General features: G+C 43.6%; 2 protein-coding genes and 2 non-coding genes across 4 annotated transcripts; 3 read left to right on the top strand and 1 right to left on the bottom strand.

The window, feature by feature from the left end:
• The first annotated feature begins 26,173 nt into the window (after window positions 1–26,173).
• On the top strand, window positions 26,174–56,534 carry DSG3 (desmoglein 3). The gene is made up of 16 exons (XM_075532868.1): window positions 26,174–26,221; window positions 35,583–35,618; window positions 36,138–36,269; window positions 37,133–37,288; window positions 38,098–38,242; window positions 38,904–39,070; window positions 40,174–40,302; window positions 41,270–41,455; window positions 44,673–44,944; window positions 45,861–46,000; window positions 46,706–46,933; window positions 48,790–49,050; window positions 51,360–51,499; window positions 51,812–51,875; window positions 53,556–53,815; window positions 55,911–56,534. The coding sequence occupies exons 1-16, from the start codon at window positions 26,174–26,176 to the stop codon at window positions 56,532–56,534; spliced, it is 2,988 nt and encodes a 995-aa protein (XP_075388983.1).
• Window positions 41,646–41,778, top strand: LOC142428426 (small nucleolar RNA SNORA42/SNORA80 family). Its single transcript, XR_012780329.1, has one exon. It is a non-coding gene; the product is annotated as a small nucleolar RNA SNORA42/SNORA80 family (small nucleolar RNA).
• Window positions 56,535–71,979: 15,445 nt separating the features above from the next.
• On the bottom strand, window positions 71,980–72,143 carry LOC142428477 (U1 spliceosomal RNA). The gene has a single exon (XR_012780374.1). It is a non-coding gene; the product is annotated as a U1 spliceosomal RNA (small nuclear RNA).
• A 2,590-nt stretch (window positions 72,144–74,733) lies between these two features.
• DSG2 (desmoglein 2) lies at window positions 74,734–129,705 on the top strand. The gene is made up of 15 exons (XM_075532722.1): window positions 74,734–74,858; window positions 95,139–95,174; window positions 97,573–97,707; window positions 99,518–99,679; window positions 99,815–99,959; window positions 101,174–101,340; window positions 104,874–105,011; window positions 105,143–105,328; window positions 111,094–111,359; window positions 114,745–114,887; window positions 115,167–115,394; window positions 120,092–120,319; window positions 122,982–123,103; window positions 124,517–124,855; window positions 126,474–129,705. Exons 1-15 carry the CDS (start codon window positions 74,799–74,801, stop codon window positions 127,428–127,430), a joined length of 3,312 nt encoding a protein of 1,103 aa, XP_075388837.1. The 5' UTR covers window positions 74,734–74,798; the 3' UTR covers window positions 127,431–129,705.
• Window positions 129,706–132,017: the final 2,312 nt, after the last annotated feature.

Below are 132,017 nucleotides of genomic sequence, written 5' to 3'. Positions count from 1 at the left end.
GTGTAGTGGTCACCCATTGGGCTGCTAACCTCAAGGGCAGCAGTTTGAAACCAACCAGCAGCTCTTCGGGAGAAAGACAGGACTTTCTATTCCCATAAAGAGCTACAGTCTTAGAAGCCCACAGGGGCAGTTCTACCCTGTCCTATGACTCAAGCTCCACATGGCAGTTAGTTTGGTTTGGTTTGGTTTGGTTTGGTTTGGTTTGGTTTGGTTTGGTTTGGTTTGGTTTGGTTTGAATCGGTCAGAATCCACTCACTGCCAGTGGATCCCTCCAGTAGATGTCAGTCCTTGCTGTATCAATGGAAATAAGATCAGAGCCAGTTCATTATTTCTCAACATGATCAACGAAGGAGAAATTGTCCATCCTGCCAAGGTGGACCTCACTGCCCTGTGACATCACAAGCCTCGGAAACCAGCATATTTATTACCTTATTTCCAACAATAAAGGAAGCATAAAGCAAGGTTTCCCCTTGGCTGCTTTGACTAGGAAGCAAAGGTGACCTACAGTTCATGTTAGTCTTGGTCATGTGTCTCACCCCATAGAATTACTGGAGGGAGGTTATCATTAACTGAATGAAAGAATTCTCCTGGGAAAGTCTTATCAGGTGAAGAGGAAGGAAACACAAATGTGTCCCAAATGGTTTTCTTTTTTAATTCCCTCCTTTGAACTCGATGCTTTTCATTGTGAAGTATTACTTAATGAAATAATATTGTTTGAATTTCTTCAATAAAATATATGATATATGATGAGGAACTGATGCCAGAGGCTTAAGTGGAGAGCAAATGTTTTGAGAATGATGAGGGCAATGAATGTACAAATGTGCTTCACACAATTGATGTACGTATGGATGGTGATAAGAGTTTATGAGCCCCCAGCAAAAAGAGTTTTAAAATATTTTTAATCAACTATAATATATATACGATATATGATAGGGAAAAAGTTTCCCTTTTTCTTTGATACATGCACAAACACAGACACATATACATAACATCTTTTCCCATAGGATTTCTTAAACACAGAACTGTATTACTGTGGAATTGTCATCTTTCATTATATGCAGGTAGACAATCGTACTCCAGTGACCCGTGTTTATTTACAAACTGAAACTCAGAATACTTTATTTGTTTATATTGGTAGAATTTCTCTATTAAAAAAACAGACCCCTTGCCATCAAGTGAGTTTCAATGCACAGTGACCTGACAGAACATAGCAGCTTCTGAGGTTATAAACCGTTTCTCCCCAGAGTACGTGGTAAGTTCAAACAGCCTGCTTTCCAGTCAGTAGTCCAATGCTTAATCCCCTGACTCACTAGAGCTCATAATGCACAAGTAGATGAATAAATAAGCATATTTTATGAGGTAAGAATTAATCGAATCATCGCTTTATTAGTAAATACTCATTATAAAGTAAAATCCATTTAATAAACTCTAGGTCAGCGGTTCTCAGCCTGTGGGTCCTGGCCCCTTTGGGGGTCAAACTACCCTTTCACATGGGTCCCCCCGTTCATAACAGCAACAAAATTAAATTTATGAAGTAGCAACGAAAATAATTTTATGACTGGGGGCGGGGGGGTAACCACAACATGAGGAACTGTATGAAAGGGTCGCGGCATTAGGAAGGTTGAGAACCACTGCTGTAGGTATTGTTCCAGTAGTATCTAGAAAATGGCATTGTAAGAACCCTGGTGGTGTAATGGTTTCTCCTCAGGCTAGCTGTAAGGTTAACAGTTCAAAACCACCAGCTGCTCTGCAGGAGAAAGATGGAGCTTTCTACTCCCAGAGAGAGTTCGTCTCAGAAGCTCAGAGGAACAGTTTCACTTTGAGTTCATACTTCTGGGCCTGGTTCTTAATCTGGCATTGTGTCCATTCTCCTCATTTACTTTGATTATTTTTTTCTACTCATCCCTCAAAAGTCATCTAACCAAGCCTGCGTCTTTGAAATATTTGGTAATATCTCTTCTATGCCCTCCCCCTCTATTTGCTGAGCCCCTTGACTCCCTTTAGTCATCAACACATTCAATCCCCCCCCCCCCTAGTCAGCCTGCGAGCCTCCTGAGAGCAGAATGCTTTTCTCCACGTGCGGCGCTCTTAGGGAATCTTGCACTCAGCCAGCACGCATCCATTTTCGGAGGTAACACAGTCGGATTTTCTTAGCACCCAAAAGCAAGTGTCTGCAGTTCAACAAAGTTGCCTCTAGGGAGCAGTCTTCCTAAAAAATCATGGACACATTTGCATAAATACTGCATAAATCCTGAGCAAGAAAATGCAAGTGCTGCATGGAACTCGAGAAGGCTACTACATTTTAGGAGAAAACTACATTTTGCAGGAAGAATAGTAAAATAAAGCTGTAGAAAACAATTGTACGTGCTTTTTGAAATACAGGGTAGAGATGAAAAAACATGAATTCTAAACTGGTACAAGGCAGGATCTGGGTATGAGTTTCCCTGGTCTATTTTAGAAGGAGGTGACAGTGATAACAACGTTGACAGCTGGCATTCCAACAGAGAGCTCTCTGAACAACCGGCTGGTAGAGCAGTTGGATCTGACTTGGTAACCTAGGGCTTAGAGTGGATCGAAACGAAGGTATTGAGACAAGATTTTATCACACTTTCATTGACAGTTTTCTATGACCTTCTTCCGTAATTTGGTTTACTCGTTTCTACTTTATTATGAACCACTTTTCATGTCAGCAAATCTCCTATATGCCTTATTCTTTCAAAAAGCTTTCTAACATTTCTAAATTTAAAAAATCAACCTCAGTACCATGAAGTCCATGTCTATCTCACAGCGCCCCTGAAGGACAGGGTAGAACTGCCCCTGCAGGTCTCCAAGCTTTGCGGGGGTAGAAAGCCCCATCTTTCACCTGAACATTCATAAATGGGGAACATATATACCTAACCATTTGTATTGCTGCAGAATTAATTCGCTTGGCTGCAGTTTCCTGTGACTAACATCAAGTGTTTAATGATGTCTGGTTATGGTGGTGCCGGTTGTGGGTCATCTTAACAAGAGCAGACCACCAGGTCTCTTCTGCCCACAAGGGGCTGGTAGTAACCTTTCTGTTTGCTAGCCAAATGCTTAACTGTTGCCCCACCCAGGCTCTTAATTGCATGTATGTGAACATATGCACTTGCTGCCATTGAGCGGACTGTGCTTTGGAGTGGTCCCAGGGGACAGGGCAGCACTGGCCACCAGGTTTCCAGGGATGTATCATTACAGACGGAAGCCTACTGCCACATCTTTCCTGGGGGTGGGGGGTGAGGTGAAGGGGGACTGAATAGTTTGTACCAGCAACCTTGAGGTTAGCAGATTTTCGAGGAAATAATTCATCTTGCTGGTGCCCTATCTGAAGAGGACTCATGATTGACAATAGCCACCCCATAGAAATACCCACTGGTTCCGTTTCCACAATTCTGACTGAAAAATTAAAATGCCCCCTGGATGGGTGCCAATACTGTTGCACCCACATCAGCAACACACAAGAGCAGAGCCTTCTATGGAAATTTTAAATAAGTGGGATCAAGAACCTAAAGCATTTCTTGGAAGAATTGTAGCAAGAGATGGCACATAGCTGTACTGTTTGATCCTGAAGATAAAGCACAATCTAAGCAATGGCTACCAAGAGGTGGAAGTGACACTTCCAGTCAAAGCAACGGATTTGGGGATGCTCAAAGAATTTTGCTTTTTTACTTTCTAGAGGGTCCAAAAACAATAACACCTATTTATTATGAGTGTTTTAAGAAAGCAGCCAAAGCTTTAGCAAAAACAATGTCCAGGAAATTTTCACAGGAGAGTCGTTCTCCACCACAACAGAACCCCTGCTCCTTTTGCTCATCAAACAAGGGCAAGTTTGTGAGAGTTCCGGTGGAAGAGCATTAGGCACTCACCTTACAGCCTGATTTTGCTCCTTCTGACTTCTTTGGTTTCCAAATCTTTAAAAAAAAATGTTTAAGAGGCACTTAGTTTCTGTCAATTAAAGAAAGATTCATTGACATAGCTAAATTCCAACAAACCTCTGTTGTTTAGGGATAATAATCACTGCTTATAAAAGTGCCTTGACCTTGACTTAACTTATGTTGAGAAATGACATTCATATGTTTTTAATTTTTATCTCTTAAGTCCATTTTTCACGAACTTTTTGAAACTTTTTAAAAATCCCTTGTATTGAATAGGCCATGGAATGCCAGAAGAATAAGCGAATCTGTCTTGAAGTTCGCTTCTTGGAAGAAAGCTGCTCAGACTTCATCCCACATATTTCAAACGTGTCATCAGAAGAGACCAGTCACTGGAGAAAGATGTCATACTTGGTAAAGCAGCATTTTGGTGAAAAAGAATAAGACCTTCCATTACAAAGATGGGCATGGTGGTTGCAACAATGGACTCAAACATGGCAAATATTGCAAGGCTGGAATAAGACATGGCAATGATTATAAGGATGGTGTTTGATTCTCTGGTACATAAGGTCACTTTGAGTCAGAACTGACTCTGGTGCCTAGCAACAATAACAACAACAACAACAACAAAGAGTTGAATGAAAGTGGAACAAATGAAAAATCAGGACTCCCTGTACCTGATTTTTAACTCACAGGATCCTAGCAAAGAAAAGTCTTTTCTTTTAAAAAGGGCTATAATTTGGTTAGTAATCTATAGAAACTGAACTTCTCTGTGATTACTAGGATAACTGAGTTAAAGGCAGGAGAGATGCTTAACTGTTGACTCAATGGGAAGGGAATGACAATATGAAGTGAATGATGATGAGTTGTTAGTACAAAAATCACAATGTACATGTCATCGGCAAAAATATTGGTTGACCAGGAATCTTAATTGTGTACCTAACAGGGAAACTCTGACTGGGTGAGAACTGAGCATCAATGAAGCATGAGCCACCAGGTGTGGGCGCATGAAACCACCTAGGGGTTGTAAAGAAAATGACTGATGCAGAAGTGTTCTCTATTATGTGTCAAGCACTATACTAGTTGATATGCAACTATTTTCTCAGTTGATTCACTTTAAAATTTTCTTTTTATAAACAAAACAAACTGAGAAGAGGAAAGATGAGATGAGAGACACAGTGACCTAGTTTGAATGTTCATTCATTCATCCAATAAACTTTTCTTGAGCATTTTACTATCTGCCTGTGAACACACAGAGGGATAAGAGTTAAAATTCAGTGTGATATCCAAGCACATATATTGGGTAGAGCAAGGACCTTTGATCTGAACTAGAAAGACTCAGGAAATATCCAAATAAAGCAATAGGAAGATCAGAGAAAGAGGAAAACGAAGACAGAACGAGGCTGGCTTCGTGTAAACACTGAAAGTAGTTCAGTAAGTCTGGAGAAAGAAGGAAGATAGATTAAGATGATACAACTCCAAGAGACAGGATCTTAAAATGTATGACACGCTAAAGATTTTCACCAAGGTATTTAAAGGAGAACGAAGCAAAGACCAAGTGGGTGCTATGAGTTTGGCATCAGGCTGCGAACCACCAGGTTGGCGGTTCATATGAGCCGCTCTTCAGGGGAAAGCCACAGTGATCTGCACCTGTTATAAATTTTTTTTTAATTAAAAATTTTTTTTATTTTAACAATTTATTGGGGCTGATACAATTCTTTTCACAGTTCATACATATACATACATCAATTGTATAAAGCACATCTGTACAGTCTTTGCCCTAATCATTTTTTTCTCTTTTCTTCTTTTACATTTTATTAGGGACTCAAACAACTCTTACCACAATCCATACATATACATACATCAATAGTATTAAGCACATCCATACATTCCCTGCCCCAATCATTCTCAAGGCATTTGCTCTCCACTTAAGCCCCTTGCATCAGGTCCTCTTTTTTTTTTTCCCCTCCCTCCCCTTTCCCCCCTCCCTGCACCTGTTATAAATTTACGGAGCGATTTGCTCTAAACTGGGTCACCACGGGTCAGAATCAACTCGATAGCAGTGGGTTTGGCTTGTTGGTTCTTAGGGAATTTCAAATCATTGAAAAATTTGCTCTACCATGGATCAGAGGGGCATGGGTGTTGGTAAGGGAGGAACTATTTTTAATGAATCAAAGCAATGAAGAAATAATTTCAGTCTCAGCCACATGTCATAATCTTTGGGATAACGAGCTAAGTACTGGGCCATTTTACAAGGTCACATAATTGTCGTTCATTTTACATCAGAAAATGGAAGCAAGTAGTTATATCAGCTATGTCCCAAAGATGGCACTGTAACCTAAAAGCAACGGGACCCATACTATTAACACTGTCCAACTCTCCATAGGTCTGTGTGTTGAAGGTCGGGAATATGGAGCTCATTCCTCCATCTCAGTAATAACAAACATACTTTCTAGGTATGGAATGGAATTTTTTATTAAGGTAGTATTAAGATTTTTAAAGCAATTTTGTTTATTAGTGAGGCAGTGATTACTTTCTATGCTTGTAGAAATTTTTAAAATAAATATATAAAAAGAAAATTAAAATCATACCCCCTTACCCAGAGGCAAATACTGCTAACACTGTACTATGTTTAGTCTCAATGAACAATAATAAGCTCAACTCCTCAGCTGACAGTCGATACCGAAGAAATCCAGATGTGTGATTATTATGTGGTCCTCCTCTACAATGGTACTCTTTGAATACACCTATATACATTTGACTTGGATTATTATACATAAAAGTTTGTGCCTGCTTTTTATATGTAATAATACTCTTGGTAAAATTATTTTCAAAAATAATATTTCCACTGGAATTGGAATTTCATAGTCAAAGACCATGAACATATTTAAGAATATATGGATTCCAACACATTAACAAAAGATTCTGTGATCTTATGAAGAACACTTTACACAATAACATGCAATAACTGTAGCCATAATATTCTCTTTTTAAGCCTCCAGAGTCATATTTTCCTTACCAGTTTAAAAAATTCTTTGGCTAAATAAATACAACAGATATATCATACCATTATGATGTTAATATTGATAAGGATGCCAACATTATAGACACATATGCTGAGCTTTCCAAAAATTCATGGAAAATGGAATAAAAGGATAATGGATTTTTTCCACAAACCTTTTGAAGTCTCCTTGTATTTAGATAGATGCCCCCTACTATCTATCAAATTTGTCTTGGGTTATTTGGGATGTTCATTAATTTTTTTAAATTAAAAGACAGTGCTGGAACCACTGTGTCAATCCACCTCATTGAAAGCCTTTCTTTTTTTTCCCCAAATCATTTCATTGGGGGCTCATACAACTCTTATCACAATCCATACATCCATCCATTGTGTAAAGCACATTTGCACATTCGTTGCCCTCATCATTCTCAAAACATTTGCTCTCCACTTAAGCCCTTGGCATCAGCTCATTTCCCCCCTCCCTCCCTGCTCCTCCTTCCCTCATGACCCCTGATAATTTATAAATTATTATTTTGTCATATCTTACCCTGTCTGATGTCTCCCTTCACCCATTTTTCTGTTGTCTGTCCCCCAGGGAGGAGGTTATATGTAGATCCTTGTCATCGGTTCTCCCTTCCAATCCCACCCTCCCTCCACACCTTTTTTTTTTTTTTTGCTTCAGATAGGGGGTGGGGGTGGAGGAGATATATATATATATTCCCCATAAAGAAAGGGCAAAATCTGGCATGAAAGTGGTACATCTCATGCAGAGATGGCTTATCTTTGGTTTTCACTGGGCCCTAGTGGCAGAGTGGTTAACTGTTGGGCTGCTAACCTGGAGCTTAGCAGCTGGAAGTCACTCTATGGAAGAAATACTCCCAAAAGGAAGTTACAGTTTCAGGAAACCTGCAGGAGCAGGTTTATCCTGTCTGATGGGGTCACTATGAGTCTGGACTGACTCGACAGTGAGGTTGATTTTAGTTTTGTCATCAAAATACTAGGGCAAATCAAAAAGTATTGCTACCAGGGATCCTAGTTCATACATATGCTGGTTTATCCCCAACAAAATGCTGCTTTAAATGTCTCTGTAGTCAGTGGATGATTGCAGACAGGCCGTCCCAGGAACACACTTGTCTTATTTTCCATGTGGTATCTTCCCCCCCTAAATAGACACATTTCATGCCAGGGGGGAAAATATATTCTGAGGTCGGGGCTAATGCCAAATGCTTGATAAAATTTAAGCGGACATTCTTCTCAGTGGGATTTGCCGCAAGTGTGTAGAAATACTGCCTTTCATAAAGCAACGATTTTTAGATGAACCAAGTGTTCTAAGGAATGTGAAAAGACCTCAACGATGAGCCAAGAGAGGGCAGACTGTCACCTTCAACAAATGAAGAACACTAAAGCATCCGTCCAGAAACTAGGGAAAGAGCACTATAGAACTGCCGTGAAGTGATGCACTATTTACTACAGATAGGAGCTCCCTGCGTCAGCATTTCCCAGTTTAAATGAACGTCTTGGCCTCAGCAAGTGCTCAGTTTAATGAGTGCCCAAAGCATCGCAGAGTGGGTCCAAGAGCTCATCTTTCCATCGGTCTGTGGCGATTTTATGGCATGAATTGTACCTGGGGATGAGTGAGGGATTACTGGTGGAATGCAGAGAGTAGGTTCCAAAGAAAACCGTCGTTCTGAGCGGAGCTCCTGGACCAACTAAAAGGCAGAGAGATCAGCTGAAACGTTACTGGGATCCCAAGGGCGTTCTCGTGACAGATTTTTCTCAAAGCACACAGGACAGATACAGGGGCTTCTTAGGAAGTTTCCAGGAAATTAAAAACTTCACTGGTAAGAAAAAGACAAAAATAGTTACCCAATATATTATTTTTTCCATTATGATGATGCACCTGCTCTTTCTTCAAAGGTCACAACGGCTGTCCTCTGAGAATTCCCCCTGGGAAATCTAACGCAGCCACCTTGTCCCCCTGGTCATGGCCCCTCAGACTTCCTTCTACTCCCTCGAACTCAATGAATACTGAAAAGGACGCTGATTTGTATCTTGGAGGATGTCAAAAATGCCATGATGTGGTATAAATTGGAAAGCCCAGAATTCCACAAAGAAGAATAAGAGAAATGGAAACCATCTTCACAAGTGTACAGGCCGAGAGGATGAAAAAGGAGGCCAGAAACAAGCGCTTCACCTTTTTGAAACATGATGCTCTCTATGACTGTGTAGCTATATATGTGTGTGTGTGGATCTATAGATTTTGTGCACGGGATGTCTATGAGTGAGAACTGGCTCATCAGTACCTAACAAGAAGCAGACTGTCACATGTTCCTCCTACAGAATGGCTGGTGGGTTCAAATCCCCACCCCTGTTCTTTAATCAGGATAACTGTAAGGTGGCTTCGGATTGTAAAATGGAGATACATGTCAATATTCGGAAAAGTCATTTTTTAGCATTACAGCCAGTAATCAAAGTAGGGTATAAAGGGAGAAGCAATCGCAATTAGAATCAAGAGCTTGAGGTTTTAAGACTAGCAGGTGTGAGAGAAGAAACCCGTGGAAAATGGCATACAGATTAGGGGCACGGCTTCATAAACCGGCACAGACAATCGGCCAGGTTACCCAACTCCTGTCCAGGAAATGGCTGTGATTCCTGGGAGCAGGAACTTTCTGGGCCTCACTGGAGGCAGGCTTCCTGGTGCAGCCAGGCTTTCTGGGTGTGGTGGCTTCTGCAGGGCAGGCTCCCTGCAGGCTTACAATCCTGCAACCTAAGGTGTGTCTCCCTCCTGTCTCTGCAGGCGGCCTCCGTTCTCCCTGCTTCCTGCTTCCTTCCCTCCCCTAATTTCAGGTTTTTTGATGTGCTGCTTTTACTTTTCTCTCCATCTCTCTGTCTATCCAAGCTTTCTTCAACTTCTAAGTCTTTGTCTTTTTAATAAAAAACATTTGCTGTGGATTTGAATCTTCTGACTCACTGGCCCTGGGGCATGTCTGCGTAGAGTGGTGCGTTCTCAGTTTCAGTTACTGAGAAGTGGACTGCCAGGCCTTTCTACCCAGGCACCTCTGAATGAGCTCAAACTGCAGTGTTCAGTTCACAGCTGAGCATTTAGCCATTTCGGTCACCCAGGGATTCCTTTTAGTACTTTCTCCTCTTCTCCCTTCTTTCCTCCTCACTGCTTCCGGCAGAATGTAGTACTCAAATTCCAAAGTAAGCTTTATGTTTTTGCTCAGGCAACAGGGGGGGGGGGCAGATCGCCCATCTTGGGTAAATTAATTCATGAGATAGAGGTGGAAGGGAAAGCTAGAGTGTTTGTTGAACACTAGTATGCAAGGAAACACAGTGCATCTTGTTCAACAACATCTGTCTCCTAGAGCCTCCGGTCACTGGGTGTTTTATAGGCAATGCTTGGGCGGGTGGGTGGGCGGAGAGGAGGATCTTGTTTCTCCCATGGCTTGCTTTCTTTGGAAGGAAATGTCGACGTTCCAGCTGCAGGCATTCTCTGGGAGTCTATCCTTCAAATGGGTGGGGGTTACGCTTTTTTTTAATCTAAAGGGAAACAGCAAAGGTTTGTCGACTTACCACGGATTGTAACAGAATTGTAAGGCTGCCCAAAGCAGTGCAGGAAGGCCCAGTGAGATGCTGGAGCCCAGTGTGGCATTGGTTTCACTTGAAAAAGGAAATGTCTGTAACTTCACCCCCCACCCCCCTCCCCCCCCCCACCCCAGCTCTTTGTAGATCAATTAAATAAATTGCTTAGCATTTGCTTAGATCTCTATGAAATCCAATGTGCTCAAGTTGGTGGTGTAGTGGGTCACGCTTTGGGTTGCTAACAAATGAGGCCAACAGTTTGAATCCACCAGGCACCAGCCACTCCAAGGGAAAAAGATGAGGCTTTCTACTCCCATACAGAATTGCTGTCTTGGAAATTCAAAGGAGGCCGTTCTACCTTGCCCTGTCCAGTTGCTACGAGAAGGTATCGACTTGATGGCAGAGGGAGTTCTGTTTTTGTTTTTTGTTGTGGGAAGAAGCAAACTACTTTGTGAGGGGGGCAGATTGTGAGAGGCAGATGCACGTACTGCTCATCCCCCATCCCCCACCCCAATAAAAGAGATGGCCCTGGAATTCCAGCCCTCTCTCCATCCTTCAACAGGAGCCTGGTATGGAGCTATTCTGGGGCAAAGTCCTTTGCTCCTCCAGCCAACAGGACAGAATCACCGTCTTCCACAGTCCAAGGCCTTGGGAAGCGCTGATGGCTCAACCACGGGAGCTGGTGCTGCAGCATCTGGTCTGACTCTGCCTGAGATAGGATGGACAATGAGCCTCCTGTTCCCGGGCAAAATTGATGAAGCACAGCCGTCTGCAAAATATCAGTTACTCCCCATTCCTGACTTTATCCTCCCCTCCTGTCTGTGAACAGCTTGGCTAATATATTCATGTTTCTTTGTATGCCCTCAAATAACTGTCAATTGTCCCTTTGAGTAGAAGCTTGTCACGAGATGCAGCTATGTGACAGGGCGTGTATATAAACCTTTCTCAAATAAAGTTCTGGACCCTGGAGTGACTGTGCTTCAGGGTCCCCTGGCCCTCCAACTTTTGCTATCCTGTTACCTCTTACCAATAAATACTCCCTTTGCAGATCATGCCCTCTGATTTGTAAGAGATCTGGATTCATTAATCTCACAGGTTCTAATCTGCAAGGGCAGCAGGTCGAAACCACCAGCTGCTCTATGGGACAAAGAAGAAACATTCTAGCCTGTTAAGAGTTATACTCTCAGAAACTCACAGGAGAATTCTACCCAGCCTATAGGGCCCCTATGAATTGGCATTGACTCGATGATATTACATCTGGTTGTTAGAGTTTTGGGTTTTTTTTCCCCCTCCATCTCTCATCAGGACAGGCGGGCTCACAGAGAAAGCTGAACGCAAGGAGTTGTGAGGTTCTCTCAGAGGAAAAGTTAACTGTCAGGAAGCAATGGTTGATTTCTCTCTAGGAAAGAAGAGAGCTAATCCATAACCTCCTCAATTGATCATAAAATGACTTGGGGTGATGATCTTATACAGCGTGGGGTTTCATCACAGAGATGATCGTTCGTGATGAAAATGTCGAGTGCCTCAGGTCATTATCGTTTGGAGAAATAATTGGGTATTCCTCTTTAAATAGGAGAAGGTGAAGAATGGACAATTCTATACCTAGAAATAGAGCCCAAGCAACTTCTTCATATTCCATTTACTTATTTATTTTGGAAGATGATGACTTTTAAGCCTAGAGAGGCAAGGGTCTCATCTGTCCTCACATGGCTCCTCATTCCCATAGTTTTCAGGCCAGACTAACAGGTTGCCACTGACCTGCAATTATGGGTACCTATTTCATACTCCAAAAATGGATGATTCAAGCAAAAAAAAAAAAGGCAAGTATATATCTGCAAGGTTTAACTCAAATGAATGAGGTAATATGATACCCCTACAACCCATTACCCTATCTCCATGTGCTTAAACGGCCCCTCCTCAGGATATATGGTGGCATAGTTGGTTACTAACCCCAAGGTCATCAGTTTGAAACTACCCGGCACTCCATGGGAGAAGGATAGGGCTTTCTACTCCCACAAAGAATTACAGTCTTGGAAACCCATAGGGGCAGATCTACCCTGTCCTATGGGATTGCTATAGATCAGAATTAAATCCATGGGAGTGAGAAATGAAGATCACTCATTTTTATGAAATCTTCCATAGTACTCCAAGAATGTGATGACTTCCTTTATTTATCTTCCCCATTTTCATGCTGCATGCAGGATTATGCCACGGCTTCTCTTCTTATGCTGTCAATACTAAGGGCACCGGGGTAGATCTCCCGTGCCTTTGGAGGAGGACAAGTACACTCCTGCATTAGCTTCCCCAACAATTCCCAACAACGAAACCTTCCTCTCTCCCAGGAACCCTGGTGGCGCGGTGGTAAGTGTTGAGCTGTGAACCAACAGATTGGTGATTGACACCCATCAGCTGCTCTGTGAGAGAAAGATAAGACGGTCTCCTTTCTATAGGGTCCCTCTGAGTTGGGGTTGACTCCCTGGCAGTAGGTTTGGTGTTTTGGGAGATCTCTCAATTTATTCAGAGAACGCAAGCATTGAGAGCTTAAGTCTTCTTGTTGTTTTTATAAGGTGCTGTCACATTGATTCCAACTTATTTAGGTACACCAGAAGGAAACGCCATGCACCACCTCACAATTGCTATTTCATTAAAGCCCCTTGTTATAGCATTGGATCAACCTCACCGAGAGTCTTCTGTTTCATGGCCCTTCTACTTTATAAGCATGATGTCCTTTTCCAGGGACTGCTCTCTCTTGGTATTTAAAGTATGTGAGATAACGTCTCACCATCCTCACTTCTAAGAAGCACTCTGGCTGTAGTCTTCCAAGCCAGATCCCTTTGTTCTTTCAGCAGTCCCTTGTATTTCCAGTACCCGGCACCAGCACCATGATTCAAATGCATCAATTCTTCATTTTTCTTCTCTTCAATGTCCACCTTTCATGTGCATGGTAAGCTACTGAACATACCATGGCTTAGGTCAGACACACCTTAGTATCTTCAATCCTTACTCTTCCACACTGGAAAGGGATCTCCTGTCGCTTGGGTTTCTTGGCCACTCCTTGTCTGCGCACTGAGTGTGGCTCCATGCATGATGAAATCAGTGACAACTTCCAGCTTTTCTCTGTCTATCATAATGCAGTCCACTGATCAATCCCGGTGGGAGAATTTTGCTTTCCATTACATTGAACTGCAATACATACCAAAGGCCCTCGATAAACCTTGATCTTTATCAGCAAGCCCCCCCAATGCTCCCTGCTTTCAGCAATCAAGGTTGCGTCATCTGCATATGAATAGCAACAGAACTCTAGTCTTTAGCTTTCAAACTTTTGTTAACTACAACTCAACAACCTAATTTATGTTACCAAACACTACACAATCCCAGTAACAGAATTTGGAATGGAAGTTCATGTGACACTGCTTACTCTTTCGACATGGGGTGTCTTTCTTTATGGTGTATGATCCCATTTATTTATTTATTAACAGTTTAACTGCCAGTTATAGAATGCATGTACCATACAATTCAGTGGTTCAAATATATTAAAAAGAGTTGTACAATCATCACCACAATCAATGTTAGAACTGTGACTTCAGGGATGTTTTTCCATTGTGATTAGCTTGCCATTTCCTGTCAACCTATCATAATCCCAAGAAATTATTAATCTAGTTAGTATCCCTATGGATTTACCTATCCTGGGTTTCACATAAAGAAAATAATATCACAGAAACAACAACAACAAAATAAATACATAAAATCCTTCATATTCTATTCAATTCCATTGGAAGTGTTGATCTAAATAGACATAGAATTGACCTCAAGCTTCATTAAGGTCATATGAACCATGGTTTGAAAACAATAATTTACTCAAATTCCCTAATTTTATATATATGCAAAATAAAGTTAGCAGGTTGTAATGACTTACACAAACCTAAGAGAGCCCTGGTGGCCTTGTGGGTTAGGTGTTGGCTGGTAACCACAAGGTCAGCAGTTCAAACCCAACAACTGATCAAAGCTTTCTGAGCAGGTAAAGATTTACTGATTCACAAGTTGATGCTGACTCATAGCCACCCTACAGGACAAGTCAAAACTCCCCTGTGCATTTCCAAAGACTAACTCTTGACAGCCCTGCCGGTCTGTCTCACAGCAGCTGGTAGCATTGAACTGCTGACCTTACAGTTAGCAGCTCAGTGTCCTGCATGGACAGTTACACTTGTACCACTGAGCCTCCACTGTGTCCCCTATGAATCGCCCATTGCTGAAACTTCAAAACTCATCATAAAAGGTTCCCTTATATCAACCAGAGTTGCTATTTGACACAGTGCTTAACATTGTTTCTTTTAATGCCTCACTGCTCCGCGGTGTGCTGCCAGGGGACTTAGTGGTTTTAAACTTGTATTTCATGTCTCAACCTTCTTCCTGCTAAGCAACTTGCTTTTCTGTCTCAGCTGAGGGTGCTTGACAAGTAATTTGCCAAAACATGCATTAATTGGACCCACCCTATCTTCTGCGAAAGGTCACCCTGTTCTAGTACACAAGAACCATAATTCTTTCAACTGACTCCTTTGCGGTCATTCCTTCTCTCCTTCCATTTGGGGAGGGAAGAGAGTGAAAGTAGACATTGGCGAGGGGTCTTGTACTCTCTGGATTTGTTGGACTTTTCTTTGAAATCAGTCTGAGCCACTGGGTGTGTCTGTGGTGGGGTGGTAGTGGTGGTGGGGGGGTGATGGTGGTGGAGGTGGTGGTGGTGGTAGTGGGGTGGTGGTGTGGTAGTGTGGTGGTGGTGGGGAGGTGGTGGTAATGGTGTGGTAGTGGTGATGGTGGTGGGGTGGTGGTGGGGGGGGGTGGTGATGGTGTGGTAGTGGTGATGGTGGTGGAGGTGGTGGTGGTGGTAGTGGGGTGGTGGTGTGGTGGTATGGTGGTGGTGGTGGGGTGGTGGTGATGGTGTGGTAGTGGTGATGGTGGTGGTGGGGTGGTGGTGGTGGGTGGTGGTAGTGGGGTGGTGGTGTGGTGGTGTGGTGGTGGTGGTGATGGTGTGGTAGTGGTGATGGTGGTGGTGTGGTGGTGGTGGTGGGGTGGTGGTAGTGGGGTGGTGGTGTGGTGGTGTGGTGGTGGTGGTGGGGTGGTGGTGGTGATGGTGTGGTAGTGGTGATGGTGGTAGTGGGGTAGTGGGGTGGTGGTAGTGGTGGTTGTGGTTGTGGTGGTGGTGGTGGTGGTGGTGGTGGTGGTGGTGGTAGTGGGTGGTGGGGTGATGTCATGGTGGTGGTGGTGGTGATAAGAACTTGGAGAGGAATGGGAAATGGCCAGAATTCTTGGAGACAATCTGATGCCCTCTTGTTCTGCTAGAGAAATTCTCCCTCTTTCACAGTCTTCTTCTTGCTTCTTTTCAATAGAATGTTTCCTGTCATATAACCTGAAGATTGAAGGAGTCAGAAATATAAATTTGTTTAGGTTACCAGAATATGATCAAGATGTTTTCTATTCATTTCTTTAGATGATGATTTGTTTTTCACTGATACTTTCCTCCTCCCCCCGCTCCCCAAATTGGGCCTAGTTTCAAAAAAATAAAAAAAGAATTGTAATGTACCAGATAGCTTTTTATATCACTTGCCATGTGACTTGGTCCTGCAGCACAATGTATTTCAGTAGTCCATGGGAGTAAAGAAGGTCTCTAACTATGTTATGAAGATTATACTGCCTGTGAATGGTGAACAGCCATTGGAGAAAGCTAATGACGCTCATGAGCTGGTGACATTTATTTTGGGGAATTGACAACCCAGTTTGCAATGGTGATGAAAGTAATTGGCTATAAACCAAATGTTCCTTGCAGTGTCCAGTTTTCTTTCACTCTGTTCAAGAGGTAAAACAAAATATTTTCATCATCATTTGTCATAGTGCTTTCTTTCCTGTCTGCATCTCAAGGTAGGAGAGATAGGGAATATGCATACATAAGCTATGCTGAGCTACTAGTCACAGGGTTGGCAGTTCAAAACCACTAGTCCACTCCTCAGGAGAAAGATGAAGCTTTCTACTCCCAGAAAGAGTTACAATCTTAGAAACCCAGAAACTGGGGCAGTTCTACCCAATTCGATAGGGTTGCTTTGAGTCAGCATTGACTCAATAGCAGTGAGGATTTTGTTTTGCTTTGTTTAAGCTATACAGGAAGGTAAGGGGTGGAGACATTGGTTTGTAGCTATGGAAATGGAAAAAATAACAGAACAGGTTACAGCATGAAATGTGCCAACTAGTGAAAGATTGGCCATGGTTCCATGCATCCTGGGACAGTGTAAAAATCTTCTAAATGATAAAAATTTACCCCCAAATGAAAAAAAATGTCAGTAAATCAATTGAACATTGAGAAATTTCAATCTAGCAAAACCCTGGTAACTGGAGAGCAAATTTACTGTTTTCCATATTTCTTCAAACAAAGACTAACCATCTTAAATATAAATAAATGGTATCACTTGGAAGTTTTTTGAAAAAGTGTTTTGAAAAGCTGCCAATCCTGGCTTCACACTGGAGATTTGAAGAATTCGCACTAAGCCACCAAGTGGCACAAGTTGATCAGCAGGCACAAGCAACCATAAAAGGAGCCTTGAGTCCTTACAGAACAAAAGGAAACATCCAGTTACCCGTGGATGTGCCCTGCTCGGATGAGAGGATGGAGGTGGAGCCTTCTCTACCTTTAATCTCTTTTACTGCACCTTGCCAGTACAGAGCCTAAGAAACAGCACCATTCTCGGGATAAAGAACGTGAACGTACATGACAGAGACTGCATGCATGATGAGGAAGACATGCAGAGTTCAGCCTAAATTTGCTGGTAGGTTCCTTGAGAAAAGTCAATTATACTTTTAAAAGCTAATGTGAAACAACATAGGAAGAAAATTCTATAGGATAAACAACATTTTTATGTTAAGACAGGAGAAAAGATTTTTAGCCTCTTCTTAATGTATTGAGCAGAAAAGGGGTACATAGCCAATTAAATATGCCGCAAACTACAGAAGAAACATGTTCAGGTTCTTGGACTGAGAGCTCAGTGCTTTCCTAAGCATTACATGATCTCAGAACAGATGCCCATGAAAGGAAAGTTCTCTTCTTTCCCTTCAATAGCAGCAGCAACAGGTCCACTGGACACTCTTCTCTCAAATCTCCTCAGGAGGGTTATAACTCCCAGTTAGGACACTAATACTAAACAAGCAGAGCATATTAACTTGTGCAAGTTTTACAGGTTTGCCAAACTCACTGGTCTCTTACTAATCAGAAAGGTATCGGTGTATGATGTCTCATTACAGAAAATGGCAGCAGTAACTCATGAGTCTTTGGCAGAGAAACCGATGACTAGTAAGACTGAAAAATGACAGGCTGCTCACATCAGAATCCCCTCTGTCCCTCGCCACACCAGGACGAGTTGTTCTAGCCTCAGACTTTCCTGAAATCCTTGGAAATGGACTTTTTCCTTAATGTTCTATGCTGCTTTCAGACGCACATGCTACTAATTAGAGTTGGTGGTAGAGGCCAGCACATGGGTGCACCCGTTCCCAGGGCAGCCGTGCCTCGAAGCATGTGGTCTGAGACGCCAGTGAAGCGTTCCATGTGTTATTTCTTCCCATGGGTGGAGCCGTGGGTGGATATTTAAGCTAAAACAATTCTCAAATGAAATATGTTCCTTCTCAGGAAACCAACAATAATACTAGTATCATTTGATGACTACAAAAACAGAAATGATGCCTCCCAGGATAGTTAATACTTGGGAAGTGTGTCCTTTCTCATCCAAAGAATGATTAGAGGCGGATAAAGAAAAAAAGTCTGAACTGCAGAGAGTAGAGCACATCGATATTGACTTTTACATTGGGTTTTCAGAAGTTTTCTTATCATCCTGTTTCTGAGCTGGTGGAAAGCCCACGGTGATATGAGATCAAGGAGGAATGCCAGAATCATTGATCTAACACGGTGCCCTGGTGGTACAGTGCTTCTGCACTGGGCTGCTAACTTCAAGGCCAGTAGTTCAAAAGCACCAGTCACTCCTTGAGGAAAGACGAGGCTTTTTACTGCCATAAAGAGTTACAATTTTGGAAACCAATAGGGGCAGTCTGCTCTGCTCTACAGGATCACGAAGCATCAAATGCAACTCGACACCAATGCGTTTTGAGATCTAACCAAGACACACAAGACGCATGAGACTTGCTTAGTCCTGCACGGTTTCTGAAACTGATATACTTTGATTCTTGACTTCATTTTTTTTTAAGTTTTATTGACCATGATTCACTTACCATGCCATTCAATAGTTCAACAATATTAAGGAGAGTTGTAAAAGTCATCACTACAACCATTTTAGAATATTTTCTTTCTTGTACTCATCGTTATTAGCTTCCCATTACCCCACACTTTCCCTGACATACTCCAAAAACCATTCATCCAGGGACTGTCTCTAGATTGACCTATCCTGGATTTCATTTACAAAAAAGCAGCCCCCCACCTAAAAAAAAAATACTACCCATAACATGGTAAAACAGAGAAAACCCTCATTTTAATTTATTATAACTTCTGAGTTCTCTTAGCATTTACATTTTTAAAGTCATTTTATTGGGGGCTCGTACAACTCTATCACAATCCACACATACATCCATTGTGTCAAGCACATTTGTACATTTGTTTCATCATCATTCTCAAAACACATGCTTTCTGCTTGAGCCCTTGGTATCAGCTCCTCATTTTTTTCCTTTCCCTCCCTGCTCCCCCTCCCTCATGAGCCCTTGATAATTTACAAATTATTATTATTTAGCATTTAAATTTTAAAAACCATGACTTAGCCATGGATTCAAACCACTTCATTGTTGGTGAGGAGCTAAGAGCTTTAACCACTGTGCCACTAGAGGTCTTCTTACTCCCACTCCCGGCCATCGAATCAGACAGACTCAGGGCAACCTTGTAGGACAAGGTAGAACTGCCTTTGTGTGTATCTGAGACTGTAATTCATGATAAATTTCCAAGCTCCGTCTTTCTCCCAAAGAGTAGCTGGTACTTGCAAACTTCTGATCTTGCAATTAGCAGCCCAAGTTGTAACCACGATGCCACTGGCTCTTAACTAGCTTCCTTGGGCTCGTGTTCTTTTCTTCCTTGTTTTTAAACAGGAGTCCATTTTTCTTGTAATAAAAAGGAAACAAGAAAGATCTATAGCAAACCTCATGCTTTAGAGTCAAGTACTCTCTCATACATGATCACTGGACATATATCCTTTATGGAAGACCACTTAGGAATTATTTGAAATCATTAAAATACTTGTGTTTTGTAGCCCAGCCAATATACTTACACAAGTTTTTCAGATACATTCTTCATGTCACTCTGTAACCAAACCCCAAACCAAAGGCGCCACTGCTGAGTCAATTCCAATTTATAGTGACCTGTTCTAGGGTTTCGGAACCAAACCAATCCAAAACTCTCAGCCCTCAAGTCAAGTCGGCCTCGCAGCCATCCTGTTGTTGTTTGTTGTTGGGTGTTACCAAGTGGGCTCCCACCCAGAGTGATGCCATGCACCACGGAACAAAACACTGCCCTGTCCTACACCAGCCTCAAACTCAACCGCACATGCCATCCTTCTCCAGGGATTGATTGCTCTCAAAAACAAAGGAAAAGCAAAGCCTCGCCATCCTTGCCTCTAAGGAGCCCTCTGTCCATACTTCTTGCAAGAGAGATCAATTTGTCCTTTAAGCAGTGCAGGGTACTTTCAATGTCCTTCTCCAGCACCACAAATCAAGGGCAACCATTCTTCATTGGTCTTCTTTATTCAATATTCAACTTTCTCATGCATATGAGGCAATTGAAAATCACATGGCTCGGAGCAGGTGCACCTCAGCCCTGAAGATAATATCCTTACACTTCAATTCGCTAAAGAGGTCTTACACAGCAGGTTTATTTAATTATTACAATTCATATACAGGATCTGCATCAGCACAATGAAGTGTTCTGGAATTTCCATTCTTCATAAGGTTAGCCATAGTTTGTTATGATCCACACAGTCAAATACCTTGGCACAGTCCATGAAATACAAGTAAACATATTTCTAGCATCCTCTGCTTTAAGCCAAAATCCATCCGGCATCAGCAACAGCATCCCTAGTACCGCATCCTCTTCTGAATCTGGCCAGAATCTCTGGTAGCTCCCTGTCAAAGTCATCCTATAGGCAAAGTAGATGTGCCCCTGTGGGTTTCTTAGACTGTTAACTCTTTACAGAAGTAGAGAGCCTCATCTTTCTCTCAAGGAGTGGCTGGTAGTTTTGAACTGCCAGTCAGGTGGATAGCAACCCAATGCGTAACTCACTATGCCACCAGGGCACCTAGTACAACACCAAGGCTTCCTATAGTATTTCAGAGATTGTAAATCTACATGAGACCAGACAGCCTCATTGTTCTTAAATATAAAACAGATATTTTTCCATCCAGAAAAGCTCAGTCAACGGGCCTAAGAGAAGCAATATAAGCAATTCCACAAGGGACAAATCACCCCTGAGTTTAAGTGCTATAAAGAAAATCAATGGAAATGATGGGGATAAAGGTGAAAGTGTGCAAATGCTGGGGCAAAGTAAGACGGGAAGGCCTCTAGGGAAAGATCACATAAAGCTACTGTTTGGTGAATGAGCCAGGAAGGAGAGAAAATGAGTCAAGATCTGAAACAGAAGAGACAGGGGTTGTTGAAGAACAAAAGCAGGTGGGGTGTGTGATACAGGTTGAGACAAAAAAGAGGATGTGTCAAGGAGTTCCCTGGAAGCCATGATGGGTCATTCTGATTCTGTTCCAAGCACTCGCAACCACTGCCCCTACCGACCATGCTCAAGGCGGCTATGGGATGAATGAATGGGTTGTGAATGGCAAGAAAGGGCCAAGAGCTTAGGGACAAGCCTACTGCCTGAGCTCTGTGAGAAAGGTTAGAAAACTAGCATGGAGAAGGAAGACACAGGCTGCTTGGTTGACCTTATCTCCAACAAACCACAAGAAACAAGGCAAAGAAGAACTTGAACTTGGTTGAAGTGAGCCTGAGGCTTATTTGAAAAGCTCTTCGTCTTGTACTTGGTTGAAGTGAGCCTGAGGCTTATTTGAAAAGCTCCTCGTGCGCTCTTCTGCAGGAGAGTAAGTCAGAAGAGATGACTACAAACCCATGGACAAAAAGATCACTGCATGAATTGACAGCTTCCCAACATAGTCTCCATCGAGGTCCAGACAAGCTGGAAGGGTGGGCTTGTTATCTCTCTACTCTATTCCCAAAGAATTCTGGGATCTTTCATTCATAACACATCAAAATAGCCATTTGGGCATCCTCAAGGGACTCAATTTGTGTTCCCTTTAAATACCCTTTGAGTGCGGACACAAAAAATTAATCTGATGGGCCTAGAGCATGGCTAGGGTCGACTGGATGGGACCAGGTTTCCCAATGAAATCCTCATAGAACAACCCTTACTAACCTCAAAGCATGGACACACGCATTGCTGCGCTGGGAAGGGAAAGAAAGGCAACTCTTTGGCCTTTTTCCTACCCCTGCATCTCCCCAGGGCATCAGTTCTCTTCAAATAGCCTCCTAATAAAGTCTCCCTGGTCACCCAGTGGCCTTGAAGAAAATCTCTCAAGATTCCCCCCTGGAAGTCACAAACGCTATCAACATATGTTCTGAACTGACCTGCCTCTGCCTTGAATTTAACTTGCCCAAATCCCATGTCTGCCCAACAACATGACTATTTTAATTGGATGATGATGATGGTGGTGGTGGTGTCTAAAGAGAAATGCATGAAAGAGAATTTTTCAAGAGCCATCCACTAATTGCAGAGACAAGTTTAAACGTGTTTTGTTTGGAATAAACCTGTACATGTATGCACTAAACCACTCGTGGCAGTATATTGTGTCTACTCCTCCTACGGCCTTACCAGAATGTCCCCCATGACTAAGCAATTACATACCCAGACGAAATCGGCGCAAAAGGAGGTTAGCACTGGGCCAGGGCATCAATAAAATTTATAAATGTGCACATTCACTTATATTTACCCATCTAAAGTTTTGCTCAAATCAATATGTTACACCTATCTTTTCCATGAAATAATTCTAGGGCTCCCAGAAGCATGATCAGTCATGTTAGAGACCATAGAAAGAAAACCATTCAATGAGCTCACCATTTTCACTAATTACTAAAGTTTCACTAATTGCTATTCTTGGAAGCTGTACAATTACAGCCTCTGACATTTCTTGATGCCTCAAGCGGTGATCCTAAAGAAAGAGGTGCATGATTCCCATGACCTTGAATTTTAAAAAACGGACGGATCACTGCTTTTGCAATCATGTGCACCCTGCAGGATATATGCATGGTTTTGTGAACACATGATTCATAGAACTGATATCTGAATTCTGGAATCTGTGGACATCCAAGATCAATTAAGTATCAGATCGTGAGAAAGCCTGACATAGATGATAGTTTCCAGTCCAACAAACAAAAGTGAATGACGATGAAGTCTTGAAAACATTCTTCATGTGAAGGATAATAGAACTACTGAGGACAATGAGCATTAGACCCATCATGGAAACTGTCCAGTTGAGTGAATCTTTCTCCTTGTTGCTTTACTTCTTAAACCATTGTAAGATACAGTTTCATTTCCAGCAAGAGATACGGTTTCTCTAGCTTTTAAATCCGTAGTATGTTTTGCCTACCTTCTAAGCTCTTTATTTTCAAAACGGTGCATGAAACGAAGCATAATATACTCATGTGATGAAGCTTAGGATCATTGTTGCTATGGTTTTTTTTTTTTTTTATTTCAGCTTCCTGGGTAAAATCCAGTCTCAAATTAGGCTTCCGTTTCTACGTCTTCATTCAGAGAATAATAGTATAGTTGCTCACCAGAAACCACTGGGAAACACTCCCCCCCCCTTTTTTTAAGAAAAGCAAACAAATTAAAAGAACAAGTGGAAGCCCTTCTTAGTCTAGAAACTTTCTAGTAATGTGCCTCCAATGGCAGTGACCTCCAAATTGTTTGCCTGCCCCTTGGAAATGAGGGTACAAACCAGGAAGCTTGATTCCCTTACTCAGTAGAGGTTTAAAGCATTGTCAAGATCACATGGAAAAAATATGAGTCTTGTCTGCCTCTGCAGTGTTGAATGGGATTGGTCACCCCTCTCGATGTGTTGAACATGGCATCAGGAATGGAGGACCACTCATTAACAGCCTGTGAAATGTCGATGACACAACCTTGCTTGCTGAAAGCACGTAGTGTTGAATATCAAACACTGTAGTCCTCAGGATGGATTGTATGTCAACAGAGAAACCATAAATGCTTACAACTGGACCAGTAAGCAATATTATGATAAACAGAGAAAAGATTAAAGTTGCCCAGGCTTTTCATTTTACTTGGATCCACAAGCAATGCTCATGGGGGCAACAGTCAAGAAATCATGACTTAATTGCTTTGGGCAAATCTGCTGGGAGGGAAAAAAAATCTTTTAAGTGTCAAAGGCTTTGAGGTTTAAAGTGCGCCTGACTCTAGCCATGGTATTTTCAAGTACTTCATAAGCATGCAAATACTGAGCATTATAAAAGAAAGATCAAAGAATAATGCTGTTTGAAAAAGAAATATTGAATATATCACGGACTGTCAAAAGAATGCACAAATCTATCTTGGGGTGGAAATACAGCCAGAATGCTCCTTAGAATTGAGGTTGGTGTGACTTCATCTCTCCTTTACTTTAGGCCAGCGAGACCAGTTCCCGAGACAGCTGTCGTGTTTGGCAATGTAGAAGGTCAGTTAAAGAGAGCAAGCCCCTCAACAAGACAGTTGACACGGTGAAGGCCACAGTGGGCTCAACACAATGACAGTTGGGTACACTAGTGGGCAATGTTTTGCTGAGTTACACACAGGATCCTTATGAGCCAGAACGGACTTGATCAGTAACAATACATACCAACCTAAAATGCTCCATGTTAATCAAGTTAAACCCGTAACAGAAAACCAACCAACATTTTGGTCTCTGGATCTTACTTTAAACAGGTTACTAACAACTGTGATATGCTCATCACAGCTCCCATCCACGTGTCCTCGTTTACCGCTATCATCAGAGAGCACCTATTTCCTAATTCAGAAACGGCTTTGCCCGAGGTCTCAGTCTCAGGGTTGGAAAGAGTTCAGAAACAGGTTCTGATTCTAAATTTTGTTTCAAGGCTTAAAATATACATAACTAGAATTCCGCATGACCTCTTCAAAGAACATCAAAAATTATGTCTAGAAATTTTCTACCCAAGTAGAAGTAGATTCTTAAAATTCACTATTTCTTGTTGAGAGCCAATGCTCATCACACTGGTAACGAACAGGATTGGGGGCAAATGTTGAACTACGTCTGGGTCCACAACCATGTTGTGTAAAGAGCCAGAGTTGCAGGCGTGCATTTGGGGGCTTTGCAGGCCCCATAGGATCACGGTCTCCTTCCTCACAAGTGACCATGGCTGTTTTTGGATAAAACTGGATTCCTAAAATCTTTCTTGCAAAAACGCATTTTACCTACAATTCTGTTTCTTTTCAAACCCTGAACTACACCGTCCTTTTTGTTTAAGGTATTTTGTGATTCAATGGTTCCCTGAAACTGAAAAACTGCCAAAGTTTGCTGCGCAGATCCTTCCAGACCTAAAACTGTTGGTCTACCAAACCTTTTTTCTAAACATTCTGTAACTTCTTAAAAATGCTTTTAACTCTAGCTTTAAATGCACACTAAAAGGGACTTCCCCCAATTCAGATGAAAACTCCAGAAACCAAGCACACTGCCATTGAGGAGAGTCTTACTCATAGAAACACTGTAGGACAGGGTGGAACTGTCGGTGTGGGTCTCTGAGACTGTCACTCTTAACAGGAGTAGAAAGTCTCGTCTTTCTCCACATGGAGTGCCTGCTGGTTTTGAACCGATCTATGACACATGGTGCCACCCGTAGGACGTAAAACAGACTGCTCTAGGGGAAATGGCTTGAGCCATAAGTAGAGGCCAAAACCCACCTACCTCACTAGTCAGCCTATTCTTTAAAAAGACAAAGCAAAGGTGAACAAAGAAAGATAGTATCTGAGCATTATCAGAGATCTGATTCTAAGATATAAACATTCAAGCAACTTTTTGATTCCAATTGTATTCCTAAGTATTTGCCTTCAAAACCCACATTAGTGATGGCTTGATAGGATGTCTGTTTTCTTCGCATTTGTAGTCATCTCATTGACTACACTGATGACACAAACTCATGCTGAAAAGAAATGCTCTACCATCAGCTCCATTTTGACGGCACTTAGTAGGTCCTGTTCATTTTCAACTGCAATCAGGAGAAGACAACCCGATTCCTTTCCAGTGTGATCAGGGCAAGCTTCCCATCATGATTAATTTGTTATTCATCTGGTACTGTCCTATTAAACACTGTCTTTTGCCTGTGAGCTCCTCTTTGAGCTTCCAACAAAAGCTTTCTTACATTGGGAAGCGAGGTGTGGCTAAGTTTTTACCTGGGAGCAGAAATGATGCAAGCTTTTCTGATGAGAGCTACCTTTAGGTTAGGGCGTGGAGGAACCACATAACAGACCATCTGTGGATTGGGCAGGGGTGAGCAGACGCACTGCTGAAGGACTTCTGTGGACATCACATTCTCAGGACTGAAGGCAGGGAAGAGCAGCGTGCTGGGATCTGTCCTCCTGGGGCAGCAGGGACAATGAACTGGCTCTCCAGCAGAACGACAGGGGCTCTAGCCCTTCTAATGGTAAGTCCTGTTTTTCTCTCTCACTTTCTGTGTTTTCAAACTTTCTGTGTTTCCCCTCCTTTAAAAGACTGCTGAATTTCCTGCATCCTGATCAAAAATTCCCAAAGGATACCATGGAAGAGAATAGTTTTCAATGACTTAGCGGGGTTACCAATTTCCTCTTTTGGTTAATGTGTTTGTTGTTATTTTCTCGGTTTTTAAAATTATATTTCACATTGAAGGATAACACGAAATGAGATTCATATGGATGCCACCATCTAGTGTTTCTTCAGTTTCGGAAGTAAGCCATCCTACATTCTGATTATATTTTCTGAAACACCATATTCATTGCCTTCAAAGAAATGCTTTTATCCACCTTTCTTACACACACAAAAAGGCGTAAAAAAGAACCTCTTTTATTTCCCCCGGCTCTCTAGCTACTAAGCATACGGCTAACAGTTCTACATGCCTGATCTTGATCCTTAAGAAGTTCTCTTTGTTTGAACAGTCAGAGATTGTTGAATTAAAACCAAAGAAAGGCTGGACTTCAGAGCCATTGGAGCATTATCTGCAAAAGAGTATTGATGTTGACTTATTATGTGTTAAATATTGCCAGTCTTGGAAAATGTTTTTTTAAGATACACATTTCATAAGTCATTTTTTCAAAAGAGTAAGCATATTTCTGTTGATGGAGATGTTTTGATGATGTTACTGAAAAGCGAAGTGCTCCAGGGAGCAGAGCACGAGCTTGGATGTTACAGACCAGTGAGTCTGTTCCTGAAAGGTGTTGTTGCTGTGGTGGTGGCTTGGGTGGGGAGTGGAGGGGAATTACAATACTGTCTGTTACATCTAGATTTCAAAATAGTGAAATATGACATAAATAATGTCAATTTTTTTCTAACACTAATATCCACTATGTGAAGCTATCAATTTACCTAGGCATCAATTAACCTCCTTTGTCTTGGTATCAGTGTCTATCATTTCCATACCTAAAAAGGAGCGATGATGGTGCAATGTTCACGGGCCGGACTGACAATCCAAACGTGGGCTCTTTGAACCCAACACCCACTTGCACAGGAGAAAGATGTGGCAATCTTTTTCCCGAATGATGCCACCCTGGGAAAATCTATAAAGCAATTTTACCCTAGCCCATGAGGCTGCTGTGAGTTGAGAGCAATGAATTTCCTCACTGGGCTTCAAGAAATGACAGAGGATGCGAACAAGGGGGAGGGCAAGCGGAGACCCAATGCCCATCTGTAGAAAATTGGACATCCCCTTCCAGAAGGATCACAAGAAAGAGACAGGATCAATAGTGAGAGTAGAGCGACAGGAGAGTTGGGGGAGAAAGGGGGAACCGATCACAATGATGGACGGGATAACCCCTTCCCCCCCAGGAGCACAAACAACAGGACACTGGATGAAGGGAGACAGTGGTCAATGTAAGACATGAAGGAAAACAATAAGAATTTATAAATTATCAAGGGTTTATGAGGGAGAGATGGTGGTGGAGGGAGGGGAAAAATAAGGAGGTGATACCATGGGCTCAAATCAAAAGAAAATGTTTTGGAAAGGATGATGGCAACATATAGACAATGTGCTTGAAAAGGATGATGGCAACATATGGACAATTGTGCTTGAAAAGGATGATGGCAAGGTATGGACAATTGTGCTTGACACATCGGATGGATGGATTGTGACAAGAGCTGTAAGAGCCCAATACAATGGTTAATTTAAAAAGAAAGGAAGAAATGTCGGAGAATAAATATCAAGAAAGACTTTCCACCCTGTAAATGTAAGATAGATAGGCTGCCCTGTGAACGCGTGAGCCTCACAACTTTCTCTCTTAAAGCAAGTGAACAAGACAAAAAATAAGTAGCAGCATACCCTGGACTCCGTTTCTAGTATGATAATGTCATGATATATGCCTTAGAAAACTATGCCTGCTCTAATAAGATATTTTGTTATCCAACAACGTCATTTTACCCAAGAATGATATAGAGAGATATGAGGCAGTTCTCTGCCTTCCCACCTCCCCAAAGAAACTTTTCTGGGGTAAACTGCAGATCAGTGACCAAGCTAAAGAAGTTGAGGGTCCGTGGAACATAATTGGTAAAGAACCTAGAACTTACAGAGCTCTCTCAACTGCCTCTCGAGTTGGAGGGTGATGACGTGCTTCTTATACTGAGGTTTGGTCTATCCCTCTGCATACTTCCAATATCTAGGGGAATAAGATGTTTTATAGAGGCACTCAATTGTTTGAAGAATGAATAAGTGAATCATTGGATGAGACCTCACTAAACTATAACACCCCTACCGATACAGTGGCTCCTTATGGAGAAAACTATGAAAGAGAACACACTGTTCCTCCTCTCGGGAGAATTTCTCTCACACACACAAATAACCTAATTTCATACAGAATTACTAAACTGGGTAGTTTCGGATCTGTTTCCCCCAATAGGGCAGCCACAAACCACAGATGATCTCCGAGTGCTTACAATGTGGTTGAGCAGAAGGGAGGGATGTTGCTTAAGGAGCCCTGGTAGAATTGGGGGTTGGGCTGCCAGCTGCAAGGTCAGCAGTTCAAACCCCACCATCAGTGTGTGGGAGCACTTACAGACTGCCTGAGCCAGAATCAACCTGATGGCCGCGGGTTTGTTTGTCTGTTTTAGGGAGCATTGTTTTGGAGGTTTGGTTGTTGGTTTTTGGTAAACATAAACTTTCCCCCAAAATCAGTCCTGTTAAGCCCTATGAAATTCAGTCATACTCACACATGTGGGGGGTGTAGAACTTCGTGAGTCAGAATCAGCGAAGTGACAATTATTTGGTTGCTTGGAAAACATAAAATCAGATTTTGGAAGCTTGAATATTAAAAAGTCCAATATCATATTAGATGCATGTTGAAAGGATAGTACATAAAATGAAATAGACATTGGATTAAATATACAGTCAAATTTTATTTTATTTTTCCCCTGACCTTTCTTAGCGTGGATGCTGCTGTTAGTTTTCACATAGCAACCCCATGTGACAGGATAGAACCTCCCCACAAGGCTTTCATCTGTCATCTTTATGGAAGCAGATGGCAGGGCCCTTCTCCCACCAAGCAGCTGGGAGGGTTCAAAGCACCAACCTTCCTATTAGCAGCCGAGCACTTAACCATTGCACCACCAGGACTCCCACCTAATGTGCACGCTAGAGTCTCTGCAGTCAACACGCATGGCTCTCATCTGTAACTCTCGTGATCTATCTACTGGACCATGTTGGTCTGCTATTGATGCTTTAAGTAGACACAGCCTTGTCAGACAGGAGGAAAGTAGGCAGAGAGGCTTGTGCACCAGGGGAAAGGGGAGCTGTCTTTTGGTAAGAGCAAGTGCCAAAAGGTGACTTCAATTGTCAGGGGACAGGAGTGAAAGGCTATGGTATGTGCCTAGAAGCACTGAGCATACCGGTCTGGCAGGAAAGATAGCTCAGGTTGGAGAATCTGGGCATGAGTTTAGAAAGGCAGATGACAGAGTGAAAAGTACATTCTGTGGAGGTTAATGGAATCTTTTACAAAGCGGGAACCACCCAGCTTTAAAAGGCTTTGGTGTCAGCTGGGGGGGGGGGGTTGGGGGTGTTAAAAACACTATTGAGTGAGAATGCACATCTTTTGTTGTTGAAGGGTGGGGAACTTCAAAGTTGGAAGGACTGACAGAATAACAAAGTCAAGGGCTTCCTTCTGTGGCTGTGCTGCTGACTCACCCCAGGCCTTGTTTCCTCCACTGTGGAGTGAGAACCAACAAGCCCCTCCTGGTCTGATTAAAATGGCCACCATGAGAAAAATGTGACCGGGTGCAAAGGAAGTGTTTTGAAAAGTATAAAATGCTTTGTTAGACTCTTTGTATTTGTAATATTTTAATAACAATCATAATTCTTGATAACCTAATATTTTGCCTTACCATTTTATAATACCACCAATACCAATTTTCATAAGTGAAGAAAATAAACTCCATCTCCCCCTTTGGACTAAACTGTATATCAAAAACAGTTTTTTGAAAAAAGTTATTTTTTATTTGATAGTAAAATGAAAAAGCTAAAAGTCAAATGAATGGAATGGTAGGTATGTGGGGCTTTACTCAAAATTTCAATTGTTGTCTTCTGGTTGATTATTTTGGCTGTACAGGCTTGGAAAATACCTACTTGTTATAGAGAAGACAAAAATGTAATATTTATCAGTCTCCTCTGCTTGTTTAATCCCATACATGATACAAAATTAACATTTTGGGAGAAAGAATTGGTGCTTGAAAAATGTTTCCTCTCCATAGGTTAAATCTTTTGGGGGAGAAGTTTGCCTTCAAAATCATTGTGTAGTGGGTTATAGTCAGCACAATATGAATTACTTTGATCATATAACATTCCTAAAATGATCTGGAAAATAAAGTATTGAATTGTGTGTTACTACTTGACTTCAGAATGCACTCATTCCCAGAGTCAGCTACCGAAGGGTGGAGCCCAGGGATGGCAGTGTCCTTTTTCAGAAGAAGTTGAGGGTGGTCGTGAGAAATTGGAGACCACCATGGGGATGTTTGAAATATGGCAGAACCGCCTTCCACAACCTTGTCCTGTACATGACTCAAAAGTTAAATTTTTAGAAAAAGAATGCTAGGTCAAACTGGCCCAGTTGTTTTAATGGAAGGAAGCTGTTGGAGGCATCTTTTTGCTTGATGGAAGAAATAATCCAGTTTCTAATGTATATGAAAATTAATTTCCTCCTGAACCTCCCCCAAAAGTTGCTCCTTAAATCAAAGGAACCTTGCGGAGGGACGCTGCCTAGCCTTGTCTGAATTGCACCAAAGTTCAGGCAAGTTGTAATTGTTCCTACCAATTAGCACTCCCAGTTGCTTAATCCCTGAAACCGGTTTTCATCTGGCTAAAACACTCAGGCCCCAGAGGTTTGTCATAAGCACCTTAGCCCTTGGCTCTTCCTTTCCAGGTAAAAGGGTCAATCTGGTAGCCTAAGGTGAGCATTTGCTTTGGGAAGATCCTCACAAAGAAATGATATAGGCCATTGCTTCCTCTCCTTAATTGTACTATAAATAGTTGAATCTGTGTAATATGCCAATTTTTCTTCCAGCGTAGCTGCCCAGCTGCCCCCGCAGCAGATGGCACACCTGGAGGGGCACAGCTAAAACGTGAACAGTACCCCCTGGGGGGTTGGCAGGGAGCAGTCTACACGCTTGTGGGGTTGAGCTGTTTTTCTCTTTCTGATGCTCAACAAATAGAACGTTCCTATTTGTTTTGATAGCGAATAATAAGAAAACGGGCACCTCAAATCCAACTGATTGCCTTTATCATTTTTCAAGCTTGGTGATGGAAGTGATGAACATTTATCTAAGCACTTTCTTGGGGCTAAGACTCATCTATGTCTGCTAATCTAATGATGCATTTGATCTCCACACACCTGTAAGGTAAACTGCATCCCAAATTCACAGATGGGAACACTGAAAGATTAACTAACGGGAAGGGCTTGGAGTCACATAGAAAGTGCACAATGTGACGGGATTGAGGGACTCTCAACAGCTAGCCGTTTGAACCCATGAGCCCCTCAGCCCCTCCATGGAAGAAAGATGTAGCCGTGTGCTTCCAGGAAGATTACAGCCTTAGGAAACCTACTGGACAGTTCTGCTCTGTTGAAATCAGCTCAAAATCATGATTACTGCTTACCTACTATATTTAATAAGAACCTTAATGATACTATTGGACCCATTTTATGCCATGATCTGATCAAATGATTTCATATGACAGAGGATGTTCTACCCTTGCTTATGAATAATTTACATTTGTAGGATTGGGGGGGTGGTGGCGGAGAGGATGAGTGATGTATCCTTCATGATATCTCCTAGTTTACTATATATGTTTGATTTCTAAGTAGTGAATATGAATATCAAATTAGTTTATCTCATCTGCAACAATTAATTTAAGCAGAAATGTTTTCATGAAATATTTCTAATTCCCAGCTGTACCTATCAATTATTTTTAAAAAGGATATAACCAAAAATTGTAAAGCTAACCAGGAAACATGAGGAAGAAAGAAAAGTACAGGTATTCCCAAGATAAGAAATGCTGCTCTATAGTTAGTATCTGCAATCTAGGGCATCAAAATGGATAATTTTGTCAGAAAGTATGTAGATAGTTCTTAAGTATTATAAATAACTACAGTAGGTAATTAAGTAGCCATTATTACAGTATTAAAAGTAAAAGTGCCTAAAATAATTACATTTTGAAAATACTGTTCTAAATGTAAATATATGATTATTTTTCTAAATATCTGAAAAGGATTTTCATACTCAGAAGTGTTTCTCCTCAAGGTCAGCAGTTTAAACCCCCCAGCAGCTCTGAGAGAGAAAGTTGAGGCTGTCAACTTCTTCCAAAGCTTTAAATTCTCAGAAATGCACACGGGCAGTTCTACCCAGTCCCATAGGATCACTATGTGTTCAAATCGACTGGAAGATACTGGGTTTGAGCGCAGGTTCTGGAAGCACGCACATACACAAAATCAAATGTTCACCTGTTCCTTAAAACTCGGGAACACTCTTGGTAGTAAGAGCTCTTATTCTTTCCCCCGTTTTAATTGAATAAGCCCCAAGCCAACTGCCTACCATGTTCATTCAAGGCAGTTTAGGATTCTGCCCTTTGCTTCCCAGGAAAATCGAAACTATGACCGAATGTCTATTAGAAAAAAACTCATACTCTCTGCGGCTAGGACAAACATGACTCATATTTTCTGGATGACTCCCGTTTTGCTGTAAAGGGGACGGGTGTGTGGTCTGTTCTTCCCCTCCCTCCCGTGCCGGTGAGCTGGTCTTAGCGAGGTGCAGCACATTGCTCGCCTGCCATCCTGGATGCTGTTTCCCGAAGAAGAGCGGCAACGCCCTCAACACAGGTCCAGGTTCCCGGCACGGCTCAGGGGCTCTTTTTCATGGCCAATCAAACACGTATCCTCTGAACTAAGCCTTTCCGCTGAAAGGCTGGATCAGGTGGATCCAGCCATCCGGAATCTGGCAGAGTTAGCCCTTTGGCACATGCTGGAACTGTATTGACTATAACTTTTTAAAAGAAACAATGTAATAATTCCACTTAATTTCTTTTCCTCAGAAGCAACCCCAATCGTTGGTTAGGTGTAAATCTCATTTCGTCATCACACTGCTTTCTTTCCACCACTAATTTACTTCTATTTATTCATGCCAGCCTTGAATCAAGGTGCGTGTCATCCTGCTGCAGGATGCCCTCCAGAGGCAAAACGTAGGTCGCCCAGGACTTAGCAAACTACACTCAAACTAGTGCTGTTGGGTAGATTCCCAACTGCGGAGAACACCGTGGGTCTCAGAGGAGGTCTGCCTCCACGGGGTTTCCCCGGCTGTGCTCTTTCGGAAGCATTTTGCCAGGACTTTCTTCCATGATGCTCTGGGCAAATTCAAACCAGGACCCAGAGACTCTTCCTAGGGCTGACAACAGGGACAAGGTACTCATTCCATGTCTCTCTTCTTCCATAAAATAGGAATCATAATAATAAACCCTCCTTCAGATGGCTGCGTTGAGTGAGATATTAAATATAATGTGCTAGGAACCGTATTTGTCACAGAGAAAACACACAACAGACAGTAGCTACTGTTATTATTCTTCTGGATTATATTTCCTCCTATTATCTTTTCCACTAAGATGGAATTCTAAAATCTTCGTATCCACTCCATAGTGCATCAATCAATAGCTGTTAACACCTGCTGAAGAATAGATACTGTGAATGAAGGTTGTAAGAAGTTAAATATAGTGGGGGAAAATGGGAAGATGCCATTATATTTTAATTCATTTTTTCTACACTTAAAAAAATCCCCTCATTATAGTTAACCTTAAATAATACATTGTTTAATGGTATTTTTAAAACATTATATGTCACCTATGTAAAAAAGGAAAAAAGAAAGAAGATGTTTTGAAACCAACTGTGGTAGCAATTGTACAATACTGTTTTATGTGATTGATGGAATGTTATGATACATGTAAGAGCTCCCAATAAAAAAAAAATAAAAAAAGAAATCAAGTTCCAAAGAAAATCCCCCCAAAAGAAATTAAATATATAGAAACATTGATCTAGGATGTTCACAATTCTCTGAGAGTAGCAAAGTAATGCACACAATACAATCAGAAATAATAAATCATTATAAGCCTCTATGGTCTAAATTGCACACTACAGAATATGTACTGTACAAACTCAGAAAGGTAGTTTTTAGTCAAAGTAACTTCACGGAGGCTGTTGGACCTTTTATTCTTAACCAAACTCACTGCCATCGAGTGGATTCCAACTCACAGCAACCTGATAGGACAAAGTAGAGCTGCCCCTGTGGACTTCTGAGAGTGTAACTCTTACAGGAGTACAGTACCTCATCTTTCTCCCTTGAAGTGGCTGGTGGTTTGGAATTGCTACCTTAAGATTGGTAGCCCACCACGTGCAACCCATTACACTATCAGGGCACCTAAAATTAATCTTAAAGGACGAGTCACAGTAGGATTGAAGGAGGGAAAACAGGACTGAGTGCCAGAGGGACAGCCAGAGGACACAGGGGTAGGTCCGGCACATTCTGAATACAGGGAAGACTTCATTGTGCCCTCGTTTAACTTGTTCATGGCAGTATTTTTAAAAAGCTCGATATTTAAATTGAGGTCATAATGTAGAGATGAACAGATACACGAACCACCACAAACAGCTGTTGTCCTCACAAAAGCACGTCCTCATCCATCTTGATGTTTTATTCCCCAAACTAGACTAGCCCCTTTCTATTCCCTCCACGTGGTGCAGCTGAAGAAAACACCTCGCCCCATAATCGCAGTGAGCCAGCACAGGAGTGACAAGGTCACCTTTAGATGCGGTCATTGCCAGGCATACTTCCTGGCCTGTATGCAAAGCAGGGGGGTGGTGATGACTTTCAGTAATTCCCTTTGGCACGTTCTGAAGCTGCCAGCAGGTTTGCTTGCTCAGTGTTGTTTTCTAAAGCAGTGACTTGCATAGCTCTGGCCACCTGTTGCTAGGACTGCAAGATAAGAACTACCTGGTCGCTGCAAGAGGCTGGTAGGCTGAGTCTGGCAGAGTTCAATAGGTTCTTCTTTATATCACTAAAATGTTGTCATCTGATTAAAAATTTGAAATTTATATTGGAAAAATTTTGTCTCCAAATAAGGGCATTGCCTTTTAATTACTGACTCTGCAAACTTACTGCATTTGCAATAGAAATAATAGAATGTATGCAAGAATGTTTGAACTATGAACTGAATGTAATAAATGGGGTTATAGGCTTTATGTAATTACTTATTTGAAGAATTTACATTTAATTTGACTTCATTTAAATATCTGCAGGTGGTCGTGCTGGTTCATGGAGAGTTGCGAATACAGGTAAAAGATGAACACGATCTTTATAATTTAAAGTAGCTTCAGTAAAAATATAAAGTTGTGCTTAGAAAAAATACATATTTACATAATGTTTAAGATTTCTTGATAAGTTAAGAGTGAACATGTGTAAAATAAAAATTCTAACCACTTAATAAGAATAATTTCAAAACCAATAATATAGAGATGTTATTATTTTTATCTTAAACATTCTTGCTTCTTATCTTAAACCAATCAATATGCTGTCATTAAAGTGATCCTATTTGCTCAGGACAATTCTATACTGTGGCATGTACAAAGAAAATAGAATCCAATGATAGTATTTTGAGTCCTATAACTTTGCAAATATTGAAAAGTGTTTTATGTTTCCTCACTTCAGAAGATGTTGCCTAGAGCAAATTACACCTAGTCAATTTGTATCTAGTCTTAAAACACAGAGGGCTCCTCCGCATATGTGTCTATAGTCAGTGTCCAAGCACAGATGCCAGCAATGTGCATAATCAAATGAATTATTTCCTCTACAAGACCAGAGGAGACTATGAAGAAGACGAGAGCACAGTACAACCAGCCAAAAGAAGATATAAACGTGAATGGGTGAAATTTGCCAGACCCTGCAGAGAAAGAGAAGACAATTCAAAAAGAAACCCAATTGCTGAAGTAAGTCCTATTAGCAGGACCTGTGTGAGATTTTAGAATAAGTATATTAGATGTAATTGACAAAACATCACCATTCTAATTCGTAAAGTACCGGCGGGGACTCTTCAGAACAAATGACTTGGTACTTTTAACACACACACGCACACAAAAGTATAATACTAATATAAAGGATAGGAAATGATGGAGAGTTACGAAGTAGAACCAAGAGATGTAGCAACTGATTTCAACATATAAGCCTTATTTGGATCCATATTCCAGGAATCTATTTAAAATAATGAGAATTAGTTGGAGAGAAAGAAAACAATAGGATCGCCTAGGACTTGATCAGTATTGAAACTGTGTGATGGAATACTTTGGCTTCATGATCCTACTCTTGGTGCTTTTGCATAATAATGTGTAAAAACCTATAATTATGACAAAAGACAGTTCATTTCGATGTACATCTTGAATATCTCCTTTTCAATTCCTCTCCCTCTTTTCTTCTTTCCCTATTTCCCTCTACTTTAACTAAATAAACAGCGTATGTTGAAAACCATGGTGCCCACTAAGCAAAGAAGCACTCAGCATCCAACGGTTGGTGTGATTGCCTTTCTCATAGCCCTGCAATGTCACTGCCGTGGCCACAGTCTGAGCAAATCCTCTAGACTCTACATACACACTGGCTCATGCTGGGCAGTAAAAGCAATGTTTTGACTTTATTTCAAATTCCTAGTACTCTGAAGCAAAACAGTGTCAGACAAGTCAGTGAAAAGGAACAGATGACGTAAGACTCGGGGCCTGGAGGAAAAGGAGGGGAAGGAGATAGCTTACATGACATCCATCACAGTGGGGTTGTTTGTTTTGTTTGCTTGATTTTGCTGCAGATTACTTCCGATTTCCAGAAAACCCAGAAAGTTACCTATCAAATTTCTGGGGTAGGAATTGATCAGCCCCCGTTGGGAATTTTTGTTGTTGACAAATACACTGGAAAAATTAACATAACTGCCATAGTTGATCGAGAGGAAACGCCAAGCTTCCTGGTAAGTTTCTGTCTTCAATGCTGGACTATCTTCTTTTGGGACTCTGTGGCTTTCGAAGGTGACACTCCTCTCCCAGTTAATATCGAAGAGACATCAATATTCAAGTGCCCCCCTGTGTCCCCATGAGCCAATGAGTCAATCTAACGTCAAATAACAATAAGAGGCCCTCTGCCAAGAGCCTCCACTGCTGCTGGGCACCTAAGAAGCCCGCTGGGCAGGGTCTGAGTGAGCAGTGAGGCCAACATGCAGTTTACCAGGAGCTTCATGCTGATATGAGGCAGCATCGGCATTGGGGGGAAGACAACATGCCTGGTTGTTCTATCCAAAACAAGCATTCTTTCCCACTTGTCTGCTTTGGGGAACCATTTTTATTCTTTGATCACAGGTTCTGACAATATCTATGTCAGGAGAGCCACTAATTTGCAAGCTTTCAAACTAAAGATCCCTGGCATGGTGGCTGTGAATTGGGCTGTGATCACCATGGTCATGGTTGGCAGTTTGACTCCCCCAGCAGCTCGGCAGGAGAAAGACGGGCTTTCTCTTCCCATCAATAGTACCAGGCTCAGAAGCCCACAGGGTGCTCACGATGAGTCAGCATGGACTCGATGGCAGTGAGTTTGGTTTGGGGGGTTTGAAAGTGAGGTCAAGTAGAAGTATAGGTTAATAAGAGCGGTCTTTAAATTTTTTGCATATTCCCACCATTTTAGTGAGAGCTCTACAGATCTTATAACAACCCATAGTCCAATTAGATCAAACGTGATTGTACAGCTGTTGCCACCACACTGATAGCATCTTCCTTCACCTTCTAGATCACCTGTCGAGCCCTCGACTACTTGGGTCGAGACATCGAGAAACCCCTTATATTAACAGTCAAAATTTTAGATGTCAATGATAATGCTCCTGTCTTTTCACAAAGCGTTTTCATGGGCGAAATTGAAGAAAATAGTGCTTCAAGTAAGTTTTCTATGGTATCATTTCCAAGTTATTTTTAAATCCGGGTAGCCATCTAATACATCATTTTTTATAAATTAATTTCATCAATGGTTTTAAAGAGGGGGGAAATCTTTCAATCAATCTGGGAATTTACTTTCTAAAATCTACAGTTGAGCTAGGCAGCTATGCCACTCTATTGCACATCGTGGTGCTCCTATCTGGTCCATAGCATTTTATTTTGTGTGTGCAGTTCACAGGAGCAAGTGTAAGTAGCCCTCCAGGTATAAACTGAGCTGTTTACATTATAAGGGACAGGTCCATCCTCATAGTACCTTGGATAATTTGACAGAAGAGAATAATGATAACAGAAGGAGCTAGTTTCAAACTCAACACAATCAAACCTTAGCTATAACTGGAAGATTTTTAAAGAAAGCAGCAAAGTTCTACATAGTTGAGAAGTGACAGTAAAGGATATGGCAAGCAAGATGTATGAAGTGTTGTATTTGTGGAGGAGGAGACATTGGTTTGACGTAGTTTGGGATTTTTTATTTTGTATTGTTTTTCATTATATAGGTATCTTTAAGTCTTGGAAAACAACTATCAATTTGAAATTGTGTTGAATGTTTAATGTGAACCTAGTTTCCATCTTGACATATTCTCAAATGAACTTCTGTATTCCTAGACTCACTGGTGATGATATTAAATGCCACAGATGCAGATGAACCAAACCATTTGAACTCTAAAATTGCCTTCAAAATCATCTCTCAGGAACCTGCAGGCCAACCCATGTTCCTCATCAGCAGAAACACTGGGGAAGTCCGTACCTTGACCAACTCTCTTGATCGAGAGGTAAAGTCAGGCCCTGGGGAGCATCCAATAATAGTCTGCCGGTAACAAGAGGAGTTCTGATAACAGTGGGTTATGCATTGAGCTACTCACCACCCGGTCAGCAGCTGGCACCCACCAGCTGCTCCACCAGAGAAAGAGGAGGCCGTCTACCCTAGTAAAGACTTCGGGTCTCAGAAACCCAAAAGGGCAGTTCTGTCTGCCCAACAGTGTCACTATGTGTTTCGATTGGACTTTTTAACGGAATGTAAAAAGAACAAAGTAAAATGATCCAATTTGCCAGAGCATGAAAGGAGAATGGACAAAGAGGTTCCCAGAAAGCGACTAGTTCAATCAAGGGAATCGGTTTGCACTTAAGTATGATTCTAGTGAGCCGGTGGGTCTATGTGCACCGTCCATTGTACATTACACAACAAAAGGTCCAGCAGGGTGATTGATGGTGCTGGCAGACGTTAAAATGGGGCAGGAAAGACAGCATTAGCATACACGGATACAACATTAGCACACAAGGATATAACTTCGACGAATTGCTCATCTGATAAAGAAATAGAAATTTTCTGAGATGGAGGGAGAAATTTCTATCTGGAATCAATCTCTGTCTACTCCGATATGACACTTTTCCTCTTTGACTTCTCCTTTTGCTTTTACTCTGACTTACGGGAGATTATTGTATCCTTTTCCTCCCTCATCCTCATTACCCTCCTACTGCAACCACCACCACCAATTCAGACTCTACATGACTTTTGTAGGAAAGATTTTCAGAAGAGATTAATAGGAATGCTTTATATGTGAATGCCCATCAGATCACATTCCTCATTTATTTTTTCTCTGACTATATTGTCTTCTCATAAGAAAGCTTACCAAAAAAGGAAACTTGTTAAGGCCCATCTTATATTTCTACCTAATCACCCCAGAGTCCCACAAGACTCCTCCCTCCTCTGTGCTTCTGCTTTTGGGCAACAAATTGTGCACATAACCCTTCCAGACAACAAACCATGAGACTGAATAGCTTCACCTCATTGCTAGGAGAAAGCATGCAACTACCACTTGTATTCTTGGGACTAGAAACTAATTCTTTTTCTTTCTCCCTTGCCCCCCTCACTTAGCAAACGAGCGGATACTATTTGTTGGTGAGTGGTGCCGATCGAGATGGAGAAGGATTATCCGCTCAGTGTGAATGCAGGATCAAAGTGAAAGATGTCAATGATAACTTCCCAGTGTTTAAAGAATCTCAGGTACACCTCTGACACTTCACAGAATACTTGTTTTAAATACATCGATTGTTTTGCAGGAGAGCTAGTGGCATATGAGTTATTCCTTGGGCTGCTAACTAACCACAAGGTCAGCAGTTCTAATACACTAGCCCCTCCACAGGAGACAGGGGATGCTTTATACCCTGGTAACGGTTTACAGCCTCATAAACCCACTGGGGTCGCTCTGAGTCAGAACTGACTTGATAGATGTGAGTTATATTGTTTTGAATCCCTTAGTGATGCAAAGGGTTAAGATTGGAACTACTGCCCCCAAAGTGAACAATTCACTCCCAGCTAGCGCTGCATCTCAGAATTAAGGCCGAGGGAGTGAATTGTTTCCAAAAGGTCACGGTCTTGAAAAGCCCTCCGGACAGAGATCAAGTCTGCACCCCAAGGTTGACCACTGGTCGGCAGCAACTTGACAGAACTAACCACCGCAATAAAATAGAGTATTTGATTCTTTACTTCTTTATTTTCCCAATTCGGTTTTTGCCTAGATCACCGGGTGTTATTTAGGTTCTCTGTATCTTTCTTTACAAAATAAAAACTTCTGTGAAAACAAGAAGGCAGGAACCAGAGAGAGAACAAAATATATCTTTATATATATGGTTGTGTTGTTTTGGGTGAGAGTTTTGGTTCCCATTCATCAATTTCTTCCCCATGTATCAACCTTTTCAATATTTCCATTCGGGTTGTCTCATTTCCACTATTCTAGTTTCCCTGCCTTCTTGTAGTCTCATCTTGTTTATCGTCACTGTTGACCCCTTGGTCTCATCACAGAAATACTTTTTTGAAAGGAACACAGTATTCCCAGATGATATTCTTTAGCTTCTGGACAAGCTGTATTTCGAGACATGATGACTACCAGGGTGAATACCATCTATAATAAAAGAATCCCTTGAGTGAAACTCTAACATGCATTTCTGGATTCTGTTTCTCTCCTCTTTAGTATTCAACACATATTGAGGAAAATGCATTAAGTTCGGAATTACTTCGACTACAAGTGACGGACTGGGACGAAGAGTTCACAGATAATTGGCTTGCAGAATATTTCTTTACTTCTGGAAACGAAGGGAATTGGTTTGAAATACAAACTGATCCACGAACTAATGACGGCATCCTGAAGTTGGTGAAGGTAGGGCACTACTCTCACTTTCGTGGTTAAAAATAAATCCTACACTAACCAAATCTATCATTTTTCAAAATAAACTGTTTAGTAACAATAACACCAATTTACTATAAGCAACTTGGAAAAGACACACAAGAGAATTTTACTGAAAAGTACCCTTAAAGAAATCTCTCAAACATTTTTTTAATGAAAAAGTGCATGGGTTTGGATTTATGGCAGCTCTGATGCCATGGGCCTCTCCTAGTGTCCCATATGCCAAAGCAAACTAACCCCAAACCATTGCCTCACTTTACCCTGTGGGTTTCAGGGACTGAGCAGGTTACACAGTGGGGAAAAAAATATCTCTTAAAAATCTGATTTACCTGCTTCCAAGTGTTCATACTTCTACAGTAAACACCTGGATACAGATCTTGTAGATATTTACTAATATTTGTATGTTTATACATGTGCATGCCTCCAGCACAGGAAAGTAAGACTCTTGTTTAATTTAATAATTTATGAAGAGACAATGCCGAGAACGAGGGCATGCGGAGTTAACAACTCCATTTAAGATTAATTAGCTATAACCATCAGAAAGCAAAACACATTATTTTGTTGCAGGAGGTGGTAAAAGTATGAGCTAAATCTGTAGGATGAGAAATAATTGAGAAAAGCTTCCATTTAACACACTTGGCTAGAGATGCCCTGTTATCACTTAAGGATATCTATCCCTGGGTGTGGTACAGACCAGAAGTAATAACCATTATTCAGACAACCCATACTGTAGGACACTGGACTACACAGGGCATTCTTTCTTTAATTCCTCAAGCTGAGCACAGCGAGAACGGACTGCCTTCCTTTAGCAAGGGAAGGTTGGGTTCCTGGCTGCTGAGAGGCTTGTAGGCTGTTCTTGCCTAGCCCACTTTTCAAAGATAAGGGTACATACACCCTCACTGGTAAAGGCCGGGGTAGAAAGCCCCAGCAGGACCCATTGCTTTCCATCCTGTGGCTTTATTCCTGATCTCATGGACGGACTGGTGTTATTCAATCGCCCAAACAAGAAACTTGGGCTTTATCCTTGAATCGTGGTATTTCATCACAAGCTAGTCATCAAATGCAGCCCCAGATTTGGCCCTGGACATCGGATGGTCCTCCACCGCCTCGCGTCCTCGCACCTGGACATGCTCGTCCTCCTCTACTCGTTTGTTCTATCACAGATCCACCAGCAGGCTTTGGTTTGTTTTTTTTCTGAAGAGCAATTTTGATCAGTCAACCTTGCCTTTATGAATATGTCTGCTCCTTCATTGGCTACAGAATTACTGATCAAACTTGACTGCCCATTCGAATCACCTGGGACTTTTCCTAGTAAATGGCACTGGAGGGATTATGGATTCTGTTCCTCGGGGAGGGAGGGGGGCACGCCCAAACGTAAGGAGAAGGGATCAGGAGACTCTCACATGCATCTAGGGTTAATAATCACCTGCCAGCTGCTAAGATAAAGCTCACTGTCCTCAGAATCATATGCAAAATCATTCACACAATGAATCCTCTCCCTAACACAGGAAATGGCCCGGTGTCACTATGGACCATTGCAAAAGCCAAGGTCCTCTTTCTCTGAAGGTGTCAAGGGATGCCCAGGAATTTCACTGTGACTCCTTACCCCACCTATCTTATCATTCCTCCTTCAGACTTGATTCTGTTCCCCAAACTCAAAAGAACATTGAAAGGGAACATGATCACAAATTGATTCAAACTAGATAATGTTCAGCTGCTGCTGCTGACTACTCTAAAAGAGATCACATTAGAAGGTTCTGGATAGAAGGGGAGAAAAATGTAGATCAAAACTGAAAATCACTTGAAAAGGCCAGGCACAGATTCTGATGGAACCCTGGAGACTCTGGACCTGAGTTCCACAAAGCCTGGGATTGAACTCACTTTCATGGCTCATTGTTCAGAAAAAGACAGGCTATAAGATGAACCAAAACTTCAGGAAGGTGTGCACTCATTAAAACAACAACCCATCAACAGGACGTTTGCCCAGGGATACAGCTCAAAAGGCAGGAAGGGCCAGGAAATTAATAAATAAAATAAATACAACTTTAGTACTTCAAGAATGCCAAAAATGCTGTAAACTGAAGCATATAGGATTCTTCGGGTTAGAGAGATGGAAATATGGTTCCAAAAGTATATAGACAGATGGAAGAAATCTCAAGAAATAGCTTTCCATTTGAATTTCTGGTGTAATAAATCCTTCTTTGATTTGGTAACTTAAAGTTCAAATTCAAATCCAGATCTCTTGTCTGATTTATTTTTTAGTGATATACAAATGTAACCAAAATGAGCTCTCCTTTATTCAAAGCCCTTGAAAATTTTACAAGTGAATGAGGAAAAATCTGTGCTGGCATTCCTTGGACCTGGGTTTGGGTCAGCTCCCTTTGAGAAACAAAAATGGTTATCATACAAGACCATTTGTGAGTGGTTCCACAAAGAATTGGTCACCATCCCTTTGTACGTGTAAATCTGCCGATCAAGGTTATGAAGAGATTGTGTTTCTGCCCCCTAAAAAAGGTTTTAAATCAAGAATGTACATGTAGCCAAAGTTCATAGCTGCCATTTACAGGACTCTATTATGGCTTGATAATTTGAACCTAGACAGTAATGCCCCAGCAGAAAGATCTGGTGGCCTACTTCTGTCAAGACCACTAGCTAGAAAGCTACATTAGTCATTCTCCTCAGTGACACATTGGGTTGCTATGAGATGGATTCAACTCTTAGTTGTTTCAGTCCTCACCACAACCTGATGAAATATATCTGTGGTGTGTGTGTGTGTGTGTGTGTGTGTCTTCCAAAACTAGGAACCTGCATGTCAGAGAAACTGAATGCCTTGAATCACACTGTTATAAATAATAGATCAAGATTCAAATTTAAGGACGCGATTTTTTGCCCTGCTGTATCACATAAAGAGGTTAAAATGATATTTTATTTGTCTGAGAAAAGGTACCTTGTTTTGTATCAATTACCAAATTGAGGTCTCATGATTTAAGAATATTAAATCTCTGTCTCAACATTACAGTGATATATAAAGCCGTCTGACTCCAGCTTTAATAAGGCAGCTTTGTATATCATTGTAATATTGTAAAAGGATCCATTTTAGCCTCTAGCATGTAGTTGTCTTGCTTGTGCTGGACTTGATGGCTCATATTTTTGTGACACCCCTGTCCTTCTCATTTTATTTTTACTCTAGGCACTAGATTATGAACAAATACAAAAGATGCAAATTGGTATCGCTGTCAAAAACAAAGCTGAATTTCACCAATCAATAATCTCTCAATATCGAGTCCAGGCAATCCTAGTCAGAATTCAGGTAGTAAACGTGAGAGAAGGACTTATATTCCAACCTTCTTCCAAGACCTTCACTGTGCAGAAAGGCATAAGTATTAACAAACTGATCAATTATGTTCTGGGAACGTATCAAGCCATTGATGAAGACACTGGGAAAGCGGCTACATCTGTCAAGTAAGATAATTATTGCATTTTATTATCCTTTAATGTGCTTTTGATCTATAAGCTACATAGATCAAACAACACACAAACTACAATAAACCAGGAATGCAAAGAGAAAAAGAGGTTCTCAATCTCTAAATATCTCAAGAATAGTAGTTAAACCATATACCTACTCCTCACTTAACGACTCTTCACAGCTGAGGTTTTGTAGTAACCACAATAGTAAATAATCTCATACCACCAAACCACTCCTCACATTAACAGCATATGTCTGGCCTCTAGGTGGGCCATGAGTCTCAATAGTTTGGCAGTTACAAATGATGAAATTGGACTGTTATGTAATAATGTGGTCCTCCTATAGTTTTTGATCTGATATGGTCATCCTCCATTTGTGTATAATGTTAATTTTAGCAGAACAACCTGGTCTTTGGAACCCAATCATGTCAATAAGTGAGGAATGGGTATATTGTGCTAGAAACCAGAAAAACAAAAGTTAAAGTGTAAACTAAGACAAAAATGCTTTAGTCTGTCTAAAGAGAACAAGAAACATTTTCACAGAAACTTCCAATTGAGTGTTAAGTACAAGTGAGCATTTACCAAAAGGACAGGACTCAAGTAAATGGAGAAACACATAAAAAAATGTAAGCTCTAATACCGGTGCGTAGTGTGCAAAGAAGTTGCTGTATTGTAAAGAGCAAGTCATTACTGTATTTTGTTGACCGAGAGAAAATTAGAAACTCAAGCTAAGACACACTTAAGGACTATGAAATACTGCTCATCTATGCTAATATACATTTTCTACTGTTTTAATAGAAACATATCTCAATGTCATATATTAAATCTAAACATAAAATATAAATGAATCATTTTTGGTATGTAACATTCCATATTTGAGAGAAAAGTACTAATTTTTTCTCTTACAAAACAGATATCTTATGGGACGTAACAACGGTGGTTGGCTAACGATTGATTCAAAAACTGCTGAAATAAAATTTATCAAAAACATAGATCGAGATTCTACTTTCATTGTTAACAAGACAATCACAGCGGAGGTCCTGGCCGTAGATGGTAAGAAACATATTTCAATCCTTTTCAGAGAAGTATTACTTCTCTAGCATCTTTTTATGAATAATTATGAATAGATACTACCTGAGGAAACAGCATGAAGCAGGACGGGGAAACAAGCGAAATGACTCATTTCACTACTGATAGCTTTTAGCCTATTGTTTCTTTTTAATACACATAAACACACAGAAAACCTCACAGCTGTGCTGATTCATAGTGACCTTCCCTCCCACCCCCCCACCCCCGACAATTTTGAACTGCTGACCATGCAGATGCCAAACCAACGCCTGACCACTACACTCCCAGGGCTCTGCATTGTATTTTTTAATTTTTGCCTAATAAACTTGTAGCTTGGGCAATAAGAATCAATTATGGTTATTCCAAATACTTTGGCTCAAGTTTAGAAGTGAAGTTCATTCAGGGCAACACACGGTATTCCAGGAAGCCATTAAGTGTGTGCTAGTTTCATTTAGACTTGACTTTAACCATGTTATTCCACCAATGTGACTAAGTGAAGGTAATAGCCAATTTGATACATTTAAATTTGCTTTTTATCACATGTTGCAATAGGATAGTGTGTTCTCACTTCTGAAAGTAGCAAATATATTATCTCCTGGAAAGGACACTAAGTAGAGTACATAAAGCAGAATAAAAAAAAAATTTTTCTGGTTCTGTGTATTTCTTTAACTCTCAGTGTTATCCTTACAGAAAACACGGGTAAGACCTCGACAGGCACCATCTTTGTGAAAGTACCAGATTTAAATGAAAATTGCCCCACAGTTGTCTCAGAAAAGAGAGTCATTTGTACTTCGTCACCTTACATCACGGTCTCAGCTAAGCCACCGAGCAGGGACAAATATACTGGTCCCTATACTTTCATGCTGCAAGAACAACCTTTAAAATTGCCAGCTGAATGGAGTATCACATCACTAAATGGTGAGTAATGAACTATACAGTTGCTTTTTATAAAATGTCTTTTAAAAATCGTCAAGTTGCTTCTTTATATTTCCAGAGGGATAAGAGAGCTCCTTTGGAAGCAGAGTCTTTTCCAGGGTGATTCAAACACATTCCTTGCAGTCTGTGATCCTTACCTTACGAATTTCTTCTCAGTATGAAAGAGAAAAGAAATATTTCATTTTTTTAAGAGATCAAATTTGTAAACTATTATTACATCTTTAAGATGCTAATTTCTACCTAAACAGCATGTCACAATATAGAGGATTCAGGCATCTCCTTTATTACAGAGTGGCTTGGATTTCTATTCTACTCGTAAAGACACACATTTTCCCAGGCTGCGAGCCCTAGGCTGTGCTGGACAAACTGGCCCGTTGAAGGCACAGAAGAGGAGGCACTTAGTCTCCTGCCACTCAAGAATCTCGAACGCCTGATGGACTCAAATTCACAGACTTGTCTATGAATGGGGAAGAGTTCATTTATCATTCCTTTTTGTCCCCTCATTCTGATCACTGATAATTTTAGATTCCCTATGTTTTCCAAAAATCTCATAGCGGCACACATCAGGTTCAATAAGCATGCTCTGGATTTCATAGGAACCCTCTGGCCCTGTCTCCAAATCCTTTGCAAATGAACCACCCTTTTCAAGAACGTGTTTCTAAATCAATCTTGCTGCTTCTCCAGAACATGCTGTGTGGTGTCCTTTCATCATCAGCTGTCCGAGTCACCAAAGAGGTCCTATTCTCAGTGGCCTTCTTCCCTGAGGCCCTTTGATCCCGGGATAAGAATCCGTCTCCCATTTAATTCAGGTAGCAAATGCTACCTACCTGGGTGTATCTGACTGCAACAGGGTTTATCAGATGCATGGCCAACGACGTGGTTGCTACAGAAACGTTGGCAAGAATCATGACCTAGACATACTTTGTTAGGTGGTGAGACTGGACCAGGCAATACTAGAGGGACTAGGGGGGCAATGCTCAGAATTCAAAGAGCCTGGGGAGGTACACAATGATTCAAACAACACAAGTCTGGGCTTACAAGAGCTCACACCACTTGGAAACATCCATCTAGCAATGCAGAATGAGGAGCTCTTGATGCTCAGGGATTAGAGGTCTAGAGACCATAGTCTAAAGCAGTCCAGCATGCTGGGCCCTGGACTTGTAGGATGACAATGGAAAGGAAGAGCTGAGGTTGCAGTGATCACAGGGGAAGGTTGGTCTTAGTAAGTCAGACACATAAACATGGAGGAAGGAGGAAAGCACCCACTCAGAGAGCCGCCCAAGAATCCCAGGTGGGGCAGGCAGACAGGAGCGGGATTCGGCCCCCAAGAGAGGAAAGCAGATGTACAAATGATGCCTGTCTCCCATCATCTTTGCTCAGAAAATCGGGGTAGAATCGGGCCTTCATCCAAGACCATAATAGACCCACCTGGATGGAGAGGGGGACAAGGAGACAGGGACAAACACATTTGCCAAACGGAACCCTTTTTTCTTTAATGTAGAGGCAAAGATTATTCAGAATAACAACATATTATTGAAACTATTATTAAAAATAAATCTATATTTAAACATGATTAAAACTGGCCATCTGTATCATTTCGATATTAAAAGCCACAGTTAGGAAGCCCAGAGATTTTGCAAGGAATGTTCCTAATAATCAAGAAAAGGGCTACCGTAGTATTGACCTAGAAGGTATCCTTTATAACCATCATAACTTATCTTACCATCAGCCCTATTGGTGACAGTAATCTCGAGGCAGCTCTGCCAACAAAAGTAAGTCATGTGAAGAGTAAAATCTGCCTTGTCCGACAAGTGATTTGCAGGATTGTGTATCTACAGAGACCTCAGCGATGTTGACAGCCCAGCAACAGATATCTCCTGGAGTGTACAGAGTCTTCCTCGCCGTGAAGGATGGTCAGAACAGGCTGTGTGAGATCTCAGAGCCCGTGACTGTAGAAGCCTGTCAGTGTGACCACAGGGACGTCTGTGGAACATATGACCCAAGCAAAGACCCTGGGATCACCAGCAGAGAGTGGTCACCGGTGACGCTGGGTCCTGCCGCCATTGGCTTGATATTCTTCGGTCTTCTGCTGTTGCTATGTGAGTGCACCGGCAGTTCATTACGTGTATATCAAGGTGTGCGATTGTGCACGAAGGAATTATGAGGGGATAATGGAAAGGAATAGTAAGAAGCAGTAAGGAATGCAGCGACTGCCAAGGTTTCCATGCTTAGCAATTGGTGGTACCTAAAGTCATTCACTAGAATGGAAAGCATCGGCCAGAGCATAGAGCTGAGGGAGGGCAGGAACACTGGGCTTTGAAATGTTGAATCCTGAGGTGTGCAGTGTATCCTGCAGGTGCATTTGAGGCTGTGACTCAGGATGGCAGTCAGAAGGTATATACTGCCCTGGAGGTAATTCTGAGGAGCTCTGGTGTCATAATGGATTGCAAATTGGGCTGCTAACTACAAAGTCAGCAGTTCCAACCCACCAAGGGAAAAAGATGAGACTTTTTACTCCCCTAATGAGTTACAGACTCAGAAATCCAAGAGGGCAGTTCTACTCTGCCCTATAGGATCACTGAGTCAGAATTGACTTGATGCCCGTGAGTTTGGATTTCAGGTTCATGGGCAGTTCTACACTGCCTTATAGGGTCACTGAACATGAAAGTCAACTTAGTGGCCATCAGTTTTGCTTGGGATTCTGACGTAATTGGTTTCCAGAATTTAGTGTAAAACCCCAAACTACTGCCACTGAGTCAATTCTGATTCATAACAAGCATATAAGACAGAGTAGAACTGGGCCCCCGAGTTTCTGAGTCTGTAACTCTTTTCACAGGAGCAGAAAGCTTCATTGTTCTCCTGCCAAGTAGCTAGTAGGTTTGAACTGCTACGCTAACAGTTTAACCCACCACACACCTGGACTTCTACATGGAAGACTGCCCTAATTTGCAGAGCAAATACCAGCCAATCCTCAATCGCACTCACTAGGGTACTTTACCTGGATGCACCCATTAAATCCTAACAACAAACACCCTGTGAGGAAGCAACAATTATCGACCTATTTCATAGAAGAATTAACGGAGGCAAAGGAAGAAGATATCGTCTGGCCAGGATCACCTTGCTAGGGAGGGGCAGAGCCCTAGAAGTCTGGCTTCACAGTAGGTGCTTTAAAGACCATGCTGGGCAGCCTCCAAGGAGGCCGAGTTCAGCCACTGGGGTTCAGCCAATCTAAGACGGGATTATGGGAAGCGCACGGACAAGTGTGGAAAGTACCTGCTTTCAAGAACGAGTATTTCTCCCAGGGCCTATGAGCACAAGAAATGGCATTTGTCTTCATTGCTCAAGTGGGACTGATAAACACAAAGGGCCGGTGATTCCACAGCCGGGAAGTCCCTCCCAGGTAAAAGTGGTTCACTGTCGTTGAGGAATTGCCGCTATGGGCTTTCAGCTCTGCTCGTAGCTCTAGTTGCTCAGGGAATTTTACAAAGGCGGGTCTTCCGGTCAGTTCAGGAGTCAGAAAATATCTCATAGCATTTACGTCTGCATTCCTTCTTCGAACTCATCATAACGTTAAAAAATAAGTTTCCAGACCAAAATCTGCTGTTCTTGATGATTAATTGGTGCTCCCTGAGAGATTATTAGGGACCAGATAACTGAAGCATTATCATGACCACAGAAGAATCTATCTTGGCCATCACGGGATTCACTTGTGTGATGACCTGGTGTCATCTCCATACCTCACTGTCTACAAATGCAATAATCACCGAAATGTATTAGGATAAAGATCGAGAAACCAAACAACTACATGTATTGTTCATTAAACTGAGCCCTCGTGGCACTAGCTGGTAAACAGTTGACTAATCACCACAGGTGGATAGTCCAAACCCACCGGCCACGCAGAGGAAGAAAGGTGAGGCTGTTGCCTCAGTCTCCCAACCCTATATAGGAACACCGTGACTGGAAGTGTAGCCTAAATGCTTCTGGGAGGCAAGAATGGCGAGACTTTCTCTCACGTGCTTCAGATATTTTGTGGGCGAGGGACCAGTTCCTGGAAAAGGACATCAGGCTTGGTGACAAAGCGAAGAGGAGGAAGCCCTCTGATGAGATGGGTTGACACCATTGCTGCATCGATGGGCTCATGGATGGGAACGATTGTAAGGATGCCCACTGCACGGGACAGGGCAGCATGACATCCTATTGTACATCCATAGCGTTGCTCTGAGTCAGAATTGACAAGAACCACCATACGACTCAAAATCCATCCCCTAACAGTGGTCCTCTGGCCTTACAGTAAGAATTGGCTGTAACTATTAAGATATGCTGTTGTTCTAATGGTTCTGAAAATTGTCGAGTCAACCTGTCTCCAAGAAATTCATATGTGTGCTATTTCATCTCATTTTGTTACCAGTGGTTCCCCTTCTGCTCCTGACCTGCAATGGTGGGATGGGCCCAATAGGAGGCGTGACAGGTGGATTTGTCCCAGTTCCTGATGGCTCAGAAGGAACAATTCAACAGTGGAAAATTGAAGGCGCTTACCCTGAAGACAAAGTGAGTGTCCATAAAGTAGTTGTTTCGGTCATATAGAAAGTAATTAAGTTGTGACAGGAAGAGGGACCATGGGGAATGAAAGTGACAGACTTCTTGATTCTCAGATTAAGAGTCAATGCTGAAATAAATGGATGGAACCTATTAACATGTTCACTGTTCAATTTTTATGTCAATACATAGAAACGGTCACTCCTGCAAGACTTCGAGCTTCTTATAATCTCACTATTTGAAAAGGACCACCATTCACCTATGTGTTGCTCAGAAATCTGATCCACTTTTTAAATATATTTATTTTCTTAACATGGTTTGCAGGAAATCACAAATATCCGTGTGCCACCTATAGCAGTCAATGGATTAGAATTCATGGAAAACTCTGGTAAGCGAATATCGAATGTATTTTTGTAAGAAACCCTGCATTAAAGAAGTTTGCATTCAAAAATAATGAGTTGAAATGCTTAAAGGATAATTTGCATGCATTGCATATGGGAGAAGATGTCACCACTGAAGCAGATTTAAGAATCAATTATTGGGGGCTTAAAAAAAAAAGAATCAATTATTATTCAGTTTCACATATCTATCTTCAAAATGCTAATTTGTCCACTATGTCACCATTTAAAATATCTGGAGTTATAGTTTTCTAAGTTTAACGAACTAATATATAGCTCTTGGGCAATCAATGACTACTTTTTAATTATGAAAGATTTCACACACACATGACTGTTGAGTTGGATCTGACTCTTGACAACCTTACACACAGCAGAGGGAAGCGTGTGCCGATTCAACAGCATGTGCAGCCCTGAATCGGCCAGGACTCTGTTCCATCTGTAATGCTTTCAGTGCCTAACTTTCATAATAGATCTCTCCAGCTCTGTCTTCTCAGCTTGTCTTTGTCTGGAGATTCCACTAAAGCCTGTTCATTCTGGGTGACTGGGTAGGTATTGAAATACTGATAGTAGATCTTCCAGCATCATAATAATGCAAAAGCCACCACAGTAAATAACATGAGAGATGGCGGTCACACATGTAGGAAAATAGAACAAACATCTATTCCCCAGCGTTGCCTCTTCTTGGCATCTGGTCATGTTCCAGTTTCAGTCTCCTATATGAACATCCTCATTCCTTATTTTCCTGCTTCCTTCCCCATAAGTCACCTTTACCCTACTTGGTATTAAATTATCAATACTTGTGTCTGACCACAGCGAGACAAAATCCACATGTTACTATAAAGATGCAATTGTTTACTTCTTCGGTGTTTACCATAATTTATTTATATAAACCACAAAGCCACGGCTAAGGTATAAGCCAATATGACCTGATGCCTAATCATAAAATGTTTATTAATTCTATATTCACCAATTGATTTTTAGTGTTTTTAGTCTGCAAAAATCTATATAAATTACTACCAAATGTCTAACTGCTTCTTTTTGTCTGCCACCTCGATTCTCAGCTGCTTCTTGCATTATAACAGCACGCAATCACAGCAAGGAATATATTCAGAATTCTTTAGAACACATCTTCACTATGAACGTGTCATAGAAAGGTAACAGGAAGAACAGTCAGAGTTTACCAACATATTTTTAGGCATCAAGACACCAAATTAGCATCTGCGATTTTGCATGATTAGATTCGGTGTGTTTCTTCTTTGGTTTCCACATTCAGTCAGGGACTCCCATGCTCACTGACCATTTCTGTTTTTCATGAGAACACAGAAGCTATCTTTAACAATGATTAGCTTCCCATGGTTGTTTGCTGAATAGCCTCTTTCTACATTTTTTTGTTTGTTTTCTTTGTACATTTCTATTTCAGGTTGTTATCACTGAAAATTTGTTTCTTTTGCACATTTTATCAATTAATATCTGCTCTGACAGTGTTTATCAACTAACATCTCCCCCATGATGCTCACACAACAGTGGAGTGTCTACATCACCTCAAGTCACATAATTATATTTTCTGTATTCTATATTTTGTCCCACTCATTTGCTTTAGTTGATATTAATAGGAGATAGATATTAAATCGCAGCATGAGTAGTAATGAAATTTTCTTCCCTGATTTTAGAAGTTTGTACAAATACATACGCAGGAGGGACAGGGGCAGAAGGAGCTTCAGGGATGGAACTGACCACAAACATTGGAGCAGCTACAGGATCTGGAGCCGCTGGGGGATTTGGCACAGGAGCAGTGTGTGGAGCTGCTGTGGGCACCTGCTCAGCAGGACACTCTGGAACCATCAGGACAAGGCATTCCACGGGAGGAACCATCAGGGAGCACGCAGAAGGAGCAATAAGCATGAATTTCTTAGAGTCCTACTTTTCTCAGGTAATAGAGTGGGACCTTTATCACACCATTGTCATATTTGCATAAAGACCTTTTTTAACTGTGTTTCAATATTTTAATTCATTTTCCTATTATTAAATTATTATTAAATTGTAAGAAAAATTAAGTTTCATTCCGACAACGGAATACCCATAACATTATTTTTTTATTGTCCAGCCTCAAGTGGCTGTCAAAATTGTGTCCTTGACCAAGAGGACAAACAGATAAGTAGACACAAAGTAGGAATACATGATGCGAGACACCTCATTCCACTAACTGGAAAAAAAATGGCTGAGAGGAAAAGCTTGTTATTTGGGGTCAGTCGTGTCTTCTTTAAAAATGCAAAACAGAGCAAGGTTTATTTTGTTTTTCCTATGATGTTTGCATATCTATGCAAATAATTTTTCTGAGAGGGAGTTATAAACATTCTTCATATTCCAAAGGTATCCATGTCAACAAAATGTTGAGGAACCGCTGAATTAATGACCCCAAATTTAAGGGACAGGAATTGAGGGTCAGAGATAGGAGGAGGGAAGTGTCAGGAAGCTGTAAGAGACAAAGGCAAGAGATGACTGTAGGACCAGCTTGGTTTCCTTTTGTTTGCGGATCAAAGCGTAACAGGAGAGGTGAACTTACTTGAAATGGTTCCCACTTACACTTGAAACGATTACAACTCACTTTCAACTCTAGGGAAACTCCCTAGAGTATCCAAGCTGGTGTCAGGGTCTGACATGGTGTCAGAGCTGATGAAGGCTGCCATGGTGCTGATGGAGAAGCGTGCTTGGCAGGAGCACTCTCTAGTTATTCCTAGGTATGGTGCGATATAGGAGAGGCCCTATTCTGTTTCAGAGCTATCTCAGATGGTGCACAAGACAGTAATTTATACCCACCCAAAAGACAAGCACACACTGGACACTGCCACTTTGTCTAGTGAGTAATTTCAGGCATCAAACACAGGTTTCTATGTCGATCATAGAAAATATGCTCTATGTCTCAAAACTCAAAAATGAAAACATAAGCGTAGGCTAGAATCAACCGTCTATGAGGATGCTTCAAAAAGTTCATGGGGGGGAAAAAACCATTATCTTTTTATTCCATTTTGCCCTGAAAATTTTGAGGCACATGTATGTATATGTATCCGTTGTCTGTGTGTATATCTAAATAGACACATATAAATGCATACTACGTTGTTGTAAGTGCCATCGAGTCAGGTCTGCCTCAAAGTGACGCTATGTACAATAGAAGGAAACATGACCATCCTAAGGATGGTCTTTATGTCTGAGCCTATTGTTGTCAATCCGTGTTGTTGAGGATCTTCCTCTCTTTCAGTACCCCTCAACTTTATCAAGCATGGTGTAAAGGGACAGCTAACACACATACACATCTACGCAGAGAGATAGCTATGAAATTCATTGCCACCAAGTCAAGCTGACTCACGGAGAGCGTAAGGGGCAGACTAGAACTGCTCCCTAGAGTTTCCATGCAGCCAGTGTTTACAGGAGCAAAAATTTCATCTCCTCCCCATCTGCTCTCTGTGAGTTCAAACTGCTGACCTTGAACTTGTCAGCCCGATGTCTAACCCACTATGCCACCCAAAACAAAACAAAAACAAAACTCAGACTCGCTCTCATCAAGTCCAGTCGGAGTCACAGCAAGTCCAGGACAGGCAGAACTGCCCCTGTGGGGTGCCCGAGGCTGTAGGTTGTTAGGGGAGTAGAAAGTCTCATCCTGCAGAGGAGCTGGTGGTTTCAAACTACTGACCTTCCCGTGAGTACCCCTATCCATATGGATACCTTTTGAAAGACACATCTTTTTGCTATCGAGTTGAATCCATCTCCTAGGGAGCTTATAGGGCAGAGGAGAATGCCCCACGGCAGCCTCGCCAGCCGGGGACTGCCAGCCTTTCTCTGTCTGGACCCACCATGCTCTCACCCATGCCCCAGATCGTCTCTGAAATAAGAACGCCTAGAATAGAGACGTTTACTGCTTTGGGGTACCTGCTTTGAGAGCTGTGGGAATATCTTGAGTTCTATGAGCCGTAGTGTGCACTTCAGTGCAATCTTTTAAACGACTTTCTCTGTGTTTTCTGCGTCCTTAGAAAGCATTTGCCTGTGCAGAAGTGGACGATGACCAGGAAGCGAATGACTGCTTGCTGATCTACGACAGCGAGGGCATGGAGACTCCCGGCTCTCCCGTGGACTCGGTGGGGTGCTGCAGTTTCATTGTCGACGACCTGGATGACAGCTTCCTCGACTCACTGGGCCCCAAGTTTAAAAAGCTTGCAGAGATAAGTCTAGGTATTGATGAGGAAACCACACAATCGCAGCTGTCCATCAAAGAAAGTGGTTTGGAGATTGACGCCTGTGCCCATTCTGTAGAAGGCCAGTGGTCCGGACATGTCCATGTCGGGGACCCGACTGTGAAACGTGGTCAAGGAGCGTCTGCTTTGTCTGCTTCTGGGTCTGTTTTCCAACCAGCCATTTCCATCCCGGACCCTTTGCAACATGGGAACTATATGATAACGGAGACTTACTCCACTGCGGGTCCCTTCCTGCAGCCTTCCACTGTGGTCTCTGATTCAGTTCTCACACAAAATGTCATCGTGACGGAGAGAGTGATCTGCCCCGTGGCCAGTGTGCCCGGCAACCTTCAGGTTCCGACAGAGTTACGAGGGTCGAGGAACATGATCTGTATCGAAGATCCTTGCTCTCGTTTGATATGACCAAAATGAACTGGAATAACATGCCGAAAATGTCTGGATCTTTGGAGCAAATGATGCACGGTAGCAAACCGAGGTTCACTGTGCCCTTCTAATTCGGCACTGATTGGCTATTTCCATAAACCCGATCGTATTTATAACTTGAAATTTCTAGATCATACTCCAAAACTGGATATGCGATCAGTTAATTCTGAGAGTAGTAACCTTAAGGGGGTTTTATTGTTTTGTTTTTGTTTTAATAGTAGGATCATCTTTAGGTGGGAAATTTTCCTAAAATGTATCCAACTTCTGTTTGTGTTGTGCTGAAGGACAGGTGGATCACTTTAAAATAGCATCCTGCGGGCGAGTGGGTGAAACTCCTGGAATCCAGCACCTGCTTCTGACCTGCCATCTTTGCTGACATCATTCAGATGATGTCAGCACCATAAAGCGTTTGCTAAAGGACTGGGAGCTGCTGGCGAGAAGGGAAGTCCCTGCAGTTGGGCTCTTTCCATCGCCTCGGTGCTGGGAGACCATACGGTCGTTTGTCCAAATTAAGTGCTATGGGCGTATGCATTAAACCTGCTATCTCCGTATCCCGCAAAGCTTTACAGGAAGACAATTTAATCAAACTGTTGTAGAACATTAGGGAAATTTGAACATAGTATGAATATTATTTTATGGGGTTTTTTGTAATCACCTTAAATGGATCTATCCCAAAGAAAATATTGAATTCTTTTTTACATATTTCTCTGAAACAAGTCACATAAATGTTAATAGCCTTTAAAAATAGCTCCTTTTAAAAAGAAAACTGTCGGTGAGAAGAGATAAATGACCTATGACGCCCGAAGATGCTGTATGCCAGTGTCTACAGACTTTGTGGAAATGCCAAGCCTGACTCCCGCCAGCCCCCCGGACCTAAGCAAAAGGGGGCTCTGGTTAGAACAACACATGATAGGAGTTGTGAATATGCATTGTAAGAAGCATCCCCCAGGAAAATATTTGCTGAAATGATTTTCTGGTCAAAAATGGATATGGAAAGGAGCTTATCACTAACCTCTGGTTGTTGACCTCTTCGTCACCTCTTCCAACATGAGCAATTACCGAGATGAGATTTCACTCCTGAGCATGGCAGCCGGAGCTGGCGAAAATTCACACACGCTGCCGGGGCAGCGATGCGGGGCTGCAGGTTCTTCCTGGTGGTTGCTCCAGCTAGTCATTCACCTTCGACTCCGGCGAGCAGCACCTGTCTGCTCACAGTGTTGTCTTAGCTGAGGTCATGGCCCAGTGCCACGATCTCTCACTGAGTCCAAAACATGGAATTTCCATTTTTTCCCTTTTCACTTTTTCCCGTACTTTAAAACTACATTTGTGTTTTTTCTGGATGAGAAAAAAAACGTTAAAAAAATCAACTCAGAAGGGCTCCGTCCTAGTGGCCACAAGACTCCCCTAAAGGGATCCAAGTGCAAGAAGAGCCCAGTTCTTCCACAGACCAGGAAGGTTGTTGCAGGAAGACAGCCCAACTCGCGGTGAAAGGAACCAGATTTTAATGGATGAGCCAACTGAGCTCACACTACGAGCACAGCTGGCGCCCCTTGCTTCCCAGTAGAAGCTTGGTCTGGGGTCGAGAGCAGAGGCCCTTGATTTGTTGCATCTGTTTCTGCACGGGGTTAAGTTCACCATAACAACAACGGCAACCCTTATTCAAATTGGACAGGAAATCCAGAACCTTCCAAGTATTTTCACATTGCCGCTCAAGATCCAGCTTATGAGAAAGAGATGTTGCTGCCTTGCCAGTGTGCCTGCCGAGTGAGGAAAGGTGGTACACCTGGAAGGGAAAAATTGAAAGCAAATATGTTTTAATAAAAAACACCAATCTCGTCCAGAAGAACCTAAAATTGATTTGCCATGCAAAATGAAATCCAAAGCAAAAATGTGTCCTTTTTTCTTCACTAGGATTAAAAAAATGTTCATCAGAAAAATCGTGTTCAACTTTTTTACTTGCTGTGTGACAAGTTTTTATTTGACATCATATAAGTTTGGGCAATATATTGATATTTTTAAATGTAACATGGTCATAATAAAAGTGTTTGGTGACAAACGTATGTGTGCTTCTTTAACCATAGAGCAGAAGCTAAACTACTTTAAAATTCGTAGTTCCCGAGAAACAGATTAGACAGTGACTGCCATATACTCTCTATCAGTAATTTGGTATTTTTTGCCCCATAGGGGGTACAGTTTCTGGATCCTCACCAATGGGAAGGAAGTTCTGGGATTTTGTCTGGGATTCAGGATCTCTTCAGGTGGACACATGGCCAGTAGTGCTGCTAAACTGCTGTTAACTGGATACAGGCAGATCCCAGGTTACACATAGGATCTCTTCCCAACTGTGTCTTTAGAGATGTGTAGGAAAGGCTGACCGGGTGCCTAGAGTTCCTATTTAGCCTTACTTTAGTACAAGGGAAAAACCCCTCACATCTTTTCATTGATTTTAAAACTGCACATGCAGCAGATGAGGGTGTTTCTATTGGTGGGAACACACACACACATACACACAATAACAACAACAGCAGCAGCAGCACCTACAACAAAGTCATCTCAATTTAAACTTCCATTCCTATGAAGTACAAGGACCATGGTACTTTCAGTTTTATATCTCAGAACATGGCCGATATTTTCTATGTAATTATTTCATCGTTGTTAACAAAAAGTGAATTTTATGTGAGAACGCAGATAATCAAATGATGCTAACACAAGAAGGCAAACATACCTAATGCAAGAATATGTATGTTAGTTCCTCAGAAAGCAGTGGAATTATTTCTCTTCTTCTGTAACAAAATGAACTACAAAGAACTAAATTATAGTGCAGTAAAGAGCCGGGTAGTCTGGTAGCTATTAAATGGCATAATGATATGGTTGTCCACTCTTACAAGGATTATTCCTAATCCAAGAATGAGTATGTAAACACAAAACATGAGATCAACTTCAGTTACTTTTTTTCGCTTACATCCAACTGATTTATATATGAAGAGGCTTCACAAATTTCATGGAAAAATGAAATTAGAAGATAATGGCGTTTCCTCACAAATTTAGCGACTCCCCCTTGGGTTCTGGGAGCCCTGGTGGCACAAAGGACTTTGCTTCTCACCAGAAGGTCTGGAGTTAAAATCCAGGAGTCACTCTCTGGGAGAAAGATGTGACAGGGTAACTATGAGTTGGAATCTGATATCAAAGATAAGTTCCAAAATTGCTACTCTCTCTTTACACGTTCTTAAGACTTTTACTTTGTCCTGATCCATGCTATTCCGTGAATATCCTTTCAAAAAGCCACAAAAAGAGCAATCCAACAGCAAAGTACATTCTGCCAAGGTGAAGCCCTCCAAGTGTGTGGAACAAAGGCTCTGCCAGGTCCTATAGAACAAAGGCTCTCTCTCTCTCTCTCTTTCTCTTTCTCTCTCTCTCTCTCTCTCTCTCTCTCTCTCTCTCTCTCTCTCTCTCTCTCTCTCTCTCTCTCTCTCTCTCTCTCTCAGCGGGCCTGTGGAACAAGCCTGCGCATGCTAGTGCTACCTGAGCCAACTCTGGCTAGAAAAGGAGGTCTCGTCAGTAAAAAGGCAAGTCAAGAGATGTTTTTGAATCATGGGGTAGATGAGTCTTGCAACCCTGAGCAATGAAATCCTACCAACGCTGCAGAACACCAAAAGTACTCTTTGAGGATCTAATGAAAGCTCATTTACTGATTAATTAAGTTTCAAAAAAAACCCTGCACTTTTCCACGATCAAAATTAACCTTGAAAAGTTGGCTGTTTGATTTGTTTTCCCAGGTGTGTATTTTAAATTCATTGCTAAGAGTTCACACTTTAGAAGCAAGCTGTATGAGTTCAGATGCCAATTTCACCACTTACTAGCTGTCTTGGGGAAAATGACCTAATCTGTAGGTACCTCTCTGGATTATTATTGAGATAATAATAACTTCTACATCCCTTGGTTCTGTAAAATATACATACATATAGATAGTATATGTTCATAAAGATTGCTTTTGAAATTATTTTTATTATATTTTAAACCTTCAAATGAAATCAACTAAAAAATAATTAAATACTGACACTGAAGACTCTAAAATAGTTGTTTGAACTGATCCAGAGTCTTCTTTCTATAAGTGGTCAAACTAAGGCTAAGAATTAACATGTTGATCAGTGACAGCTAGGAATTCACTTGGTGGTCTTGCTGTGGCTCCAAACTGCTGCCCTAAAACATCATTCCCCTTATCGTTTGCCTTGGCCACAAGCCTGTCTTAGCAAGTCTACTCTATATTGCAAATTCCCATGAACACTCAGGGAAATATAGATAAAACAACTTATATCAACTGCGTTTTGTAAACCTACATTGATCAAAATTACCAGGTGGCTCTTTTTCAGGAGCTTTTCCATGGAACAGTAATCTAGGCTCCCCAATGGAAGATTTGTATCACTCTGCGCATCACTTCAGTGTGCCAGGATACTGTGAATAGGATCCAGCACATTTGTACTCTGCTGGTCAGAGTGGGAGGTTTTATTCCCTAAAACTTCTTATTATGTCTACCAAGTAGATTAGGATAGCCAGACACTGGGGGGGAGGGGGAATGACTTGACCATTAACATAAAATTAATGAAGCTACCAATCAACCGGTCTCAAAGCCAACCTGATTCTGGCTCACAGTCACCCTATAAGACAGAGTAGAACGGCCCCATAGAGCTTACAAAGCTGCAGACCTACACAAAATAGACTGCCCCACCTCCCCCGTCAAGCCCCACCCCTGCCCCACCTCGGCGGGGATTCTAACCACCAGCCTTACAGCTAGCAGCCAAGGGGTTTACCCTCTGTGCCACCAGCGATGCTGATCCACCACCACCACCCTGGGTTAATATGATGCAGTGTTAGGGTATGAAATGCCGGTAGAATAGTGATTCAGTGCAGGAAGACTGGCCAGGCTTTTAGACTGAGTCCCTATGTGACGTATGAGGTCCCGTTACCCATCAAGTGGAAAAGGGTCTTATTTGCAAAACGGCCTCAGTAGAAAGTGAAAGTTGACTTTGCCTTGTTTTTCTTTCGTTCTCGCAGACAATATGGCCAGTGTTTTCATATCCATAGCCTCCTCCTTTCTCAGAAAATCTGAGCCATAACTAGTTGATAAGTATCTAATTGTTGATTAATGATCTAACAGAAAGGTATAAACGACAGAAAGCACTTTGTGGCACCTCCTATGAGCCTGTGCCTCTAATGCTTATTAACAAAAGTGAAATCTCACGTATCATTTCACCTTAAATCAGGAAGTGGAATATGTATAGGACACTTTCCAATACCCCTCCAGTCCCATATTTGGTACATGTCCCCATAGAATCTCCCATGAGATGAATAGAGCATGTGCCTTGGGTCTCTCATTCTGAACAATGGATGTAGTGCATCTAGTCTCTAAAAAGTACAAGTAAATTTTAAAAATCCATAAAAGCCTCATCATCTCTTTATTCCTGAAAATTTAGTTGTCAGAATCTTCCTCTGAACCTGTTGTCTGTTTGGAGATTGTTTATTCATCTTTTCAAGTAAAATTCTGAATATGAAGAACAATGAACCATAAGCGGTGGATTTGAGATCCCAATGATTTAAAATTCAGAGATAAAGCAGGATTGTCCTGCAGAGTCAGATGAAACTCACCACACCACTTTAATGAACTCGAGTCACTTGTCCCATGAGCTTCCTGTGGATTTTACTTTATTCTATTCTAAGCCTTCCCTGTAATTCTGCTCTGCTGAAGGTGTTGATTTGTCATCAAATGTGCTGGTGACTTCAGACGAATGCTCTAATCCTAACGTTAAGAAAGACATACAATGATATGCTTTCTTCCTCTTTCCTACCCACAGGAGAATTAGTCACAAGCAGTCTTTGTTGACTGACTTACCTTTAGCCTAGCTGATTCTGCATGAAATGGGTGTAACGCTTGTCAAAGGTATGATATCATTCAAATATTGTTTCAATAAAAGTTAACAAAGGTCAACCTGAGAAAAAAAAGGTAAGGGGGAGGTTGTGATGAGCAGCAGATAAGTGACTAGCAAATTAAGTCAAGAAGCCAGATTCCAGGGCATATTGTGATGATCATGAACTTTTTTAATATTCATGGTTTTTTTAAAATCATGGATGTTCTCCGATTGTTGGGAATCCTGGCCGAATTCTTTGTATCAAAGTCTTAAATTGTTTGATTAATGTTTGAAGATATTTCTAAGAGAAACCTCGACTTTGAGAAACAGAAGAGGTGATGAAACTAACAACATTATGTCCCCCAAAGAGAGGGGTGGAGTCTGACCAATTTAAGCAAAGCAGCTTAATAACCATTTTCCTTGAAGCTCAGCTACTAGATACATGTTAGTGTTCTATATTATCTGAAAATTGCTTGAACCCTCCAAATCCCTAGGATGCATAGAGGTGACTGATTTGACTACATTATTATTTAGCATATTATGGTGTTGCCAATTACTTTTGTGAGAGATGCAAAGTTACTACACAGAAGTAATTTCCCGCCCTATAGGATTTCCTAAATTGAAATCTCTTTGCTGGAGGTCTTATCTCGTGCAAACCCACTGGTGGTACCAAGGAACAGCCTTCTAGTTGACAGCCTAATACTTAACCTTTGTACCACCAGGGCACGTCCCAATCCACAAGACTGTGCGTCTCCTCAGGCTCGTGAGTCCCATTTGGTAAATTACTAATTTTCCATTAATAATACCTCATTTGGGAATTCAAGACTAATGGTATTATCAGGGCTCCTACAAGTCTCCTCTAAAGCAGTGGTCCCCAATATTTCTTCTAGAGGGCACTGCAGCCCCATCCACAAGCTCCCACCCGCCCAGGGAAAAGCTCAGAGATTCTGTAAGCCTTCACTGCAGGAAATACAAAAAAAAAAAAAAAAAGAGTTTCACTGAATCTTTTTAAAAATGGTTTTATTGACATATAACTCACCTATCCTACATTTCAATAATGCAATAATATTGAAGAGTTGTGTAATCATCGCCACAATCAATTTTAGGACAATTCCTTTTCCTTGTGCTCACTGTTGTCACCTCCCTGTGACCCACCAAATCTGTCCATGGAGTCTGTTTTTCTAATTATTTATCTAATACATGAGTACCGTTTAGTTCCTGATTTACTCTCCCCTCCCCTCCCTCCCCTCCCCTCTCAGTCCTGGTAAATTGCCAAAGAATAATGCTTTCTGTGTGTAACCCTTTCCTTGACCTTTGGCAGGAATGGTCTTAAACAAACTCAGAGTCCATTTGACGCTGAGGCCAGAGTAGAACTGGCCCTCACCTTCCCAAGGCGGTCAGCTTTCTCCTGCAGAGAAGCCGCTGGCTTCCAACCAACAGCCCTGTGGTTACCAGCACAGTCCTTCCGGGCGGTGATAGCAGAATGCAGCTGGGGCTGGAATGCTGTTCCGTTTCCGGGCAGAGAGAGAGAAGCCAACAGGGGAGCAATATTGTCTCATAACCTTGGGTGGCCTCTAATCATTGGACAAAGAAATCATTCTCAACTGTCAAGAGTTTTATTACCACAAAAAAACTTATTAGGTGGCGTGGCATAGTACTGAAACAAACACAGCCAACCAAAGACTAACGTGGAAAAGTGCATTAAAGGAGGTGATTGCGTCGCCGTGCCTCCTTGATGGTTTTGTTGTTGTTGTTGTGGAGATTCTGCATCTCTCTACTAAAGTACACATAGCCAGCATTCTAAATCATTTTGAAAGCATCTTTAAACCCTAGATTTTACTTCCAGGTTTACTCTCAATAGCATTGCTTTTATTTTATGTTTCAATATGAGTAACAATATCACTTATCTATGTTCAATGAATGAAACAACTGCTGAGAAACCAGTGATATTTTCTATCTGAGAGCATTTTTTGATCGTTTTTTTCCTCTGTATCTCTCTGGGCTCATTAGTCACATTTGGTCAGCACTGCAGTTTCTCCTGACACTCTCAGTAAACACTCCTGAGCCTGCCTGTTCAGCCCTGCAAGCCCTGTCATGCTGATGACGGATTCCAGTCCTGGCTGCTACTAGCAGCCCAATGCTCCCCTCCTGTCTTTCTTGCTCATTGCTATTTCCCTTATCTTTCCATGGAGTCCCATAAACAAATCCTACGATGAGATCCAAGCCATACATTTGTTCTAGGTGGTGGGGGCGGGGAATGGCAGAAAATGTAGTTGGGTAAATAAACCAAATCCCCAAGGGTCATACTTCAGCGACTAAGGCTTTCCCTTCCATTACAGGGGATACAGGGGAGAGAGAAAAAGGGGATGGTCTATATGGCTAGCTTTCTTGCTTGGTTCCTCCTGCAAGACAAGAAGCCTTAGAAGAAAAGAATGCAGAGAAGTTCCCTGTTTGCCCCTAAACCCCTTCAACCCCTCCCTGTTCAAGGAGGCGTAGTACGGCGGCACATCCTTGATAAAATGGCGAGGTTAATTTGGTTCAGAGGCAGCGTGGTCTCTGCACTTCACCTTTAACCTCAGCTTGGTAGTTTTTCCTCCAAAGCTTCCAGAAATCAAATGTCCTCTTAGTCTTAAAGTTTTCACAATAGAGATATAAAACTACTCTCCAAAATTATTTGGAATGTACTTATCCATTCATGTATCCATCCAACTAACAGGTGTGGAATGCTAACAGAGAATCGGGCAGTTTTAGGTACTGCACAGTCAGCAGGAAAAAAAAATCCCAGCTCCCATCAAGTTTGCAGTCTAGTGAACGAACGACACTAGATAATAAATGAGTAAGCACAGAGTCATTTAGATTCTAAGAAAAAAATGTCAAGAAGTAATGCAGGGAATAGTAACAGGAAGTGGGTGAGGTAATTACAGTTTTTAAATGAGTGGGTAGGGAAAATTGATAAGGAAGCATTTGGGGAAAAATTTCAAGAGTGAGAAAGTAAGTCTTGTCAACTGGAAATCAGTCTTCCAGGTAAAAGGAATAGAAAGTGCAAAGGAGTATAACTCTGTTTCGAAGTAGGAAACAATGAGCATATTATATCAACAAAGTGTTTTTGCAAAATTGGAAAACACAGAGTCAAGGAGATTTGGGAAACATGTTCCAAGAAGCCACAGAATTTCAGAGGTTATTGAGGTTGAAACCTCAAGTACACTGGGTACATTGGGAGTGTTTTGGATTGGTTGATATTTACAAAGCTGCAGATAGTATGATCATGGTCATGGTTGGCCACCTCTGCAAGGGTTGATCTTCTTTGCTGGATGGCTAGATGACAAGATTTGGGCTATTAAGGGAATGGTTGTGGTTTAGGCATTGGGCTGTTAACCTCAAGGTTAGCAGGTCAAACCAGCTACTCCATGAGAGAAAGATGAGACTGTTTCCATAAAGATTTACAGTCTCAAATATTCTACTTTGTCCTATGTGGTCAGCAAAATAGCAGGGTGCAACATACAAAATCAGTCAAATTCCTTCACAGCAACAGAGAGAATTCTTAAAAGAGAATAAGGAAAAGAATATCATTTACAATAACCAACCAAAAAATTGAAATAAATCTAGCTAGATATGCAAAAATCTACACAAAGAATTCTACAAAACACACTACTACAAAACACTACTACAAAAAGCCAAAAAAAGACCTACATCAATGACAACCATCTCATGCTCAAGGATAGGAAGATCTTACATTGTGAAGATATCCAAGAGCTCTACTTATACAATGCAATCCCAATACAGATTCCATTATCATTCTTTAAAGAGGCTCTAAAAGAAAAATAACAATAATAATCACCAACTTTATATGGAAAGAAAAGAGACCCTGGATATGTAAAACATACTAAAACATTCTATTAGTGAAGAAAATCAGTGGGAAGCCTCACACTTCCCAATCTCAAAACCTACTACAAACATAGCTACAAAGTCAAAACACCCTGACGCTGGCACAATGACAGATACAGGTACCAAAGAAATATAATTCAGACCCAGAAGTAAATCCTCCCACCTATAGATAACTGATCCTTGGCAAAGAGTGCAAACCCACTAAAAGGAAAAGAGATCGTGTCTTTAATAAGTGGTGCTGGAAAAACTGAATATCCATTTTCCATAAAAAGAGCGGGATTCATACCTCACACCACGTACAAAAATGAGCTCAAGATGGATTAGGTACCAAAATGTAAATCCTAAAACTAAAAGATCATCAGTGAAAAAATAAGAGTAAACTTAGGGGACATAATAAATAGCCTAAATATAACTAAAATATATCGAAAGAAAATAAACTCGATGACTGGCACCTTCTAAATTTTAGGTACTCCTGTAGATGATAAAGCAAAAAACAAAAAATTTACAAAAAGAAAAAGCAAGACACAGCCTGGAAAAAATGTTTCTGGCAATGACACCTCAGACAAGGGACTAATCTCTAAAATGTGTAGAAAATGCCAACACCTAATAACATACAGACAAAGAACTCAATTTAAAAATGAGCAGAGGACATAACAGACAGTTCGCCAAAGAAGTTACAAAAGCTACAAAATCCAGGTAGCCAGCAAACATCTGAAGAAACGTCCTTCATTATTAGACACATTGGAGAGATGAACATCAAAGCAACAATGAGATATCATCTCACTCCAGCATTAATAGCAAAGTTCAACAAAACAGAAAACAGCAATTGCTGGTAAGGTTGTGAAGAGGCTAGAACCTGAATCCGTTGCTGATATAAAATAGTACAACCACTCTTTAAAATAAATTTTTTAAGTCGGAAACAGAAATACCACAGGATCCAGCAATCCCACTATCTGACATAAATAGGCATGGCATAAATAGATATATGCCATGACAAGCTCATTTCATCAGAATTCCCAAAAGCTCAAAGACAGAAATAACCCGTGTCTATGAACAGATGAATAGATAAACATATTCTGGTACGTAAACTGAAGGGACTATTATACAACCTTAACAAATAACAAGGAATTTAAGAAATACCTCATAACATGGATGAGCTTGATGGACATGATGCTGAGTGAAATTAGTCAATCATAAAAGGTCAAATATTATAAGAGGCAGTTTGGTTTTGTGCATCGTGACTGGGCCAGGATTCTCAGTGGTTTTCTGGTTCAGATTTAGTAATGCCGTGGTGTGATTTAACACAGTGCAATCGCTTCCACAATGGGATCTGTTTTGAGCAGCCGATCGGTTGTAGAAAATTAATGTGGGACGTAGCATCTTTACTCAAATCAAAGCCCGAATGCAATCCTTGAAAGGATGTGTGTGCAGAGAATTGATCTGCTTCCAATATAAGTAGTTATTATGAAAAAGCTTGCTTTTTGCTGGGTCTGGATCCTGCATCAACTTCCAGTTGTCTGAACTTAAGTGGATGGTCCACCAAAGTGATCATGGGAGTCAACATCAGCCAGCCTTGACAGGCTGATCTTGAATTTGGTCACCTCTGTAGACACCAGTGTGTGGTCTTCCTGCCAATATTAGGTTCATCAGAAGCCTCCACCCTAACAGCGGACACATAGACTTGTACCCGGCTCAGACTTGGGCTTGCCCTCTTCTGTCACTGTGTGAGCCATTGTTTCATATAAATGTCTCCATACACATACATATACAAACACCACCAGCTTTGCTTCTATAGAGAACCTAGCCTAAGACAAGACCACTATCATAAAAAGTCAACCAATGTTTTACACACAGAAAGAGTTATTTGTTGATGGTTACCTGGGATGGAAGGGGAAGGGAGAGTAAATGACTCACTTGTCAGTAGACAGGTATTAATGGGAATGGAAAGGGCATTATATCCTAGGGGGGAAGTCAGCACAGCATGACCAATGACAAAGGAAGGTAATAGGATGAGCACAAAAGTTAAAGACAACAAAGGTCAACACTATTACATACACAACCCTACAATAACAGCAGTAATAATTTGTAAGTATGTATGTAGCAAGATAGATGCTGAACAGGTATGGAAAGGGAAGGGAAAGGGAACTATATCCATAAATACCTGTGCTTGACAGAGGATATTTCTACATATATATGTGCTGCAAATACCAGCATTGCGGATCATACATGCAAGAGTTCATTCCAAATAAAATGTGTTTAAATAGCTGTGAGATCAGTGGATGGCTGCAGCCCAATGATCTCAAGTATATACTTGTCTTAGTCTGTTATAGTGCCTTCCAAAATAATCCAAGCAAAAGAGTGGCCGCTGAGGGACTCTGCTGGGCCCAGGAAATTCAAAGCAAAGAATTCAACTCAGAAGCTCTGGTGACTATGTGGTGGGGTTACGAAGGAGCAGTCTTGATCATTTATTTGTGAAGGACAAGGGACAATCACATGGGTTTATTAGGCAGGCATCTTAAAAAAATTGAAACTTTCATTGAGAGAAAGAGAGAGGGAACAGGAAAACTACTGATGATTTTTTCCCTCCTCAATCAGGGTGATGCACCTGCTCATTCTTCAAATGTAGCCAGACTGTCCTATGAGAATTTCGTTGGAAAACCTTACTCTATCCACCCTACAGCCTGAATCTTGCCCCTGCCTTACTTCTTTTCTTCCCAAAGCTCAAAGAACATTTGAAACACACACTTTGTGTGTCCCTTGATGCAAAAGCTGCTGTTCTGGTGCAGGGTAGATTGGAATTCTTCAGGGCAGGGGTCGAAGAAAGAAGACACCCCCTCAGATGCATATGAACCTATATGGAAGTCATGTGAAGAATGACTTCTTCACATTTCGATATTTTTATTTCATACATGCTTCTATGATTTATAGCAATCCTGTATTGCAGAAAAAGGGTTTTGCTTGGATCTAACTCTCAAGTTGGCATCCATACTCGTGAATATAGTAGTATATACACTAAGGGGGAAATCATGAACAGTTTTTAGCTGTCATCCAGCAAGCTGAAAGAATGAGTTGTTGAGCCTGGGGGTCCGGCCTCCTCATAGATTGACTCACAATGAGGACTCAGTAGGTAACAGCTCAGTTAGACACTGATTCACTCTCTCGCCCTACAGGGTGTTGCGCCTGTGGTTGGCACTCTTGGAGCCGACAGTTCTTTCAGGATGGGCTGTGTACTCTGTGCTGCTAGGCTTTATGACTCTGTAGATTTGATCGCCTAAAGGCAATGAAGCTTGTCCTCGCTGTTATTAGAGGGAGCCACTGCCCTCCCCCAAACCTGCCAAGGCTCCTCCCTCATCACCTAAGACTGAGGCAGCTATTGGTGCACCTAACTGGCCTAACCAGGAGAATCTCAAGACTCAATCCTAATGCCTATGATAACACTCCTGACTTGACTTCCATGGAATAGAACCACACACAGCTCCTTCTTTAGGGTCAAGGAGAAGGACAACCCTCTCCCTGCTCCCCACACCCAATATAATGAGCTCTCTGTTCTCGCGCAGCCTCCTAACATCACCAACGGGGCCCTGCTGATCTCCCTCTTGCCACACCCAGCCCCATGCACAGCATGTATATGCGAGGGCTTTCTATAAGACTGACTCCCACACACCATCTGTTGTCTTTGTCCTTCTCCTGGCTCCAGTAATGCTGGTCAAAATACAAGTACATGCTCCAGCACACATGCACACAACCACACACACGCATGCATCACAAACATTTTCTGGCCAGGCCTATTAGTCAGGCATCCATAGTAGACATTCCAAATATCATCCCCTAATGTGGACATTATACTCATGTTTCACTTCTTAGCTCCTTTCAGGAGGTTTCAGTAGGTTCCATAAATATTTACTGATCATCTAATATGTGCTAGACACCAACGGCTGGGCCTATCATGAAGATGATGTGGCTTCTGCTCTCAAAGAACTAACAATCCTGACAAAACACAATGGGCAGAGTAACAGGCACTGCTGAAATAGCTGTGAGCCACAGTGCGATTGCTGTTTCGTAGTTAGGAGAGTATTTAGAATGGGGCTTGGAAGAATAGAGGGAGGGGCAACTAACTGGATCTACTCACTGCCATGGAGTCAGTACTGACTCATCGGGACCCTCTAGAACAGGGTAGAACTGCCCCTGGTAGTGTCTGAGACGGTAACTGTTTGCAGGAGTAAAAAAGCCCCGTCTTGCCCCCAGACAGACCGCAGCTCATAACCACCATGCAACTCCGGGAAGTGAACTATACAAGAGAGCGAGCGAATGGAGAGGACTCTCAGTGTCCAGGCTTCCTCACTGCCATCAAATTGGGTCCTATTCATGGGGCCTCCGAGGACAGAGTGCACCTGCCCCCTTGGGTTTATGTGGATGTAAATCTTCACAGGAGCCGCAAGCTTATCTTTCTCACACACAGCACCTGGTGTCTGGGAACTATTGACACTTCACTTAACCCTTAGTATTCAACAGTGATTCAAGAAAGAGTCGATTAATTATCCTTATTATGAATGAGGTATTGTTCAGTAGCTTAAATGTGATGAACTCATTGAAGAACTGGAAAAAAGCAAAGGTCAGAAAGAAATAGTTTTAATTAAAACACAGTAGAGATGAAAGCCCTCCCTAAAATAAAGTTCAGGCTGCCCTCGGTATATGCGCATGCAACCAATGCCCACCTGCCCTCTAATGTGATGTAAAGCTGCCCTGCCTTAGAAGCAATTGACTCAGCTCTATGCTGGCAATCATTGTTTAACCGCATTTACCTTCACTTGGTGTGCGTGTAGCTTCTCAATTAGTAAACGGGCTTGGAGCCCACCCTTACACTAAAACAAAAACAAATCCCCACAGCCACTGAGTTATTTCTGATGCACCGTGACCCCCACATAGTTGCCGCCGAGGCTAAAGCGTTATAAGAGCAGACAGCCTCCCCTTTCTCCTGCAGAGTGGCAGCTGGTTGTTCAACTGCTGAATTTGAAGTTAGCAACCCAACACTCATTTGATTTTTGATCATTCATTTCCTTTAACAACACCCTTTTCATCTTTTCGGCAGTTTTATTGGGATGTCATCCACATGTCGCGCATTCACTAGTTGAATCGCCCCAAGAAGAGTTGTACAATCATCACCACAATCAATTTCAGAACATTTTCTTTCTTGTCCTCATTGTTATTAGCTCCCCACTTCCTCCCAACCTCCCCACCACACCCCCAAGAAGCCATTAATCCAGTTCATCTCTATATCACCTTTTGATTTCATATTAACTTTGTTACCTCTCCCTCTCTTCCCCATCCTCCTTCCCCCACCAAAAAGCATCAAAATTGAGATACGAGCCATGTTGGGAGATCAACAGAATTTGACGTTGATTGCTGAGGCTGTTAAGTGCACCAACTCTCTTTACTGGTTAAAGAATACGTGGCCAATTCTTTTGCAGAAGATGTGTTGTACAATAAAAACCCTAGTTATCCACAGCCACTAAAAAGTTGGTGGCACCCCAGAGTATCAGGGTTCAGTGTCTGCACTTTGCTTAATTCAGCCCTGCCCAGGAGGTTTCCAAGGCTGTAATGTTTGTTATTGTTGTTGTTTTAATTAATATTTTTAAAAGGGGAGAGCGCAAACGCAGTCTCCCGCTACCATAAATTATGCAGCTGAGTTTCCCACATTTGGGGAAATCGCAGGGGTCAGCACATCCGGAGTGCAAGGGGTGAGCCTCGCCCTGGGAAAACCACCTTCGTGATCATGGTGTCCCCCCTGCCAGGTAAGTATGGCTGTAATGGTTTATACGGAACAAAACGAGCATATTTATCTTCAGCAGACTGGCTGGTGGATTCAAACCACCAGATTTCTGTTTGGCAGCCAAGCACTTCAACCACCATGTCACCAAAGCTCCTCCAGGTGTGGGAATGAGGCAGACTACTTGTCTATGGGACTCATTTGCAAGAGCACTCGTTTTAGGAAAGACCAGGTGCCCCGGTGGTAGAGTAGTTATGCACGGGCTGCTAACTGCAATGTCAGGAACTTGAAGTCATCTGCCTATCAGAGGAAGAAAGATGAGGCTTTCTACTCCCATAAAGTTACAGAAACTCACAGAGGTAGTTCTGCCCTGTATGGGGCCACGATGAATCAGAACCAACTTAGTTGCTTAAATTTTTCTTTTTAATTGATAGTTTCTTGGGGGGATTTGATAAGTAAAGCATTTAATAAAACATGCCTTGTTACAAGAGTTTTTCTCAGCATGATAAGGAATGAGACAAGGGAAAACTAGAAGATATCATTTCGTTTCTGCACCAATGTTTGTTGAGGTCCCTCAAGGTACAAACTGTTCTAAGCACTGTACACAGAGCGAGCAGCTTAACAGACTCTCTTCCCCAGACACTCGGCTCTCAACTAACCTAACAACAACCATTTTACTTATACAGCAGTTTAGGAAAACTCCCTGGGTCTATGGGTGGTCAATTGGGTGATGCCATTCCCTCAACTGAAAGGAGTGGTCCTTGGGGACTGGACAAGAAAATGACAGACAGGTTCATTGAACTGGGCTTTGAAAATCCGCAAGATAAAGTTGAAGAGAGGATAGAAGACCTTGGGGAAGGAGGAGGAAAACACGTTTAACCATACAAGGAACTTTGCTTATTTTGACTAAATCAGGGGACACTTGCCCATTCTGCCCTCAACGTGGGCCCCTGCAGTGGTTCTCAACATTCCTCATGCCGCGACCCTTTCATACAGTTCCTTATATGGTGGTGACCCCCAACCATAAAGTTATTTTCATTGCTACTCCATCACTATCATTTTGCTACTGTTATGAATGGGGAGACCCTTGAGAAAGGTTGGGTCGACTCCCAAAGGGATAACGACCCACAGGTTGAGAACCGATGTATCTAAAGGCTCTCCCACAACTTCGGTATCCTCTTATCTGGAACTTTGCTAAGCTGATTCAAGGGTTTGGATGTCAGTTTCTGGTTTTCACGTGTTCAACTGATCGTTGTTACCTTGTTAAGCGTCCTTCTTTACCGGGAACAGAAAGCCTCAGCTTTACCGGGAACAGAAAGTGGCAGCACCTGGTGTGTTCAACTTAACGCCAAAAAGGGGTGGGGGGCAGGGCACAGGGCTGGCACTCAGGTAGGTAACTGTTGGAGTTATGCTTCTGACCTCTGGTTTGGGGCTTTGTGTAAAAGAATTGGTAGGTGTTGGGCAGGGTCAGCAGTTCGAAACCACCAGGTGCCCTGTAGGAGAAACAAGGGACTTTCTACTCCTGGGAACAGTTACAATCAGGGAATCCCACAGGGACAGTGCCACCCTGTCCTATCCGGTCGCCATGAACCAGAATCAATCTGATGGCAGGCAGCGAGTTTGATTTTGGTTTGCTATCAACGAGTATTTCCCTTTAAAGCATTTATTGTTTGTCTCTTCCAGTCCCTCTCTAGCCAGCAAGGGTCCAAAGAACTTGCAGGGGTCCTCAAACTGCGGCCCGTGGGCCACATGCCGCTCATCGGGTACATTTATCTGGCCTGCCGGGTGTTTTTGCCCCGTTTTGTTTTATTTCCAAATAACATGTGTGCAGTGTGCATAGGAATTTGTTCATAGTTTTTTTTCGTGACTATAGTCCGGCCCTCCAACGGGTCTGAGGGACAGTGAACTGGCCCTCTGTTTAAAAAGTTTGAGGACCCCTGGTAGGTCATCGGTGACCCTTGGCCTTGTGATAATACCTGCTGCTTCTTGGACAGGTGAGCCCCAACCCTGGGGGGAGCAACGAAGGGGCCTCGGAAGCCTGGGCAGGGCCAGCCACCCCAGGGCCTGCCCCAGAGCCTCTGCTTCCCTAGAGCTGGCCCTGCTCCGCACAGCGGGGGTCTTCGGGGCCCACGGATCTTGTCGTCCCCAGACTTTCCCCGAGCACCGGGCCCAAGGCGCACTCACAGCGTCAGACCTTCAGGCGGCCGGGCAGTGGCCGGGCCCTGCGAGGTCGCGGCTCCTGAGAGTAGGGTTTGCCCTTGAGCCGGCGGGGTCTACGCCGCGCAGACAGAACCGGGTCCCCGGCTCCCGGCCACGGCCCTGGGCCGCGGGGCGCGCGCGAAGGCCAGGCGGGCGGGGCGGGGCCTGGCGGCCAAAGTCCCTAAGCCGGACGTCACTGTCCCAGGTGCGCATGCAGCGGGGGGCGGCGTGCATTCCGCACCGACGTGCGAGCCGCGGGGGGCGGGCCCGGGCGCCGTGTTCTCGCGGTGGCCGCCGCACCTGGGGCCGCGCCGAGTGGCCTGGGGGGCGGGGACGTGGTGGGGAGAGGGCGGTCCCGCGGGGGAGGCGGTCCTCGGGGCGGGGGCGGGGGGGGGGGCGGTGAAAGGGCGCGCGGCCCCCGGGCTCAGGCACCAGAGCAAGGGCGGGCGTGCTCGTGGGGACGGCGGACCGGTCGGAGGCGACGCTGCGATGGCGCGCTGCCCCTGGGGGGCCCGGCGCCCGGGCGCCCTGCTGCTGCTGCTGCTCCTGGTAAGTGCGCGCCGCCCGGGCCCCGCGGCGGGGAAGGGCACCCACGGTGCCAGGCTCGCGCCGCGCCCTGCCCGCTCCCGCCGAGCCAGCTAATTCCCCGGCGCCGATCCGTGCCCCGAGGTGGCAGGGCGGGCCCGGCTGCGGCCAGATTGACCCCCCGGGGGGCCGGAGAAGCTGCCCGGCCGGGCCTGGGAAGGGTGAGTTGGAACTTGTCTGGAGTCCCGTTCTGGCTGCCGCACCCAGGCCCTGCGCCCCGGGAGCCCGGGAGCGCCCGTCCTGGAGCGCTGGGACTCTGGCTGGGCTCTCCCCAGACGACAAAGATGGAAGCAGGTTGGTAGCCACATCGTAGTTCCGCAGAAGCTCTTTGAGGGAGCTCCTGACCGAGCCCCCCAGGTTCTTGGATCACCAGGACGTGGCCAGGCACTGGAGACCAACTCCTGCTTCTGCAAGCCAAAAGTGGTGTAAAAATCTAAGTGCTAAAATGGTCTTCTCCGAAGCTGATCTTGTTAAGAAATGCATTGGTTTGACATCCGTAGAAATACCGACACCTTCAACCCATGACGTTCACAAAACTAGTGTGTAGTGCGGAGAGATGGTGACTATATGGAATCGTTTAACACATGGTCATTTAAAAAGTTACAGAAAATGAGGTGGAGAGCCACCGTCGAAGGGATGTTCAAAGGTGACTCTTAAAGCGGGAAGTCTTCCGCGAAGAGGAAATGTGGTCTCCCTGCCATGGAGGGAGTTCACCTCGTGGTAGTAGAAATGCCCCGGTGGGTTTCTGACACTGTAACTCGTCGTGGGGCTGGAGGATTGCGAATTTGTGTTAGCAGCCCAGTGTGTCCTCACTAGGCGCTGCTGGAGGAGGAAATGGACTAGAGCTTCAACTCTGAGCACTTCATTTTCAGCAGGCTGCAGTTTACAGTGGGAGCCCCAAATCCATTTGGAGCGTCAAACATCAGTTCAGACCAGCAGTGCCAATGCCACCTGGAAGTGTAGCCTTTACGGAAGTGGCCTTTAGTTTAAAAAGCCGGGTGGGCTCTTGCTACCCTGGCCAGCCTTGGGGGTGGGGAGTGAGAGAGTCAGGTTCACCTCCAGAGGTTGCATGGAGGTAACTTTGCTGGAAATTGGGTTTCCCGGGTTGTATAGTTAGGAGCCAGAGCAGACCTCAGAGAGCCTCAGAACAATCAATCCTATAAACGTTTATAATCTGCAGGAGTCTGTGTATCTCAATCATGGCCCATTTGTGGATTCCGTAGGCCTTTCTGCGACTGTGATGAATGGTTCCGTTGCCAATCACGATTTTGTGACAATTCCCTTTCTCATGCCCTATATAAATACCAAAGGTACCCTAGTGGCATGATGAGGTTACAAGTTGAGCAACCAACCACAAGGTTAGCATTCAAAACCACCAGCCTCTCCACAGGAGAGAGGGTTCCCCCACTGGGGCAGGTCCACTCTGTCCCATAGGATGTCTGTGAGTTGTGTTTGTTAGCTATCCCACAGTTGGATTTCAAACTGCATTTGCTTTTTCCCTAAAGGGATTTCACATGATTAAGTGTTTTAACCTCTCTATCCATCAGTTGTCGGGGATTGAGGAGGAGGAGGAAATCGTGTATGCCCTGAGTAACATACATGATTGAGTACTTATCTCCTAAATGGCTGTTCAAAGCCACTCGGAGGCCCCTCCAAATAAAGGCCTGTCTCTGTACTTTCAAAGGATCTGAACTCACTGCTATTGAGTTGATTCTGGTTTATGGCAACCCTGGACGTGGTGTCCCAGATTATACATGTTTCAGAGAGCGCATGGCCTCCTCTTTCTCCCAGGGAGTGACTTGTGGATTTGACCATGGTTAGCAGCCCAGCACTTTCCCAACAGGGCCACCAGGGTTCCTTTCAAAATCACCACCATTAAAAATCAGGAGTTTGTCTAGCGTTTGGGGCAATTCTACTATGAAACATATGTAGGCACCTTGAGTTAAAATCAAATTGATAGCGACTTTTAAAATATACTTCTATAACATCAAAAAGAGGAGAAATGATTCAAGCCAAGCTAGTGGTGTCAATGAACTCTCACTAGCATGATAATTCAGACCTCGAGAACTTTTTGACATTTATTTTCATGTTCTATTGTGATATTTTCTATCCGAGTTTATTTTGTCAAGAGAATTTTTCCACCGCATAATTTCGAGTTTGGGCCTTCACACTAACAGGAACAAAATCCCAAATCTTGATACTTCCTGGCTAAGGAGAGTACCAAGCTAACATACCTGTTGGTCACGTTGGGTTAAATAATAACCTATTTTCATATAAAAACGGAATCACCCTTAATCCTTAAATGTACATCTAGCAAATCAGCTCATGAGCATTCACCAAGATTTAGGTAAATAATGCAGATGTAGTTTTCACTTTAGCATATCAGTGTTCTTTTCATTTATTGGACAAACATAAGCTCCTTTAAATACAGAATTACAGCCAACTGAACAGGAGCAGCATTTGTGTATGCTCTATGCATATGCATTTTCTATCACTGTTGTGAAATAATTTACTTTAGGTCCGAGACTAGTTTTGGTCGCTTTGACATTTTTGCCCCACAACATATGGTGAACCTGGAAATGTAGAAGGGAATGAAAAGCAATAATCTGAGAGAAGTACGGTAGTTGCTATGGAGACAAGTCATTCAAAACAGGGAATAAAAATACCAGTCTATATGTGTCAGAGTTCCGTTGCAGATAAGAGCTAGTTAAAGCAGGAAGAGATTCATTTCAGGCATGAAGGTGATTTCGTATGTCTGGGAGGGTTGAAGAAATATCCAGTAAGGACTTTAAAGTCACACACCAGAACCTAGTCACCTAGGGAGCTGCTGCCTCTCCAGAAACCACACTGCCCTTCTGCAACCTGGAAATTGCCACGGTCAGAAGTCACTTCGGCCACCAGCCCCGCAACTGTGACACACCCATTAGGATACTTGCCAGCAGAATGGATGTCTGGGTCTTCCTCTTGGTGCCTACACTGGAATCTAGTGTCTACACTCGAAAGCAGGGGTCCTCACACTTTTTAAAAGGGGGCCAGTTCACTGTCCCTCAGACCCGTTGGAGGGCCGGACTATAGTTTAAAAAAAAAACTTTAAACAAATTCCTATGCACACTGCACATATCCTATTTTGAAGTAAAAAAACAAACGGGGCAAAAACACCCGGGAGGTCGGATAAATGTCCTCAGCGGGCTGCATATGGCCCGCGGGCCATAGTTTGAGGACTGCTCTAGAGCAGTGGTTCTCAGCCTTCCTAATGCTGCGACCCTTTAATGCAGTTCCTCATGTTGTGGTGACCCCCAACCATAAGATTATTTTCGTTGCTACTTCATAACTAATTTTGCTACTGTTATGAATTGGGTGACCCCTGTGAAAGGGTCATTCGACCACCAAAGGGTCACGACTCACGGGTTGAGAACTGCCGCTCTGGAGTCATAGTAAGACTGGGACGGTATAACCAGCTGTGTCTGCATCTATCCTTGTCAGCAAAATCAACAGGCCCACAATCTCTGTTCCACATCCTTCTTTCAAATCTTACCTAAATATTGACAGGCTTGCATTCAAAACCATAGCCGCAAGGGAGTCTGATGTGTGGGATTTAGCTTTCTTCCGCGGTACAGAAGGCAGGATGAATGTTGAGTGTCAGATCGCATGGTTATTATGCAGTCATTAAGTACGAATCTATCAAGATGGAAAAAATGACAATTATCTAAAACATCCTAGAATATATGCTTTAAGAATTCTTAACCTAGAACCGACGGATTTTCGAAGGTTCTGTAGCTAGACTTCAAAAGACCCTTAAGGAGTAGATGGGAATAAATTAATACGTTTTCATCAACTTTTAATCCAAAAGTTAGCATTACTTTATCACAGTGGGAAAGACACCAATAAAACTCGCCAGCATTTTCACATATTACCGTTGTTAGAGCTCCCAAAATATCATTTTTCATCACTAATAGAATTTCCACTAGATCTCGTTTATTGTCACGAGAAAGAAGTAATATTACTAAATCATAATTTGTGGGATTTTAAAAAATGATAACGCTATTGAGTAAAGCTCACTTCATTTGTAAAACGATATATTTTAATTTGAAAGTATAAAAATATTATTTTGAAAAAGACCTCATGAGATTTTCCAAGCTGGTATAGGGCATTTCGGGGAGGGATGTTCTGATAGCAGCCTCCATTTATTTGGGGAAGTCTTTCTGTCCCACTGGGCTGCTGGAAGGCAGAATGGATTCGATCACAGTGAGTTTGATTTCTTGAACCTCCCTGTTGCCTTTGACTGATTACACATTTGATAACTAAAACTAGTTAAAATAATTTGACTTCTAAAAGCAAAATCATTTTAAAGCATTCAACAACCGTAATATTGTACTGTACGCAGGTGTTTCCTTCTCAGTAGATCAACTCTAAATGAACAATAGCCTTGAAGTTGCAGCTCGTGTTCTAATAGGGAACTGGATATGGTAGGTGTATGACTACATTTAAGATAAAAGTTAGATGTTAAATATTGAAGCTCATAAAATAATCACTTTCCATATCCAGGGTTTAGAAGTGTCTGATTATGTATTTTCCTTCCTAAAAATGAACATTACGACTCTGAAAAGAAATTTCCTTTGCTTATAAACTAAACTCCCTCATTGCCACCGAGGTGAGGCTGACTCATAGTGGCCCTAGAAAACAGAGAGACTTTAAATCTTTCCAGGAGCAAATACACAGCCTTCTACTTCTTATATTTCTCCTTTGGAGCGACTGGGAGGTGTGTAGCTCAGTAAGTAGTCTGCTGAGCCACCAGGGTACACATTATCAGCCAGGTGTGAAAGGGACTGGTCTAAATTAAATTCTTTAATTTTTTGTGAATAAGGTTGTTTAGAAGCAGCTCTTCCTTTTGCATTTAGCAATTCATATGTGTTCCGATTCAACTCCTCCATAGCCATCTCCCCAGTGTGCCATCCATCACTTAGCCAGCTTCCGCTGTGGGATTCCTATTTCCATTCCTTCACTCCAAAGATTCTCAACTTTGACCTTGGGTGAAAAACGCTGCCCTTTGGATTGATTATTCTAATACAGGGGTGACTGCAGTTCCAGACCTGAAGGGAGGCTATAGGCTTGGTGGTCCCACCAGTCTCTGTGCAGCAGGTCTGACTTTTGAAAAGTCATTGCCTCCTGGACGAAGCATACAAAAATCTGTGTGAAGAGAAAGTGCTCGTTTCAGAGGACTTGGTATTTTTGAAAACTGACAAATTGTCATGAAAACCTACATTGACATCCTAAATGAGCTATAGATTTATTTGAGAATTCCTTGATTTTTTTTAAATTTTCTTTTTTTTAATCTGAGAATTCCTTAATTATAGCTTTCAAGTTTTCCCCTTTATGTGTTGCAAATTTCAACAACTTTAATAATACTGTGCAAAGAAATAATCCATATAGGATGAAAGATTATCCTGTTTAGTTCATCTTAAAATACCAGAAGTATGAAATATCATTTAGTATTACAGATTGTCTTATTTCAAATTATTAACAATATATATATATATTGCATTTTAAACATCTACAAAACTAGGGTGAAAGAAGCCCGAACCTAGGATTTATACCAGAGTTGGATGGTAAGATGAGCAATACCCACAAGAAGAGACACTAACCCAACCTCAGCACTGTTTAGTGAATCTCTGCTTGACAATAGGCAACATTCTTACCAATCAACCTCATTGCCATCGAATAGATTCCAAATTCCAACTCATAGCAACCCTATAAGACAGGGTAGAGCTGTCCCTCTGGGCTTCTGAGACTAACTCTTTCCGAGAATAGAAAGACTTCTCTTTCTCCCACGGCGTGGTTTTGAACAGCTGCCCTTGCCACCACTCTCCCACCACATGTAACTCCCTGTGCCACCAGGACTCCTGGTGTTAAACATAAGGGACCAAGAAGAAGCCAGCCATACCCTGCTGTGAGCGAGACTTGAAATTAAATAAGATGCTGCTGTTACTCGATGTCATCAAGTCAGTTCTAACACAGTGATGTGCACAACAGGAGGAAACGCTGCCTGGTCCTGGGCCGTTCTCAGAGAGGTTCTTATGTGTCCCAGGGTTGCAGCCACTGGGCCAGTCCCTCTGGAAGGAGGGCCTTCCTCCTTCGCGGCTCTTCTATTTTACCAAGCCTTGGTCTCTGCTAGGATGACTCATTTCCAAATGGGTGATGGTGCAAAAAGAGCTACCAGCACCATGGTAAAGGTTGGTGACTCGGGGCCCACGGGAGGAGCCTCTAGGTGAGCATGGAAGCAGAGAAAGGCGGCCGCTCTACTCCAGGAAAGAGTCACAGTCTCGGATCCCCCAGAGGCAGTTCCTCCCTGTCCTATGAGGCCGCCATGAGTCGGCCTCAACTGATGCTTTGCGGTAGGCTGAGTGAGGGGATGTGAGGAGGAAAGGGAAGAATATTTTAGGTAGAGAGGAGAACATATGGGCCCATGGTTCCTTGGGGGAACTAGCCAAGTTCACTGTGGCTACAGCCTAAGATGTGAGGCAGAACAATGTAGCGGAAGACGAATCATCAGCCATCTTGCTACCCAGGGAAGCCATCAGCAGCTATCTGCCAAGTGGTTGTTTTCAAAGATTTCAGATTATTAAAGTAAAAATGATAATTTGAGGTCTTCAGGAAAAGGTCAAGAGAGAAAAAGATAAGCTAACAGATTGGGCACAATGTCGCCTGATGAAGAATAAGAAAGATAGAGGTGGGGCAATTCCAGGTCTTGGGATGCTGTGGTCAAAGACAGGCCAAAAAGCGTGTGAGGTCCAGCGGTGGTCGGATGCAACCTGTCGGGAGCAGAGTGTTGATTTGGGAGCAAAGAAATGGGATAGGGGTGTTTGGGTGTCGTAACCTGGGAATGCTAGTAGTATTTAGTACCCAAGCCCAGATATGCTAAACCTCCAGCCGTCAACACTCTCCTCAAGAACAGACAACTCATGGACAGTTGTCCTGTAACTCCCCCATCGAGAAACCCAGAACCCACTGACATGGAATCAGGTTCAGCGAACGGCAGCCTCGCGTATGTCAGATTAGAATTGCTGATAGGATGTTCTTGGCTGTAATCTTTACAGAAGCAAGTAACCAAGCCTTTGTTTCACAGCACCCCGGATGGGTTAGTAGTGGAGCACAATCCATTCATACCACCCAGGGGCCTGTCATTAAGAAACGGTGAAGCACCTTTCGTGGTTGGAGATTTTAACTAGGGATTGATCTTAAATGACTACCCAGATCCTCTTTTCAAAAAATGTGGACATCTCTGGGGATATGATTAAGCATGAAACAGTCACATATTCAACAAATATGACTGGACACTAGTTTAGTACTCAGCACTGTTCTCGGTCTTATAATAAAATCACTACCTACTGTGAATTCACTCAGTCGTCGCTGCCTAAGTGATTGAGGGACAAGAAGCAGAGTTGGCCTGCGTAGGAGGGAGCGTTGAGAGTGCCGGTGTGGGTAGAATAGAAGACGCTGGACCTCAAGAGGCTGACACTGCATCTAAGTATCTGGAGCATGAGGGGAGTCAGAAAGGAAGATGGATTCCAAAGAGAAAACGATGTCAACCAATGAAGTTCCTCTTTTCGTTTTACCCAGGCTTCAGCTAATGCCTAAATTCATAATTTGCATATTCGAGCCTGGCATGGTAAAGAACAGCTCAATATTTAAGAAGCTAGCTTTCTCAATAGACCTTCTGAAAAATCTCTAGCATCGTATGCTTCTTGTGTTTTTATGTCAGTGTGGTCATACCATACTTGCTCTTTTGTGATTGACTTAGTTCCCTGGGCAAAGTCTTCATGCTTCATCCATACGGGAGCATGGAGCACGACTTTATTCTCCTGCTGGCTGAAAAGAATTCCATTCTGTGCTAAACCACGTTTTAAAAATCCATGCAGCTGTCCGTTTAGGTTCTTTCCACTGGGGGGCTGTTGTGAACGTGGCTGCAGAGCACCCTGGTGTACGGTCTCCTGCGTGAGTCTCTGCTGCCACGTGCTTTTAGAATATACTCAGCAGTGGAATTGCTGCGGCGTATGTTACTTCTCGTTTGTTTGTCGGTTTGAAGAACCACCACACTCTTCCACAACAATTGCATCACTTTGCCTTCCCACCAGCAACGGATGGGGGTTCCAGTGTCCCTACATGCTCACCCGTGTTGGTCCTGTCCTTCCTGGTTTCCTCACAGCCGTCCTTTTGAGCGGCCCGGTATCTCAGGGTGGTGTGATTTGCACCGCTCCTGGTTAAAGGTATCGAACATCTTTCATTACATGTGGTGGCCATCGGAAGGAGTGTCCTGTTGGTGTCTTCGATACTTCTTGAAGGTGTTTTTTATCTGTCCTATAGCGTCGCTATGACTCGGAATGATAGCAGTATGCATTTCGCATAAGTTCCTGGATCCATTTCTAAGGTTATCCATGAGTATGTAGCATGCTGAAAGCCATACTAAACCCGCAGTGGTGCACTGCAGTTTCTGGCGCCTGCTGGAGCCTCTGCTTGGCCATGGGTGAGTGGACGTGGCTCTTTCATCTCTTGTGATGGGGCTGCTGGGCCTTAGGAGAAAAGTTGGCTAGATGTTTTTGCTAGACAAATTCAAATGGGTATTCTGTTTCCTTCGGTGATTCTTCTGCCCATCTCTAACTCCATATAACAGTCTGCACACACCTTCATTCACGTGCACTGCTCTCTGTGTAGATGGCCTGTTTTTCGTATTTTATTGCAAAGCCGGGGCTGGCGCCCCATAAGTGATCCCTGCCTTCCTCATGCACCTAGTGTATTTTCCATGGCTTCATTCTCTCCTAATTTCTCTACATCTAGATTAAGCAACTTTGGGTTTGTTTGTTTGTTTAATCAGCAGCAGTACCTCGCTTACTCTTTGGCACATGCTGTTAGGTTTCCAATAGGAACATCGCCGTTGGCTCCAGCTCACGGTGCCTGTGTGTCTCCTAGAAGGAAGCGGTGCCCTGTCCTGGGCAAGCCTGAGAAGTGTTGCCACGTTCTGTGCCGCCCAATCTCGTTGAAGGCTTTCCTCGTTTTCTCTGATTCTGCTTTATCCAGCGTGGTGTCCTTCACACACTGGCCCTTCCTGATCACATGACTGAGTCCAGAAAACCAAGTCTCACCGTCCTGCATTCTAAAAGGAGCATTCTGGTGTTCTGCCAAGCCAGATTTGTGCGTTCCTCTGGCTCAGCGTGGTCTGTTCAGTATTCTCTGCCAGATACATCCGTTCATATGTAGTCTTCTTTATTCATTGTTCTGTATTCACATACAAATCAAAATACCATGACTTGGGTCAGCTGCACCTTCGTCCTCAAAGTGATGCCTTTGTGGATTAACACGTCTAAAAAGCCTTTCACAGCAGATGTGCGCAGTGACATCTGCCATTTGATTCTGGATTTGTCTGCATGGGTGTTGATGGTGGATCCAAGTCAAATGAAACTATTAACTTCAATGTTTCCTCCGTTTACCATGATGTTGCTTATCGGCCCCGCTGTGACGACGTGTTTTCTTCACGTTGACGTGTAAGCCATATGGAAAACTGCGGCCTTTAATCTTCACCAGGAAGTGTTTCAAGTGCTCCTCACTTTCAGGAAGCAGGCTTGTGCCGTCTGCCTGTCTCACATTGTTAATGAGCCTTCCTCCGATCCCGGCTGCTAGCTGCTTCCTAGAGCCCACCGTCTCGCATGCTTGCTCAGCCTACAGATTAAGGAAATGTGGTGAAAGGATCAAGCGGACACACACCTTTCCCGATGTTAAATGCTGTGTAGCCCCTTCCTCCCTCCCATTGGCTGCCTCTTACTCTGGCACATAGGGAAGTCTTAAAAGCTTGCATGGACATTAATAACAACCATAGCGAGTGAGTGCATCCTCTTCTCATCCAGGGGCTCTTGCTCCTCCCCTCTGAATCCAGACTCTCCTTCGTCCCTGGGTGCCATGCTCCTTCTCTCGCAGTCTTTGTTGTAATCACATTGACCTTTACCCTCCGCACACTAAGGAGTTCCCCTAGTCAAAATTACTTCCATCTAACTGTGCTTCCGGGTTTCCAAACCAGAACAACTAAGCTGCCATGCCGCTTGCCTTTACCTTCATGGCTGCCTCTCTTCTCACGCCCCACGCTCCCTTTGCTCCCGCAGGACTCTTCGGGGGCTTCTTTCACCCCTCGTTCAGTGGTTCGCACCACATTTTTCTAAGCAGGGTGGAGGGATTTGTGCTGACAATCATCATTCACATGCAGCCGTGGGTTGGCGGCAGGGGACCAGGAGAGTGGTCGATATTGATGCTGTCGGGTTGGCGCTGCCCTTCGGAAGGGGAGCATGCAAATGTGGAAAAGCTCACGAGGGATGCTGTGCAACTTGCTACTTAATGTCTGGCTGCGCTCCTCACTCCTTACAGGATTTCCCCCGGACCTAAGCGCTCTGAGACCTGTGTTAAACCATCAAGCCTGATCTGGCTCTTCTGTTTCAAACTCTGAAAGAGAAGTCTCACCAGACTTCTCTGGGACCATTTCTGCACCTTCTATTGGTGGATTCACTTCCCCTGAATCCTCAGTGTGGGGGCTTCCCATCGCTCGTAGAATCTTGTAACTTCCACTGGCCCCTCTGCCCTTCTGCCCTTGCTCTCTGGATCCAACCACCTGGACCCCTAACAGCTACAGACGCTCTGCCCTATTCTCCGCACGTCCTGGGCCCCAGCCCCTTTACCTCCCAACTTCGCATCGCTCAGAACGCACCATCCTCTCATTAGATGGATGGACGGCTTCACGCCCGTGCCTTACACTCCGAGAGCCCTCACTTATCATAAGTGTCAGTGAAGAATTCGCAAACACTTTGCTACTGGGTCGCACGCTCCATCGGAGCGGTAATCGTGTATATCAAACTCACCGCCGTAGAGTGGATTCCGACTCAGAGCATCGCCACGGGACAGGGTAGAGCAGCCCCTGTGAGTTCCCAAGACCTAAATCTTTACCAGAGTAGAAAGCCTCAACTTCCTCCTGTGGAGCAGCTGGTGGTTTCGGACCGCTGACCTTGTGGCTGGAAGCCCCGTATGTAACCCACCGTGCCTCGAGGGCTTCTTTCATGTGTATATGTCACAAACCAACGCACGCACGATCTTCCCATTTTCTCACTTTCCCTCTGTGTCAGTGACACCCTGCCTTCGGTCCACTCAGGCTAAAAGCTTGACACCTTCTGACGCCTCCTTTTCCCAGAAGCAGGTCATGGCCAAGGGTTAGTGTCATTGCCATAAGACAGTCGCCTCCTCTCACTTAGCAATGTTGCCCTAATTCTAATGCCGGTCCTCGTTAGATCTCCTCGGCCGTAGGACCTCCCTCTGCGCATGCTCGCCTGCCTCTAGCCTTCCACCTCTGCCTTTCATTGGGCTCGGTTCTTCCAGAGCAGCCCCCTGAAGCAGAGTATCATAGTATCCCTAATATGAACCTGCCAGTGACTTCCCGTGCCTATAGGACCCAGTGAAGCTCCTTAACCCAACTTCCTGGACTTGTTTTCTACATACCTCTTTCAGGTGGTCTAGGCATCACACTGGACCCTCTCATGTCCCACCAGCTGTCTCCTGCACACATCCCTTCCTCGGGGTGCATTAAATCTCCTGATTTCCCCAGGCGATGAGGCCTTTTCTCACGACTGATTCCACTCGGACACCTGGCACCCTTGTGGGCATCAGAGAAGAACTGTGCTCTGTAAGGTTTCAGTGTCTGACTGTTCATCATTGGGGTGTTAAACTCTCCTTCTGGGGTGTCTGTGGGCGAACATCAGCCTTCACCCGTTCAGTTAGCCGCCTCGCACGTTCCTGAAGGACCTTTCGCACAGAATTTAGATTTTCTACCTCGTATTGTGATTGCTTGTGTACACTTTCTCTTACTCACCTGTAACCTGCTTCAGAGCACAATCTGCTAGCGAACTCCAGAAAGTTCATGGAAATATGCCATTATCTTTAACTTCCAGTTTTCCACACACTTTTTCATCCCCTGCAGACATATTGCTTAGCTCACACACTGAGTGCGAGAGACACAGACATGTTTGTTTTAAAATATATATGTGTTAAAATATGGGTTTTTTAAATATTTGGAACAGGTGGGATAATGATTATCAAAAGTGGGTTTGGTAGAAGAGATAAGTGAGGCACAAACAGGCTGGGTGGTGTACATTTTTTGTTGCTGTCCATAGCTTCAGACATCAGGGTACCACGGTTGTGTACACAGCAGCCTCCCGGGTGCTGGTGCACTCTGACCCACGCTCATGGAACAAGCGGGAGGGGAGGAGAGGCAGGGAAGCAAATGTGACATTGTTTTGAGCATCCACTGTCAACCATTGACTATAATGACACGTTAGTATTGGGCAAAGCCTGCTAGGAACCAAGCCCACTCAACACTAACTGTTGACCCAAGTCATTACCATAACCTCCTCCTAGCGGCATTCTGCAGTTAGACATCCATAAGGCATGACCTTCTAAAAATAAGAAAAGTCGTTTAGTTCCATTTCATTAGGATCTGCATAGGGGGAAAATGAAAGAAATGTAAGCTAAATGTTGCCTAATTCCAAGGACAGAGTCCAGCAAAATCAGTCAAGAAATTTTCTAAAGCCCTTGCTTTTGATTGCTTGCAAGTTCACCCTTGTACTTATTTGAGGCCACTTGGAAATGCCTGTTTGTCACTTTGGATGTTGGAACCAAGTGTTCATCAATTTCAGATGATGCCTCAGCTTGCCTTCCCAACAAAGCAGTGCCATCTAGTGGTAAAGATGGACAGTGGCCGCTCTGGTTGCTTTTCTTAAAAACTGGGGAACAATGTCTCCTGAGTCTTCTAGTTCAGAAATGTTTACAATACATGCATTAAAACCGGCACAGCTCGTATTTTTTATCTAACAATTTATGTCTAATATATTGTATAGATGAACATTTTTTCCGATGCCAAAGGCATTTGGGACAGTTAAAAAAAACACGTATAATAAAATTGTCAATTACACTACCACCACCCAGAAACATCCCTCAAATCAGTAAAACTTAAACTATAAAAAGAAGATAAACAAGGGAAAACACTGCAAGTGTGCTCCAAATGGAACTCCACGGGCTGACATCCTGGCGTTGGACATCTGGGTATCCCAGTGCCCAGGTGTATCCAAAAATACCAGACTCACTCCCATTGAGTTGATTCCACCTCACAGCGACCCATAGGGCAGGATAGAAGTGTCCGAGTGAGCTTCTGAGACCGTAACTGTTAACGGGAGTAGAAAGTCCCATCTTTCTCCCTGGGCGTGCCTCCTGGTTTCGAACTGCTAACTTTGCAGCCCAACCCATCGCTGTTATGCCACCACAACGCCTATGTGTATGCAGGGGCCAGCGCTGCCCAAAGAACATTAAAGGACACACACACCTGTAGCTATTGATCTCTCTGCTGTTGAGGGGTTCATGATGCAGTTCTCCCCTCGTCTAGGCTGCTCTGATTTAGCACAGTGGCACTGGAAAGTATGGTTCCCAGTGCTTCGTTAGAATCCCACGTTCCCCGGCTGCCGACACTGCAGGGTGGAGCCCAGCCATCTGGTTTCACAAGTCCTCCAGGTGGTTCTCCTGGTTATCACACTCCACTCTGAGGACCTTTGTTAGCCTGCTGACCAGATCGTGGGAAGAACATGAAATAGAACCGCGAACCGCTTGTCAACGGTATGCTAGCAAGTCTGTGTTTCAGTATTTTGATTTCATCTTTAAATGGGTTAAGGGATCAAAGAAATTGAAACTGGAGAATAGTGCCTTGTGGGGGGCTTTCTCTTTGTTTGTGGATACTGAGAGTTGGGGGAGGGGGCAATGAGAACTGCCTCCAAGAACCTCAATGTCACCGCCATCGAGGCACTGCTGACGCATAGCGGCCCACCTGTGAGATTCCGAGCCTGGCACTGTTTACGGGAGGAGGAAGCCCCATCTTCTGTGGATCTGCTGGTGGTTTCGAACTGCCCACCATGCGGATCACAGCCCAGTGTGGAACCACTACACTGCCAGGGCAGCCTGAGTGCTTGCTAATCACCTTCTTGAGGGTCTCACTTTTCCCTCTCACCCTTTGCCAGACAAAACACAGTCTCATGCAGAGAAAACACACAGGTGACACTCACTCCTTTATTCTGTCTCGTTCTGTGTCCTGGAGGCAAAGGCTGGCAAGACTCAAAGAGAGCAGTTTGCGGGACTCTGGCCCCTATTTGGGAAGAGGGGAAAGACTATTTTAAAAGTCGGCTTTCTCCGAAGGGTGGCCGGATGAGGAACTAGACTGTGATTATCCAAGGGTAGCTTGAATTTAAAACCTCGGGAAGATATTGGATCATTTCTATATGAATACCGACAATGGCCTATTTACCACACCACTCGCCTTCTCTATAAAGCTAACTCCGGTTGGATGGAAATATAAGTTCTTGGGCTGCCTCCGTTATAACCAGAGTGTCTACTCATTTGAGAAATGAAAGCTTAAGGGACTGCCTCTGCACGGAATCCAGGAGCACAGAAGAAAGATTTCCCAGTGCTTCACCGAAGAAGCAAGACTTCCGATAACTGCCAGTGACTCAAATCCTCAGATTGCATTCATCCGGGTGACTGTGGGGCTGGAAGTCTTTGCTGGCCGCAGAACAAAAGCTCAGTGATACAGTGTGTTTTGACAATGAGACTTGACCTTTCGTTTTGCCTTGTCAAAAAAAAAAATCTTGCCCATTATAGGTAAGGCCAGTGTTTACAAGATGTATTGGTAGAAAGAAAAACATTTAATATGTTGAAAGCACTTTGGAAAGATTGTCCTGGTTCATCTGAAAATGTTACTACTTTGGATATTTTTCTCCTTTGGACTTCCAGGCATGTCACACGTGGCATGCTTCTGTCAAGTCCTTCTGAGGACAAACGGCATCATGAATGCCATGATTGGGGTGAGCCGGAACCGTCCTCTCATCCAAGCACGCTCATGTTTCAAAACCTCTACAAACTCCCCCAAGAGGCCGCTTCAACCTAGAGCTGGCACTAGGCAAGGGGACCTTGGCGAAAGGAGGGGGGAGGCCAATACCATTTATACCCCCTGCATGCTGTCAACCTGGACACGCACAGTCACCAGCACCCTGTGGAATTTGTACAACCAGGTGACCCTACTGTCGTCGGGGTGCTCTGTTGGGTTGCTAGCCCCAAGACCAGCCAGTGAGGGAGAAAGCAGGGACTTTCAAGTCCCAGAAAGCTTGCGTGTCTTGGCAACCCACAGGAATCGACCCGATGGCAGTGAGTTTGGTTGGTTGGTTTCTGACCCTTATGATGATAGCTTCCAACTTCCCGTCAGAGACACTTGAGTCTGAACCTCGGAGTTGGTCATTTGAGACCAGCTCATCTTCGGCAGTGGTGTTGGGGTTGGGATGCGGCCCAGGGAATGGCACGATGTTGACCAGTATAGGTACTAGTGGCAATGAGCCCTGCTGTCCCCAGTCATGACAACCAAAAGTGTGTATGAACCTTACCCAAGATTCCCCAGGATTGGAGTGTAGGGAGAGTTGAGAAGCTGCGGTCTAAGTAAAGCATGTGTTCTGTGGATAGACTCCAAAGGCAAGATAGCCAAATGACCGTACATACTTTAGTGAAGAGTAGTTAAGGCCTGAACCCTTTCCTCAAACCACGCTTGGCAGAGTGTTGGTGCAGTGCTGTTGGGGTGGGGGGAGGGGTAGAGGAGGAGGAAAAGGGAGAGATGAAGGTGTCCGAGTGTGGAGCCTGTACTTCAGATGACCGCACTATTTTTAAAGCATTTGTAATAAATGCTGTGAACATACAAATGGCCAAACCACGTGGCCTTTATTATCAGGTCGCTGAAGCTTTAAGAAGTACCTCATTTTTTTTTACCCTGTAGTACCCAGAGAAGTGCACATATCACAAGTGTACATTCACTGAATGCCCAACACGATCCGCTGCGCCACCTGGGCTCTTTCCAGGCACCTGGCAATTCCCCTCCACTCCCCATTCCAACTCCTCAGTGGCCATTTGCCCGACTCCTTAAAGCCCCGGAATCTTCATGTTAACAAGATCCCCAGTAAATAAAATGCAGCGTGAAGTTTTAAGAAGTGTCAGTGTTACAACCATGTGATTCCCAACGTTTTATAAAATTATAAATAAATAATTTTATTGGGGGATCTTACAGCTCTTCTAATAATCCATACATCAATTGTATCAAGCACATGTGTACATATGTTGCCTTCATCATTTTCAAAATTCTTTCGTTCTGTTTGAGCCCTTGATATCAGGTCCTCTTTTTTTCCCTCTCTCCCCAACCCTCCAACCTTCATTGCCCCCTGATAAATGATAAATTATTATTTTGATACCTTACCCTGCCCACTGCCTTCCTTTATCCACATTATTCTTGTTCATCCCCCTGGGGAGGCAGGGAATTATACATCATGGTAGTCGGTTCCCCTTTTCTCTCCCTTCTTCCACCGTATCCCCACCCTCATGGGATTCATACTATTCTCAATGCTATGCCTAAGGGTTTATCTGTCCTGCATTCTGTGTGTCGAGAGCTCTTACCTGTACCAGTGTATGTGCTCTGGTCTAACCGGACTAGTAAGGCAGAACTGGGGTCATGATAGTGGGAGGAGGAAGCATTAAAGAACTAGAGGAATATGTGTGTTCCATCGGTGCTATCTTCACCCTGGCCGTGACCCTTCTGTGAGGGAATGTCCAATTATCTCCAGATGACCTTGGGTGTCCACTCTGACCTACATCATCTACATCAATGTATTAGTTTGTTTGGGGTCTTCTGATGCCTAACACCTGATCCCATCAACATCTCGTGATCACATAGGCTGGTGTACTTCTTCCATGTGGGCTTTGTTGCTTCCCTGCTAGGTGGCCGTTTATTTATCTTCAAGCCTTTAAGACCCTACATGCTACGAATCCTGACATTTCTTAATAAATAACATCTAAAACATAAATTGCAGTAAGAACAGATGAAGATTCTCCTTCAAAGCGTTCACTTTCTCTTTGAGGGCTACAGAATGGCCCTCATTGACACCCTAGTGAGATGCATGCTACTTGATCAGAATAATAATGTCCACTTAAAATAACATGTGATCATTACTTCCTTTCATGGGACCCAGGGAACCCTGGGGGTATGGTGGGTTATGCATTGGGCTGCTATCCTCAAGGTCGGCATTTAAAAACCCTTGGCTGCTGCATAAAAGAAGATGAGGTGTTCTATTCCTGTCAAGAGTTCTAGTCTCTTTCATACTGCTAACGGAACCCTGGCCTTGTGCTGGGTGGGTCACTCTGAAGTGCCTGTCGGTGGGCTCATGAAAGCTTGGAACAGTCGTCTCCTCGTGACAATTCACGAGGAAGGTTGAAGCTGATGGGCCTGGAAAGTTCTAGGTTGGTGGGCTCAACACAGACAAACGAGATTGCCCTCAAAGAATCATTTTGCAAATGTGGGTGAATTATGGAAGTACCCCTGATGAAAGACCAAGAAACAAACAAATCAGAGGACATGCTTGTATTGCCTCTCAAAGCCCAACAGAAGCTCCAGATACAGACCAAGATATCAATGGAAAGTCCTATGGTGGAAAAGCAGTCAAGCTCAAAGAGCCACGAAACCAACATTTGGATGTGAAAGAGGAGGCAGTGGAGGAACTAGGGACCCCCTTCACATGAGGGTGGTCATATGGATGGCGATGGCTATTAATAAGATTTTAATAGGAAGTATTCCAGGGGACAACTTCCAGTAAAAAGAGGACCTCCACCACGAAGTGGCAGCCCACCTGCTAAAAGACCAGTGCGCAGCAGCAGTGGACTTGGAGGAAGAGCCCCTGTATCATGTAGAAGAGATGGTTGTGGAGGCACCAAGGGAACCCCTGCCCTCCCACAGAGATGTTTATTTGACCCAAGAGAGAATGGATAGTCTCCGTAGACGTAGACAGCTTTCGAGCAAGACACAGGAGACACTACCACCAAGAGACTACACCTATCGTGATTGCAGTCATTGCAGTTCACGGGATGACTGCCCCCCGCCCCCCCTCCCCGAGGCTGTAGCAACAGAGATAGCTATGATCTTGAACATGACAATTCAGACCAAGTGGAGACGGTGACAGACGTTCCCATGAGAGTTATGGAAACTCTCCTCCCTGCGGGCCGTGATCTGAGGAGGACAGCAGCTCCTGGGACCGATGCAATGGACATCACGACAGTTACTCGAGCAGCTGAAGTGATCTCTAGGCGGTGGGCAGGATGGGGTTGGCAGACAGGAAAGTGGGAGAGGGTAGGGAGCTGCCTCCACGTGATTCCCATAGCAGTTCAAGCCGTGGAGCACCAAATGTAGCCCTAGAGCAGTGGTTCTCAACCTTCCTAATGCCACGACCCTTTCATACAGTTCCTCATGTTGTGATGACCCCCCCGACCATAAAATTATTTTTGTTGCTACTTCATCACTGTCATTTTGCTGCTGTTAGGAATCGGGCAACACCTGTGAAAGAGTTGGTTGTCCCCTAAAGGGGTCACGACACACAGGTTGAGAACCACTGCCTTAGAGGAAGCTGATCTCGGGGAGGCAAGTGCACATACTAAAATCAAAACTCTGGACCAAGATCGCTGTCCACGGACACACAAAAAAAGATGGAAACTTTTAGCTACCCAAGGACTGTTAAGGGAAAATTATATTAAACAAAAAAGCAAAAAACCCTGACATTTCCTTAGGAATCTCTGCAAGAGCCTCACCTCCCTCTGCCCCCCCCCCCCCGTCCCACATTAAGACCCTTTAAAGTGTGTGCTAAACAAAACCAGTTATAGCCACAGAAACACCTCCCACCCCCACCCCCCTACCCCCGCCATTCTACTCTGTGCTCCAGGGTGGCTTGCGTCAGGATCAGTCAATGGCAGTGAGTCTGGTGTGTTGTTGTTCAGCCCAGGAAGATGAAAGTGGTGAATATTGACCCCCGGACAGCCTGCACCAGAGCACAGAGACTGCTGGCTAGAGACCTGGGAAAGGGATAGAGGAGGAGACTTTAATACATTTGTGGGAAACGGGGTTAGAAGACAATGAGAACACACACATTTCTTAAATTACATAAAGAAGATAAAAGACCATACGATCTTTCCACACAATTGATGAAGCCCACTTATATTGACTCTCAGAATGTTCTCTGATGACTAGACACTGAAAAACGGTGGAGTCAGTTATCGGTCTGTCTTCAGAATGTCATGGACGTGCTCCGCCCCGGCAGTACTGTCCTTCATTCTTTCCTTTCCGCCCTTGAAAATGCGCACGTTTGGGAGCACAGTTTTGTCGGAGACATCTGTGGATAGTGCTGACGAGGCAAACGTACACAGGATGAGAAAGAAATAATAAATATACCAGGCAGTAAGACAGAAGCTGAGTGAGGGTTGTCCATCTGTCTGAAGAAGTTCAAGCTGGAGGCTAAACATCCATTCTCTTTGAGTTGCTCTTTGGGGGGGATGGAGATAGAGGAGGAGGAAGAAAGGGGGAAAGGTGAAGGCTCCCCAGGTAAAATGGACCCTTCCCAGTGTTAGCGAATGCCTCATACAGACCCTCTCTAAGAGGGGGTGGCAAGAGGATGTACCATGGGTGGTAGGATGCTGAGGGGTAGCCTTGATCTCTACTCAGTACATGCCAGCAGCAATCACCCGACAATCCCCAGTGTGCCAGCCAAACATGTCTCCCGACATTACCAAAGAGGCCCACAGGTGGGGGCAAAGGTCTAAAATAAGAATGTGTTTTGTGAGAGAGACTCCCAAAGAAACATAGAAGATGTATATCCCCAGGCTAGAACACCCAGATTTCATGGCTCAGTGTCGCCTGAAATTAAGATGCAAACACAGCACACAAAACTGAACATTCTAACTGAAACAGATCATAAGTAATTCTTATACAATAGATGAAAACCAAAAAAGGATGATTAGGCAGTGACTGAGGCAAAAGCATTTGTTTTCTGCTTTTGTGTGTTACTTTGGAAAGATACTTGTTTTCTGAAATTTCCAGAAGACAGCATGGGTTATAGAGAACGTAGACTCGTTCCTCTGGTGCTGGTATTGGAAGAAGGCAAACAGGAAAATTGAAACATGTCTATTTTGGAAGAGGTGATAATGATGGTTGCTAAATTTGTTCTGGTTGTTGCTAGTATGTAAGCAGTCGATTGTTCATTAATAATACATTTAAACTGAATTTGGTGATAAACTATTACGTTCTAAATAAATCATTTTATTTTACAGATCTGCTTTAACTTCGGAAATGGACTTCACTTAGAGGTAAGGAACCACGGGGAAGATTGCTGTTTTTTGGACTCAGATTGAAAGATAAGTTGGCTGTGCTTTTCTGGATTAGAGTTCACATGACTTGAGGACAGTGACAGGACAAGAGTCAGGCATGCCCAGGGTAGCCTCTTTAACAGTCTAAATGATCTTCCTTGGGGGGAGGTAAAGTAATTTCTGGCACATGGAAAAATGACCATGATAAAGTATTGAATGAAGACTTTATTGCCATAAAATGACCATAAAAGAGAGTCTTCAAACTGTTAGCCAGACTCTTAAATATAAGTGAGAAGGTAGGAGACTTTATATTTTTGCATTGTAAACTTTAATATTATCATTTTAAATAGTAGCTTTTTTGTTATAAATTTTTTAAAATAAAAAGACATCAAAAATCTAGTTACAACCATGTAAATATTTTGAAATATGAGACATGTAACATAGAATAAGAAAGTGAGTAAAATGATAAAATGAACCTAATCTCGTCATCATTTCAGTTCTTACAATACTAGGTATATTGTATTACAATTTTCCTTAGATGACACACAAAATGCCACACACACAGATACACACAGAAGGGGACTTCAAAAACTTCATGGAAAAATGAAACTAGAAGAAAGGGGAAGTAGGAAACACTGAGGTTAAGCAATCGTCCATTGAAGGGATTGAACCAGATAACTGGAAGCAAAATGTGCATGACCTCTTCCTGAGGAGCGGCTATGCAAACCTTACCCAGAAAGTGTGTCAAAAGATAGTGGACAACTTGAAGTTTCCCCCTCGTTGTGAATACGCACACATGGAGGTAAGTTAGGATTGCTCCTGAGGTTCCAGGTCACAGAGGGATGCCCTCCAGTCAGACCGGCCCCAGGAGCAACAGGAAGAAGCACTGCCCACGGTGCTTCCTCACGGTGCTTCTTAGATTTGAGCCCATGACTGTAGCCTCCGTGCCAGCCCATGTCGTCCAGGAGCTTCCTTCTCCTCTTTGCCCTTCTCTTACCAAGCACGATGCCCTTTGGCAAGGATGGGTCTCTCCTGATCATATGGCCAGAGTGCATCAGATGAAGTCTTGCCATGCCTGCCTCTCAAGAGCATTCTGGCTGTGCATCTGCCAAGACAGAGTCGTTGGGCTGGCAACTGGAGTACTTTCCGTATTCTTGGCCAGCACCACGTCTTCAGTCCTCCTGATTCATTGTCCAGTTTTCACATGCATATCAGGCAGTGCTTTTCAACCTTCCTCACGCCACGACCCTTTCAGACAGTTCCTCGTGTGGTGGTGACCCCCAACCATAAAATTATTTTCGTTGCTACTTCATCAAAGGGGTCGCCACCAACAAGTTGAGAACCGCTGATATAAGGTGATTGAAAAGACCCTGGTTTGGGCCAGGCACACTTTAATCCCCAAGGGACATCCTTACTCTTCTGCACTCTCACGAGGTCTCTGTCGCAGATCTGACCAATGCAGTGCATCATTTGATCTCTTGACCGCTGCCTCCATGAGCGCCGATTGAAGATCCAAACAAAAGGAAATCCTTGTCAGCCTCGGTCTTTTCTCCTTTCATTATCATGTGGTCTCTTGATCCAGTTGTGAAGACATTTTTCCTTTACATAAAGTTTCAATCCATATTGAAGGCTGTAATCCCTGATTTTCAGCAGCAGGGTCTTCTAGTGTCCATGACTTTCAACAAAGCAAAGTTGTCTCGTGAGCATATCACAGGTCGTTAGTAACTCGTGTGTGCACTTATTCTAAATCAAACATCTTTAAACATGTCTCTGCCATCAGTGTGTGGCCACCAGCCACTGTAGCCACACTCGCCTTAGTCTTGTTGGGGGGGTGTGTCTTATCATTAGATGCCATTCCAGGTCATGGCAACCCTACATCCACCAGAACGAAGAGCACCCGCTCCTGTGCCATCCTCATGTTTGAGCCCGTTGTTGCAGCCACTGTGTCAGTCCCTCTGTCAAAGAGCTTTCTCTCTCTTGCTACCCCTCCACTTTACCAAGAATAGTGTCCTTTTCAAGGGACTAGTCTCTCCTGTTAATCGATCCAGAGTCCGTGAGACAAAGTCTCGCCATGCTGGCCTGCCTCTAAGGATCATTCTGGCTGTAATTCTTCCAAGTCAGATTTGTTTCAATGTTTATTTTGACAATCCACTGTGCTTTGCATCTGCTTTTCCAGCACCAATGAGATTTCATTGTCAAAAGAGGAACTGGACATGGGTCATTGGTATACTCTTTTTGATTTGCCAATTTATAAAATTGCTAGTTTACTTCGTGAGCCTTTTGCATTCCATAGGGTTAAACAACACCCTTCTGCTTTCCTAGCTTATAGACAACCCTTGACATTATAGCATTATGGGTTTGGAATTGGTTTGTTTCTTTCAATCGTGTCCTATTGCAGACCTTCAACACAAGGAAGGAAAACAAGCTGCTTCCTACACAAACTCACCTTGTTCGGCAGAAGCGGGCCTGGATCACCGCCCCTGTGGCGCTTCGAGAAGGAGAGAATCTGTCCAAGAAGAATCCAATTGCCAAGGTGTGTTGAAGGACTAACCGGAAATCCTTGTGTTTTATTAAAATAAGTGTGAGGCCAGACCGGGGTTTTCAGTAGCCGTGTGATCCTGTGGCAGGCAGTGGAGCGTGGGAGGCTGCACATGCAGTGAGCACCGTGTCATGTGCGCTCCCTCACGAGCCACGCAAACTTGGTCCAGTTTTTAATATGGTCTGCTTTCTTTCAGTAGAGGTTTTTATGTTGTGGTACCTTCTATTTCCTTTGTTTGTTTTTTAAATGTATGTGAAAACCAGGATAGGTAAATCTATAGAGACGGTAGCAGGTGTAAAGGTCCTTTGGGGCGTGGCAAGGGAGGCTGGGGGAAATGGGGAGCTACTAATGAAGAGTCCAAGAATGAAGAAAATGTTCTAAAACTGATTGTGGTGATAGCGATACAATTTTCTTGATGTGATTGAACTAATGATTTGTATATGTGGATTATATGCCAGTAAAACTGTGTGTGGGGAAAATATGTGACAAGACTTTGGGGTTCACCTTAAAATGTTAATGAAATACTATAATGCTCCTGTTGGATTGCTTTCATCTTTAGGATGAAGTTTGTGTATGCAGGTATGCATGCACTTTGGGGGAGGGGGAGGAGACAGGCTCTAGTTCAGTGAAAAGTAATCATGAGACTGGGCAGTGTGGGTGGAGTGGAGGGGAAGGGCCGGCCCCTACTCCCTGAGTTATTCTCAGTGCATCTCCCAACTGCAGAGCACAGGGGCACCTGTGGGAACTGGGTGGCTCATCCTGAAGTGTCGGGACAAAGAAGGGCCGGTGGTGCAGGTGGGGGTGGTTTCAGGGATAGCTGGAGGAAGAAGTAGCCATCAACTGGGAACCAACTACAGCAACCACGTGCTAATGAGGAATCAAGGGAGAACAGATTCTCTCTTGAAGCTAACAACGGTCACTCGGCAAGACCCAGCGGGTTAGAAACATTATTAAATTGCCCGCTGGCCTTGCCTGTTCGAGAGCTCTGGGGACACTGTTGGGTAGGGGTTGGATTGCTAACCACAAGGCTGGTCCCAGCCTCCCTGCCTCTCCTCGAGAGAACGATGAGGCGACCTGCTCACATACAGGTTTGCCACCTCAGAAACCCTCTGGGGCCATTAGGAATTGGAACAGACTTGATGGCAGTGAGTTTGGTTTTATAGAAGGACGTCCTGTTTATAGTTCCAGACAGTCAAATGGGCCCATGGGTGTGGTTTTGACTGCAATTTTTACCATATGTGTTTAATTTAAAATCTACGCTCTTCAACATGTATCCCAGCCATCTCTTCATTTTCACAAGAACCCTAAGAGCTAAAATTTTTTTTTAAAACAAAAACAAAACTCACGGTCTCAAGTAATGCCAACTCAGCTACCCTACAGGACAGGGTAGAACTGCCCCTGCCCAGTTTCCAAGACGGTAACTGTTTAAGGGAGTAGAAAGCCTGTCTTTCTCCCTGGGAACACTCGTGGTTTCAAACTGCCCACCTTACGAATCATAGCAGAACTCATAACCACACTATGCTACCAGAGAGAGGTAAGCGATATTGTTTCCTCCACTTTACAGAAACAGAAAATTGAATAAGGCACCGAAAAGTAAGTGTTGGTGTCACATAACTAGTGAGTGACCGAGGCAGGATTTGGATCCAGTTTCTCAAATGTGCCTTTGTGCTCTTGCACCCTCATCCTGTGGCCTCTCTCACCTGAGCATCAGGACAACTTCCGTGCGGAACTGTCCATTTAAAAAGTACAGCTGTAGAGTGCGGAGAATGACACTTTAGGCATTCCTGTGTTATTTCTGTGTTAGATTCATTCTGACCTTGCAGAAGAAAGGAGACTGAAAATCACGTACAAGTATACCGGCAAAGGGATCACAGAGCCTCCCTTTGACATTTTTGAGTTCAATAAAGACACCGGAGAATTAAACATCACCAAGATTCTGGATCGAGAAGAAACACCGTTTTTCCTGGTAAGCATTATTTTATATTTAAAAGTTTGTAATTATTCTTAGGTTTTGATTTACTGGGTTGTCTTTATTATTTTGGCAGTTCAATGACCTTGGCTTCCATCTAACTTCTCGTTATTATGCATGCCACCATTTCAGCTCATAGGTTATGCTTTGGATGAAAATGGAAACAACCTAGAAAAACCCATAGAACTACGAATTAAAGTCCTCGACATCAATGACAATGAGCCCGTGTTCACACAGGATGTCTTTATTGGGTCTGTTGAAGAGCTGAGCGCTGCAGGTAAGAAGATGTGGATTTTCTAAATGAACCTACCCCTAAGGTTATCGTGTCCCCTTCGTAGGCTGATCATGAAGTCCCTTACCATAATGGAAGCTGAGTCTCACCCACGGGACAGAGAATCATAAACTAAGTTGAAAACTGCTCTTTAGTAATGAGTTCAAAATACCTTACATGATATCTTTTGCACCCCTGAAATAGATATAGGCAATAGATAGATGTCTGTGGCAACCATTCATTAAAGCAGTGACTGGCGACACATAGATACAATGGGCATAGCCCATTTCAATAAAACTTTATTTTAAAACGGGTGGCTGGTGATATTTGGGCCCCTGGCTATAAATTGCTGGCCCCGCAATTCAATGATTTGTTCTGTAGGGTTCATTGCCAGTCTTGTTCCAGGAAATGTTCTATATGAAAACTCATAAGAGAGATATTTTCCTAAATATAAACAATAGTAATATTTCTGATTTGTTTTTATCTTAATACACATCGGAATTGTACATTTTACAGAATTATAGGATTTATTTACTTAAGAACTCTTTTATTGGCACTTCATCCACACACCATACAAGTTAAACCATATCAAGAAGAGCTGTACAATCGTTACCGCAATCAATTTTAGAACATTTTCCCTGTACTCCTTGTTATTGGTGTAATTTTTTTTTCAATTTTTGGCAAAAATATACACAACAGCACATTCACCAACTAAGCAACTTCTCATGGACTGTCCTTGTGTTGTCCACCATGACTGCCTCCCGCTCCACACGGTTCCGCCTCCCTAACCATGAACTCAGTGCCTTTATGCAGAAATTCTTCCTCCCTCACCCACAGTGACCTAAGACAAGTGCAGCTTCTTTTAGTCATTTTCTGAACATCTAATGATGCTGCTTCCTTTGTATGGACTTCTAGAAGTATTTTTTTTTCTTCTAGAAGTATTATAAGTAAGTTTGCGGCCCTCCTATTAGCAAGCTGTTAGGATTTCACCCTAGGAATTGACAGCTAACCTCAGCTCCATCTTGATCTTTCATTTGGATTCCCACACTCACCTCATGTTGATTTCCTGATCTAGTACTTTTTTTTTTTTTTTTTTGGTATTTCTGAACTCTACATATATGATTTTGATAAGCACCTGAAATCCTTCTTGGGATAAGTTGAAATTATAAAGGAAATAATAACCTGTAAACATGCTCAGACACTTCTGTTTCTAATGCCAGATACGATTGTGATCAAAATCAACGCCACAGATGCAGATGAGCCCAACACTATGAATTCTAAAATTTCATATAAGATTGTTTCCCAGGAGCCCAACTACCCTCCAGTGTTTCACTTAAATAAAGACACGGGAGAGATCTCTACAACATCCTTTAAGTTGGACAGAGAAGTAAGTGATATTTTATGCTGTCTGTCATTTAGACACTACTGCCCTTTCCAGTATCTCTTCCCTGTTTCTTTTTTTCCTTTTTCCTTTGATCTCCAGCCTTTCTTCATAGGAGAATGTTTCAGGTTGTCTCCTTCTAGGGGGGTGCTCACCACTAACCAAAGTGGTAGCCACTAAACCCATGTGTCTGTCGGCACCGGAAACATGACTAGTCTCCACTAAAATGTACTGTAAATCTAAAATACACACCAAGTTGGGGACCAATCTGAAAATAAAAAGAATGAAAATAATGTATTTCCTTGCTATGTAGATTCCATGCTGAAATGATATAATTTAGGATATCACAGGTAAAATAAATACACATTTTTACATGTATGTCACTTTCTTCTTTTTATATTTCATAATTAGCCACTAGAAATTTGTAAATTGCTCATGATCAGTGCTGTTCTAGAACCTCTCCAGTCAAGATTCTATGTATTAGAGAATCCTAAGGCCACCATCCGCAATTTGTGGCTTGATAATGAAACTGATGGAGCCCGTGATTACGAGTTCGGCTGTGATCTGCATGGTCGGCAGTTCAAAACCACCAGCAGCTCCAATGAGAAAAGACTGGGCTTTCTACCCCCATAAACTGTTAATGAGTCTCAGAAACCCACAGGGGGTGGGGGCGGGGGTCACTATGAGTCAGCATTGGTTCAATGGCTGTGAGTATCATGAAACTTGAAAACAATCTCCCATGCTGACATGTATACAGAGGAGGCATGCTGCTCCAAACTGAAAACCACTCTCGCTGACATCAAGTCAGTGATGTCATAAAATAATAATATTGGAGAGACAGTTTCTGGAAATCCCAAATTGGAAGGGAAATTCAGTAGCTGGTGGGGACGGGATGGAGTTGGATTTTTATTTAAAAAGAGAAAGAAAACCATAAAGAAGATGCTATGTACAAAGATTTTGACTGTATTTGAGTAAAGCATTGATCACAACAACAAAAATACAGTGTTGTCTGGTCATCACCCAGGGGGCAGAATTTAGTGTTTGAAAAAAGAATTCAACTCTGCCCAGAGCAGGACAAGGTTGTGCCCAACATTCCAAGTGGATCTTTCTAATATTCAAGAACACCATAAGCCACTGCCACTGAGCCGATTCAAACTCATGGCAACCCTCTGTAGGGTCCCCAAGGCTGTGAAACTGAGGCTCTAAAGCCGACGGCCTCATCTTTCTCCTGCAGAGCAGCTGCTGGGTTTGAACTGCTGACCTTTCAGTTAGTTGTCCAATGCTTACCCAATAGCGCCACCTGGGCTCCAGGAATATTATTACTGCTAAAACTCTATACCTCTCCCTCATAAACTTAAGGAAAGCATTCCTTTGAAATGGTAGTGCAATTGTAGCAGCTGCTCTTTTAAGTCAAGAAAGCTCAGTTCATAATAGTCACTATCATTTATTGAGGACTTAGAAGCGAAATGGTTTTAAGTTGGGCTACTAACTGCAAGGTCCCCAGTTGGAAACCACCAGTTGCTCCTCAGGAGAAACACAGGGCTTTCTACTCCCGCAATGAGGGACAGTCTCAGAAACACACGGGCAGTTCTGCCCTGTCCAATAGAGTCTCCAAGAGTCATCATCGACTCAGTGGCAGTGAGTTTGTTTTTAGAGTGATGATTTACCGAGAAGCCCAGGTGGCATACTGGGTTAATCATTGGGCTGCTAACCAGGTCAGCAGTTCAAACCCACCAACTGCTCTGCTGGAGAAAGAGGAGGCTTTGTAGTCCCATAAGCAGTCACAGTCTCAGAAGCCCACAAGGCAGGTGTTTTCTGCCCCATCGGGTCACTCTAAGTCAGAATCAGTTCCGTAGCAGTGAGTTTGGTGCTTTGCTTGCTTATTTATTGGTCTAAGCCCTTTACATGGATTAGCTCATTTAATGGACCCGGTGCCGATCTAATGACTACCCCCTTTGTAAGTAAGGAAACTCAGGGGTAGTAAGTGACAAAGTAAGAATCGGAACGCAGGCAGGTTGGCCCCCGAGCTACCCTACCCTTCACGAAGGAGTTCTGCCTCACGTCGGCTCCCTGCACTTGGTATCAGTGTCTAGCTCTGACCTAAAAAGTGGACAAAGTGCAGCCAGAGTAGGAGACCACGGGGACTTCTCACTTTGGAGACCAAGTTATGTAAAAATCATCTCTGTAGAGATAGCTTGACAAATTTCATCCAGTTTTGCCTGCACTGACCAAGGATTCCTGGAGACTCAGGGTTTCATTTTTCGTTTCTGCTAAACTTTTAGCAGAGAATGAAAAATGGGGTTGAAAGAACCAATGAAACCAATCCACCACCCAGTGGAGAATTAGTTACATTTTAAACAGCCCTCCTTTTGCCAGACGAGGCTACAAGACACTCCTCTCCTGATCATCTCAAACCTGCCCCTCCGTGTGAGGTTGTATCGATGAAGAACACAGCTTTCCCCCAGATCCTGGATGCTTCCTCCCCCCAACTACCATGATCCGAATTCTACCTTGCAGGGCTGGATAGGACAGAGGCTGTACACTGGTACATATGAGGGTTGGAGGTACAAGGAATCCAGGGTGGATGATACCTTCAGGACCAAGGGTGTGAGGGACGATGCTGGGAGAGTGGAGGGTGAGTGGGTTGGAAAGGGGGAACTGATTACAAGGATCCACATGTGACCTCTTCCCTGGGAGAGGGACAGCAGAGAAGGGGGGAAGGGAGACTCCGGATAGGGCAAGATATGACAAAATAACGAGGTATAAATTACCAAGGGCATATGAGGGAGGGGGGAATGGGGAGGGAGGGGGGGAAAAAAGAGGACCTGATGCAAGGGGCTTAAGTGGAGAGCAAATGCCTTGAGAATGATTGGGGCAGGGAATGTATGGATGTGCTGTATACAATTGATGTATGTATATGTATGGATTGTGGTAAGAGTTGTTTGAGTCCCTAATAAAATGTAAAAGAAGAAAAGAAAAAAATGATTAGGGCAAAGACTGTACAGATGTGCTTTATACAATTGATGTATGTATATGTATGAACTGTGAAAAGAATTGTATCAGCCCCAATAAATTGTTAAAAGAAAAAAAAAAACCTGCCCCTCCACACCCCCCCCCCCCACACACACTCACACACCCTCACTCAAAAAAGCCCTCCAAATTCACTGACATTGAGTCAGCTCTGACTCATTGTGACCCTAGGGGCCAGTATAGGACTGCTCCCTGGAAATCTCTACTGGAACACACAGCTTCACCTCCCTCCCTCACCTCCCAGTGGGTCTGAACCACTGACCTTGTAATTAGCAGTTTGTCCGACTAGGTCACCAGCGACATGGTTCAGAATTTGATTATCAGGTCTTGTTTGCCCTTTTCATAAAAGTTCTGTCTACAAATAAGCAGAATCTTTCTATGAGAACCTTGGTCATGAATTAACTGAACTGAGGCTCAGCTCCTACTTGTTGAAGTGGACCAAAACAAGACAGACAGATTTGGAAGCAATTCTTTTTTAGCCCATTTGGATATTTTCCTTTGCTCCCCAGGAACAGAGCAGCTATACTTTGATTGTCGAAGCAAGAGACGGCAATGGACAGATAACAAACAAACCCGTGAAACAAGCTCAAGTTCAGATCCGTGTTTTGGATGTCAATGACAATATACCTGTAGTGGAAAATGAAGCGGTAACTATTTATTTCTCCAATAAATGTGCTTCCTCATTTCTACTTCAGTTGTAACTAAAAATATAGATATTACTTGAGTTTGTATTGCATTACTATCTCTAAAGGCAATAAAATATGTTCATCTTTTGCAGTATGAAGTGTCTGTTCAAGAAAACCAAGCCAATGTTGAAATCATGCGCATTAGAGTGTTTGACTCCGATGAAGTTGGCTCAGATAATTGGCTAGCAAATTTTACATTTGTGTCAGGACATGCAGCGAATTATTTCCATATAGAAACTGATACACTCACGAATGAAGGAATTGTGACTCTTATTAAGGTAAGTAGGTAACCTTCAAAATTGGGATGGGATAAGATGGAGGAAACGAATATTGTTTGAGCCAAAGCATTGTGTAAGTGCTTGGAAACTCAGTTACCAGGCCTCGGAATTGTCTGAAATAAAGGCTACCCTATTTGCTCAACTTCGTTAGTTAGTAAGTGGCCATGTTCAAGCTCTCAGGGGGAGAGATCTACCTCGGTCCTTGGCTCTGCGTGAGAAAGAATTCACACCAAAGCCTGGTTTGAGATCCAAGTGAGTTTTACACAGGCACCCGCAGGGCTCCTCACGAACTGTGCAGCCTGCCTGGAAACTGCCCGCAGAGTCACACGGTCAGCTCCAGGCTCCTGCCTTTTCAGTTATTCTGCGGGGAGTCATGGTGGACAACCCATGGTGGACCCCATTGGCTGAATTGAATTCACCTGGCCCAGGTGGGCCAATCCAGGTGCAGCACCCACCCACGCATGCCTGGCGGGAAACCTGAACCTCTGAGCACGTGCAGTGTGTTACTCCTTTGTTTCCATAGCTGGGACCTCTGGGCATGCGTAATGGACGCCCCAACGCCTCCGCTAGACTACCTAACAATCACACCACAATTCAGATTTGGATTTGCCTCATTCTAAAATGCACACTCTTTCCACAGCCCCAGCCTGTTCACTTAGACGTATTGAGGGGATCTCTTCCACTGTAATAGATTATGACCACACCTACAGAAGTCATGTCCTTCTGCCCCTGATTCCTTCTTTCTTAGATCACATGCCAGGGCTGCCCCTACATCAATAAGTCTGATGGAATGGAACTGGGGAAATGGGCGTTTCCCAAAGCCACACGTGTGATGCCAGGAGTCCTGGGGGTGGAGTGGATTACTTATTGGGAGTGCTAACCACTAGGTCATCAGTTTGAATGCACCAGTCACCACTTGGGAGAAAGATGAGACTTCCTGTACTTGTAAAGACCTACAGCCTCAGAAACCAAGAAGGGCTCATCCGCTCTGTCCTCTGAGGCCGCTCTGGGTCAGAACTAACTGATGGCAGTGAGATTATGGGGCATCAGCTTTTGAAATGTTTTAGCCTCTTGTGCTTAGTGGAACCAAGTGAATTAAAAATTGGATAGACTTATTAAAGATAGGAGCTGTCTACATTTGGAACTTAGGACCTCACTTATTTTTTTCCCAAAACAAAAAACATAAGAATGATTTTTAATCTCCCAAAATAAATGAAGGAAAACTATCAATACATTTTTTTAACAATTTACTGGGGCTCATACAATTCTTATCACAGTTCATACATATACATACATCAATTGTATAAAGCACATCTGTACAGTCTTTGCCCTAATCATTTTTTTCTCCTCTTTTCTTTTTTTACATTTTATTAGGTACTCATACAACTCTTATCACAATCCATACATATACATACATCAATTGTATAAAGCACATCCATACATTCCCTGCCCCAATCATTCTCAAGGCATTTGCTCTCCACTTAAGCCCCTTGCATCAGGTCCTCTTTTTTTCTATCAAGCATTCAGGGAAGAACTAATACCAATCCTACACAAACTTTTCCAGAACATAGAAAAAGATGGCAAACTCCTTCTATGAAGCTAGTATAACTCTGATACCCAAACCGGGCAAGGATCCCACAAGAATCGAGAACTACAGACCGATATCCCTAATGAACATTGATGCAAAAATCCTTAACAAAATACTAGCCAACAGAATACAAAAGTATATAAAACAAATAATTCACCATGACCAAGTGGGATTCATACCAGGGATGCAGGGATGGTTCAACATATGAAAGACCATTAGTATTATTCGTCACATTGACATGAAAAAGTATAAGAATCACATGATTCTGTCAATAGACGCAGAAAAAGCATTCGACAACATCCAACACCAATTCCTGTTTAAGACACTAGCGAAGATAGGAATGGAAGGAAAGTTCCTCAAGACAATACAAGCTATATATGAAAAACCAACAGCCAAAGTCATAGTCAATGGAGAAAAGACTAACACAATCCCACTGAAAAAGGGAACCAGACAAGGATGCCCCTTGTTTCCACTCCTATTTAATATCGTGCTGGAGGTTTTAGCTAACAGCATAAGGCAAAGAAGTGATATCAAAGGTATTCGTCTGGGGAAGGAAGAGGTGAAACTATCGTTATTTGCAGATGATATGATTTTATATATGGAAAATCCCAAAAGTTCCACAAGGGGAGTACTGGAAGCAATAGAAGAGTTTGGCAGAGTGGCAGGATACAAGATCAACAAACAGAAGTCCATCGGACTGTTATACACATCAGATAAGACCTCAGAAGAAGAGATCAAAAAGGTGGTACCCTTCACAATAGCCAAACACAAACTGAAATATCTAGGGATACACCTGACTGAAAAAACAAAAGATCTATATAGGGAAAACTATAGAACACTATTACAAGAAACCAAGAGCGACCTCAACAAATGGAAGACTATTCCATGCTCTTGGATTGGGAGACTTAATATAGTTACGATGTCAGTTCTGCCAAAGGCACTTTATAAGTTTAATGCTATCCCGATACAATTACCATCATCTTTCTTCAAAGAAATGGAAAAACTTATTACCAACTTCATATGGAGAGGGAAGAAGCCCAGAATTAGCAGAGAACTCCTCAAGAAGAAGGACACCGTGGGAGGGCTTGCTTTACCTGACTTTGGCACATACTATGCAGCCACAGTTCTCAAAACTGCATGGTATTGGTACAATGACAGATACTCAGACCAATGGAAAAGAACTGAAAACCCAGAAATAAAAGCATCAGCATACACACAGCTGATCTTTGACAAGGGCCCCAAAAATATCAAATGGGAAGCAGATACCCTCTTTAACAAGTGGTGCTAGAAAAAATGGATATCAACATGCAGAAAAATGAAGCAAGACCCTTATCTCACTCCATGCACAAGAATAAACTCAAGGTGGATCACAGACCTTGAAATCAATACATTTTAAAATGGTTTGTGGTAGAATAAACTTCCCAGATTTTAAAATAAAATACAAAGGTACAACTTTCAGAGCATTAGATTTATTAAGTCACAAATAAGAATGATAGCAATGGCTAATAGGAGAGAATGGCACCACGTTTCACGGGAATAGCTGTACGTATCCTTTCTTGTAGGGACTTGATGCATTTAGACTATTGTCTCTGAAGTAGAAGAAACTAGACTAACATGACCTTATGTTTTAAGAGAGAGGGCATTCTACGATCACTGAAGAAATGGATCATAGCATTGGATACAAAATAGATCTACTTGCTTATATAAAAACCCACGCCATTTTTAAGCATGAATTATCAATTCAACCATAATGATGATGTCTTGGGAGAGTGTCCTCAGTAACACACGTAAAGAGAAGCAGTTATATAGTGATGAATGTAGCACACATACAGAGAAGTGACACACAGTCAGACAGTGATGAATCAAAGAGGTGGGACTGCACCCTGTTGGCACAAAGGATCTCATCATTTCTACCAAGAGTGGCATGGATAAAAACATAATAAAACTATTACAAGGAAAACAGCAGATTGAGAAAACTGTAGACTTATTATGAAAATGTTTTGCAAAAGTAAGGGTAACAAATAAAATTCTCTCAAAAGGAAGTTGTTAGTTGCTGGTGCGTCTGCTCTGATTCATGCGGTCCCATGGGTGCACCACCGGCCTTCCAAGGCTGTGGAAAGGGCTTCCCTTGGGAAGTGGCTCATCAGACCTGTCTTCCAGACTATCTGCAGTGGTTCCAGCTGCCTAACTTGCAACTGGTCATCTAGCACTAATCAGTTGTATGGTACCTAAAGGGAATTTAGACAACCCGATTTTTAAAAACTGATTTTGACAGATGTTTTTAATAATGTACTGCCAACAAAGATGCACAAATTAGCAAACACACGTATGAGACGATGCTCATAACTCTTTAGGGAAAAAGTAAATGAGAACCACAGTGTGGTGCGATCCCTCCTACATGCCTACAAGAATGGCTGTCATCATAAAGAATTGCCACGCCCAGTGTCATCGGCAAACAGAGAAACTGGAAACCTTAGAAATCACTGGAGAGAACGTAAAATGGCACAGCTATTTTGGCAGTTTTTTGAAAAGTGAAACATATACACACACAATAGGAATGAAATATACTTCAGGTCAGTAATTCTTTTAGTAAGAACTCAACAATAACAAAAAGGCGTATTAATTGTACTTAATGATTTCAAATAACTCTGAAGACGAACAGAAGGGCTAAGTTAATCCCACGTGGTTGATTCCGACTCACAGAGATCCTCCGTAGGGTTTCCAAGCTGTAAATCTTGATGGGAGCAGATGCGCTCAGCTTTCGCCCTCAGAGGGGCTGGTGGGTTTGAACGCCCAGCTTTGCCACCAGCAGCCAGTGTTTACCCCATCGCACCACCATGGCTCCTATTAATTAGGACATCTAAATAGTGGACCACTGTAGAATCTACAGAAATGCCTCTAAAAACGAAATGGCAAAGTAGGGAAATAAACCATGTATACCAACATGAAATATGTATGCCAGGATCAATTGATAATATCACTGGTTACATGAATAACTACTTATCACAAAAAGTGGTGTATTTAGAGGAATTAATCTTTTATAGCACTGTGGCAAAGCAGATGTTAAACAATAGTATGCTGATGATTACATCACTGATTATATTGCATTATGAACCACTACATTTCATAAAGAGTGGAGTATTTAGAGGAATTTAATCTTTTATAGCATTTTTGAAAAGCAGGTGTTAATAGATAGCATGCTAATGAGGGGGTGTGGCTTCCTGGTTTGAAGAAATTGTAAAATCCCTGGGTCTGACACAGTGAAACCGTTCTCTTGGCTCCAGGTAGCCTTAGTTCCTACACGCATAGGCAGCGTGGATGTATGTTAGGGGTGAGGCAGACGGAGCTACCAAACCTTCTGTAACCCTGTTCTCTGGCGCTCATGGGGCACGTTTTAAGAGGAATATTAGTTCATATTGAAGATTCATTAATCACTTTTTTCATCAAGCAGAAAAATAAATCTTCAAATTGTTAAGTGGAGTGGGTTTTTTAACCTCTTCTATTTTTTATAGACAATGGATGCTTGCTAAACACACTTACTCTTTATGAATACGCAACATGACAGAACTCTTTTTGTGTCATTGTTGACATCAGTAAAGGAAGGGTTTTAAGTACTCAGCTGCTAAGTGAAAGGTGAGCGTTTAGAATCCACCAGTCTCCTCGGGAGGAAGTTGTGGCAAGACGCTTCCTTAAAGAACAAGCCAGGGAGGCGTAGTGATTAACCCGCTGGGCAGCTGTGGTTCCAAACTACCAGCCCCTTCTCGGGAGCAAGAAGAAGTGTTCTGCTCCCATAAAGATCACAGCCGTGGAAATCCAAGGGGGCAGTTCTGCCCTGCTCTGTGGGGTCATTAAGACTCCGAATTGACGGCAGTGGTTCTGGTTTGATGGGGGGTTGGGTTGTTGTTTGAGTTGGGGTGTTTTTTGGTTTTTATTGTTTTCATGAAAGATGACAGCCTGAGCAAGATTCACCACGATGAGTCCGAATCAACTTGAGGGCAGTGGGTGGCTCAGCAAAGAGGTTGAACATAGTCCTGCTGTATTTCCTAGGCAAAAATTGCTATATCTTATTAGGAGAGCTGTGTGTGTATGTGTGTGTGTGTGTGTGTACACGTGTGCGCGCTATGACCTTCCAGTTGTTTCTGCTTTCAAAGCGTCCCTTTTGTGTTCATCTTTCTAGGCAGTAGATTATGAAGAAATGAAGAACCTTGACTTCAGTATTGTCGTCACGAATAAAGCAGCTTTCCACAAATCAGTGAAAAATAAATTCAAACCCACACCTATTCCCATCAGAGTAAAGGTGGAAAATGTGCAAGAAGGCATTCGTTTCAACAGCAGCAAAATCACGGTGCATGCCAGTGAGCACACGGACAGATCAAGCCAAGGCAGAATCATTGGAAAATTCCAAGCTTTTGATGAAGACACTGGAAAAACAACCCATGTAAAGTAAGAGACAGCAATGAATACCTTTCCTCACCTTAAGTGATTTAAAATTTTTTTTTTAAAGCTTACAGGGAAATTTGAACAGTCCTTCCTTTGTACCACAGCTGTTCGGTTCCCAAAAGGTCTGTAGTTTAGATACCCCACAGGTGCACCTGTAGCGCAGAGTCCAGGAGGAATGCCTTCTGCCGTGTGCTCAGGTGTTAAGATGAGACTGGGATGCTAACCTCAGAAACAATTCGAGAAGGCTGCAAACCAACAAAGGAACAGCTCAGAAAGAAACTTCCTAACATCGGTCTTACTTACTTAAGAGCAACTGCCCTGGTTTTGGGTTTTGGTAGTAGAAAAGACAAGATAGTCCCCACACAGCCACTTTGATGCAAATAATCTATCATGACACCTGAGATGTGCATGGTTCTTTCATATTTGCAAAGTAAAATTTCAGATCTACCTGCTGCTCCAGACATTCACACACGTGCTCCTGCTGGTGGTGCCAGAGCTCTGTGGCTGATGGACCGCCCTTAGGCCTGGAACCTGCTGGGCCAGCACTCCGTCAGACAGTGTACTTGGACCCATGCCTAGCTATTGTAAGAATGGGAATGCGAGAAATCTCTTCAACAACCTCTTATTTTCATGGAAATTTCTCTTATTTTAATGGAGTCCAGCAACCAGAATGTTCAAATGCCCTTTTCTAAGATAATATTAGCTGTATTTTCTGCACTGTCTTGGTGACCCCTTTCCCCCGCCCTCCCTACAAGAACCAATTGTACCTCTTTAAATTCGGTGGTCTAGTTTTGATTGCCTTGACTTTGTACCTGGGCAGTGAAAACATAACGTGGCTGCTAGCCCAATGATTGGTGGTTTGAGTCCACCCAACGGTGCCTTAGGTAAAAGCAATCTACTTCCCCAAAAATCAGCCCTTGAAAACTCAAGGAGCGTACACAGTGATACTGGAACACACCTGGGTCACCGTGATTCAGAATCAACTCCACAGCAAACATTCATACACCTGCCCCCACCCCACCCCCCAACTCAAAACAAAACCCCAACTCATTGCCATCAGGTTGAGACCCACTCGTAGCAACCCCGTAAGCCAGACAGGACTGCTGCTGTGAGTGTCTGAGACGACACCTGTTTACAGGACTAGGAAACCCTGTATTCCCCCTTGAAGCGGCTGGTGGTCTTGAACTTCCAGCCTTTCAGATCGCAGCTCAGTGTGTAACCACTGTGCCACCACGGCCCCACTCTCTGCCAAGGCAGACCCTAACTGAATCCCCCAGAACGAAGGATGAACTTTACTTATGATAATTTCTGACTCAGAGTCATGGCCTGTTCTGATTAATTATCCATCAGTAAGACCCTATTTCCCACCGAATTATTTCATTTGGGGCTGTACTTTTATTAGGGGTTTTGAGTCAATCAAAAGATCATATACCCTTTCATGATAAATAATAAGTCACGCCTCCTTATTTTTCAAAAGTCTTTGATTTTTTTTTTTTACATAACTTGCACTGCTTTAGAATCAGGAAAGGTGTGAAGATCAAATTTGAATGGACTGTTTTACAGACCAGGAATGTGAGGCAAAAAGCCAAAAACTAAACCCACTGACATTGAGTCTAGTTTAGCTCATAATGACCCTATACAGCAGAGTACAATTGCTTCTTCGGGTTTCCAAGACATTCTTGTTTTGTTTGTTTTGTATCATTTTATTGGAGTCAATCACAACTCTTATCACAATCCTTACATCCATCCATTGTGTCAAGCACGTTTGTACATTTGTTGCCATCACCCTTCTCAAAACACTTTCTTTCTACTTGAGCCCTTGGCAACACTCCTCATTTATTCCCCTCTCCACCAACCCGTTCCCCCACCAACTCTTGATAATTTATAAATTATTATTATTTTGTCATGTCTTACACTGTTCGATATCTCCTTCACCCACTTTTTTGTTGTCCATCCCCCAGGGAGAAGGTTATATGTAGATCTTTGTGACCGGTCCCCCCTTTCTACTTCACCTTCCCTCCACCCTCCCTGTATCGCCACTCTCACCACCGATCCTGAAGGGATCATCTGTCCTGGATTCCCTGTGTTTCCAGTTCTTATCTGTACCAGTGTACGCCCTCTGGTCTAGCCAGATTTGTAAGGTAGAATTGGGATCATGATAGTTGGGGGGAGGAAGCATTACAGAACTAGAGGACAGTTGTATGTTTCCCAAGCATGTGGCGAACTGCTCAGTGGTTGCTGTTTTGAGACCTGGCTGAGGACAGCAGAAGCAGCATTCTTTTAACTCTGGCAAACTTGACTCTTCCACGGAGCACTGCAATGCGTCAGTTGCTAATGGGTGTTTTGGCCTGCCGTCCTTCTTTAAATGGTGTCTGATTTTCATGAGAAGAGCAGTGTTAGCAGATACTTTGAAGGATATCACACAAAACATCCTGTCACAAAACGAGCCCTTGGGACCATGGAATGCAACAAAGCCTTAACATCCCAGATGCGAAATGGAGAAATCCATGTGAAAAGCCAAACTTATACTGGTTAAAAAAAAATCACTCGGCGTTAGATCAAATTTGTTTGAATACATAACGGGATTTTCTAAAATAGCACGGTAATAAATACTGTTGGGAATCAGTCGCTTGTCCTTGTGTGCCTAAAGAGACGCTTCATAGAAGGTAATTCATCAGTTTGATTCTGTGAACAAGCTGTGCATGTGTTTGTGTTTTGTGTTATAGTGTGGACTTGCTGGTATTTAACTGCAGCTCTTCCTGAAACTTCAGGCTGAATACTCTTGTTTCCCCAAAGCTGCCCCTTTTCCACCCAAATTCTCTTTGGTTAAAAGAAAGCAAGCCAGTATCACTTGGCCTGCCTTATTTTCACTTTCAACCAGTTTTACCTGAAAGAAACCAACTGCTCATAAAAATCAATGACTTCCCCAAATGTAAAAGTGCTTCTATGTAAGACAGTCGCAGATTTTGAATGCTGATGTTTTAAAATATTGATTGTGTCCCCAATAACTAATAGCATGTAAGACATTTCTCCACCATTTCTGGTCAGTTATCTGCAAAAGTCTCCAAAGTGAAGGGAAACTAGGCCAAAAGCTATTGGGCACACTGTGGAGAAACTTATAAGTTCCTGAGTTAGTGGGCCAGGAGGGATTGGCCTCACCTGCCTGGTGACTTCGGTTTCTTCCAGAACTGAGGGGTGCCAAGTAAGTGTGACGTGTGCTAAAGAGAAGGGGCTTCACTGTGCCTTCAGGGAATGAACACATTCAAAGCTACTGCCCATCATTAGAAAATAACAAGGCAAAAATTAAGCCTGAAAGACTTGTAAGTCCTAAATATGTTAGTCCCAAGTATTCAGCATTCAGATTAATTTTCTGCTCTATTTATAACAGATATACAAAATGGGATGATGTAGATAATTGGATCTCTGTGGATTCTCATACCTCTGAGATTAAACTTATAAAAATTCCTGATTTTGAATCCAAATATGTCATAAATGGTACATACACCACAAAAATTATAGCTGTATCAGAAGGTAAGTCATCAAATATATTTTTCTTGAGTAGATGTATATAGATTTTTCCCCACCTCTGAGATTCATTTTGGCTCTTAGCTAGAACCCAAAACTTTCCAAGGGGTAAATGCACCTGTTTTTATTTGTCTAGTCAATTAGTACATGATACGTGGTTTGACTATGAAAATGTAGCTATTGTAGGAAATATCCTAACTTGGTTACTATCTTCCCCTTACTAAATTTAAGCTATGTCCATTGTCAACAGCATGTCCAGAGCATACCTTTCTTTATCCCTCCCAGATTACCCTAGGAAAACCATCACCGGCACCATTGTCATCATGGTTGAAGACATCAATGACAATTGCCCCACACTGGTGGACCCCGTGCGGAGTGTCTGTTATGATGCCCCATATGTGAACGTTACTGCCCAGGACCTGGATGGACATCCCAACAGCGGGCCTTTCACTTTCTCTGTCATTGACAAGCCACCTGGAATGGCGGAGAAATGGAAAATAGTCCAACAAGAAAGTAAGCCAAAGCATTAGACTACATTGCAATCTAAATATTAGTCGTGATGGGTATCTAAGATCATTATAACAAGGACTGTGTTTCTCCTCGTGAATTCTATGCCCTACATGGCCACTAGGAGACCCGGCCGTGCCATGGATTCTGCGGTGGGCTGTTTTCCACATGGTCAGCAGCGTCAACTTGCCGGCTCACCTGAGGGGACAAACAAGAGGCTTTGGCGCCGTAATGATTGACAGCCTCAGAAACCCTCAGGAGCAGTCGTGCTCTGTGCTACAGGACACTGTGAGAGGCAGTTGGATTAGTGGCAGTGAATTTGGTTTTCGGTTTTATTTTTAAATTGTGGATTTAACCACCGCGCCACCAAGGTTCCTTATAAAAGTGTGTGAAATGAGGTTCTGAACCTCCAAGCCTGGTATCTTTTATCTGCCTATATCAACATCTCATCCGAGGTAACAGAAGGGGATGGCGAAGAAAACAGTCTGGCTGGCAACTTAAATTGAAGGCGTACCCTCGAATCGCTCTTGCAGTAGCTGCTTTGACACTGACACTGAGCAGTGGGCACCTTCAGGAAAGCCTGCGGTGTGGGCATAGTCATTTCATTAACTGGACATTTGCTCTCCTGGCATTCAGGTGCATTATCTTATTTAATTCTCAAACCCATAATATTCCTCTGTGAGGCAAGCCCCAGAAGCCCTGGCTTCACTAGAGGAACTTGTTCAAACTTTGAAACAATCTCTTTAGAGCAAATGTGGTTACACACAGTCACGCCATCATGGTGATCAGTGGGTGGATGCAAGGCTAGATACGAAAGCTGAGCGGGTCTTCTGGGGAGAGGGGGGCTGTGCACATGAGCATGCAGGTATGACTGAGGATTATTTCTACATGTGCATTTGCCTTTGCTGCGAACATATCCGTGAATGTAGTGGCATATAGAGGGACGATGAATGAAAACTTCCTAGCCACCTCCAGACTGCCTGAGGGAACGACTCACTGCCTGGGGCTAAGAACCTTGGATTTGAGGGACACAAAGGTGAATTAGTATAAGACAATCCACAGAGACAATTTTCTACATTCTACTTCGGAAGTAGCAACCAGGACCTTAAAAGCTCATGAGTGGCCATCCACGGTGCAGAAGGAAGAGAGTGAACAAATAAAGATGCATGGAAGCAATTATTCCAACGGACCATTGGTGCAGGGGGAAATTAACCTCCACAACCCTAAGCAGAGAAAAACTAGGTGGTGCCCGGCTATCACTATCAACTCCTCTGAAAAGATTAAATTAGAACGTCTTGGGTAGAATGGAGGAGAATGTGGACCAAAACTCAGAATCATAAAAGACGCCAAGTTTATGGATCAGAGAGACTGGCAGCACCCCTGTGACAATGGCCCTTAATCACCACCCAGGTCTAGGAATGAGCTCACCCCTGGGGCTCAGTTTTCGGACACTCAATACACGGGTCTGTAAAGGGAACAGTAACACTAGGGAGGTACCCCCACTTTAGAAACATCAGCCACGTGAGGTCCAAAGGGCAGCATTTACCCAGTGACCATGCTCTGAAGGTTAGGAAGGAGAAAGGAGGTGAATAAAAAACACAGGAAGGGCAAGAGTGATGTTCTATTATACAGACTGAATCAGTGATCAAAAAAAAAGTATGAGAATTGAGTGGAAAGTGATTTTGCTCTGTAAACCTTCCCCCAATTCAGAATGAAATCAGTCCGTTAATCTGTCAGATGCCCCAGGCCAGGCTGTTTGCCTACTGATATGAACTTATGGGTCTCCTTCAGAATGATTTTTATATGTGGGGGGATGTCTATCCAGAAAATGACTTTTATTTTGAAGAATTAATATTTATTTCAATTACATTTCAAATTTAAAATCCCAGTTATTCTTAACTTAAAGGTTCTCAATCACTTTAAGAGGCTTTGAATAATAGATAAGACCTTCTTGGCACTAAATGCCAACCTGCAGAACAAGGGAAAACTGTACGGAGTGAAAATCAAGAAGGGTGTACGTCAGGGTGAGATCCTCCCACCAGACGTGTTCAATCTGTATGCTGAGCAAATCATCAGAGAAGCTGGACTATATCGAGAATACAGTATCTGGAGCGGAAGAGGGCTTATAAGCCGCCTGTGATATGCAGATGGCATGCCCTTGCTTGCTGAAAGCAAGGAGGTCTCGAAGCACTTGCCAATGAAGATCAAGGTCTACAGCCTTCAGTATGGATTACACCACAGTGTAAAGAACACCAAAATCCTCACAACTGGACCAATAGGTAAGGAGCCCTGGTGGTGTAGTGGTTATGCACTGGGGTGCTAACCATAAGATCAGCAGTTCAAATCCACCAGCCGCTCCAAGGGAGACAGACTGGGTTTTCTACTCCCATAAAGAGTTACAGTCTCAGAAACCCACATGTTCTAAAGGGGTGCTATGTTGTCGGCATTGATTCCAGAACAGTGAGTTTTTTTTGGTTTGGACTAATAAGTAACATCATGATAAATGGTAAAAAAAATTGAAGCTGTCAAGTATTTTGTTTTGCTTGGATCAACCATCAATGTTCATGGAACCAGCAGTCACGAGATCAAAAGACAAGCTTCTTTAGGTGTATCTGCTGTGCAAGACCTTATTCGAGCTTTGAAAAACAAAAAGATGTTACTTTGAGGACTACGGTGTGCTTGACCCAAGCCATGGTATTTTCAGTTGCCCCACATGCATGTGAAAGTTGGACATTGAAAGAGGAAGACTGAAGAATTGATGCATTTGGATTATAGGGCTGGCCAAGACTATTGAATATACCGTCAACCTCCAAACGAATAAAGAAGTCTGTCTTGAAAGAATTACAGCTAGCAGGCTCCTTAGAAACAATGATGAGACTTCCTCTCACATACTTTGGACACATTATCAGGAGAGACCAGTCCCTGGGAAAGGGCACTCTTCTTGGTAGAGGGGCAGTGAAAAGAGAAAGAACCTTGACACGACGGATTGACACAGTGACTGCCAACGTGGCAACAATTGTGAGACTAGCACAGGGCCCACAGGGGCTCAGCCTGTGGTCCACCGGACTGCAGCGAAGCAGAGCCAACTGGACGGCACCTAGCAATGACAACCGTCAGTGACAAGGAATAAACATTGGTGACTTATTGAAAGGAAGACTGATTTCCTCTGTAAATGCCCATTCAATTCAAAAGTAAAAAATCAATTTATTAATTATTGAACTGATTTGGATGAGCAATAAGGCAAGTAAGAAATACAGATCCTGAGACAAGAGGTGTTGCAGTGTGGATCCAAATGTGTCCAACAAGTCTTTTCTGGGAGTTACTGCCCAGATTCTTGATATTGCCTTAAAATCATCAGTAAACTGAAGTCACAAAGCTATCTCACAAGTAAGGTTAATTTTCTTTTCAATATTGCAAGTATAGAAAAATATGCAAATAGATATGTCCTAACATAAAAAAATTAAAAGGATGTCTCTGATTTGTTTAAATAGGCCTGCTACTTACTTCTAAATCTTCTGAGGGCCTAGGGCTCACTCAAAGAAACAGGCCCTGCACTAACTGAAGCTGCCTCCCCATTCAGGAGGGATCGCCATCATGACTGATAGAACCCATGTAGCTCAGGTTTTCTGTTGGCAAGAGCTTTGAGGTGGTAGACAGCAGAGGACACATCACACCACCCTCTTTTCTAGTAACGAAATCACTCACTCAAAACCCGCTGCTGTAGAGTCCATTCTTTCTCAGAGTGGCCCTGCATGACAGGGTACAACTTCCCCTTTGGCTGTCTGAAGCTTTATATCTTTACAGGAGTAAACTGCCTCATCTTTCTGCCTCAGAGCCACTGGTGGATTAGAACCACTGACCCTGTGGTTAGCAGCTCAGCATGTAGTCCGCTCTGCTACCACGGCCCCTTAAGCAAAGGGTCTCAAAAATTGAAAGGTGTTTGGGGTCCTGGCTCACAGCATCTCATTTGTACTCACCAAAGCCAGGGACTCCAGCCTAGGAGTCTTGGTCTGGGTTGGAGCTGGCTTTCCTTTGGACACACTTTGTATTCGTGTCTCAGTGGTTCTTTCCCAGGATCCCAACACATATTTATTTTATTTAGCAAATGTGACATTTAGAATATGCAAGACACTTTCCAAATATTAAAGGGGGAAAACAGCTCACGGCAACCTCTTACCCTAAACAGCTAAAATGTTGAGCCCATTATTGTCAATATTTGACAGCTAAGGAAGAAACAAAGGCACAGAGAGTTCTATTCATGTTGCCATCGTGATCCGAACTCACACCGCCTGGCTCTGGAGTCTGCCTGCTGCCCTGTTGCCTCTCCAGAAGAGCACATTGGTTTTCTATCTAAAATAAAAAATGTTGGAACTGGATGAGTCCTTGAATTTTTTTTACCATATTCCTAGTGCATAGGATAGTTCCTGACATTTGGTAGATGGCTCTCATTTGTTAAAACCAATACTCACAATAAAGATGTCCAATTGGGATTCTCTGCTCTCAGACTGCCTTGCTGGTGTTGATAGACTGATTTAACAAGCACACAGTGGACAGCCATAGACAAATTAAGGAAGAATAAGACTCCTCAGAGTGGAGCTGAATCTAACCAGCAGTTGAAGATTTCTGTAACTTTATTTTACCCCTTCTTTGGTTATCACTCATATTTCTTCTTCTTTTTTTTTTTTTGCCTCTCATCCTTTCAGGTACCAGTGTACTGCTACAACCAAGTGAACGAACGCTTGGGCGAAGTGAAATCCAATTCCTGATTAAAGATGCTCAGGGCTTCAATTGCCTGGAAGACCAGGTCCTTCGGCTCAGCGTTTGCAACTGTCTGGACGGCAGTGCCTGTGTGGAAGCCCTGCACGACTCCTATGTTGGCCTGGGGCCCGCTGCAGTTGCACTCATCATCTTTGCCCTTCTGCTCTTGCTACGTAAGTATTTAAACCAAAACAAAACCACTGTCCACTTCTTCTAGTAATATGAGTGCGCTACTGATGAATAATCCCTTGACACTTGCTGTTTAGCCGTACGCTCAAACCGTTTTGAGAGTCAGGAAATAATCATTGCTGATCAATGAACTCACCAACACCTTATCTTAGTGTAAGATCTTCCAGAGACGGGAGACAGAGCGAGACTTTACATTAATAGGTGTATTGAGGGAGGCGAGGGTGGTCAGGAACGGGAGCTCAAAGGAGATGAGGTGAAGGAATTTAGGAAAAGGGTAGGGCTGGCCCTTTGTCTAAAGCCAGAGAAGTAGCGAACTGAAAAATTCTCGAGACCATGAGAGCCACAGGTCCAGAACAGAAGAGAAAACGAGGCTTAATACAGACCCACTAGCAGACTACAATAAGGTTTGGTGAGCAAAGAGTTAACGGCTCTGGTGCCTTTTCAGGTATGGGGGGGAGGGGGTTAGGGCAGGAGCAGGAACAAAGAAAGAAAACGCCGGGGTATTTGTGTCTTTGGGACATCTATAAATTGTGTAGACCTAATGAATCCCACTCTTCTTTCTGGTTGGTTCCGATAACGCCAATGGACTGGGTGCCGATGTCGGCAGAGCCAGCGGCACTTAACCAGGCAGGGAAGATGGACGGCGTAAGCTTGGTAAACAGAAGAGATATCATCACACTACCGTTGGACCCTAGACTTAGGAATTTTCAGAATTGTGTCTTATAAAATGGAATCATTTCCCGATTTAGATAGCTAAGGCTATCCATGCCCTTCATTTTCCATTGAGCATAGACATCCTGTTGGCGACCTCACTGTGAGAAGCAGTGGAAGGTCAGGGACGGTGTCTGCTCTCCGCTGTGTTCTCAGCGCCGGCAACAAGCAAGCGTCTTACACTGAATACGCTTTCAGCAAAAACATGTAGGATGAGTTTGAACGCTGGAGGCAAGATTCTTTTATAGACGTGAACCTTCTGGTCAGCCATCAGCTTGGCACGGCTCGGCTTCCCCATACAATCTGCCTCTTCGCCAGGGCCAAGAGTTGGCCAACCCCTGACTGCGTCTATGGTTCCTGATATTCACAAGCGATCCCTAGACGGCCTACCTTCCCTGTAGGACCGCCAAAGCCTCCGATTCTCTGTCCTGAAAGAACAAGGCAGGCGCACCTGGGTTGTGTGGCGCACCACTCCCCCGGACAACGGCACACGGGCAGAGGACCAGTTCTGAGGCACGGTGGCTATTTCCTGACAGAGACGGACCCTTCTCGAGACCATTGTGGGTGTTCAGCTGACGGCCTGGCACTTAGCAGTTTACCCTATGCTTTGATATTATGTCCCTTTTATGGATAAGGAAACATGACTGTCCCAGTTGATCTCATTAGTCAGTACCAGACCCTTTCTGACACCCCTGTGGCATGTGGGCTGGTGACACATTGGGCCGCTCTATGTACACAAGGTCAGGTGCTCCACAGGAGAAAGGCTTTCTGCCCTCGTAAGGATTTGCAGCCTCAGGATCTATCTCCGTACTCCAGGGTCACTGTGAGCCTTCGGCCTCCATGGCAGTGGGCATTTAGAGCCTAAAGAGAACTCCTGCCCAGATTCCTGCACTGCTCTCTCACCTCAGATTCCACGACCGTGCACATCGCAGGCACTTGGTAATTATGTGTGGAAAGGCTTGGCCGTGACTGCTTTCTGCCTTTTCCTAAATCACAGGAGCGAGAGTTACTATACTCGCGACGAGTTTTCATTGGAGGGAATCTAAAGGGGAGGCAATTCATCTCTGAAAGGTGCAAACTGGAAGGGGCTACTAGAGCTACTGAGAGGTGGACTGCTTCAGATATGATGTGTGTGTGTTTGAGAGTAAATACACATGGCAGAACATGCAATACACCAGTTTCCACATGTAAAATACAGTTGTGCTGATTCCATCCTCCGAGGTGGACAGGTGTGGCGAATGCTCTGCCGGGTGGGACAGGGGAAGCATGGGCTGACTTTCCTCTCTTCTGGGATGAGAGGAAGTGGAAGGAGGGAGCTCAGACATGTTGAATTCTAAATAAAATGTCATATGTGTGCCAGGATTGGGGTGTTTTTATTTTGACATAAGAATCATTTCAGGTCATAGTGCTTCCGTAATTTAAAGGTAAATGAGGACCCATCCACGGGAGTCCTGCCTTGTGCTCACTTCCAGTCTAGGGTGAAGGGCTTTTACTATAGAAGTTATGGAATATTTTAATATATTAAAAAATACATTTTACCCTTGTGAATTTTGAATCTTTTCAGACATTTGTTTTTTGACACTGATTTTTGTCATATTAAAAGTTAAACACTTTTGCAAAACGAAGCCTGTGTAAACTCTCTAGACCAGTCTTGTGGCTTGGATACCACCTAATCCAGGCTTGGTGCTCCACCCAGCAACCACGAACGCTGCGAATCTCCGAGACCCTGCCACCTTGTCTCCATACGCTGGCATACCACACCCCAAATGAGCTTGGAGAGGTTGGATCGTGAGGCAGAAAAGACTATCACAGCTGGAAACAAATAAAAACGTATTCTTCCGGTGGAAGTGATGGGCAAATTCCAGAACGAGGCAATAGACATGAAGAAATTCATTGAACTAACTTTCTCTGAACTCGATTCTGTTTCCTGCCTAGTTGTACCACTCCTCCTGTTAATGTGCCATTGTGGAGAGGGGGCCAAAGGCTTTGCGGCCGTGCCTGGCACCATGGAGATGCTGCACCCATGGAACAGTGAAGGGGCACCCCCTGAGGACAAGGTCAGCCATTTGGGGTGGGGGGGCAATGATGTGTCTTCTTCCTTCAGGATATTAATTGGGCCGTGGGGAGTGTGTCTAGCCTCTTAGGTCATGGTGGGTCTCGTCCACGTGCCCTTGTTAAACAAAGGATTCATGTAACAGTGTATTTTGTGTCTGTCACCAGGGCAGAGTAAAGGTATTTTTGTTTTGTTTAAGAGTGACAGGTCCTTTGGTGAATGTAGAGCAAGAGTCAGGGAATGACCGATTCTCTGGAGTGTGTAAGGTCTCGGGATAGAAGCGTTTGCCCCAGTATTAACTGAACTGCCTTGTACAGCCAGGTATAGGTCCTTTTCCCATTCCATTCCACAGGCAGGATAGCAGAGGTAAGCTGCATCCCCGTCATGGCATCTGTAAGATGTTATAAAACCATCCCTTTCCTTCCTACCTACTTACCGCCTCCCATTGTCTCTCAAGGCCAAGGTCTCTCATTGCCATTTCCCACGAGCCTCCAGGAGGAAAACGTCAGAGAACTCAGTATAGCAGTGACTGGCACGTCAACATAAGCATGGGGCTCCCCCCCCCCCAGCCCTAGCTCCTTTCTCAGTGTGCCTTCATGGACAAGCTCCTGGCTGTGTCATCCTCATGCTCCAGCCACTATACCCGCACCCTAGACCCCACAGCTTCTTACATCACACTGACCAGAACTTCCCGTGCCTAGTAGCAGTGGAGATTTGGAAATAGTCATTCTTTGGGAGCAGCTATGTGTCGGCTCAGGTGCTCTGGAAGCTTAGTGGTTACCTATTGGGCTGCGATCGGGAAGGTCAGCCATTCTAACCCATCCGTTGCTCAGCAGGAGAAAGAAGGGGCTTTCTACTCTTGTCGAGTTACAGGCTTGGAAGCTCGCAGGAGCCGTTCTACCCTGTCCTACAGGCTCGCTAGGAGGCGGCCTCAACACAGTGGCAATGAGTTTGGGTTTTATTTATTTATAAATCAATAATAGGTCAGCTCTTAAATACAGAGTTACAGCCCCAGAAACTCCCAGGGCAGTTCTACCCTGTCCTCCAGGGTCGCTGTACGTCGGCACTGACGCGATGGCAGTGAGTGAGAGAACGGTGGGACTAGACCTCAGACTCCGGACAAAGCTGGAAATGCCATCAGTCCCAAGAGAGTAAAGGAGCTGAGAGCGCATTAGACTGTTCGATTGTTTGTTTCCTAGGGTTTCGATTGGTTATAGAGCATGAAGACGCAGTGGACATCTTCAGATGAAAGAAAAAGAAGCTAGGCAAATCCCCCTAGCCCCCCAGTTTTTTTTTCTTGAGTTGACCCTCTAGACACAGCCTGGTCCCCTCTTAGCCTCACGTAGCTCATACCCTTTTACTGGCTGCTAGCCCTCCAGCCTCCTGACCCTCTTCTCAAATGTGTTTGTTCTCACAGGCCATGCCGCCGCCGCTGCTTCCAGCAGGAGACCCCAGGGTATTGTCCTCGGAAAGTGGAGTGGGGGGTCTACTCACCAAGGAAGCCACCGGGAAAGGGAGTTTCTCAGCTTCCATTAGCAAAGGGTTCCACGAGACGTCTGAGATGGATGGGAGATGGGAAGAGCAGAGAAGTCTTCTCTCTGGAGGGGCTGCCCACGTCATGGGGGCAGCCGGACCCGTCCTCAGCACGGAGACCACCAGGACCACAAGGGCCACCGGCATGACCAGAGAGTTCGCTGGGGCTCGAAGTGCTGCCGTTGTCCTGAGCGAGGAGTTCTTAGGAAGCTACTTCACTGAAGTAAGCATTTCTCGTTCTGTGTGATGGGGAAACATTTCTCTATTTTATAAGTGAACGTGGCATTCTTAGGGTAATCATAGCTTTGGACCTTAGTGGTTCTATTTTTTTCAGAGACTTTTTAAAAGAAAATGTAATGGGATAAACCACGAGTCAGAACTGACCATTGACGACTATGGTCTTTTGTTTGTTTTGGCTTCGTTTTTGTGTTTGTGTGAAGAAGTGAAAGAGACGTAGCCCATGACATTGAACAGTGCTGGCTACGTGATGTGGTGACAACCACTGGCCCAACAGCCTCAGTTCTCATAAAAGTTCCTTTCTCCTTCACACCCATGCTTTGGCCAGTCGATTCGCATCCACCCTGTTCTGCGCTGTCTGCATTCCGAGAGCAGATTGTGCCTGGGAAGCCGCAAGAGGGAGAAGTGCACAGACAGAGCAGTCGAAGGCCCGGAAAGCCGGGACCCTTTTATTATTCCCATGCCATTGGTCCAAGCGAGTCACATGACTCAGAAAGGATAATCCTTCGGCAGGGAGGGACCGAGAATAGGTGGCCTAAGAACGATACTCTATTTTGTCTTCTGAATGAGAGTACTTGGCTTCCCTATTGAGATCCACGCAACAATTATGAGGACAGTTTCAGAAAACTGATCAGGTACAGTTAGGAAGCTGACGCCTGGACATGGGAATTAGAAGCAACCCAGAGACCCTTTCTTAGAACTAGTCCCATGGGGGAGGTTGGCATCTGAAGGGCACTTGACACAAGCGTGTGTGGGGGGGGACGCGGGGGGGGGCAGGGAAGTGTCCCCTTCAAGAAGTTGATTCTTTTCTCGCCTCTCTCTTGCCAGTTACAGAAATGGTGCCTTACTCTCTGGGTGAGGCTGGCCCAGGGCTGGGCCGTGTTTTGTTCTGCTGTATTCAGGGCTGCTGTGCGTTGGAACTGACTCAACAACACCAGCAATGACAACCCCTTCCACCCTCCCTTCTCTCATACAACCAGGGCTTGCCCAGGGATATGGTCAATGCCAGGGAAAGCTATTTCTAGTCCCTTTGGTCGTCCAAGCTCAAGTATGATGCTGTGTGTGTGTGTATGTGTGTGTGTACTTTGGGCTTGGAGCTAATATCAAACTCTTCCTAGAATTTGCAGTCTTAATAGCCAATTTGAATTCCTATATATCCTGTACCCAGATTAACCAATTATTGACACTTAGCTATATTTGTTATTACCTTTTTCATTCTCTCTCTCTCACACACACACACACACACACACACACACACACCATTCTTACAATACATTTAGCAAATCCCGACATTACACTCTGACATTCCTTTTGTCACCGTAGCCAGTTATCCTAATGATGTCCAGGATGCTGCGTCTCACTGAGCTGCCATGACGCTTCAGTCTCCTTTCATCTGAAGCCTCTGTCTTTCCCTGTCCTTCTGGAAAATAATTTTTGTTTTAAGAATTCAGGGAAGCGGTGTTCTAAGCTGTCCCTCAATTTGTGTTTCTCTGGTGCTGGCTCGTGGCTCGATTCAGGTTATGCACTGGGGCCCAAGCCAGGGGTCTTGTTTCCCTATGAACAGTGTGCTGCTAACGATGTGCCTCTGTTTGTGTGTCTTTTAGAAAGCAGCCTCTTATGCTGACGACGATGAGGTTCACACCGCCAAAGACTGCCTGATGGTGTATTCTCAGGAAGCCACCAACTCTCCACATGGGTCCCTGGGCTGTTGCAGTTTCATTGAAGGAGAGCTCGATGACCTCTTCTTAGACGATCTGGGACTTAAGTTCAAGACCCTGGCCGAAGTTTGCATGGGGCAAAAACTAGATATGAGCGTGGACATGGAGCAGAGGCAAACATCGGTTGCAGGAGCAAGCGTGAGCACAGCCTCACGTTCACAGGCTGAGCAAATGGTAGTTCACGCCGAGCACACCCGCTCCTCCGGCAGCAGTTTCCATGGGGTAAAACCTGTGCACGCAGCAAACACTGAGAAAGCGTTTCAGGAACTAGTCACCGAAAGGTCCATGTCATCTCAGCAGGGTCATCAGGTAGCTGCCCCTCTTCCTGATCCCTTGGTTCCTAGTAGTATTCTAGTGACAGAAACCTCCTATGCCACAGGCTCCGCCCTCCCAGCCAGCGCTGCCCTCCTGGGCGCTAGGCAACCTCAGGGGCTGATTGTGACCGAGAGGGTCTATGCGCCCTCAGCCACTGTGCTAGAGCAGCACTCAGCTGGTGCAAGTAGTGTCTTGCTCACTGGACGAGTCCTTCAGCCTGACGAGGGGGTGCTGAATCCGCTCCCAGCCCCCCAGTGTCTGCCCGACGCACATTATGTCATGGTGAGGGAGAGGGAGCGGGTCCTGGCCCCCGGCTCGGGCGTGCAGCAGCCCCCTCTGGCCATGCCGAGGGTAGCGGTGGGACAGAACGTAACGGTGACAGAAAGAGTGCTCACACCTGCTTCCACTCTGCACACCGGCTACCAAGTTCCCGTGGAGGCCTCCACGGTGACCAGAAAGGTCAAGGTTTCGGGAACTGGCATCGCTGGCTCTGTGCCAAGCTTTGGTTTAGAGGAGTCTACTTTCTAGCTCTGCCATCCCCGCCCGCACTCCCACTGGAAGCGCCAGCACAGCACTGGGCAACACCGCCCCTCGCACTCCCAAGTGACAGCCAACCACAGCCGGGCCCAGAGTTTATCTGCCAATGCCTGGTGTCATGGTTTCCATCCCCCTGACCCCTCACCAGACAGACAGGGATGCCTACATATCAGACTTTGGGTCTTTCTCTTTAATAGTAGGCAAAAGGGATCAAGCACCCTGGCTCCTGGGGTACGTTTTAGAAATGCCCTGTGATTTCCAGAGGACAGAGTGAGGGTGCAGTTTGTCTGTCTGAACCATTCAAACCGAAGGAAGAGAGGATCCAGGCCATCGTCCATTGAACTGAACCACAGACTGGTCTCTGCACACCATCCTGGTATATCACCTTGTTCTAGACCGTGTATTTATTACACCCGGCAGATCATCAGCAACCCGTTGATTCAGAGAAATGACCATCCATCTGGGCTGTGGATTTGGTTGGTTTATTTCCTTCAAAGTGGACCCTTGTAATCGGTGTGAAGCTGACTGGATTTTGGATTGCTGACCTGATCAGAACACACTGTTCGGTTTCCTGCTTGGGCGAGAGGACATTGGGGGTGGGTAGACGAGTTGTATCACTTTAAAAATAACACTAAAACTTTCCCTTGTCTTCCACATATATAAAAAATGTTGACCATTTCAAATCCAGTTGAATCATCTAGGGCAAAATTCATAGCAATACATCAATTTTTCTGCTTATAGTAATATTATGCCATCAAAAAAACAGCACTCAGGGAACACGACCTTCTAAACTGCTGGTGTCCAGAGCACCTAAACAAATCAGTAGTCTACAGTCATCACTGTGCTGTGAACCAGCGCTCTTTCATTCATTGCTGTATATCCTCAGGGTCTAACATCCATGCAAGTAGTTGCTCAATTAAACTGAAGTTGACAATTCTTTCATCGGCACATGCCAAAACTATCCAAAGATTATCAAATTCCTGTAACTCTACGTTTGAAGTTATGATTCTATGCTGATGTCATAGAGCCCTGGACTGACTGGTCATGACTCAAAACAGCATCCTGTGGCTGCTGTTTGCTGTCGAATGGATTCTGTCTTCTAGCGGCCCCATGGGACAGAGGGGAGCAGACCCGTATATCACCTGGCCTTGCTTCCCCAGAGCTTCTGGGTGCGTTTGAACTGCCAGCCTTTAGGTGAGCAGCAGAGCACCTGAGTGTTGCACCACCAGGGGGCCTGACTCTCCAGCTTCCTCCTTGTCTTACCAAGGAGCCCTGCCGGGTGGTGGTGATATGCTGACCTGAGGCTTGATCAGCAGTCCGAAACCACCGTGGGGGAAGGATGGGCTTTCTACTCCCGTAGAGAGATACAGCGACAGAGACCCACAAGGCATTCCCCTCAATCCTACCGGATCCCTGTGAGCCAGAATCAACTAGCTGGCAGCAAGAGCAAGCTGTCTTACTGAGTGTGAACTATCTTAGGGAAACCTGCCAAAGGACACTGGACTTTGCAAAACAGCCTTGCCATTCTTTTCCAAAAAGCCATTCAGGTGTTTTGGTTCCTGAATAGATTATATATATTTTTCTTTGTTTATATTATATTTTGTATTGTTCCTGGGGTGGTGGGAATTGCATTTAAAATTTCAAAATACCTGTGCATGTCAGTAATAGTTTCTATAAAACGATACCAGAATAAATGCTCTCATGTCTAAAGACTCTGTGGTTTCATGATTGTCGAGATGTTTTGCCAGGGCAATGAAGCTGTAAAATTTCACTTTTTAAAAGCACTTCTTTAAAATGAGGTGGTCTTGAACTGTGGAGTGCAAAGGATCTATACAGTGTGCTCCCACTGACGATGTTTAGGTGAAAAACATCTCTTTCCACTTTTAATCTGTGGCCAAGGTGTGGGACACAGCTTCTCTCAGGATCCTTGTATTTTTTTAACTCTCGTCATGGTCACTGCTGTTCTTAAGGACATATTGGAAGTTCTTTTGTTGCCAACACTGCAACAGGAACGTGTCTCCTGTGCTGAAATGCGGAGACTGAGGACGGGACCGCCTCTCTGGGAAGGCTCAGGAAATCTCACCTGCCGAGTGTATGTACTGTTGGCACATCTTCTAAGGGGTTTTCTTTGTTTTCGACGTGCTTCGTTTTCACCATCGCAGGACATTAGAGTCACGTGTGTGTCACCATGCTGTTGTTGCTTGTCACAGAGTCTTCTCTCACTTGCGGCCGGTTATCTGAAGATATTTAAATAAAAACCCTGTTTCAGAACCACCCTGATTGTGTCTCTTCATTGCTCCCGTCCTATTGCACAAGCAAGACTGTTGGAGGAAGAGAGCGAACAGAGGCCGGGGTTGGGTGGATTGTGTTGCTGTTGGGTTCGGCCTGCTTACCTCTGCGCCCAGCCAGCCTCTCAGGAACCCATCCTCAGTCGGGTTGCCGTGTCAAAGACAAGACACCAAAGAGTGAGTTGTCATAGCAGTGCTGACTCATGGCAACCTGATGTGTGTGACAGCCACGCCGTATGCCATAGAATTCGCAATCCCTGATTGTTCAGGAGAAGAGTGATTGCCACATCTTTCTTTTCAGGTAGCTCAGGGTGGATGCAAACCCCTGCCCTTTCAGTTAGCAGCTAGGTGTGAGCTGTTTGTACCCCCCACGCCCCCTCTCTGCACACACAAGGCATTGAGTTGAATATGACATGCCAACTCTATATAGGGTTTTTGAAGCTGTACATCTTTATGAGAACAGGTAACCTCATCTTTCACCCCAGGAGTGGCTGATGGGTTTGAACGTCTAACTTCATGGTTATAATCCAATGCTTAACAGCATCACCAGGGCTCCTCCCTAGGGACGCTGAAATACTAGGAGGCAAAATTCAGTTTCCGTTTCAGTTACTGAGAAGTTCTTCTGTTTGATTTTGGTATATGTATGTTCCATAGTAAAAATACAGTTTGCTGTTGATCTGAAATAAAACTTTAGCTGGGCGCCTTTGATTTGTATTGGCCAAACCCAGAAACTATTCCTCAGGGGCCCTTCTCAGAAAGTAATGTTAGCTAGACATCAGGCTGAAGACAGAGGCTGAAAATTAAAGGGATCCCCCAAATAGGGGGAGATGGAGTCACAGCACCTCATTGCCTTCACAGCACAAATAGAGGTCTGTAAAGGTATGGGTGGGGACAACCCATACCTTGTACACAATGCCCACAATGACTCTTGGTTTGGGGGCCTGGCCACAAGGCCACAACATGACTAGGAGGCAAAGGGCATTTATGGAGGTCTAAATACAGGCATGTACATACGTAAATATATATGTGATAATGGAGACAAAGATCTATGTGCATATTTTATATGCGCATATATTTATAGGTTTAGTATTGTAGTAGATGGACATTGGGCCTCCACTCAAGTACTCCCTCAATGCAAGAACACTTTGTTCACAAATGTGGTGAAGAAAGCTGATGGTGCCCGCTATCAAAAGATATAGCGTCTAGGGTCTTAAAGGCTTGCAGGTAAACAAGCGGCCATCTAGCTCAGAAGCAAGAAAGCCCACATGGAAGAAGCTCACCAGCCTGTGCGATCACGAGGTGTCGATGGAATCAAGTATCAGGAATTAAAGAACAAAAAGTCATATCATTGTGAATGAGGAGGAGTGCAGAGTGGAGACCCAAAGCCCATCTGTAGGCAACTGGACATCTCCTTACAGAAGGGTCTCAGGGAGAAGATGAGCCAGTTAGAGTTCAGTGTAGCAACAATGAAACATACAAATTTCCTCTAGTTCTTTAATTCTTCCTCCATCCCACTATCATGATCCCAATTCTACCTTACAAATCCAGTTGGACCAGAGCATGTACACTGGTACAGATAAGAACTGGAAACAGAGGGAATCCAGGACAGACAAACCTCCCAGGACCAATAATGAGAGTGACGATACCAAGAGGTCAGGGAAATGTGGGGTAGGAATGGGAAACTGATCACAAGGATCTACATATAACCCCCTCCCTGGGGGGTGGACAACAGAAAAGTGGGTGAGGGGAGACGTCAGACAGTGTAAGACATGAAAAAAAATTTATAAATAAACAAAAGAAGACAAAGCAGGTGTATAAGCAAATGTAGTGAAGAAAGCTGATGGTGCCCAGCTATCAAAAGATATTGCACCTGGGGTCTTACAGGCTTGAAGCGGCCATCTAGCTCAGAAGCAACAAAGCCCACATAGAAGAAGCACACCAACCTGTGTGCTCACAAGGTGTCAAAGGGATCAGGTATCAGGCATCAAATAACAAAAAATCATATCATTATGAATGAGGTAGAGTGTGGAGTGGGGCCCCAAAGTCCATCTGTAGGCAACTGGAAATCCCCTTAGGCAAGGGTCATGGGGAGGAGACAAGCCAGTCGGTGCAGTGTAGCAACGATGAAACATACAACTTTCCTCAAGTTCCTAAATGCTTCCTACCTCTCACCATCATGATCCCAATTCTACCTTACAAATCTGGCTAGACTACAGGATGTATACACTGGTACAGATAGGAACTGGAAACACAGGGAATCTAAGACATGATCCCTTCAGGCCCAGTGGTG

This window comes from Tenrec ecaudatus, chromosome 15 (assembly GCF_050624435.1).
Source record: "Tenrec ecaudatus isolate mTenEca1 chromosome 15, mTenEca1.hap1, whole genome shotgun sequence".
Classification (NCBI taxonomy): Eukaryota; Metazoa; Chordata; class Mammalia; order Afrosoricida; family Tenrecidae; genus Tenrec; species Tenrec ecaudatus.
The sequence above is the reverse complement of the archived record's forward strand: the minus strand, read 5'-3'. Positions and strand labels throughout refer to the sequence as shown.

Excerpts from the sequence above, each read along its gene's own strand:
- DSG3 (XM_075532868.1), top strand. The coding sequence starts at position 26,174 with ATGAACTGGCTCTCCAGCAGAACGACAGGGGCTCTAGCCCTTCTAATG. Across the intron at positions 37,289-38,097 it reads AGGAAACGCCAAGCTTCCTG|ATCACCTGTCGAGCCCTCGA; the intron begins GTAAGTTTCTGT and ends TTCACCTTCTAG. Across the intron at positions 39,071-40,173 it reads CCAACTCTCTTGATCGAGAG|CAAACGAGCGGATACTATTT; the intron begins GTAAAGTCAGGC and ends CCCCTCACTTAG.
- DSG2 (XM_075532722.1), top strand. The coding sequence starts at position 74,799 with ATGGCGCGCTGCCCCTGGGGGGCCCGGCGCCCGGGCGCCCTGCTGCTG. Across the intron at positions 105,012-105,142 it reads CTGTAGTGGAAAATGAAGCG|TATGAAGTGTCTGTTCAAGA; the intron begins GTAACTATTTAT and ends CATCTTTTGCAG. Across the intron at positions 115,395-120,091 it reads GAAAATAGTCCAACAAGAAA|GTACCAGTGTACTGCTACAA; the intron begins GTAAGCCAAAGC and ends TCATCCTTTCAG.